The 144,179-nt window shown below is 46.2% G+C and overlaps 3 long non-coding RNA genes across 5 annotated transcripts; all 3 read left to right on the top strand.

The window, feature by feature from the left end:
* Nucleotides 1-31,317: 31,317 nt before the first annotated feature.
* LOC146765733 (uncharacterized) lies at nt 31,318-38,811 on the top strand. The gene is made up of 2 exons (XR_014949678.1): nt 31,318-35,129; nt 38,587-38,811. It is a non-coding gene; the product is annotated as an uncharacterized LOC146765733 (long non-coding RNA).
* Nucleotides 38,812-40,635: 1,824 nt separating this feature from the next.
* LOC146765732 (uncharacterized) lies at nt 40,636-46,747 on the top strand. Its single transcript, XR_014949677.1, has 3 exons — nt 40,636-44,568; nt 44,646-44,768; nt 45,627-46,747. It is a non-coding gene; the product is annotated as an uncharacterized LOC146765732 (long non-coding RNA).
* A 20,339-nt stretch (nt 46,748-67,086) lies between these two features.
* LOC146765731 (uncharacterized) lies at nt 67,087-100,066 on the top strand. 3 transcript variants are annotated; one of them, XR_014949676.1, is made up of 2 exons: nt 67,087-82,758; nt 83,278-100,066. It is a non-coding gene; the product is annotated as an uncharacterized LOC146765731 (long non-coding RNA). The 3 variants fall into 3 exon arrangements; XR_014949674.1 differs by lacking the exon at nt 67,087-82,758 and adding an exon at nt 82,795-82,999; XR_014949675.1 differs by lacking the exon at nt 67,087-82,758 and adding an exon at nt 83,007-83,201.
* Nucleotides 100,067-144,179: the final 44,113 nt, after the last annotated feature.

Below are 144,179 nucleotides of genomic sequence, written 5' to 3'. Positions count from 1 at the left end.
TGCAGGCAGTGTAGGACCTGTTCTCAGCATGCTGTGGGTGCTTCGTGCAGATCCTGGGGAAATATTTGGTTTCTTTCAGCCCAAATTTTAGCAGATTCCTGATAAACACAGCTCATTTCTCAGCATCTCCACCAGTGCCATCAGAAGGGATGAAGCAATTTCTCCATCACTTAGCTTGGCAAAAATGTAAGACTCAAGTGTGTAGCATGAAATTTATCTTTTTTTTTTTTTTTTTTTTTTTTTTGAGTAAGTGAGAAAATCTGGAGTAGGAGTAAAATTATCATTCCCAGACCTGGCTGGAAGGTGGAGTTTATATTCTGTAGGAAACTTGGATTATTCGAACCATTTTTCATTCCAAATCAGTGTCAAAAAGTCACCTCTCCTCCAAGAACAGCTCATAAACTGGAAATTTTGAACATTTTCCATTGAGAAACATCTGAACAGGTCAATAAGAGAATAATATATATTATATATAAATATGAGATATAGATATGAAATATATACCAAAATAAAACCACGAAAGTCAAACTATTCATTTTGTTGCATTCCTCCTGCCTGTTCTCAGAGCAATGGGGTATCTTCATGTTTTCAAGATGACTAAAAACAAAAGCAGCTGACTTTAGGCTGATTATTGTGCTTTGAAAAACAGTCATGGGAAATTTTATTTATTCTGGGAAGCTCTAACATAAAAAAGTGAGATGGCTTTGAGAGCTATGGAAAAATTTAGGAGATATTTACAGAAGTTGCTGGCTTTGTATGCATGGGAAGTGTTCAGCCACCAAACACACCCCAGGTCCAGGGACAGCTCCATCCTCTCCACAACTCTGCTGTCATTTTGTTTAACACCAGCACTTATTTAGTTGTGATTTTAGCTGGTGGCACTGGAATGTAATTCCAGTTGGGAACTGTCAGGGTGCTGCAGAAATCCCTCCTGGATGTTGCAGGATTTGGCCCCTGGCTCGCACCACATTAACAGGAAAAGATGCTTTTTGTACCAGATAGGCAGCAAGGCTGGAAGTTATTGAGGCCATTTAATCTCCTAATTGTTCTCTTATGAATTACCTGCCCTGCTGGGCACTTCTGCTGTCTAACCCAGCTGAATGTGATTTCTGAGAGCGAGGAAGAGCTGTGTGCTAAGTGCTGCCTATATTTTGGTGCATTTAGTTATCAATATGTGGAATTCTGTCCAGTCCTGGACATGAAAAATCCATATCTTATCTGGCCTCTGCCGGGTCAACATTACTCACAATTCAGACACCATTTACTCTGCAGGGCTGAGACCTGTGTGATGCCTGGCTCTGACCAGTACTATTATTCACTTACTCTTGAGAACACCATAATTAATCAGAAATACATGTTAACACCCTGTCTTCTCTCCCCTGCCTCCATCAAAAGTCCCTACCAGCCACCCAGCTTCTGAAAACCACTGGATTAAGCCCTTAGTGAAGTTAATGGGAAAAAGCTCAGCAGGAATTCATCATGCTGGGGGTCAGCCTTCTGCTTTTTCTTGTCTCCTAAGGTAGGCAGAAAGCCTGGAAAATGGGAGCAGGGTTAGGAGCTACCAGCTGCCTGTGTCTGGTGTTTGCTGTGCTGGATGTGGCCAAAGCTTGCTGTGCAGAAGTGAAACAGAAACTTCTCTGGAGTTGGGCTAATTGGAGGCAGAGTTTGATCCTGAAGCTGATGTCGTGTCAATGAATTATTATATAGTACAATAAAAGTTGTGAAGGGAAGGTGGGAACACACAGTTCTTTGCAGGTGTAAAAATTACCCTTTTTTGGTGATATAAAAAATCATACTTCAGAATTTTCCAACTGCTGCAGCACCTAAGATGTTACTCAATGATTAACAGGGATGATAAAAAGGTCATCTGCAGGCACCCCAGGGGCTCCTGGCTCAAGAACACCCATCCCTGCCCCAGGGATCAAATCCCACCCAATTTCTGCAGCTCTAGCAGGGAAACCATCCCAAAACAGGGGGTGACTGAGGTTCTCCACCCCTCAGGAACACAAGCTGTCCTGCCCACATTCCTCTGAGCACATGCATTTAACCTGAAACATGGAAAATAAGAGGCAAGACCTGGCCCCAGCAGCCGGTTATTGGGAGCTGGTGGAGGCAGGAGCAGAGTGTACAATGGACCATCTGTTTCCCTCTGTTTTTATTCCCAGATTGGATCAGCTGGGCTAAAGGAAAAATAGAGAGAGATGGAGCACCAGCACAGCAGCTCTGACAAGGGGCACGGGCACTACGGAAGGTGCAGAACTGAAATTGCCTCTTACAGAGGCAAATGGAATGGAGACAGTTCACCAGAACCCAGGAGAAATGAGAAATCCTCCAAACCACTGCGTGTTTAGATAGCTGTTTTAGCCCAACTCTGGATGATACTGAGTTTTCTATAAAACCCTGACTGCTTCTCAGAGATGGGGTTGTTTCTCCTGAAGTTGTGCCCACTTGTCCCAAAATGTCTCTGGAGCTGCAGAAGGGCTCTGTCTGGGTCCCAACACAGCAGGCTGTCACTTGGTGCTCCACATGGGAATAATTTCTTCAGTGTCAGAGAAACTACTGGTGGCCTTGATGTTTAGCACATGATTAAATGCTTTGTTCTTTTAAGCCTTGAATATATAAATAGTCGCAGGTTGCAAGGTGCATGAGAATAAAAATGGGCAGGATTCAGAGCCTTCTATAAGGTTATTGTGTGCATCAGCAAAGCTCCACTCTCTCCTGGGTCAGACATGAAAACAGACATCATTCTGGCTGGAAAAACACCTTTTTTGGGTGGGGCAGGTACTTGCTGTTGCTCAGTGTATATTGGCTGTATGTCAGAGCTGGACACCAAAGGGGATGGAACTGCCTGGAGCCCTCATTCCCCCATCAGAGCTGCTGTTGGTCACCCAGGGGTGACCCTCGGGCCATCCCCGCTGCCCTTGCCCTGCTCCACCCCACGGGTGTCCCCCAAATGCTGATAAGGGCAGCGGTCGCTGTTTTCTCTCTTTGGGGCTGACCTGCAGCTGACCCTGCTGCTGACAGGTCGGGCTGGCGAGGGCCGGGCTGGCCCTGGGGGGACAGGGGACAGCAGCACGGAGCTGTGCCAGGCTCGGGGATGCCATCGGGGCTCCCTGTGCAGCACCTGGGATGGGTTGGGGCTGCGGCTCCCGGCGTGCGCACCTTCCCCATCCACTGCGAATGCTACTTGTCGGAACTCCAAATGCCCCTCAGACATTCTTGGATGTTCCGGGCCCAGGTCAGAAGCATTTGAGACCCTGGCAGGCAGCTGGAAACAGCTGTGATTTTGGGTTTGAGCCATGGAATGATTTACCAACCTTGCAGGAAGAACAAGAAGGCACAAAAGTTTAGATATTAGAGTAGAAGTAGTCACAAAGTAAAGGGAAGAATTTTTGAGTGCTGTACAGAGGGGTTTTGGTTTTGTACATGGGGGTCAGAGGTTTTAAGATGGATTTGGGATCTGGGCCTGCCCTGTCCTCCCTCTTTCTCCTTCCTTACCTCCATGTTCTTGGTGATGTTGGCACTCACAGATTGGTTTAGAGTAGAAAGGCACCATTTAATATAGGTAGTAGGTATTGGGGAAAAACTGTAAACATGTAACATGTAATGTACAATATAAAAGATAGAAGATCACCATTTAATATAGGTAATAGGCATTGGGGAAAAACTGTAAACATGTAACATGTAATGTACCATATAAAAGACAGCAGCAGCCCTGGGTGGGGAGAGCAGAAGCAGTCGGGGTCAGAGAGGATGTCAGGGTGTGTGTGTGCCTCTGCCTGAGCTGTGAGCAAACCACAGCAGCCAGAGGAGAAAATCTTTGAGACCGGACACCAGAGACTGCTGAGCCTTTCTTTGGAAGCTCGGGTTGGAGGAGAGATTTTTCCACCACACGGAGCCACCCCTGACCCAGGGTGGGCTCTGGCAGTTACTGACATCCTGCAGCCTCCACCAAACTCTCACCCCTCTTTGAGGGTATTTTAAGCTGAAAAAAACCCAAACTACTTGTTCAAGACATCACTGGCAGAAATCACTAATTCTGGATCTCAGTGGACATCTCGCTGCACTCAGAGGGAAAGGCTGGGAAGAGCCAGCCTGGGAGGCACCGGGCTGGACCCTCCAGCAAATTCCTGGCCAAACTGGAGGCAGGAGCCCTCAGTGTTGTAGAATAACCCAAACACCTCCACTGGGATCATGGAGAAGGGCCCCTCGCTCTGCCTGAGCCCCATCAACCCTGCCTCAAGACCTCCCCTTCTCAACACCTTCGGATGCCTGAAACATCAGAGCTTGCCATTTCCAGCTCTTCTTGGCAGCCACAAGGTATAAAAAGATGATAACAAATAAAAGCTGAGATAATTGCACAATCATACAACTCCAGGAGTAGTGGGAAAAAAAAAAAGAGAGAAACACTTGTTGCAAGATTTGAGGTTTTATCATCAGAGCTGGAATCGTTATCATTAAAAGCAAATATTGCAGAGTAGAAATATCTCTGTTATAAAGTCAGATGGGAATTTTGCCCTAAAAATACCTGGCATTTCTTTTAGCTGTGCCATAGGAGAACCTCTGGACCTGAGCTGTAAATATGTGAGATGTCTTATAAACAAATAATACCAATATCTCCTTTGTGGTATTTATAACCTGCATAATACAACAGAAATTAAAACCTTTGAAAAAGAGGGCAAGGAAGCATAAAGAGATTATAAAATGTTCAGAAGAACTCACCGGGAGAGATATGAGTGAATACAGAGTGTTTTATCACTAATATCGTTCTTCTTAGAGGCACAGACTATTTAAATATGTATTTTGAATGCAGCCAAGAAATATAAAGGTGACATAGCAAAGTGGTTTTAAATAAACAAGTAATAATAAATAGCTTGAATATATCAAAAATGAAAGGACAACAAAAAGGCTCATATAAATGAAGGCTTTGATGGCAGAAATGTATTTTGCACAATGGTAAATATAATAGAAATGCTAACACTTATTAGTAGCATAGAAAGATTTGCAGGAATACTGTTGGGAGGCCAGGAGGTTACTCATTTCAGAGCTTTTGATTGTCAATCTCCTTCAGAAAAATTACACGTTTTCATTTCAACTGCTAAAAATTACGTACACTTTTTTTTTCATAAAAAATAATCTCATTCATGTTTTCAGGAATGTTTTTTTCCTGAAAGTGCTTCAAACATACTTTCACAAATAATCCCTCATTTTGTCTTGTGCTGCTCTGATAAATCACTGAAACAACACTCTAAATTATTAGAATCAGTTGACTCAAGGAGTTTAACATTTAGAATTGAGATAAGAACCAAAAAGTCACTGAAGGCAACTTTGAGTCCAGGAGTAAAACCAAGGAAAATCTGTAAAGCGAGTGTGGAGTTAATGGAAACACCACTTGAAATATTTACATAGTCACTTAACAGCATTTTCCCTCTAGTTCTTTTGCATGTCCAGATAAACACCAGCCTCTGGCTAAGGACCTTTTCCGCACTGTTCTCCTCCAGCAGCCCCGTGTCCTTGGATCTCTGATCCTGCTGCCTTTAGAGCCCTGTGCCCATCCTGGATGTGCAGTGGGAGGGCAGGGGACTGTCCTGCCTCTCCCAGGATTGCTGTGTCCAGCCCAGGGACCCCCAGCCCTTGGAGGTGGGATGATGGGGGGCAGCCAGGCAGGGGACCAAGGAGTGACCCTGGGGTCTGCCTGCTCCTTGCTCCCCTCCATCCCTGGGCTGTCTCTGCAGGGAGGAGGAGCTGTGTCAGGCAGCTGCTGGCAGCCTGGCTGCTCCTCACCCCATGTGAGCTCCAGGCGGGTGCTCAGCCCCAGATTTTGCCTGATTTCTCCCAGCCATATCCTTTCATGACCCCATTCCCAAGGCTTTCCCCTCACCCAAGAACATGTGCATCCCTCCTTGGGGCTCGGGAGAAACCCATTGACTTATTTGAACCAGATCGAGAGGGTGTGAGCGGATTAGGGGAGGATGTAAAGAGGCTCTGCCCAGGCTGCAGCTGTCCTTCGTATGGGACCCGAAGGAAAATGCAAGAGCTGCTGTCTGTTCCTGCCTTTGACCCAAAAATTCTTCAGCTGGAGGAAACCTCACAGCCCACGTGGTGGTAGGTCCCCATCATACCCTCTGCACTGCTCTGACTCCAAGAAAATCTAACCTAACATCATTTCCTGGCATCTGGGAAGTCTGAACCCATATCTATTCCTGCCCTCTGCTTTTTATAAATTAGTTCCCAGCATCAAAATATGTGTTCAGAACTTTCCAAACACTTTATTTATCCAAAGGATCATGCAGGAATAATCAATCCCCTGAGCATCTGGTTTCTTTTGATTTCTTTTTGGTGTTTCCCCCTCCCTAATCTGGAAACCTGCTGGGGAACCAGCAGGAGAGGTGTATGATACTGAGTGACTTCATTTATGGGGCTTATTCAGTAAAAGCTCTTCCAAATGCATGCTGCTGGTAGAGGCCAAGCAAGGAGAGAAAGAGAAGGGAAGGCATTGGAGAGTCCCTGGATGGGGCAGGTCTTTGGTCCACAGCAAACGTGGCTGCTCGTGCTGGGTGAGCTCGTGCCATTTTTCTGCCAAAATTGTACAAAACCAGCTCTATTATGATGACAGCACCTTTTTCAAATTCATCTGATTTCACTTCAAAAATGGATTAGGATAAGCCAGGAAAATGCCATCATGAATATGGAATGAGCATCCATACAGAGCATTTGTCGTTTCAGATGATATAAACATCAGGTTATGCTGATATGATGGTAAAGAAAAGTCCCTTTTTGGGACTGTGGGCTGTGGTCTTTCTACCTTGAGGAGATGGAAGTATTTCTTAAAATCTCATCCCAGGTGAGCCACTGGGTATCTGACTCAGTGTCAGCCCAGCCCTGCTCCCACACGTCATCCTGCCTCCTCCTGTCACATTAATTGGCTGTACTTGGGCAGGATCCATCAGCCCAACGCATTTGAAGGTTAAAAAGCAAAAGTCCCACCCACTCTCTCCAGCTCAAGGGCTTTCACCCCACTTTCTTGGAAGGTTGATCTCGGTGAAATGATTCCCATTGAGCCGTAAAATAAATACGTGTGTAAATCGCCGGGGCACACTTCAGACTTTGAACCGCAGAGCCGGGGAGCCCGGAGCGGTGTTTTCACAAGCTCACGATTGAGCTCTAGCCCTTTGTAAACCTTTACTGCATTGCCTTGGACGTGGCAGGAGCAAACAGTCTGCCTCAGCAATTGCAAACACGCCGGGAGGCTGCGGCGGCGGCCGCGGAGCCGAGCGTGGCACCGCCAGGCACGGGGCCAGTGACCCGCGGCCTGCCCGGCCATAAACCCCGAGGGACTGGCAGGGATTGTGTCCTGGAGGGGCTGGGACAGCCACCAGGGCCTTGGGAGCTCCACCGAGAGGGCAGCTGGGTGATGCTGCTGCTCCCTTATTGACCGCTTAAATCCCCTGCAGATCAAAGCGGGGCTGAGAGTTTCTTCCTAATGCTGCTTGAACTACACTGACCTTTTCCTCTGGAACCTCCGTTAACTCCTGCCCATTACTCATTGTAAACAAAAGGGGGATCCAAAGGGTTTCCAGCGGCCGAGATGGATGGGAAATGTTAGGAAGCTGGTGAAGGATGCTCAGGCAGATGACATGATTTAGGGAAAGCAAGGAATTCAGACCAACATGGGCTGGCAGCCCCACTCCCCATTGTGGCACCTTTAACTCTGCCCATGTCTCATACAGAAATGGCTTAGAAACTGTGATGAGCTAAAATGCTGGTGTGGCTTGAATATGAACTTTATAACTCAGTCGTGGGTCAGACTGGAAGGCAATCCCCAGCCCTGCTGAGCACACACCAGTGTCCATGACATGGTTTGCAGCTACAGCTGACAAAATCATGGATCAAGTGGGAGGGACCTTGAACTCTGGAGCAGCTCTGCTTGGAGCTTTGAACTTTGTGGCTTGTCTCTGCCTCCAACACAAATGTTGTGCTGCCATATGGATACTTGGCACCGTGGTTTATCCTCTCCTTTCATATCTTATCCTCTTTGGGAAGTCCTCTGGCAATACCTCATGTGCTCTTTTCATTTGGAAGACCATGTGTATAGGCTTGCAACAACATTAAACCCCATCATGGTCCATCACTCTTGTCGTAAAAATGTATTTTTTCACATAATACATCAGAAAGATCTGTTTAAACTTCAGGGAAGTTTCTGCATGAGCTGCAGAGGGGAGGAACAGCACTGCACCCAACTCCCCACACACGACTCTGTGCTCATCCTGCAGCACAGAGGTGTCAGCTGCTGATGGACAGCAGCCACAGCCAGTCCTGGATTGGGACCCAGATTCTCCTGAGCCCTTCCTGGTGGTCACAAAAGTGCTGCTAACAGACAGTGAGATGGGTTTTGTGTACAATAGCTTCTCAGGTTCACATTCAGGAATGCAACTCATCTGACAGTTCAGATCAGCTCCTCACCCTCTCCAGTGAACTGAGCTGAGCCTGGCAGGCTGGGCTCCTGCCTGCTGGTCCTGCCTGCAGTGGAAGCCTTGATGCAGGAGGACTGGGGGTGCCCTCCTGGACTGAGCATCTCCTGGCCACCTCCAGCAGCCCTGCTTCCCGGTTTGCATTTAAGCTTGTCTTTCCCTGGCCATACCCCTCACCCTCTGCCTGTGCTGAGCCCTTTTTCTGCCCTGTCCTGGGAGCAGAGGCGCTCCCAGGGTGTGACCCGGTGCCGGCCATGGTGAGTGGTAACGCGGAGCCGCTCCCGCTGTTCTCACTCGCCACCAGCCGAGTGGCACTGGCCAGCCGGCTGCCCCGTGCCCGGGCACGCTGCCTCTGCCAGGCCCCTCGGGGACAAAGACCAATTAATCTCTAAATTTTCCCCATTCCCTCTCTATTGCATCCTGGCCCTTGGCCCAGGAACTTCCTCCTGGCTGCCCATGGATTCTGCTGGAAACCCTCAGGAAAGCGCTTTAGAAACATCTCCACCTGGGCAACCTCAGGGCTGTGGGGATTTTTGGCATTAATGCCTGGGGATTTAGATTATTTGAGAGCCACAGTTCCTGGTCTGGAAGAGTGGGAAGGAGAGGATTCTCTGTGCAAGGCTGGGTACTTTGGTAACTCCTTCCTATTGTAGCTTCTTTTAATGGAGCTACACGCCTGGGATAGGGAAAGAGAAGAGGGGGAATAACCACCCCTGAGATCGTTCAGCACTGCAACTGCCCCTGTGAGCTTCTGCGGTGCCATTTATGGGGGGAAACTAAAATTGCTGCTGCAGTTTCACCAAGCAAGACGGATAAAACTCATGAACATGAAAAGCGAGAGCCCTATTTTGCTTTGGGAAGCCCGAGTTTTGCAGAGAACAGGGAGAGTTCAGCTCTCTCCCGAGGATTTGGGGTTTGTGTCTGTCGGGCACACAGTGACCTCTGCTGTCCTTCCCCCCGGCAGAGCGCATCCCGACAGACGGACAGGCATTTTACGGGGAATAGGAGGTGGGATTGTGGCTGCTCAGCGCTGGCTGATGGCAGCGGGGCTGTGCCGCACGCTCGCCCCGACATTCTGTAGTGCCATCTTCAGGCACAGCATCACCACTGCTGGGACCGAGGAGCCACCAGCCCGGCTGCCCTGCCTCCCTCCAGCCCGGGTGGGAAGGGCTTTGGGCTCCGCACAGGGCAGTGGTCAAGGCCAGCAGGGACTTTCCAAGGACTTGGTGATGGGCATAATGCCCCTAGTTTGAGATTAGATGAGAGGTTTTTCCAGGAGCCAGAGCCCCCAGCGAGCTGCAAGCTGGAGTACTGTCAGTATTAATTCTGAATTACAGACTCAGCAGCAAAATCTGCCTTTGGGGTCCTGTTTAGAAAGGGGATTCCCACTCTGCTGAGTGGTATCCAAAGGGTGGGATGGGGGGTTGGGGAGGATGCAGCCCTACATGGGCTCCAAGGAAAGCAGCCCTGACACTTCAATCTGTGAAACACTTCAGTGCACATTTGCTCACACTGCTCCCAGGGACATTTGCTGGTGTGCTGCAGGTCTGGCTGCACAGCCTGGATGGCCGGGAATGCTCTCTGCTCCCTCAGGGACCTCCGAGGCTCTGGAGCAGGCAGGGGCTGTGTGGAGCAGCCGTGCAACAGCCTGGCATGCACATGCAGGGAGCAGCATCCCCGCCGTGCGTGGAAGCAGCGCACGGAGCTGAAATTCCATCCAGATCCAGAGCTTGCAGCAACTCCTGGGGGGCTCCCCAGAGTTTCCAGGGCTCTGGCATGCTCGTGTCTTAAAGCTGTGCCCAGTTTTGCTGGCTTAGGGATGCAGGATGAGGAAGGCTCCAGCCTGCCCTGCCTGCTGCACACATCTGGCACAGACATGGAGCCGATCCTGCAAACTGCTGCTCGTGGTCCTCTTCCGCTCGAGAGGTTTTCAAAGAGCAGGCTTCCTCCAGCTGATTTACAGCGCTTTTTAGAGCAAAGGGGCGATTCCAGAGAAGCCACCAATTATGTTGATGAAGAGCCTGACAGTAAACAGTGTCTTTTCTCCCTCTAAAAGAAAAAGACACGGAGGGAATTCAGCATCTTCCCAACATCAAAGCTAATAACAGAAGTGAAGTGAGACTCTGACCTTTAACAGCCTGCCTGTTAGTGTGGATTATATCATGTCAGCAGCCATCTGCAGTATAAACTATACCTGGCTTTGATGAGACCTCTTATGGACCTTTAAAGGGGTGGAAATGCTGCACAGCTTTCTGCAGAGAGGAAACCACTGGAATACCAAGGCTTTAGCTCTGCAGCACATGGGATGAGGGTGTCCTGCCAGACTGCTGGATCATCAGGGCTGCTGGGATCCTCACACAAATCTGTCTGGGATGCTGGAGCCAGAGCAGGTTGTGGCTATGCCTGCTAGTCCCAAGGTCCAGATACCGTGGAGTTTTTGGGCCTCTATCACCTTCTGGGCCTTTTTCTGAGAACAGAATGAGGCTGTGTCCCTGCTCTCATATGGAGAGATTGGATATCTGGGGACTGTAAGGGTTTGTCAGCTCTCCTGACAAATGAGTCTGTTTGCCAGCCAGCAGTCTTCATCCCCATTTTTTTTTTCTTTAGTATTTATTTTCTTTCCACCCAAAATGCCACCCTTCAGATGACAGGCAGGCACCTGATATTCAGCATCCCTCTCCTGCAGTGCTGTTCTCTGAATCCATCAGGTGCTGCAGTAAGCCTCAAGTCCAAACTCAGCATTTTGCCACCACCCTGTTTCTTCTGGGTGCTGATTTATCATGCAGGAAGCACAGGGCTCAGTGATGGGGCATCCTGGCACTGCTCTAGTGCAGTAAACCGGGAGCAAAAGGTCTGAATTGAAACTTGGGGGTACATAAGGGCAGGGATTGCATGAGATGGTGGCAGGAGCCCTCCTTCCTCACAGAAGCATCTCAGTGCATTGGAAGGTGATAGCCATTGCTCCCCAAAGAGGATCCAGAAATAGCAGGTCTGATGGAGCCACAGAACATCACTGAGAAAATGATCTCATTTCCTAATATGCTGAAATATCTCACCAGCTTCTCAGGGGACTTACCCCTAGAAAGGAAGTTTTCTTAGCCATATCAGGAAGAAAAGAAAATTGGAGGAATGAAAAAAGCCATCATTACTCTGACACCTGGAGATAACATTCAAAGCTAAGCGTTGGGCAAGATAACTCTGCTCCTAAACAAAGCTGATTTATTGGGAAAACTCATCCATTTACAGTCCATAAGTTAAGGGCTCAGGCTCTTTGCACAGAGGTGCTTCAGTCATCAAGGAATATGGTAATAATGTTTTATGGGAATGTCTAAGACTTCCTCTCCACAGGACCCTGGCCATTGCTGTTATGAAATACACAATGCTTTAGCATCTCAAAGTCCTACACACTGAGCCATAAAGACAAACATGAGTGATCTTGTATCTTCTGGGGCTTTATGGCATTATAAAATATGTTTTATGTTCCAATCAGCAGCGACAATTTATGAACAGAGAGGCTCGAAAAGGTGTAACATCAGACTATGTATTTTAATATAGTTTGAGAGAACTGTAATGCCTTGAATGACATTTGCTCTCAGCACACACACGGAAAATGAATAGTAATGCAGTGGAGATTGATGGTTTATTTCATCACAAAGGGTCTTCTGTGCAAAGAGTTTTATGAACGTTATAGACAATAACTAGTTGGCTTAAGGAACAGGATTTATTTGCCGTGTGGCCACCTTCTCCTGGAGTGCTTGCATTTTCTCAGTGTCTTGTTTGTGAAATTTGTTAGCATCACTTCCAGGAGGTTTGGTTTTTTTCCCTGCCTGTAAGTATTCAAATTAGAGCCAGAGATAGACACCAACCATTTTTATTAATGTCTTCTTTTATTTACACAATGTATCAGTTATAAGAAGGTATTATGGAATAACACTAAAATGATCTATTTTATATGCAACTCCTCTGGGGAATGAAAATAAAGCTGCTCAGAAGTGGAAGCAATGCAGGCGTCAGACAAGAGTTAGAGCATGCTCTTTGTGGGGTATTGGTCACATTTAAACATCCTGTTCTTAAGATTATGCTGAGAATTTATTGCTAGTGCTGGATTTTTGTGAGTTCAGCATGTTTTTGTAAAAAAAATCCTCAACTCTTTTGTTGTAATTCATCTTCGGGTATGCATTGCTGCAAAGAATGATATCCAAAAGGATGTGCAGGATGGCAGTGGCTTGGGGCATTGGCTCTGCCAATAGAAGGCAGCTGTTGAGCCTTCTGTGACCAGCCTGTGCTTCTGCTCCTGTGCCCAGAATATGGGATTTTTTACCCAAGTGTGGGGATTTTTTTTCCATTTCATGCATGTTCATCTTTTTCCTGCCATTTACTTGTACCCAAACCACTACCCAACACCATTTCCAAGAGTCCTGTGACAAAAGAAGTCATCCTCAGTCTCAAATTGCATCCTTTAGCAGGGAAAATTTGAAAAATGTGCTTCTTAAAGCCTTCTTGTGAGAAACAGGGAGAAAGATGAGAGCACTGAGCTTTTGGGGATGCTCTGAAAGGGCCAGCTGTGATTTGTGGAATGCTGGGCACTGCAGATATAATTTGTTACTCTGCAGTGAAGCAGAGGAGAGGGCGACTGGTTTCCATGGAGGAGGGAGGGTTTGGATGCAGGTGGGCCATTGCATGGGCAGGGATGAAGGGAGCAATGTGGGTTTTGTCTTCTCCTCCTGCTGTTGGAACAACAAGCTGAGGATGGCCAGGACCTGTCCCATCCCACACCTGTCCTGGCTGTCACCTCTGATGCATTCATATAAAACTTCCAGCACCAATTGCAGATTGATTCTTCCAAATCAGTGTCAGGAATCAATGAAGAGAATCCCAGCCTTGTGGTATGGGCAGCATTTCAGGCAGTGAGGGATTTTAGGCAACAGTGGGCTGGGTCAACAACATCTTCACAGGAGAAAGGTGTCCATGAAACACCGAAGGGCTGAGATGTCACACTGAGACCCTGGTGTCCTCTGAAGGCAATGCCAGAGGTGAATATTTCATTCCTTAATGTCCCCCTTATTGTACTTCCTGATTTATTTTTACTCTCGGAGTTTTATTAATGCTGTTGACTCTCCTGTGCTTAGTACCTGCCCTCCACAGTAATTAAGCATTAGCTAATATCTGCTCAGTGAAAACCATAAAGAGAGCTTTATTATCGGGCAGGAAAAGGCTTCATTGATTTAGAAGACAGTTCAGGTGGTAATTTCCATGGCACCTTAAAAATCACTGCAAAGTGATCTCTATAAGGTAATAAACAAGATGCAAAATCACCATGATAACATAAATCACCTTGAATTCACTTGATAAGGCCTGTGCCATGGATCCATCCGAGGGAATAGCTTTGTAATGCGGTATCAATGTCCCATCATTTTAAAGTGTTACTAAAGTAAAAGTGAAAATGGGATTCTTTATAGGATATGTGGGATTTTATTAAGCTCCTGTGTATGGAGAGGAATGGGAGTGCATGGGTGGATGTAGCAGTGATGACATTTCCAAGGGTGATCAGTTTGTCCTTTCAAACCTCGGTCGCCTCCATACAACAGCCTGTCCTTAAAACCAGGGCAGGAGAAGCTGAAGCAGAGAAAATAACCCTGGACAACAATCCTGTGGCTGCAGAGCCCAGCACTGACAGGGAAAAGCTTCTTGAAGCACCTCCTTTCCTGCTGCCTGCCTCGGGTGCAGCCCCAGCTCCCGGGATGCCATGAGGAGCTCGGAGCAGAGGAGATGGATTAGGCCCTTCTGGCTGGCATGCCATGAATTATGTGTTAGCTCTACACCCAGCCATTCATTAGAGATTTACCAGCTGCTTTTTGCCTAAATATTTGCTTTAAAACCTCAGCATATTTCATTCCATAGATTATTTTTTTCCTACCAGTTATGAATCAGGGCTAAAAGCGTTTTAGAAAGAAAACACACTTTGCTGGAGTCAGATATTGCATTCAGTCAAAAGCCATGAGAAACTTAAGACCAGTTGGAAATATAAAGGGGGTTCCAAATTTTGACTGGGACAGAGTCAGCTGGGACAGATACAGACAGAGTAAAGATGAGCTCATTTCTGCAATTTTCAGGCTCTCCTACTCCAATTCAATCAGTAAGAAAAATTTTAATTATAATTTTTATTTTCACAGTGTTATTTTTCCTTTTCAGTGCCTAAGCCAATTTTTCTGCCATTCCTCCACAAGGATTTAGTAAATTTTGCTGTCAGTCTGGGAACTTCTCCAACAGCATTGGAGCTCTCAGCTGGTGCCCATCATTCCTTGAGAAGGGTCTGTTGAAGGCAGTTGTTTTGACCCAAATTGTGGTTGGAATCACTGTAATCAGGGATATGGGAAGGCTGCCCTGTTTTTTATGTCTATTTAATTTTGTTTCTATCATAAAGTCAAAATTACAAACTTGCACTGAAGTTCTTAATTCTGCCCAGTAGTGGCAAACAAACTTGTAAGAGGTTGAAAAACCTGTGCATCTGTCTCAAGTCTGCTTGGAAATTTCTGAACAGAGCAAAGTTTGCAGCAATATTTAGTTTAATCTTATATTAAATTATTTCAGGTTAATTAGATGAGTAAATAATTTTAGAAGTTTTCTCTTTAGTACAGCTGAGTTTTTACGCCATTCCTCCAGTTTGAAAAGAAATAGAGACAACTCAGAGAAACTTCAAATTCCAAATAAAAACTTCCAGAACTTGCATCCAAAGGCAGGACTGGCGAGGAACCAGACTTTCTTCTCATGTAAGTCAACACAACCATCAAGCAATGAACCTGGATGAATTAATTTGTGGAGCAATGCCAATGCTCCTGCAGAAAGGGAACTGGTACCAGCGTGTGCTGCAGGAGCTTTCCCAACACAAACCAGCTGCAAATCTGCTCTAAGTGATTCTTTTTTTCTTACAGGTCCTTAATCCACTGGGTTCAAGCTTTACAGTGAACAGAGTACTGAGCAGGACAGACCAGCACTTCAGATTGCAGCTGCTAAAGGCAGTCATCCCACTCATCTCAGTGTTTGAAATAAATCCTTACATGGGGATCTTAAAGAGCTGGACTAACTCCCCAAAGCATTAATGGGTGTTAAGTGGTGTGCTGAGATAAGAGTACATCCCATTGTTAGGAGTGACCGATAGAGCTCGGGGGTCAAGTGAAATTGGGCTTATCTGCTGGCAATTCAGCCTTTTCTCTTCCTGTGCTTGCTGTCTAGAATTTTCTTCTGTGGGAGGAAAAAAAAAAGGAAAAGGAAAGTGTAAAGCAGCCCACATTTTTCTCAGGAGTCAAGCAGAAGATTCTTCAGGGCAGATGAAAGACAGACACAGCACTTTCCTTCGAAAAACCAGAAGATGTCTTCCCTGCATGGTGAAAACCTTGGGACCATTGAATATCCCAGGGAAGTCAGAGCTTCTTTCATGAAAGCAACAGTGCAGGGGAAATCCTTTTTCCATTAAACACGAGCAGACAGGAGTCTCCTCATGAGTTTCTTTGGTGCACAGGAGCTGGCACCTGAACCTGCCAGCTTCCCTGGTGCCTCCTGCATGGCTGAACCTCCCGAGGATGGTGTGGTCAGTCTCTGGATGTGCCTCCAGCTCTGGAAAGTCAAGGACAGTGCAGCAAGCTGGAGAAAAGCTCCACTTTTCCACACTTTGCTGGACTCAAAGGATTTTGTAGCTGTAGCCAAAATGTTTTGAAGAGAACTGGGTGGGATCAAGTCCCCGGAGTTCTGGAATGGACTCGCTGTTCTTGGCACAACAAAGTCCCTTCTTGCCACCTGGGATATTGGCCCAAGATTTGATTAAAAAGTTGATGTAACCAGGGTGAGATGACATTCTTATGTACTGGGATAGGTCCCAGCACATCCATTTCACGGGGCTGGCTTTCAGAGTGAGCAGTGGCAATGGTCTGGGTCTGCCTTAGCCAAGGGCACCTTCACTGCTGTTACAGGAGCACCTTACCACTGAGCTGGCATCAGAAGAAAGGCCCATTAAAAACAGGTATCTATAATTTCTGCTTTTGTGGAAAGGGAACAGCTTTTGTTTCAAATGAGGAACCCGAAGTCACAAGAGAAACCAGCAGCTGAACTCTCTATTGTGGTTCTCATGACAAAAGCCTGAGGGGTTTTTATCACTGTGAAATGGTTCAGACTGCTGGCCTGCACACAAACTCCTTTAAATAATCCTCCTTGCTTTCCCAAGCTTTGCAGTCTTTCTGAAACCCAAATCAGCATTTAGCTGGCTGGGCAAATTCCCAATCCCACTGAAGTCAAGGGATGCTGTGCATCCACCTGCAGCAGCACCAGGATCTCACCTCCCTGTATTCCACTCTTTCCCTGCTGGTCACCAAACCAGAAGGTTTCTGGATTTGTCATGACCACAGAACTGCATTTCAACATGAGTGGTCTAATTCTCACTACCAGAGCTGAGTTTTGAGTTATAAATGCAACCTCTGAGCTCTTGACTCTGACCCACTTTCTGCCTAGAGCACAGCAGGAAGGCAACAGCTCCATCCCTCCCTCACTGGAATCAGATGGATCCCTATAAAATATTACTGGAAGGTTAAAACAATTAAATGTGTTCTTCCCCGTGAATTAAAATACAATATCCATATACAGTGGCAAAGAACAGGTCTCTCCAACACAGTCTGTTAAAACAATTTGTTTATAAACCTAGAGGAGCCCAGGATCTCCCTGCATCTCTCTAATTTCAGTAGTGAGGGAACCCTGGAGTGTTGCAAAGCTGTGCAGGGAGGCTTTTACTGAGCTATCAAGTCTGAGAGCAGGAATAAAAATGTATATTTTCCTTCTTTCTGATTAATAGTTCCAGTCAACATCAGCTAACTTATTCCTATTGACAGATCTATGAAATACTTGCAGAATCAACAGCCATAAAGTGGCTGGCAAAGCACTGGCACCATAAAGCCGTAACGTCCGTGTCTATTGCAATCAAGGCTTTTAAAACCTAATTACTTCTGGGTGACATCAGTCATATATTTTCATGTGAAATTACAGTGGCATGCAAGTGCCCAGCAAAATAAAAGAAAACAAATGATGCCCTATAATAACAGAGAAGTGAACTGTCATTTTTAATCTGGCATGAAAGCTCCAGCTGATGAAGCTTAATACAACTTGTTAAAACACCTAACAAGTGAGGAAGTGATTAAGTATTGTCCTTTTGCCTCTGGGAAATGGGATCTGCTCTCAGCAAGCACAGAGTGACTGAGATAGCCCTTTGGAGCTGATTGAGCTGCACATAAAGTAACTTCTAATGATCTCAGTCCACTTTGAGCCATAAAGATTTAGAAGGGACAATATTTTAGAAATGATCAAGTTCCACTCTTTTTATTAGTGAGGATAAAACACCTTTGTGGAGGAAATTAAACAGAATAAATTGCTGAAGCTTTCTGCAGCTTCCCTCATTTAGTGGTGTCAGAAGAGTGCAGCAGACACCAGCCTGGAGCAGGAGCTCACCCACAGCAGAGGGCACTGAGGAAGGAAACTGCCTTTTGCTTCCAAAGAATTTCCAGGCTGGGTAAAATCCTTTGTGTGGAAAAATCCTTTGTGTGGTGAAACCCTTTGGAAGAGCTCCACTCATCGGATTCTTTTAGCTCCATCACTTCGCTGCGTGCCTGTGTTGTCTCCATCCCTGTGGGGAAATGAGGGATTTGGGAGCAGCAGAGGGGTTTGGGGCTGGACAGGGCAGACAGAGCCTGTGGCAGCCCAGGATGCCTCTGCAGCCCTGGGGATGGAGGAGCATCCTTTGGAGCAGCACTCAGAGGGCCCCAGGGATGCTCTGCTCTGCTCTCCAGATTCCTGCCTTTCTGCCAAGTCACCTCCAGCACTAATCCCTCCTCAGGGACAAACTCACTGAAGTTCCCAGTTCCTGCAACAGACCATGGCAGAACCTGCTACAGTTTGTGCTTCTGGCTTTTATTAAGGACACGTTTTTCAGGAGATGTTTCTTTTATGGTGCTTAAATTAAGTTTTCAAGGTTAATTGTCCAATTTGATGACTTTGGTTCAATAAATAATTCAGAGACAGTTTACGTCCTCCCATGTAAAGATGCCTACTGAGGTTACAGTCGCAGCCAGGCACTTCCTCTGATGTGCTATTAGCTAATGTGCTGGAGGTTTTTCCACTTCTGTTTGGAAGCATTTATGCTCTTTGAGAGGAAATTTGAATGGAACTGAAGTTCAGTGGAAGGGATCATAGTGAAGACAGCCAAAGCCACCGAGCTATCGATAAAGTCATTGCCAATGTCCATTGTCCAGCGATTTTCCTGTTGTCATCCACCAAACAGCAATAGCACAGCAATAATTTGAGGTCTTAATAACAACTTCAGTTCAGCAGTTCAAATTGACAAGTCTTTACATGCTCTTTGGGGACTCATCCTAGAGCAGCTAACTCAGGCAAACCTTTTCTCTGAGGCTCTGAATCTGTGTGACTCTGAGCTGATAGAGGTGCCATTAGAAATTTCCCTGCTAAACTGCTGCGTGGGATAGATGAAGCTGCTTCTTTTAGTCACATTTTTATAGCTCTCTTGCAAACAATCTGCAAGACTGGTATTCCTATCTGCTGGGTGTAATGGGATCATAACCCCGCTGGGAGCCCCAGGTATCAATAGAAAAGAACCCCTATAAATCATAAATATTCCTGTGGTGTGTTAGTGTGAGTTCCAGGGCTGGGAAGTCCCAGGGGAGGGTACCTGGGAATGGAGTTTGCTCCCACCCCAGGGACCTGGAACTGACAAAAGAGAGGGATGCTGCTTCTCTTACCAACATTGGAGGAATCATGGGGGACCAATCAGTTAATATCCCTACCATGCTACCAATAAATAAAGCAAAAGATTTGCAGTGCTTGCTAAATATCATCTTCTCCCTGTTGGTCAAACTCCACAGCGAGTTAACAGCATCAGATTTTCAGCAAACCCACATCCCCAGAGTCTGTAGGCACTTGGCAATCCCCAAACCCATTGTCCCTCTCAAGCACCAGTGCAGGGCTGTGGCACTCCCCAAGGTGTCCGTGGGTCGTGGTGGATTCAGGTGGGAGCTGGAGCTGGAGCAGCCCTGCTGCTGACACTGCAATGCAGCTCCAATGCAGAGCTCCTGGCAGAGGGACATTGATTCCATGGCACAGTTGCTGTCCTTCAAACAAAGGTCACATTGCAGGGCTGGGTCTGCCTGCGTGTGCCCAGAGAGGATGGCAGGACCAGAAATCTGAGTTAGGGTGATGTGCTGTGCCCGCTGCTCGTGCCAGGGCTGGGATGGAGCCCGTGGCACATTCACCCTCTGCTGAGGATGCCCAGGGTGCCCAGGGTGCCCAGCCAGAGGACACAGGTATGCCCTCCCTCTGCAAGGGCTGGGGGCTCAGCACAGCAAAATCTGGTGCCCAGAGATGCTATTTCCACAGCTGTCTGCTTACCCCACCACGTATTTTCTTATGGAGTAAAAATATAATCTGAATTTCGCCTGCTAGAGAAAATTGTGGCTACAAATATTCTCACTTAAAAAAAAAAAAAAGAAAGAAAAAAAAAAAAGAAGCAGTTATTGGCAACCTGGCTCAGAGCTTAGCAGGGCTTGCAGAGCAGCAGACTGTGAGGTTTGTTACCGGCAATGTATTCAGGAGGCATCTGATCAAAGCTATAAAAGGGGGGGAAAAAAAATCATCAAGGCAACATTGTAAAAGATGATAGTTGTTAAATCTAATTTCAATACTCTGTGTGCATAACCTCTAACTCGGAGGCATCTAAGCATTCCAGACATGGCCGGTGCATTGTAATTTTTGCATCGTTTCACATTACTCACAAGGTGCATTAGATGGACACTGAAGGATGAATTATTCTTTTCAGCAAAACATTTTTGTGGAGTAAGTAAATTTATCTTGCGGGGAGAGTAAAAGGAAGAAATATGGCATTAAAATGTGCAGATCTGAGTTGAACACATCTCTCTTTTACAGGGAAACCATGATTTAAGTGCACTCTATTACTAATGTTTAATAAAAGCCATAATTCAGAATGTCAGGCTGAGGCTGTGTGCATTGAAACTATGATTTGAGGAAAAAATGACACGGCCATTTTTCAGTACAGTAGCTCTTCTTTAAGCCATTTGTCTGCAAGCCTAAATTAGCTTTGAAGTGTACTTTATCTTTTCTAAAAAAGGCATTGATACAGCGATTATGCTTTATCAATTAATTTTACACACAGCCCCAGAGAGGACAGAGGTTCTTGGGGCTGGGTGCCTGCCACCTCCCCATCCCAGTGCAGGGTCACATCACCTGCATCCTGCAGCACCCTGCACTTCCAGGGACCTTGGGACAGCCTGTGAGTGCCCGGGCTGAGCTTCCACATTTCTGTGAGATATTCTCCCCAAATATTTGCTGTTCAGTGGGTGTCTGCCCATGTTCCCAAGGTGGAGACCCCTGTGCTGTCTGTCAGCAGGCTGCCCATTGCTCTGACGGGAATGTGGAATTGGTGCCTCTTTGACTTCACAGACCTGCAGCTGACCCCCAGCTGGCCCCCACTAGCTGTGTAGTTGATATCCATTCTTCTGAAGATGGTGAAGAAAAGATTTTGGAGCAGAGCAAACCAGCAGCAGTACCTGAGAAACTGCAGACCAGCAATGCTGAGCTCAGAGCTGCATCGTGGTGCTGCAGCAGCTTGGTGGGACACCAGCTTGGGAAGGCAGCTGGAATGTTCTATTCTCCAACCACAGCCTCTGAGAGGGCACTTGAGCTGATGGTGCTCTGCAGCTCCATCAGACATGTCACTGATGTCTGCCTGGCCCCCGTAGGGGTCAGTCAGGGTTATCAGGGCCTCAGGGTTCATCAGATGGCTGTCCAGTGGGACTTTGTTGCCCCCAAGCTGCAAACAAGCTGGGAAAGTCAAACTGGAGCCCCAGGCTGTTCGGGGATGAGCAGTTGTTAAAAGCATTCTGGATTTTGTTCTGCTTTCTTTTACTCTGCTTCCCCTCAATGACAACTTTTTCTAGATTAAATAAAAGCAATAAACCAGCAGCTTGTCTGATCCCTGCTCTGCTTCTGGATGCTTTGCTGAATCCCACTGCCTCAACAAGACTGGGGACAGCCCTCTCTTGCTGCCTGTGACATCCCCAAGGACACCCCAGCAGGGCCCTCCTGGGTCACTGCACCAGCTCTGCAGACGGCCACAGATTCACCTGTGTTCTGATCTGCACGACTAAAAGTCACACCATTTGGGGAAAAAATAAAACTCCCTTTTCCTCTCTTCCATTTTCCTTTCCCCAGGATGCAGGGTGCTGGGAACTGCCTTGGGGTGAGCAGGCAGACACTGAGGGGCACTTGTGCATCTGCTCAGGTGCTGTGACCACAGAGGGACTGGCTCCTTACAACTGCTCTATCTTTGGGAGTGTTATAAATATACATATATATATATATGTATCTATAAAACCAGCATCAGGCTCCAAAGAACTTCCCAAAGTCATGCCCACAGGTCAGTAACACCTGGATTTAAACCAAGCCAGAACCCCTGCGAGCAGCACACAGGGCTGCTTTACACCAGTGGAAGATCTGGGCCATTAAATATCACTTTCATTTACAATCTGACCTGCAGCTGGGACATTTATTAGCACAAACCAATTCCCCTCGGGGCAGGCAAAGCCTCAGAGCTCGATGCTGAGCCTGGCCCTTGCCGAGTGTCTCCCGAGGAAACACTACCTGTGCTGGGGACTGCTCCCAGGCACCCCAGCGCCCGCAATTAAACTCTCCTTAAACTTTAAAGGCACACTTAAATGTGTCTTTATGGCCCCATTACTTTCTCTTTATAGCCCGAGGTGAAGGCTGGAATCCTGTCCGAGACATCTTAAAGGTTATATGTACAATTAGCTGGTTCTCATCACGTCCTTTAATATTTCACTCCTAAGCCAAAACAAAGCCCGGTCAATCAGCTGGGGCCAGGGGACTGTCACCCCTCCTGGGTACCCAGGGCTGATGCAGCTACACAGAAAATGATGCTGGCTGAGAGCTGGAGCTGCCTCGTCGGAATTTCAGGCTCCCTGACCTGCCTGTGATGGTCATTAATGACAGATGTGTAAACTTTTGCATGGAGGGATGCCAATATTTTGCATACTTTACACAGTGCTGCCATAAATATTAATGCGGTGCTAATATGGGAAGTTCCACCAGCTGTGTCCATTCTCGGGGGATACTTCAACTATTTATATTCGGGGTAATGAGCAAACTGTTATTATATAATCAGGCTGTTGGAGAAGCCTTTGGAATAAAAGTCTCAGTGAGAATTAGCCAACAACAGGAGCGTGCTTGGAGCCATGAGACATCACAGATTGAGTGATGGAAGGTTTGGCAGAGCAGAGGCAGGACAGGGGAAAAACAGGGCAGGGGGATAAAGGTGCTGAGACTGAAGCTCCTGAGGAATTAATGCTCATTGAGATGAGGGGGTATTTTTGCTACCAAATACCAAAATTCTCTACCTGAGAAGTAATCCCAAATTTCTTGTATGAAAGATTAAGTCACCAAAGGAGGCAAAAATGAGCAATGTTTGCTCGGTGCTGAAAACCACAAGCAAGAACAAACTTTGTTACGGTCTCCTCTCTACAAGCACAACCTGCTTGCTTTAATCAGAGCTGGAATGATGCTGCCTTCATCTGACTCGGGAATCAGCCTCTCTTCTCGTACTGAGGTTGGATTTGTGTTGATTTTATTACTGTTTTGGACTCCCATAACACAAATGACTGATGAGCCAAATCTGTGCCGCATCCCTGGATGTATTAGGCGCCTATTGTCTTTTTTGCATCAAATCTATGCTTTTTATACAGCAGACTTCTTCTTTAAAAAAATAAAAAAAATCTGGAGAACAGTTTGGAAGTGATTTAAATCCTCTCCCCCCCCCTTTTTTGGGGGGAACGATGAATATTTAATTGAGTTGAAGGTAGATAAATGATCATTTTCTTCATCCTATATGGTAGTGAGTAGTAAATTACTTTACCAGGAAACACAGTTATAATTGCAAAATTGATAACAGAGGTGTGAAAATTTACACCTGTGATAATAAAGACTAGCTTCCCATCGTACATCGACATTATATCTTGTGAGTTATCTCTTGTGCATGATCTAAATATTTCATATAACCCAGCAATCAGAGCCTTCAGCACGCCAAGTAAGAAATAACCTCCTTTTATATTTCAAAGGCATATATATATATATTATATATATATATATATATATGTATATATTACAAATAACAGGACGTTCTGCATGCACCTACACACCTGCACAGCAGTGCTCCAAGGGTGGGTGTTCGTGTTCCTGAAAACTGATGGAGAAACCCAACATTGTGCTGCAATGCAGGGTTTGGAGGCAGCATGGCAGGGAGGGGTGGGCAGAGCATCATAACCTTGGGCAGACCCAGATTAAAAATTGCTATTTGGCATCCTTCAGCTCTGGGCTGGACCCTGGTGAGCTGCTGAACAAGAGGAATCTGCCTCCTCCTCCTCCTCCTCCTCCTCTCTGTCCTACCAGCTTTTCCCCAGGAAACTGCTGAGTAAAGGGAAGCACACAACTCACGGTCAGTTTTGGCAGGGGCAGTGGACCTGGGGCAGAATGAGGATCCCTGAGTGCTCTGGGGTGCTACTCAGGGCTCCAGACCCCTCAGGGGCTGGCACGATGCCACCACATGCTAAAGAGATGATGCTCAGCTGGTAATTAAGCACTGCAATCAGTGGAGCTCTCAGCAGAGCCCGCTGAAATGAACTCTGTGCAGACTGAAATTAATACCGAGCATCCTAATGGGCAGGAGTGCACTCGCCAGGATTAACCTAAGAGGAAATCAAACCCTTCAGAGGAAGCTTTTGGCAGCAGGAATCGCCCCCTTATTATCCAGCAAAAGTCTCAGCGCTAATTCGGAATTAATCCATAATTTGGGAAGAATTTCTCAAGGTCAAGGTTTTTTCTTTAATTTTTTTTTCCCTTTTGCTAAATCTGGTTGCATTGGATGCAGAAAGGGTTGGATGTTCCTGGGGATTCCCATGGATTTGGGATTTGGAACAAGGCTGTGGCTGGTGGCAGGCACAGTCATTAAAACACAGGGATTAGAGCCTTCAGCCTGAATCTGAGTCTAATCCATTACCCTGGTCACAGGGAACCACTAGGAACAGGAGCTAATTCCCTCCACTTAGGCTAAAAGAGATGGTCTCTTTTAAAAAGTTTGCTCTGGTTAACAGTGTTGTATCCAAGATCTCCGTTACTGAGGTGCCAAAGCCATAAAACACACAAATTGCCTCTTTCTCCTAATTTTAGCATGTCATTTCATAGATATAGATAGGCTTTTATATAGATATATATTTTATTATGCTCTATGTGTCTTAAGATACCATTACTTTTATCTTGGCCAGTTTATTAAAGATAATTATATGGAAGTTCCCATGCATTCTCCAAGATTGCAGTTGGCTGAGCTGGATGAGAACATTATGCTAACAAGAACATATTTTGCTGTACATGAGACAATCTTTTCTGGGCAGGAAGAAGTGAATAATTTTCCTTCTCTTTTTCTGCCTTCCAATATTTTTCTTGAAGCTCATTTCAGTAGCAAGACATCTCCAGCTTCCCCTAGACTAAAGCAAGAGACAAGATGCAAGAGCCAATGATTCACCTTAGGGAATACTTTGGAGAGATCAAAAAGTGCTCGTGTGCAAGCTGTTTCCTGTGGGAGGAGCATGGCAGTACAATCAATCCATGAATGCATTGTAAAATCAATGCTCTGTATAATTAGGGCACTCCAAGGGTAAAAAAAAAAAAAAAAAAAAGGTAAAAAAAAGGAAAAAGATGGGGAATAAAAGGTAAAATTAAAAAGGGAAGATCTTCAGTGTCTACCACGGCTCTTGAAGGCTGGAGGAGTCACAAGCACCTGAACAAACAGATTTTAAGCCTGTTTCAGAGGCGGTGAGGGAAGATCTTGGGGGATTGATGCAAAACCCTTTTGTCTTGGTGCTGGCTGTAAAATGCCAAGAGCTTGGGGATGATGATCAAAGGTGAGACGACCTCCTCGGTTCTCAGCTGGGACACCTGGGGCTGGGACACCCTGACCACCACTTCAGGCTGCCTGTGAGAAACCTTTTTGATGGCAAACCCCTTTGGCAGCAGCCAAAAATGATCTGGGAGGAAAAAAAGAGACCAGAATCCACCTTGGCTGCGGGTGGGGCGGCCAGGATCAAACCTTCCCCTGCAAATTCAGCCCTCCCCTCTGCACTGGTGGTGGTGATGGTGGAGATCCTCTCTGCCCCACCTCCACACCCAGCAGTGCAGAAAGGCTCTGACCTCAGAAGATTCCTTTGGCATTTAAATATTTTCAACCATTTCCCAGAGACTAAAGGGTCGTAATTCCCAGCTAAACACAAATGTTAACTATAGATCATGAAATACAGCAGGGTGTAAATAGTTCTCTTTTATAAGGCACTAAATTATAGGCAGAGACAATTAAGTTAGAAGACAATTCCTTTAAATTAGCAGTCACTTTTGCAAGCTCTTGGCGAAAGCAGTAATGTGTTTCTGCCTGAAAAAATCACTTTTTAGGGTGTGTGGAGGCTGTTACAGACTGCTGACCCTGCTGGAGCCCACTGCAGCTTTTAACAAAGCTTGGCTTGATAAAGAAGGCTTTCAAATTTAAAACCTAAGCCACCCTTCGGCTTGATTTTTAGTTATTCCACGCTAAAAGATCTCTGAAGATCCAACTCACCCCCAAAGATCCTCTCCAGAAATTACACTCCCAAGCAGGGGGGGCAAAAAACAAACAAACACTGCCTGGAATGGCCACAGCGCTGGTTAATGTTCCTCAGATGGGTCATTAGGTCTTTTATGGATTGTCAGCATGGAGAGCTGATCCTGGTTCCAGGGCAAAGAAAACTACATCATATTAAAATACATGGCTCTTGTGGGACACAGCACTTTCACAGGGCTGCCTGCGAGTTTGGCAAGAGCCCGAAGTTGAGAAAGACAGATAACCCTGCAAATCAGAAAAGGCAGGTTTTCATCAATAGAAAATTACGGATCCCTGGTGAGAACTCACATCATTATCTATCAAGAAATAAATTGGCCCGAGTTCCTCTTAACTGGTTCATCTGCCGGGATGTCGTGGTGGGAAGGACCTTTGTCTCCTGAGCAGCCACCGCTTCACTGGGTGCTTTAATTGCTTCTAGGAATAACTATTGATGGAACCGTGGTAAAGGTGCTTATGGCCCAGCTTCAAAGAAAAAGATTTTTTTAAGGATTCACTGTCCTGAAATGCTTTGACTGGTGACACAGGTGGGAAGGGAGAGGTTCTTACAGGGAAGAGGTGCAAAGAATAGCCCAATCCTCATCCATATGAAAACAACTCCAGGAGCAGTGCTCCATATCAGAGCTTCGTTTTCAGGGGAGGATGAGAAACATCCTCAAGGGCTGTGAGAAACACCCCGCAGGGCTGCAGGAGCTTTGCTGCCACAGCTTTGAGCCTTTCAATCCAATCTTTGGGAAATGCATGGATCTATTCCAAATAAAACACCCAGGAATGTAGCATGTAGGCGTCCATTATCCTTTAGGATACTCAAGGCGTGCTGGATGTCTGATAGCAAGGACAAAGTTTGTTGGCCATGCGTAAGGGCAGCCCTTCCAAAACAAGCGTTTGGGCTCCGTTGGCAGGAGAAAAGCTGGCACGCCAAAAGGATTAATTATGCCCCAAAATAAGTGTAAAGATACGGCTGGAGAGAGGAAAGTACCACCGGCAGGATTTCTGGCACCGAGCTGACGGGCCAGAGGGAACGGGGAGGGGGAGGAGACGGGAAACTTCACCGCTCAAACCTCGGCATCCTCCGTCACTGTGTCCGGGACGGGCACGCGTGGAGAGAGCCTTTTCCAGGAGAGGGCACTCGTGGGAAACAGCAGCTCCAGCCGCTCCGGCCCGGCCAGCGGGAGCGCTTCCCCGGCATCCCGCATCCCTCCGAGTCCCGGCATCCCGCATCCCTCCGAGCCCCGGCGTCCCGCATCCCTCCAAGCCCCGGCATCCCGCATCCCTCCGAGCCCCGACATCCCGCATCCCTCCAAACCCCGGCGTCCCGCATCCCTCCGAGCCCGGCCCCGGCATCCCGCATCCCTCCGAGCCCCGGCATCCCGCATCCCTCCGAGCATCCCCTTCCCGCACACCGGAGCCCTCCGGGCTGTGGGAGCCCCGGATCCCCGCATCCCTCTGCAGCGGGAATCCCCCGCATCCCTCTGCTCCAGGCTGAGAGGGATCCTCCACCCCCCCGCATCCCTCGGGACCGGGAAGGGGAATCTCCCGGTGCCCGCCTCCTTCCGGGCAGCGGGATCCCCCCGGTTCCCCGCATCCCTCTGCCACCGGCTGAGCCACGGAGGGATTCCTCAAGAGGGCATGAATCCTCGCTGATCCATTTGGATCCTCTCCCGTTCCCCGTCTATGCTGGGAGGATGCCGCTGTGTGCTTCAACAGCTATCAGCCCTGAAAAAAAAAGGGGAAAAAAAAAAAAAAAAGGAAAAAAATTCCGATGTACAGGAAAGAAAAAAAGCCCTTAGGCCAGTGGTGCACTACGTGAGAGGGAAACATCTTGTATGCTAATTGGCTTTAGGTACTTACAGCAAGATTGAGACTTGTAGCATTGCCACAGATTGTTGGAAATTCCTCCGATAAGCTGACAGATGAATGTGTCTCTCTCATGGAGAGGTGAGAGAGCAGCAAAATACTTCCAAGAGCACAGGCAGTGAAGCAGAGATATTTCTGGCATGTCAACACGCCGGGGCGGTGAGAACGCTGACCACTCGCTGCGGGAAGGATGGGGAGAGAGGGAAGGGAAGGGGGAAGCAGCGGGCAGGCACGGAATGCTGATCTGCTGGCCACGTCCTGCCACCTGCACTCTGAGGAGCAGCTTTTTGTGCGAAGAGCTCCATCCACGTGGATTACTGCTTGTAAAGCGAGGTGGGAGCGAGCAGGAGCAGCTGAGCCAGAATCCGGCCCGCAGCGTTTGGTAGCAGCAGCACGGCCAGCAGAGGTGTAGGCTGAGGTTAATGTCCCAGCTCAGCTAATTGCTGGGACCTGTTTAACCATAAACCATGTTTGATTTATTTATTTATTTATTTTTTATTCCCACAAGTTTCAGAATTAACCTTGCCCTTTAGCCATGGGCAGAGTTCATTTCTGCTGGGTTCCCAGTCCTGCTGTTTGGGTGGGGGAACTCTCTGGCTACTGAGGCAGAAGTGGGCAAGGCAGAGCTGAGCTGAGGTTTCCCCACAAGCAAACCCTTCAGGCAAACCTTCACCTCCTTTCTGTGCTGTAAAAAATGAGAGGAAAAAAAAAAAAAAAAGCCTTGAGGCCCAGGGGCATCATGCATCTTGCAGCACAGCCTTACACAGCAGCACAAGTTCAATCTGGTCCTGAAAATTCAGCAGAGCCCGTGGTTTACTCTGTCTGTTCCAAAGCACTGGGAATAAACCCCACAGGCTTTATATAAATGTGAAGTCTGTGTCACACACAGGGCACCCAGCTGGGCACCCCGTGCCTCTGTCCTGCTCCAGTCACCTCCAGCTGCCCCACCAGTTCCTGGTTCTCCCTCTGCTTGCAAAGTGTGAAAAGTAACTTCCGATGGCTGAGATGGGAGCTGCTGTTCAAGGCTTTTTGCAGGATGTTTGGAGCTGTTTCTGAAGCTTTTAAATTGACTCTGGGTTTCTGTGAGAGTGGGCCCTTTGCTGCAGCAGTATCCACTGCTGCCCATGCCTGGTGCTGGCTGTGGCTCCCTTCTCCCTGTCTGTACCAGACTGAGCCCTAGCTGTTGCTCAGGTCGAACAGCATTGCTTCTTCTCTCCATCTACCTGAAAGCATTTGCATGGGTGATTTTCTGTCAGTTCTGAGTGTACAAGGAGCAGCAATAGTCTTTTGGTGATTTGCAGATCCCCCAGCTTTTAGATTTGGGATCAGTTTCTCAATTTTTGAGACAATTCTGCCTCTGACCTTGAGCAAGGTCACTTTCAACTTCTGTGTCTCAGTTTTCCCAGCAATAAAATTACATTTTAAAAATGTAAAATAACATTTCCTTGCTCCAAATTTAAGTTTTCCTCACCATGTCCTGCCCACAATCACACACTGTGAATCCAATGGGATCCCTAATTTAATAAGCACAGGGGAGCCTATTATTATAACCTTCATGCCATAGCTCTGTCTTTATCTCTGCCTGTAATTTGCTGTAGGAAATATCACTGCTTTCTCTTTTCAATTGCCATTAGCAATTGCAGCAGCTGTGGTACAGGACCCGGGGATTTTCAGCTGAAGTCTAAATGCAGTTGACAACTGTATGAATCTCAGAGCCAGGGTAAGTAGCTAATGCAAATATCAACATTGTAGTAAGAAACACTCAGGAGCAGTAAGTGACTGATAGAAAAGTGATTATATGGACTTTATGTTGAAAAGTAAATATTTACTCTTCACCATTGACAGATGCTTCAAGCACCATAGATCTAAAAAAGACATTGATTTGCTCTCCTCCAGCCTCTCTTATCTCCTACTTATGAAAATATCTGGTGAATAGTACATCATCTGCTTGCTCCACAGCCTAAGTGCCTCAGAGCAGCCACTCAGGTAATTTATTTGGCACCCAACAGTGCAATAGTTAATTGCAGTGCTTGTGGAATTGCGTGTGGGCTCTGCTATAGCCTCCTGAAATGCAGTCACCCAATACTGCTCCTGATTCTCTGGTTCAGAGCTTGGACACTGGATCAGCTCCTGCCCTCCTCGGCAGCCACCCAGGCATTAAAAAGGAGGGAAAAAAAAAAAAAAAAACAACCAGAAAAGAAAAAGGTTTCATTCTGCAAGAAATTTTATCCCTTGAAGAAGAAGCAGAAATAAGAATGGGCTCAGAAAATGCAGCTGTGCTCTTTAAGAACAGGCTGGCCGTCGGTGGCTCCCTGTGCCGCTCTCCTCTTTGCCCTCCTGGAATTGCCTTGAAATAACTTAAATGAAGTTGAGCCACTCGGAGGCTGTCAGGTTTGCTGGACCTCCTTGGCAATCAATTTAACCTCCTGGAATAATTTTTTTCCTGCCGCCTGAAGCTGCTGAGTCAGTGATGGGTGTCTGGGGGATGCCTGCAGAGCTGGTCCTGGTCCCTCTTCCCCAGGGAGCCACCCAGGAACATGCCTGTGGGCAGATAAGGTGCTGCTCCCCTGATTTGCTATTTTTGGAAAGGACACTTATGGATGGTGTGTTTTACAATGACCTGTGTGTGGATGTGTTTACATCAGCATGGTGTGGGACCCTTTAGAGGACAGCTGTGGCTGTGCACACCAAGTGTAAACTGCCCCGGCCTTCCTGCTCCACTTCAGGGGCAGGGAAAGTCCTTTGGGATGCTTCAGCATCCCTGCCCCTTGGGTGGAGCAGGCATTTAACCTCCCATTGGCTCTGAAGGAGGGAATCACGCTGTGCTGCCCCACTTCTGTCCCGTTTTGGGGCTCACCTATGTTTAGAAGAACCCTTGTAGCTGCAGGTGGCCTTGGCTGACATTGGCAGGGTGTGTCCATGTGTGTGTCCCTCCTGCCCCTCAGAGCTTCACTGCACTTCACTGCAGCAGCTTTCTCCCTACAGCTGATAACTGCTCACCTCAGAAATAAATACTCAGAGAGTGGAGGGTACAGAGAATTGTTCACAGAAGAAGAGAACTAAAAACTTTGTTTCTCCTACAGAGCCTCTCCATCGGCCGGGGGGATCTGCCCAAGCTGCTCCGTGAATGTTGTGCTCAGTAATTACTGACTGCATAAACATTTCTCTTTCATTTAATTTTGCCTGATGATAATTAGGTGTGAGAGCCTTGTTTAGCAGGCTCTCACTGCTTCCTGCTCCCAGTTGTTTTCCAACCTGGAACAGAGGATGGAACCCGCCCCACAACGATGTTACCTGGTAAGATGCCATCCAGCACGAACTCTACACCCTGGGAAAAGCAACCCAGCCTGAAAAATCCTCTCGATGAATCCTGGGAGACAGCTGCAGTGTAAGGATGCCTTCCAGAGCTGTCACCAGAAAAGTGTTCAAAAGAAGAGGAATAAGAAACACATTTGCCAAGTTCATAAAACTGTGACCTTGAGACAAAGGTCACCAAAGCATCACGGGCTGTCGGTGGGTCGGGGCACGAGGGGACAACCACGGCGACCTGGAAAGGGACCTTTGATGACATCAGACATTTCAAGGAGAGATTTACTGATAACAGGGGGTTAGAGCACTCAGAGAGTGTTTGCAATGCTTGGATCCTCTTTGCTTTCCTGAAGGCAGTGAAGCAGTGAAGTTAAAGGTGTTCTGCAGCCGTGTCGGTGCCTCAGCCCTGCAGGGACTTGGGGCTGCCTCTCCATACATCCTGCACCCACAGAATGTACAGGCTGCCTTGTGCTCTCCTTCTCCATCAAATCCCTCTGTCTGCATGCAGGAAAATAACTCCAGGGACTTTGATAAGATTGCTCCTGTGAAGGAGACAGGTGAGAAGGAACCTCCCTCTTGCAAAGCCAGCCTTTTCATCCTCTTTTTTGTGTAGGTGCTCTGGTGCCTACAATGCTGCTGGAAGTCTATGGGCCAATGCCAACACACGTGTAAAGTTTCATTGTCACCAGAGCAGAGGTGTGTGGATGGAGAATATTTTCTTCACACATTTAACATTCAGGTTTCTTTTATTCCTTTTTTTCCCCCCACTCTTCATGCGATGCCAGCAGCTTGGAGAACTGCTGCCTGCTGCCTTAGGTGTGCATTAGCTTCCATTTGATTGCTGTACAGCAACTCTTCTTATCTTTGAAAATTAACCATTTCTTAAGCAGAGAGGAGGTGTCTCACAGCGTGAGCGTAATGCACCAAGCATTGCACCAAAGACTGCAGAGTGCACCACTCTTTCAGTCAATGCTGAGGCTTTGACACCTAAAAAAAAAGTATATTCCAATTCCAGCCCTGTCAGATGTACAGAGCAATTATGCAAAACTGCCTTTAAGATGATATTTTTCTTAGGACTTTTTAATTTTTTTTTTTTTTTGTGACAAGCAGTATTTCACAAAAATCCTCACCTTTTCTTGCTTATATAATTCAGTGCCACTTACAGTAAATTATATTTGTGCAGTTTCATTATCACACCTATGTAAATTCTTCCAATAAAGTATCCTCAGACTTTAAGATGCAAAACAATTTTGTTAAGATAGGGTATAAGATAAAACAAAGGAAAATAAGCAAGGTGGTTCCTTTTTCTGCATTGACTGCATGGATGTTAATGAGAGTCATCTCCATGTACAGGTCTAGCATCTGGTTGCTATATTTATTTTAATTGTGTGGTTGTTTTGTTGTTTTGGTTTTTTTTTTCAGGGAGAAATCCAAATCCCATATGTGCTGTCTTATGACATAAACCCCCAAAAAATCAGAATAAATCTATAGATGTAACATCCATGTGCTTTTTAATTGCTCTCTTCTCACTAACTAAATACTGTGGGATGTTTCAGGGTGAGATATGAACTTCCCAGCTTCATCTCTTTTCCACTCCTGTGTTGTCCTAGCTGCCTGCTGTTGACTCCTTGTAGGTCATTTCCAGCAACATAAGCAAGACAAGCAAACAGCAAAATTGCAAGATGCAAATGCCCTTCGTTTTTGGCTCTGAGTCAAAAAATAATAAGTTGACAATAACCCTGCCAGAATATGCAGCAAGGGTGACTGCATATTTCTTCCTGTTAGTGTGACAGTACAAGGGAGCTGGTCACAAGGAAGAGATGAGCTTGTGTTCCCCTGGTCGCTGCAGCATGTGCCTTGTCTCAGGTTTTAAAGGTTTTTCTGGGTAAAGCATAAAGAATTCCACTCAACCAGCAGCTCATTTCCACTTCTTCAGCAGAAAATGCATGGGGGGGAAAAAAGAAGAGGAAAAAAAGCAGGTGATTAAAGTTATGTTAAAATAATACTAAATGAAGCACAGCTTGTTTTATAAAAGCTGCTGTGGGTGTAGGGAAGAAATGTTTTTCTGGGTAATGCTTGTGGTGGAGACGGGAGGACAGGTGGGGACACACAGGGATGGAGCTGAGAGCCTGAGCCTGCACTGCAAGGAGCTGGGATGGAGCTCTGGAAGGAGCCTGAACCTGCACTGAGCTCTGAAAGGAGCCTGAACCTGCACTGCCAATCCCCAGCCCTGCAGTGAGCCCTGAGATACCTCCCTGTCACCTCGTGGGCTCCCTAACAACATGGAGGGGAGTCCTCTGTTTGAAAAAAAATTAAGAATTTGCATCAGCATCTTTGGAGTCAAAGGGTTTAAGGTGTCTCCTCTGGTTTCCTCCCTTCCATCCAGGGAGCCTCAGCTTCCCAGCCCTGCCAGTGCCTTGGCACAGTTATCCACAGAACCTGTGTGACCCTCAGCAGTGCTGATGGGGACACTCTCATGCTATGAATAAATTAAACAATTGCATGAACTCCTGATCCCTTTGGAGGTCAAGATTTGGAGCTCAGCAACTCTCTCAAGACCTTGAGTTGAAAGCATCAGGGTGCTGCTCTGATACTGCATGCAAGAGGAAGAAGCAGTGAAGTCTGGCCATGGAGGGATGCTCAGTTTCCAGAATTCCTTTTTCTCCCAGCTAAGCCTCTCTCTGTTTAGCTGAGGCTCTTCATCTCCAGCCAGGAGGAGACAGTGGAGGAGAATCCTGCAGTGAGCAGCACTTTGGGAGTTCGTGATAGATGCTGTCTACCTCATTACTGAACAATGAAACTTTATTGTTCCCTGTCTTATATTGATTTTTATGTCTCCAAAGCATGCTGGTGAACTCTGAAATGAGCATCTGTCAGAGGAGGGCTGCTGTTGCTGATCTGCATCTTTGAAGAGAATGTCCATGGATCAAATTCTGGATCACTTTCTGCTGCTGTGTCTGCAGGATAGGAGGGCTTCCCCTGGGCTGGGCGTGCTGAGGGTTTGTCCTTCCAGTGCACCTGGCCTGTGAGAAGGCTGGATACCTACAGATCCAGTGCACCAGAACCTCTCTGCTGGGAAAAGGCAGCATTTTGGCCAACATCCATGCAACTCAGCACAGACCTTCCCAAATCAGCTTGGCTTGGAGTGTGAGACTCCATCAGTGGGGATTCACTGCGAGCAGAAGTGCTGAGCCTGGCAGCTGCTTCCAAGGGCTGAGCACTGGAGGGGACCCCACATCTCCATGACACTCTTTGGTGTGCTGCCACCCCGCCTGCAATGCCAGAGTAAATATTTGCATTATTTGTTTCTGGTTTGTATACAGCCCTCAAGCGAGGAAGCATTTGCCCTGCAGTCCCTACACATATCTCTGTGAACTTCACAAGTTGTTAATATTTTATGCATAATTCATAAAATTATACTACATTTTCGGGGAGTAATTAGCTGACTCTGTACCTCTAATGAACTGCAGGTTCAGCTATGACAAATACATCGGGCGACTCCGAGGGATAGTAACACGCAGGCGCCTTTAAGCAAAGTTCAAGCAGCTCCTAAATTAACCAGAGTGAATCCCCAAAAGATGCAGTATTTATGCACTGAAGAAGGAAGGGAGGGCTCTCATCTCACCACTCTCATCAGCCATCACAGCCCAGGAAGCAAGAGAGAGAAAATAAGAGTTATTTACCTTTTGCTAATTGGGAGCTGGGCAGCTCAGGTGAGACTTTCCTCCCTTTCCTTTATTTGGTTGATTGCATGGAGTTGTCATGGAAGTGATCCCCAGTGTGGAAATGGATGTAATTGGAACTAAGATTTTTCAGGCTTAAATTGCAAATTTTTCTTAAAATTCTGCTCTCAGTTGGAGGAAAATGAAATCCATTTGAGCCATTCTGGTTCTTAAAATAGAAACTGAGCAATTTAATCAAAATTCTTATTTCCAGAGCATCAGCTCTGCTTCTGTGGGTGCAGGGCTGCCTTTTCCCAGGTCTCAACCCCAGCCCCTTTAGAGCTGCCCACTGAGACAAAGCCAGCTCTGCTTTGGCAGTGCCATACACCCAAAAAGTGGAAAATTCGAGTGCTGGGTGAGCAATGGCATTTATAACACAGGACACAACCTTTTCCTCTCACCGCTCAATTTCGGGCTGAATAACTGGAGCAGCAGCAGCACCCAGCCACTCCCTGCCCCCAGGCTGGGAGCCCTGCTCCTCTGGCATCCCCTCGTGGCATCAAACACAGAACAGTGACCCCAAAGCAGGGAGCAACTCCTGCTGCCCTGTCCAGCCTGGCTGCTCCATCTGAGCCAGTGTGGGAGTCCAGAGCATCCCTCTGGCTGCCCTGGGACCCTGGCAGGGGTCAGGAACCCCCCTGGACAGAGCCTCCAGAGACACTGTCTGTGATCTCTGTCCATGGAAAAGAGTTTTCAATCTTACAGGATGAATTACAAGCTCTGAGTGTTTGATATAAGTAATAATTATGTGTGGCACGGGTGCAGAAGTAAAATTTTAGGATTCTAGATGAGGGGTCCAAGGGGCACAAGATGGAGGAAATTGGGTGTGCCTTGTCCTTTTTCTCCTTCTTCATGCCCTCCATGTCTCACTGTGGTGTTGGCATTTTTCTGTTGGTTCAGGCTGGGGACACACTGTCCAACGTAGGTGACAGATATTGGCACGTTATTGTAAATCCAGCCCAGGGAGTTTCTGGTATTTAATGTTTGTCACATCCCACTGAGGGCAGAGCCCCACACGCTGCCCTGCAGGACAGAGCTGGGCAGGGCAGCAGAACATGTGAGAGATCAACAGAATAAACAACCTGGAAACCAGCACAGACCAATTATGGCTTCTGCTTTGGCAGGGGGCAGAAAGACAGAGACTTTCTACAATCTGGAATCATCAATACCAAAGATTCTGACAAGCCAGCAGCAGTGCCGTCACACGGGATGCCAGCAGCATCTCTGGGGCACACACACTTCTCCTGCCAGCTCCCAGCTGCTCCTGCTCATGGGTGAGGGCAGAAGGAAGCTGCTCACCGAGGGTGACCTCAGAAACCTGGAGATCTAATACACTGCTACCAGTAGTCTCAAATATTAAATTTTCCCTCCAGAACGTGCTCCCTAAATGGGAGAGCCCATCCTGCCACAGACAGTCCCACTGCTGGAACACACGGATCCACTGCCAGGAATTGGCTTTAAGTGCAGGGCTGCAAACTGATAAATGTATTAACTTCAGGTGCCTCTCTGACATTTAAAAAAAGAATTAAATTTCAGCTCTGTCATAGGTACAAAGGGAGCCACAGAGAAGAGCTGCACATGTCAGGGGGTGAGCACATCAAGGCAGATGATGGTGACACCTGTCTGGTTGAGTTTAGGCTGACAAAATTCTGCACAGAGACCTCTGTGGAGGGAAGAGGATGCTCAGGGGAAGCAGAGATGCGAGGCCCTCCTCAGAAGCAGACCTCACTTTTTCAAATTAGATTATAACTTAATTATGGATGCAAGGCTTTTCATTCCTGACAAGTTTTCCATAATCTTAACTTGATCTCGTGTCAGAAGGGTCCCATCCTCTGATAACCAAGCCCAGCTAAGAGTTTAACTAGAATAATAGCTGATTAAAAGGGGTTAATAGATACACCTCAAACAGAAGTAAATTAACGGGAGACGCTGTCTCTCGGCTAATGGGATCAGAACAGTATTTGTTTAGTTTATGAATGATTAATCTCCCTCTCTTGGCATTCCTCAGATGCTAATTGCACTTAGGGAGTCCGTGTTTGTTTTTACAAGAGCTGGAGGTGGCAGAGGGAAGGCGATGCTGGCCCAAAGGGGAGTTCACTCACCCGGGTAATGGGCTCCTGGCACAGCCACGGGGAATACCGGGAAAGCCACACTGCAGCTGGGGCTGCTGCTAAAGTCGAATTAAAGCCTGTAGTGAAGTCACCTTTTTGGCGTTTTGTGAGAAAACCTGTGGAGTTCACAAAGGTGCAGGGGCTCCTCTCACCCTCCCTCCTGGGGAATCCCCACCACAAAAAACGCTCGGATTTTTCCCTGTGGAAATCCTCCGAAGGGATCACAGCAAAGCTCAAGAAAGGCCGAAGGAGGGAAGCCACTTCTCATGGCAACTCCTGCGTTTGACAGTTCAAAGCAGGAGAGCAGCAGCATTTGTCAGGAGCGCTGGGAGGGAAGCAGTAATTGCCTGGAAGCAGCCACAGATGCAGGGCTCACTCCAGCTGCTGCTGCATTGCTAAGAGGAAACCAAATCATTTTCCTCTCTACACACTTGTCAGCATTTTAATCCTCCATTATCTTTGTACCCAACAACACAAATGTGCTACCTCAGCCGTACTGTGAATTTACTAGCAAACAAACAACTTCAAATAAAAAAAGAAAAAAAAAAGAAAAAAAAAAAAGAAAAAAAAAAGAAAAGGGTTTTCATGCCAGGCTTAGCAACATGAAGTGTGTGGAAGTTCTCCCTGCTCATTGCAGGGGGATTGGACTCTGCGACCTCTAAAGGACCTCTCCCACCCAAAACATTTTATGGTTTTATGATTTTCTAAATAAAGCCCTTCCAAGTGGGGGCCCTGATTCAGCAAGGTACCAAGACATGTTCCACCAAAGTCAGCTGGCAGCAATCTGCACAAACCTTTAGCATGTTTGTGAAGGACTTAGTGAATTTGGAGGCAGGAGGAGCAGTTTTGAGAGGCAGGTGCCCACCCTGAGCACAGGATGCTTGCAGTGACTGGCCAAATTATCTTTGGTGCTCTGGCAGTTGTTTGCAAGGATCAAAATCTGGCCTGACCAAATTACTGAGTTGTGATATAGTCCAGTTCTTTGTTCAGTTTAGTTTTCAATGTCCCAGATGATGGTGGGGTGTGACTTTTTGGATGATTAGGGCTCACAGAGGAGAAAATATGTGTAGAGGAGAGTAAAATAGGGTTGTTCAGTCTGTGTTCATGGTCTTCCAGCCTTTACCAAGGGACGGATGTTTGAAAGATCTGAGGAGCATTGGGAAGACCAAGAGAACAGCTCTGCACTAGACCTGGTTTTAAATTTGGGATGAATTGAAATTAAGTGAGAGGAATCTAATTTAAATCTTGAAGTTCTGCTCTTACCAAAATGGCATGCTAAGAAATGGGATGCTCTTTTACTATTCTCCATAAATAATGTTACTTTGTGCTGTTCCCAGGTATTTCATTCATCACCGGATAGTATAGAAAGCCTGAGCTGAATAAAACCTTCTGAAAGAAGATGAGGAGACACACTCTGCCTTGTAGATTATTTTACAGCTGCTGAAGCCATTTGTTTCCCCTGCCTGTTTTCCACAAAATTGGAAAATTAACCATGTACCAGGAGGTGTGACTTCCACTTTGTGCCAAATAGCATGGAAATAAATTCATTATTAAGGGAGACACCTAAGACTATTTGGCTTAAGAATAAATTGCTGGATGATTTGCTGGAGGAGCTCCAGCAAGGCAGATTTGGGCTGAGGTCTGAGAGGGGCTCAGAGCAGGTACAAATCTGTGAGAGCCTTTTTAAAGCTGGGATGGAGGATTCAGGTTTTGCCCGTTGCTGGAATACTGAAGCATCAGAGCATTCATGAAACTCCCCCACACATCCCCTTCCTGAGCCACTCAATCCCCCAGGCTACATGTGTTTGTTATCCAAACCCTACTCCAGCTGAGGTCTCCTGAGAGCCTCTGGCAAAACTGCTGCCCACAGTGTTTGTAAACCCAACGAGATGTTTGTGGGCACGTGGAGGATGTCCAGATGTGGCATCCAGCCAGCTCATCCCTGCAGCCTCCCCTCCACAGGGATCCCTGCCTGCCTCTGCCCTGCCGAGGGAAGGGGACCTGGTGCAGGAGGTATAAGCAGGTATGGGCAGAGATGTGGAGTGGTTGTGCAAACAGGACAGAGGCTGTGCTAAACTCTTCTTCAAAACCTATGAAACTCACCCAAAGGCAGTGTTGGAGGGGTGGGTGAGATGTGGTGACAGCTCTGTGTGCCTGGGGTGCCCGTGAGTGGAGGCCAGGGGGAGGCTTTGGGCAAGGGGTGTTTCTTGGAGGGGACTGCTCAACACGTGGTGCCCTCCAGCCCTTCTCTCCCCTGCTGAAGAGCCAGGTCTGCAGCCAAAACAGCTTTTGTACAGCCCAGGGCAGCCTCCCAGGCAGCAGTGTGGAAATACTCTGGCTTGTGCAGACGCTTCCAGCTGCAGGTAGGTGCCCAGCGGGATTTGCAGAGGTGCCGAGGCATGTAAAGCACCTCATTCCCAGTGCAAATGCCACCGGGTGTCTGCCCGCATCATTAGGCACCTAATGGCCTCGGAAAGCTGGCTCCTGGGAGCTGGGATGCTCCTGCCAGCCTCACCCTGGAGCTGGGCAGTGCTGAGCTGGCTGCTCTGCAGCACAGCTCCCATGGGAGACACAGCCCCTGGCCCCATCCCAACCCCCCGGGTCCTGCCAGCTTCTCCCTGCCTCGGTTTCCTCATGCAACAGCTGAATTATTCACATACATTGTGAAACACTTTGTGATCTGCCACAGATGAGCCACGCTGGGAGAGTGAGGTGGTACCAAAAGGCTGATTATTGCTAAAAAAATTATTAAAAACCTTTTTACCTGCAAATCTAGCATGGTACTGACTCCAGAGAAGTGGGAGCAGGATTAAAACACATACCTGTCTGTATTTCTACCTTGTCCTTGCACAGAGGGGCTATAAGGTGGGGAAGTTTTCTCTTCTTCTGCTGTGACAAATGGTCTGGCCAGGTAACAAATTCCAGGCTGGAATATGCCTCCTCAGCAGCCTAAAGTGTGATTGCAGTGGGCATTGCATTAATTCCTGAAATGTCTTTTTTAAATTGGTTTTACAGTTCACTGGGAGTGTGAGGCTGCAGCCTCTCTAGCCAGAGCTGCCTGCACACGACTGGGGGAAACAATACAAAAAACTGATCCCTGCTGCTGACCCACGTGGCAGCACAGAGCAGGGACCAAGCCAGGTGTGAATTAATAAATACATTTATTTGTCAGCAGAGAGCACACTGTATGCAAACATGACAAAATACACAAGTGCACGCAGCATGGCTGAAAAGGACTCCTGCTAAATTCTTTGCTCTGGATTCGTGAATTCCACGTGTGTGCAATGCTGCAAGGTGGGACTTGGTTCCCAAAAGTGCCAGGCAGAAAGCACGGCCAGGGCAGAAGCAGCAGTCAGGGGATGGGGAGGTGCTGTGCCCAGCTCCTGCTCTCAGACCAGCTCAGGGGTTCAGTGGGATCTGGGAGCTGCAGGGATTGTACAGAGCCCCAGGACCCGAAGCAAAGCCATACAAAATCCTTCTCTTTTGGAGGAGCTGAGCATCAGCCCTGAACAACCTAATCAAAGAAACGACCGCAACAGCCCAAACTCTGTGATACACTTGAGCACAAACCCTGAGACTCTCGTTAATTCCTCTCCTGTCTGCAGGAAAGGCTCTTGCCCTGCTGAGCAGGCACTTGCTCACTCTGGGGAAGTGTTACTGCAGGTTTATGCCACCAGCATCTGCTGGAAATGCCCACACAAGAGCCAGTCCCTGCCACGTCCTGCTGTTGAGCCCAGCCAGGTTAAAGTGTGGTCACACATCAAAAGTGCCCTCAGAACCAACAGCTTCCTACAGATCTGCATGTTCATCCTCAGATCTGATGAATTTAGGGATAAAATATATATTTTATTACCTTTTGCCCCTGTAAGCAGGGCATAACCACCCAGCAGTGATTTCAGGGCAGGAGCTGCTTCCCTTCCCATCACTCTGTCCCGCTGATGGGAAGAGTTATGGCTCTTCAACCCCAGAGTCTCAGGTGACTTTACTGAGCTTCTAGCAAGGAAACAACCAAGCAAAAAAAAAAAAAAAAAAAATCCAAACAAAATAAAGAAACAAAACCCCTTCATGTTTTTCATATGGGTTTTTTATTAATGTGGAAAATTAACTAGAGCCTATAAGCCCAGAATCCCACAAGGGTAGTAATGGTAAGTCACTTTTCAGAGTGTAATCACACTGGGAGAGACAAATATCTGCAGCATGTCTGCATGGGCAGGATTCATGCTCAGGAGCCACAAGCCTCCTCCAGCTCCCCCAAACCACCCAAAAGCTTTGAGAGGCCTTGGCACCAGAGTCCTGATCCCCCTTGGCTGTGGTTTGTTTTATTTTTTTTTTTCTCTCAGACAATGCCTTTGGGAATAGTTTCCTCTCCATTCTAATATGCCTCTGACCAGGCAGGAGGCTGTGCTGATCTCCATGCGATGTGTCTATCATCTTCGTCCAGGCATTTTAATTTACACTGCAGTAAAAAATTTGGCACCCAAACCTTTTCTACTTTGAGGCACAATAGAGAGACTGTTCTGAAGGCTTGACTGTGCTGGTTTCCCTCCTCCATTCACAGGGTGCATGTGTGGAGGAAGGACATTGGAAAGAAAACCCCCCAAACCTGGTTTTAATCCCGTCAGCCTGGGATCTCACTGCTGGAATGACTCTGCCAGATGAGGATCTCTTTATCTATCCAGAGGAGCTTTGCAGCACGCAGAAATACAGATGATCCTAAATAAATATATATCTATATCCTAAAGCACCGACAGAGACTGTCATACTCCAGGGCTGGTAGGAAATATGAAATTCTTTACTCGAGGAGGTCACTTTGGCACACAGGGGCTTCTCCACACTTTTGCACAGCCTTCAGGGCTGGGTTGGGGAAACCTCTGCTGGAGACACGAGGCTCTGGGGGCCCTGGGACCTTTCCCTGCCCTTTCCCCCTGTCACAGCGAGCTGCAGGTCGGCGCAGGATCCGCACAGCGAGGGGACTCCTCTGCTGCTGCAATGCAGGGCTCAGTGCAGGTTGCAGAAAACGAAGGACACACAGACACTGCAGAACCAGGTCCGGAGGCTGGAGGGGAGGATCAGAGCCCAGTCCTGTGCCGTGATCCCCTCCCCATCTGTCTGCCTTTGGCTCTGTCCACTTTGAGCCAACATCATCCATAGCCAAGCCAAGGGCACCTCGGGCACTGGCAACTGAGGAGGTGAAGGGGCACAAATGCAACCAGGAATAGGCAGGGCTGATTTGCATGGTCCTACACTGCTTATCTAATGCTCTGGCAAGAAGCTGGAGTCAATTCATCATTGTTTATCCCCAAAACAGCTACTGCCTCTGCCAGATAATGTCTGGGGAGAGTCATCTCTCCTCCCTCCTGGGGCCATTCCTGCTTTGCTTTTCAGGGAGGTAGCAGTAATTCTGCTGGGCACAGGGAAAATGCACCAACAGGAACACACTGAGCCAAAATTCTTACAAAAACTTCTGAAAATAGCAAAAAGAAAGAAAAAAGAGAGTAAAGCAGTTTTCTTTTTCTTTCTTATTTGTCAGCCCCACTGTTTTCAATATAAAACAAGGAAAGGACAAAAGAGAAACACAGTAAGTGAGGAAACAGCAGCCTTTCAATTTCTTTTATGCACATGAATTGTTCTCCTGAATTAGGATATTTTTGTTTTGGACAAGTTCCCCAAACTTAAGAGGGGTGAAAGATCAAAAAGAACTTCTTGGATCAAATATCCCAAGCAGGAAGCACTTTTTCTGCCCCTCTTTCCTTACCTTAGTCTGGATTCTGGCTGTTACCTGATGGCTTCATTTACTTCTGTACATTTACAGAGCAAACCTCCCTGACATTAACTAACCCCAGCTTTTTATTTTTTTTTTCTACAAACCACCTTCACAACCAGCATAAATGTGAATTTAAGAACGAGCACACCTTCAGAAGACAGAGTGGAAGATAAAAGACACGGGGCGAAGCCGTGGACGAGGTGTGTTTGCTGTTGCACAGAGAGATGGGGAAACAACCAGCCACGAGGAAGAGAGTGAAGAATTGGAGCCAGCTCGGCAGGTCACACACTGGCAATGCCTCAAGGACAGGAAACAAATGATCCACTGCTGTGTTTGTAATAGGATGAAGGGGAAAGGATGGCAGGCAGGCAACACACTCCCGTGGATGGGAGGAGTAGGAGGGAGATGCTGGTGGAGGCAGGAGAATCCACCTGCTGAGTGACCCTTTGAAGAATGTTATTCCTTCATTTTTTCCTGTCTTGTTGCTGTTCTGATGGAGTTGCCAGGGTTCTGGGCATCCACAGGGTGGGATGGAAGGTAATGGAGGAATGGGATTGGAAAATGGGAATGAAGACCCCAGGGACAAGGAGAGGAGGCTGCTGAGTTTTGGGACATGAGGTTCCTTCTGAAGGCACCTTGGAGTTTCCTGGCAGGAAGGCTGAGAACAGAAGGGACAGAAACCATCAGAAGGGGACACAGTGGTTGGGTGACAAGTGCCAGGAAACCTCAGTGTTATGAAGCACAAGGGAAGCAAGAGGGATATGGGCAAAAAATAAGCAATAATAAATATTTCAGGACCTGCACGACTCCTGACAGCTGTAACAGGTGTATATCAAAAGCTCCCACAAAACCTGGAAATTTCATTAAGAAGCCCACAATGCCTGGACACATATGGAATTATGATACTTCTCATCCTTTCCTGTGTCAAAATCCTCCAAGCCTCAGCTGCCTTAAAAAGTTGTTTATAATAAATATATCTTCTTAATGCTATATAGGGTATTTGCAGCTGGATAGATTTGACTGATATAGCACATTCTTTATGGCGATCATTCCTTGATTAAAAAAAATATTTTTTCTGTGTCAGGCTCTTTCTGTCACTATCGACCATAAATCAATTTGTCACATAAATGGTAATAAAACAAGAGGTGTTTGTTCTCTCCAACACCACGCGAGTGGGTTTTGCAGCATGGTTATAGCTCTGCTGGGATGTCAGACTCGGTGGTCCTTGCCCCGATGGTCCCGGGAGGGCAGCACAGCTCCGTGGCACTGGAGGCAGTGGGGGCAAGAGGCACGGACACTGCCAAGCATCCCTGGTGTCACAAGGGTCACAGCCGAGCCCTGGGCCAGTGCTCACTGCAGACCTCCCCGGACAACCCAGTTTCAAACGGAATCGTCCCAAATTCTGGGTGTCCCGTCCCGGTCAGTGGTGCTGCAGAGGGTGGGTTTGTACCTGCGAGTGCCTCTCTGTGTATTGCAATAAGAAAAAACCTCTCCATTCACTGCAATGCCTGTCAGAGTCCCACCAAGTGATGCTGGAGCTGCTTCTCCTTTCTGTGTAAGATTCCTAGGAATATTGCTTTGCAAAAAAAACTTGCTCCTAGTAAAGTGTTCTTATTTTTTAAAATTTCCTAGCCTGGGAACACGGCACAAGCCTCCTGTGCTGCAGGGACCCAAGTTGCAGCCTGACTTGCCGGCCATGCATCTGCCACTCCTCGCTTTCCGAGCGTCTCCAATTTCAGCCTGGCATCCCTGATCGTAAGTCTACTTAACCATTTTAATAGCACTAAATGGAGTCTGTGTTCCTGCCCTTATCTGCTCTCTATGTCTTCCGGGTCATACATGCTTAGTTTACTGTCAGAGACAAGTTTTTACTGCTGTCAGCACTGCAGCGTGCGGTACCTGCAGAGCAGCAGGCTGCGGGCTCTGCGCTGCGTCCTCGCTGGCAAGGAAATTACCACCCGCCAGCTGATTCCCTAACATTTGTCTTGTGGTTTCTTAATTGGTACCATCAAGGAAAAATGCCGGAGGAGAAGAAAAAAAAACCAAAAAAAAAACCCCACTACGTGGTGCAAAAAAAAAAAAAAAAAAAAAAAAGTGATGTTATCTATTTACAATCGTTTTGTGCAGCAGTAATAATAATTAACATAACAACAAGGACTAATAATTAGGATTGCCTGCATTGAGTTAAGGACATGATTTTGTTTTCCTTTGTGCACATGCAAATCTGGACTCGTTTTCCTCTTGTCACCAGAGGAAAAAAGTGTGAGAGGAGAATAAGTCCACAAGCAGGGAACATGCATTTATCTGGGCATGTTTAACTCTGGTTACCCCCCAGACCCTAATCTACTGCTGGCAGGGTAACCCCCAGCACATACCCGTGTTCCCATGCAGGATGCATATGGGGCTGTGCATGTCCATTCCATCTGTATTTCCCACCTGGAAAACCTGGTCAGCTGTCTTTAAAATCATATCAAACATAACAATGCAAGTGGGGATGATAAAAGATGCAGAAAATATGCACACGTGGCTTCATTCTCACTCCCCTTCACTCTGAGCCCTGCAGGCTGGATCTGCAGTTCCAGCAGCTCAAGAAAATCTTTGTCACATTAATAGATTTAAAAGTAGAAAACCCCAGCCGAGAGTCCGGGCACGCTTCTGAGATCACCTGCTCGGGTTCTGCACCAGCAGCACTGATGGAATTACTTTTGCTTTACACCAGCATAAATAAAAGCAAGATCAGTTCCACTATCTGGAAGGTAAGGATGAAGTTTTACAGCCTCCTTTTTCCTTATCACACCCAGACTTTTTAATACCTTGGAAGTATAATGAGCAAGGTTGTGCCAATGCCTGGCTCTCTGGACTTGTAGGCACTGCTTGTGCTTGAGCCCTCGCCCCCTTTTCCTCTAGAAATTTGGGATGCGAGCAGGTGGAGGTGGAAAAATGATCAGCTGTTTATGAACAGATCATTTATTACATCCCCTTGGCTAAGGTAATTCCTGCCAGTGTGAAGGTACAACAGAGTGAAAATGAATAATCTCTCCTGCAATTCTCAGGGGCGAGGGACCACACTCCCTGTGTGCTCTGTTGCTATATTTAGTACGGATGCAGTAAGTGCATTCCTGCAGGGATCTGCTCTCCCCAAAGAGCACTTTTTTTGGGCCAGGAGTGGCTGCAGAGCAGCTGGATCTCCCTGGGTGTGTTACTGGGGTGGGTTCTGCTGCAGGATGGCGAGCACAAAGTTACTGTAAACCAAAACCTGCAGGGTGGGAGACCCTGAGCTGGGATAAATCGAATGGAACAGCTGTGACTTACCCCAGCAGTCACTCCAGCTCTGGAGTTATCTAGTTACAGGCACGTTGTTCCTGCTGCATCCAGCCCTGGACCTTAATATAACTTTTAAATCGTTGTGAAATGAACTTTGCATTTTATTTCCTTGGACTGGGAAAAAAAATACATTGCTGCATCATGCCTTGGGATAGGAACAGAGACAGCAATTTATATCATTTCCAGCAAAGCACCCCATGAAACATGAAGGAAACTGGAAAATCAATAATCATTATTACAGTGTCTCTGTGTCTCGGGTGTGTGGGGCACTGCACATCCCTGCTCCAGGATCCAGCCCCTGCTCAGAGCATTTGCAGTGACGCAGTGTGGGGAGAAAAGGAAGAAACAGGGAAACTGAGGCAGACAATTGTTTCTAAAGAGTTTCTGTTGCAGCAAATCTTCTCTACCCTCCCTGCCCAAGGGCCCTGGCAGGGAGTGTGGGTGTCCTGGCCTGTGGGAGCACCTCTGAAGCAGTGCAAGAGACACAGGGCCAGTGCAACGCGGTGTGGGGCTGAAGTTTTGGGAGATGTGTGTTTTTGGCAGGCATAGAAAGCTGCTGAGATGATGTAGCTGTGCCCTGGACCATTCTAGGACAGGCTTATGTGCCATGCTTCCCCAGGGTTAGCTCCTCTAGCCCCATCCTGCTTCCAGCCTCTGTGCCTGAAGGCAAGGGAGCTGGTGCTCCTTCCAGCAGGATGTTCATCCCTTGGAGGGGCTGAAGCCCCACAGTGGTGGCTTGGGCTGGTTTCACCAAGGTGTGAAACCACCTTGTGTGCCACACCTGTGCAAAAAACCATCCTGACAGAGACACCACCGATCCCATCAAGGCTGGGAGGTGACAAGGACAGCAATCAGCACTGCTCTGACTGCACTACTGCTTGTCATGCTCTAAAAACACTGAGTTATGAAACTCACTCCACCACCCAAAAATCTTCTGGGTGAAGGAATTCACTGAAGTGAAATCCCAAGGGAATTTCAAAGCTGGTGGCACTCGCACATCGCTTTCAGAACAATCTTCTCTCTTTGGGGGGCAGTACTGCAGGAAAAATCCCACTGCCTTTTTTCTGGTGCAACCAGCACCTCTGTCCTCGCTGTGGCAGAGGGCTCAGGAGGGAGGTGAACTCCGTGGTGGGGAGTCCTTGCTCTCCTCTCCCTCCTTCCCCTGCATCCCTGGTGCACCCTGGCACCTCCACGGGTCGGGTGTGTGAGCTGCCCCCCAGCCTGGCTTTGTCTGGAGGGTGTGCACTGAAGGCAGATGATGGCAATTGATGTGCTGCTTCCCTCAGGTTTAGGTTTCCTGTCAGCTGAGCTGCAGATAAACCATAAACACAAAGAACAAACAAACAATTAGCCTCCCTCGGACCCAGCACACAGACACTCTGCTGAGGTTTATAGCCATTTTCCAGCTTTACTGCCGGGATAAATCTTTCACCACCCACTGCCCAATCAACCTCAATACAAAAAAGTTGTTTGTTCTCCTGGTTGGGTTTTGTTGTTAGGGTTTGTTTGTGTTTTTGTTTTGTTGGTTTTTTTTTAATATATTTGATTTTTATATTTAGGAAACATTAAAACAAGGGTGCAGAGAGAGAGGTGGGGACTGACATGTAAATTTTATATTGATCCAGAGGATGTGCTGGCTTGATTCTTCCTGGTGCGGGACCAGATGAGAGGCAGAACAACGTCTGCTTCCTCTGAGCTGTGTTTTCCATCACTGCTGGACCCCCATATGCAGCATCCTTTGGCCCCACACATCCACCATCACCCTGTCACACACCAGTGGGTGCATCAGGCCAGTGGATGCTGCCTTCCATAAGCCCCATAGTTTGCTTTATTGCCCAAATATATTCTTCAATTTGAAAAAAAATTAGGATAAATCTGTTTGTTCTCCATCCTGCCCTTATATATAGCCCCCAGGTATGTTTTCTTGTCACTGGGTAGAAATTCCTTTCATGGTGCCACTGGTGCATTCACTGGCATAAAAGGCTGATTCAGATTTGGTGGTAAATTACCCATAGCTTTTTTTTTTTTTTTTTTTTTTTAATATGACTGTGAATTTTGTCAAAACTTTGTGTGGCAGTTTCATTTTGTGTCTTTATCGTCCAGCAAGGGGGAGTTGGGAGTGCTAAATTAATTTCTGTGGTAAGACCAATAAATTCAGCTCTCCTGCTGTAAAAGATACATTAATTTTGCTACATTCCCTTTTTTAATAGGCACAAAGCCACCTGGATAAATACAGGTAGCACAGCGAGAGCAGCCATGGACCTGGGCACAGAGACTGTCAGCTACAATAAATAAGTCAGACATTAAGAAAACAGTATATGCAGAGAAATTTCACTTTCATTTTACTTTGGTTTTTAGCATTTTTTTTGTGGGAAGTGAGGGAAAATGGTAGGCTCCAATAATTTCATCTACCATAAAGATGTGAATAGAAGGTGAAGAATGTCCTCTGGGTTTAAAATATTTAGAGGTTTTAATGTTTAATGCCAAATACATTGGTTTTGATAAATACAATAAAGGAAGTATTAATCTAACATGCTGCACACTTGGACATGGGGATATTCCCTCATTATAGCTTCACTGCCAGTGGACAAACCTGGGGACCATTTCTCACGGATCTTAGGGATACTTGGGAGTGTTTTCTACAGTTCAGGGGTGACTTTTTGTTGAACAGCAGAAGTTGGCTGAAGATCACCAACCTGACTGGGAGAACAGATCTCTGATACCCATCATATCCAGAGGGAGATAAACCAGACACTCTGCCCATCCTGGGAAGGTGGCTGGATTCATTATATGGGGAGAATGAGGAATTTGTGTTTGGTGTGAGACTTGGTGTTCCCATGGCATTCCCTGCCCAGGGCTGGGAGAAGCAGGGGACACCAACATTGGCACCTGAAACATTGAACCACAGGCAGAGCCTTTTGCTGGAGGTGCAGAAAAGGCATGATTTGGTCTTTGTCACACTTTGGGGCTGTGCAAACAGCACTGGCCAGAACTGAGAAATGATTTTGTGGGGAGAAACATCTTTTGATGGGCTCATTGCAAAACTTCTTTTTATCCTGCAACTGGAAGGTAGCAAATCTCAGGCTGGTGACTGCTGAGGGAAATGCCCCTCCAAGGTCAGCAGTGCAGAGCTCTGGATTGGTAGAAGGCTCTCAGAAAATGCTGATTTTATTATTGGTTTCATGCCCAGTTCTGGCCTGGAGGTGATCTTGTTATCACACATTCAGAAGTCAATCAAAGATACATTGAACAACGTTTTGGATGAACAGTTGGATGGCTCTTTAGTCCCTGAGTCTGAAAATCAAACCCAGAGGCCTCCAGAGGCTTGCTGAAGTGAGGACAGGCAGTGATGCCAAATGATGTCTGAAAGAGCTCCATGTCCACAAGAACCCTGCTCACGGCAACGCGTTCCCATTTCTTAGACGGATCTGTGTCCTGTGCTGTCTAGCCAGAGCATGGATTTCCTGCCAAATTCTCCTTGCTGTGCTATTACCTCATCCCTCTGACACACTGTTGTCCAATTTCACCATTTTTCCTGCCCTGTCTGGAGGGTGAACACTCTGAGACAAGGACTTTGCATCCGCATGTTGTCCCCGAGCACTGTGGATGGCTCTTCCAGAGGTTCTGCAGGGATTGCTCTGCAGGGACACAAGGGACTCTTTTCTTGAGTCAGTCTTAGCTTTTTGGGATGGGTAGAATGATGTGAGGAGCACTGCCAGGGCTTGTCAAATGCAGTGGAGAGAAAATCCATAGGACACAAGGTACAGCCACGTTTCCTTGCAGCTCCAAACACGGCCCCATCGCTGCCAAGAAGGAAACAAAGCAGGGAAGTTGGGGGGGGACAAAAAACACACAGAGCCTGTAGCCTTTGTGTGGCAGAGCAAACATCGCATGTAAATCAGCATGCAAATGAGGCTGGCAAGGCTCTAATGAGAAAAAGTTACCACCAAGCTTCCCGATGCAGCCCCAAGGCTAAGAGGAGTATTTCACTGCACACGAGCATCCGGAGCTCAGGCACAAACAGCGCTCGCAAGGAGTGGAATAAAAAGGGCAATTTAAGACAAGGGTGGCTGTAAGTAGCAGATGAGAAAACACAATAAAAGGGAAGATTTCTTACTCTGCAAGTGAATCCATTTACTTCAAAGGTACTACATTTCTTTGATACAATAGCATAACGTTTTTATTGGGGACTAATTGAGCCAGTGATATAATTACGACAGTAAATTAAGGCCTGAAGTATACTTTGAATTTAGGAATAAATTCGTAAATACTTCCTTATCAGTGGCATGTAGGAAAACGGCCAGACTGATTTAGCAGGGAGGGATCCTTATGTATTGGCCACCTCAGGAAAACGATGAGCCCTCTTTCCACATAAAAATGAGTGATACATTAACTGCTTTGACTGCAGCCTTTTAGTCACTGCTTGCTATAATCAGTTTTACTAGTGGGTTAATAAAATTTAATTAATAGTTAATTTACAGTCAAGTGCACCCAATTTTGATTACTTTATCATCACAGTGTTTACATGAAGGTGTAAAGCAGACCCCAAAATTCATCTGTCTCTGAGTGCTGCTCAGGACAAGCAAGGGAGAAAAGCTGCATTGCCTTTGAGCCTTGAGAAAGGGACAGAGGTGATCAGAAAAGCTCTTCTTGGGATGCCAGGCTGTGCCTGTGTCTTTCACTTGCAAGCCTGCAGCAGAATTCTTTAAACCCCTGCATTCCTCCAGTCTGACTTTCCTTGCTGGTTCCAGATCAGCTACTGCTCAAGAAAACAAAAAGGCAAACATCAAAGAGCCAGAAGTGTTCTCAATCAGTTCATCCTTTCCCCATCACTATTCTGCCAGTTAGTGTCCAGATGTCCTCAAAGAGGATTAATAATTCCAACTTCAGCTCTAAAACTGGACCAAGCTTTCTGCAGTTCAGTGGCAGTCTGGGTGTCTGACATGTTGAAGGAAGCTTCAACCACATGTACACCCAGCAGAAACTGGATATTGGAAAGGAGAAAAGCCCTTGAATAATGTGTTTAATGCAGAAAAATGCCATCAAACTGTTTTTTATGGAAGTGTATCCCTCAGAAACTGCTGACTTCTCCTTTATTATATTTAGCAATACAAATAGCTGAGAACTGTGTTTGGGCTCATTGCAGATAAAGTGCTGGAAAGATAGTGGTGGAGTGAAGGGACATTTATTTCTCTTACTGAGACCTGCACCGTGCTGCCACAGCTGGTGAATCTTATCTCTAAGGCTTTTCTTGGGAATAAAGCATTTAGCCTTTGGAGCTGGGTCTTGTTACAAGGAGCAGGAGAGAAGATTCAATTATGTGCCCTGGCATGGGGAGAGGGAGTGAGCAACAACAGAGTGCTGATGCAAAGAGAAGAAAGTCATGCAGCAACCACCAATGCCCTAAACTGCACACAGGAGACTGACCACAACAGAGTGATCCCAGAGAGAAAAGGAAAGATGAGAGCCTAGAGTGCCCTCCAAGACAGATATGATCTTGGGAATCTGCAGATGTTCTGTTGCATGCTATCAAGATCTCTCTAGTGTTTCTCCTTGGAGAGGTTCACAGATAGAGATATTCTGGTCTCCCTAGAGATCACCCTAAACAAAAGCAAGAGCTCAGTGAACCTCCTTTCCTCAAATAAAACAGCGTAGCACAGTCCTTGGATTTATTATTGTAATTGCTACAGGAATTCCTGAAATCCTTGCTGTATCCTCACTAACCTTGCCTCAAAACCAGTCAAGTACCAACCAGGGGATGATAGTGCACGAGTGCAGCCCACTAGGCATTTTACACTCTTGCAGATGGGCCTGGCAATAGGAAACCCTGGCCAGGTTTGGCTCAGCGTGCTGCCAAGCCCTGACTGAGCTGGAGCCCTGCTCGGGGGATGGTGTTTGCTGTGAGCTGCCAGCGCCTGCCGAGCTTCACCTCCACGTCCAGGCAGCCACCGGCACATCCAAGAGCAGGGCAACCTGCTGGGCTTCCATCAAGGGCTCATTTATCTCTCATGAAAGTACATGACGTATCAAATGTTTTGCCTTGATTAATGATGCTAATTAAGCTAATGGATTTGAGCAATTTTACAATTGATATTTTTATGCAATTTTGTTTTTGCTCTGCGGTAGCCAGAACTTACTGCCCTGTCAGCTTCCCTCCATCATGTTCAACATTATGCACAGACATCATCTTTAAGGTCATATAAATAAACAAAGCAAGAAAGCTCCTCAGATTTATCCCAGCTCTCCCCCTGCCACTCTCTGCACACTCCCAGGATGTGCAACGAAGCAGATTTCAAAAGCAGGGAGCAGAGTCACAAAAAGCAATATCCCAGCAGAGAAAAAGATTGGATTTGGGGGGTCAAGAGGTTGGATTTGGCTTCTAGAAACCCAGGTCCTTGTCTCAAGTCTCCTGTGAGTCCTTGGGGGCCATGAGGAAGAGACTTCCTTCTCCATCAGTAAATTAGATAAACTAGGAGGATGCTGTGTTGCTGAGGATGAGGCTGCAAACACAAACACAAAATTCTGGACTTGATGACCTTAAGGCTCTTTTCCAATCTAAATGTTCTATGATTCAATTCTATAGAACAGATGTGACAGAGAGAGGGATGCTGACCTAAATTTGGGGTCTGAAGGAGATGCTGCGCCACTGACTCAACAGCTGAGATACAAACCAGGTGGTGCTGCAGGGAGAAGCTGTTTGCATGGCAAACACCAGGAGCAAAGGGCAAGAACTGGGCATGCAGTGCAGTATTACACATGCTGAGGAGGCTTTAAAAATCCTGTCGTTTTTATGGAGTGCCTGAATCCCCACAGGTGGAATTTGTGGGTCTTTATTTGTTTACAGGACACCATCAACCAGAGAGCCATGTAACTACTGACCATGTAATTACACTGTAAGGCAAGTTCCACATGTTGACAGGGTAAATAAAATAGCAGGTTATTTTTTCCTGTCTGCAAGGGAGAGGATTATCATGAGATCTTACAGCTGCAAATTATGTAGTAATTATGGCTTCAATAACCAGGCAACTTCTAATATCATTACCAAGTGATTGCCAGGGAATCACGTTCTGGGATACATGAATCATGGCTACTGGAGAATGAATAAACCTGGCAGCTCCAAGTACCAATCCCACCAATCCATTTTCAACTTCTGTCCAGTGTATTTTTAAGCACCCCAAAGGAGGTTTTCCATAACAAGCCCTGAGAGATGCTGCTGCCCATCAGGAGGAGAAATGCTGGCCTTCTCCCTGTAGCTGGCTATTTATGCCCTGCACTCCTCACTGCTAACAACCACCCTGGCTCCTGGATCAGCCTCCTGGGGGTGCCTGAGTCTGATGGCTTTGAAGGAGCCAAGCAAGGAGCCAAGAGCAGGAAAATCTCTGTGGAGCCTTACTCAGCACCCTGCTAAAGCAATAATTACCTATGCAGAACTCCAGCTCAGCTGATGGCACTGGGCACTATCTGTAAGCCTAAATCTTGGCCAAACTCACAGAAATGCATAATCTCTCATTCTGAGCATGCTTGCAGGAAGAGGCACACCTGGAAAATGAAAAGGCTGTGTGTGGGTGAGAAAAAGAAGTGAATAATGATTTGTAGAGTTTCATATACTTCAGGTTTTGTGCCTGAAATGAAACAGTGTTTGATTACTCATGTGTTTAGTGAACCTGGAAACCAGGTCAATGGGTCAGCAAGGAAATAGCTAAGAGGCATTTGGGTGTGTGCCCTGCTCTGCATTACGGCTCAGAAGAAGGAGGCAGGAGTTAAAGCTTTGGCTCTGGCAGAGCTGAAGCAAAATTGCACTGTGGGATGGAGTCCACATTGCTTGGAGAGCCCCGTTCCCTTCCCAAGGGAGCTGCCAGTGCTGCAGCAAAACCCTGGGGTTTATGAGGTGTCCAGATTTCACAGATTGGGTGGAGGAGGTCTCTGCCTTGCAGATGGGCATGGCCAGGTCTCTGCTGAAGATGATGCAGCTGTACCTGAACTACTGCCCTGGGGTATCACAGCATCAGACCTATTTCCTGAGTATGTGCCACTTTTGTGCAAACAAAGCCACATATTTTTCCTTAGATTCTACAGCCCTCTAATTCAACTTTTAATTATTGTTCCTTATCACGCTCAGTGTGTTTCTGCTGCACTTAGGAAATTGTCTCTTGTGGTTAATTTAACACCTGCAAATTCCCAGAGCTGTTAACCTAAATCTAGTGGATAAAATCTTTGCCATACATTTAAAAGATCATGAGGTCAGGTCTACTTGGGGCTGAACTTTTGTTACCAAGCACATAAGTGTCTATTTTACTTCCTCTGTAAGACAGACCACTGTAAGCTTTATACTTATTTATCATCATTATTGGAGACATTCTGCAGTTGACTGAAATGTTATGCAACAGACAAAATCTCAGAAATGAGTGCTTTTGGGAATATTTCTTTACCATACCCTGCCTGAGAAGGACAAATATTGATTCAGAGACTTTGGGTACATCGATTATCCTTTTAGGGAAAGCATGATAGCATTAATAAATCTTAGAGTTTTACTCTTTGTGTTTCTGACTGCATTCTCAGCATGGTCACATGCTGAATAACTGATTAGGTTCTCTTTCATCTGTTTTGGGGCTTCCCCTTTAACAGCACAGTGCCAGCTCTGTTGAAATGAATGTGAGCCTTTTCTCTGCCATTGCATGAATTCCTCCCTTTCCCCATAAGCACATGTACATGAGAGAAAGGGTCACTAATCAGAGTTCATAAACCTTTTTCAAATGACAAGCTATTACTTCCCTGGCCTGCAAGAAGTAAGGCTTGGCTACCCTTTTTCTTAAAAATGAAGGGAAAAAGAAAATCTTTGAGGGGTAAACCAAGGCCAAGCATTTCAGATGGCTTTGGATGAAAAGAGAGGAAAATTTCAGTGTCCAAGGCCACCTCTCACAGAAATTTTCTTGCCATCCTCCTCTTCATTCAAACTAAAGAAGTGGTAAGTTGATTGTCTGAGAAGATCTTGTCTGCCCAGTAATTGGTTGAGGAGACCCAACATTGCTTCAAACCTGAGAGGAGGAACTGTGAGCTGCCAGCAGGGACCAGAGGAGTGATCTGATCTCCCTGTGAAATGTCAGACCAACATGCCCTAGACCTTTGCTGGCCAAGAGATCAGCACACTTACAAGCTCTTAGGAAAAAAAACCAGCATAATTGCTCAAAAACCTATTCCTTCCACCTTCCCTGAGGGTATGGAAAGCAGATGATGGGTCAGAAGGGTCAGGAGGAGGCTCTGATGTCCTGTGGCAGTGGCCCTAAAGGAGTAGCTGTTTTTCCTCAGATGAGGAGCCAGCAGGACAACCATCACTGTAGCAAATTATGCCGCTCTCCTCCAGCCTAAAGGAAATCTTTCAGAGGACATCTGTGACCCCAGCAGATCAATGGCAGGTCAGAATCCACTCAGAAACATGTATGATATTGGCACCTGCTTGGCACGGTGCTCCAAGGAAAACCACCCTTGGCCAATTCCTCCTGAAGGCAAGTCAGCTAATTTGGGCTCATAAATCACGGGTGGTGGGGAATCACATTGGAGGAGCAGGCTTGCAGTTCATTCTTATCAGTGTTTCTCAGGTCTTTGCTCGCTGTCAATAGTCCTCCACTTGATGTGGCAGAAGGCATTATCATACAGCTGTAATTACAGTCCTCTCATTTTGGAGGCTCCTTAGCAGTTGTAAACGTGTGTTTAAATCAAAGGAATTGCGCCGATGTGCAGCCGATGAGGATCTGCCCTTCAGTTTTAGAGGCACCACTTATAATTTGCTTCTATCATTTTCCTGCAGGGGAGCAACGTGGCAAACTGTCTGCACACAGATGAGAAGCAAACAGTGTTTTCCCAATTCTGAACAGATTTAAGCATGTTGGGTTAAAAAAAGGGCAAGTTAGGAAGTACAGTCCAACACAAACTGTGCCACCTTCCCACTGGAGCAAAAAGCACAGTCCCTGCTCATGTTTTCTCAGTTCCATGTGGCATTTTATACTCAAAACCAAAGCCAATAGGAGGCATTACACAATGCACTTGTTCTCTAAGAAAGTGGGAAAAATCCACTGGCAGGGCAATATTCAAACCTGTCTCCTTGTGTCCTGCAGAAAGTTGCTTGGATGCCATAGTTGAATTGAGGGAAGGAGCAGCACTTGTGTCCCCAAACCCTTTCTGCTCAGAAACCTCCCAGATTTGTAGCACTGGGGCCAGGTTTTCCAGCTGGGGTGAGCCTGTGTGATGCCACCATGCCTGTGACAACTGAGGAGATGCCTCATGGCTGGCAGCTCAGCCCCCACAAACTGCCCTTCCCCAGCACTTGCTCTGTCCCTTCCCCAGCGAGGAAGGAAACCTGAGAGCACTTTCTGGTGAGAGCAGCCAGCTTGACAGGCTCATAAATATCCCACCGAGTCCCCTTTCCTTTCTGTCCTTTGAAAGCAAAGAGTGACACTAAGGAAGCATTTGATCACGTTGGATTTGTGCCATTTTGCGGCTCACTTGAATGAGCTGGAGGCGAGAGCTGGGAGCAGCAGAGCCTGGGGAATTTCGTGGGCGCAGCAGGTTGCTGATGCAGAGAAAGGGCAGCCAGGACTGAGGTATTGGTGGGTCCATCACTCAGGCCAGCTGGAAACAGCCCCAGTGCTGCTCAGGAGGTGAAGGGGAGGGAGCAGAGCATGGCTGGGTGCTGAAGGTGCCTCGATTTGGAGAGCCCAGTGCTGGGGCATGTGGCTCCTGGGTCACCCTTTCTGCTGACTTGAAGTGAGAGGGGACAAAGAGACCTCTGAGAAGGGTAAAGAGTGTTTTAAGCCTCCTCATGGTATTTACAGCATGAAGAGCATCTCTCCTCCACTAGCTAGCCCTGTGTGTCACTGTCATGCACAGGCTGCAGAACAACGTCCAGTGGGATTTACCCCAGTGGCACTGTGCACTCAGTGTCTCTGCCCCATTTATGACATTTCTAGTCCCATTTCCCCACACTGTATATCTACACATGAGAGGGATCAATGCTCTGCATTCGCAAACTGGTAAAAGCTGGTGTTAGCTTTATTTTAAATAGCCAAGGCAGTTCTAACAATGCGACTAAATTCTATATCTAATTTCTCATTTTCAGGGTTTGTGGCTGTAAATCTGAGCTCTCGACACATCCTCTAGTTGGGACAGATTGGCCTTTTGAAAGCCATTCCTGCTCTCACTTTGGAGCTCTGCTTTGCCCTAAGATATGGGCTCTTAGTTTGCAAATGCAGTGTAAATTTATAGTGCTATGTAGAAGAGAATAAATGAGTCTTTATACCGGGTTCTCGGATTTTTTACAGCTCCTATGAATAAAATACAAAGCGACTTGAAAGGCTTTATTAAATAAGAAGGTGGGTGTCTTAAGAGCGATCAGTTACAGGCATTGTGTCGGTGTTGAGAATTGTTGGTTTTAAAGCCTTTGGGGCAATCTATAGTTGATCCAAATGATAAAACCTTTGCAGGCTTCAGGGAGCTCTGACAGCTGTCCTGCATTTCCAATGAGGATCAGCACAGTGCTGCATTTTTGGCTGTGTTTTGGTAACGGGATGTCCCCTAACAATCCAAGGGGAAATCAGTTTTGGTGTGAGCAATTGCTCGGGGTGTGGTTGCACCATCATGACCACTCTGGCTCTGCTGGGCCTGCCCCTCATGTGGGACTGGAAAAGGGTTTGTGTGGAATAGCCCTGGAATGTGCCAGCAACAAGCCACTGCCTCTCCAGGACCTTGGGATGAAACAGAAATGCTTTTCATTCTTTTGGAGGGCCTAGAGCCCATCTTGTCTCCTCAGGTGAGATCAACTTCACCTATGAAGCTGATTCCATGGAACAAAACCTCATCCTGTTTGCCTGTTGCCTACACCATAGCACAGCTTCCAGCGTCCTCTTCTCTCCTTTGACTTCTTTTTCTGTGCAAGAAGAAACTATTTTTCCTTTTCTATCTCAACTGATAGCACCAGTTGGAAGCAAACCAGTTACCCCAGCACCAGTCTGGAGCAGGGTCTGGAGCTGAGGGTCCCCACAACCCTGCCAGGGCAGCACAGTGACAAACCCAGCCTGGCAGCCCATCCCAGAGGAGGTGAATATCCTTCCTGGCACATCTGGGGTGGGGTGGGATGGGATGAGGGCTCCTCACTGCTCTCCAGCTCGCAATGTGCTGCAGGAGTGAATGCCAATGAGAATCTCTCCTGGCTCCTGCAGCTCTGAGCACAGAGCAGCTTTTAATTACCCACGAAGGAGAGAGATCCACAGCTGTCCCATACTAATGATGACCGAGTGTCATCCTCCACACCACCTTCCTCTCTGAATCTAAGGGTATCTATGGAGAGGAGCAAGTGGGAGACAGAGATATATGGCTGGCATATGTTGTATAGGTGTATAAACACATATATCTGTGTATAAATGTATCACATAAATGTTCTGTCTGACAGGGTGATGATGCAGTCAAGTAACATGAAGAGTTAGCAACAGTAAATAATTTTGTCATTTTTACCACCAAAAAATATTTTCATTAGTAGATGTGGAAACAGTAGACAAAGACTTTGCTGATGCTCCCCTCTTTCTTTTTTTCTTTTTTTTTATCTTTCCTTTTTTTTTTCTTTCTTTCATTTTTTTTTTTTTTTTTTTTTTGTAATAAGGAAATAAAGAATTGAAGGACAAAGTAACTTTGTAAACATAGGACCATAGTTGACAGATTCACATCTTACCTGCAGAATAACTCTTCTTTCTTGCAAGGGAAATCCCAAACTAAGCTCTTTCTTACTGTGTTTACCTTCTTGTCCAATATACTTGGGGCTTTTTTTTTTTTTTGTGTTTTTCACATTATCACTTGCTAAATATATCACAACCCATCATTTACTTGGCTCTGCAGCTCCGAGACCTCCACATGCCTTTCCATCCTCACAAAATGAATTGCTGGCTCAAATATTTAAATATTAAAAAAATACCACCATGCAGTATACAAGCAATTTGTTATCACAGTGTGCAAACAAGGTAGAAAGGGGAATATGCTAAAGTAAATTTTATGTATAGCTACTGTGTAAATTTGCCCATTTCCCAAGAGTGGTATTGTCACTATTAATCGTAATAGCATTTCTAATATGGCATATTTCCAATATTTTGCCCTTAATTAGGATTCTGATCATACAACCCCATTTTATCCCTTTCTGAAACCTGCCCAGCTCTGGTGTGAGGGGTCACTGTTGGTGGCACAGGGGAGGAGCAGGCAGGGGCTCCTCAGCTGGCTGTGCCCACCCGAGTCCCCAGGCACCCTGTACCCACCCCACCACCCAAGGAGACAGCCACTGCTGCCTCTTGCATCCCTCCTGTGCGTGGGGCCCTGAGGCAGCAGAAAAGGACCCCAGCCCCTGTTTCCAACACCAGAATGGGAAGTTTCTGTGAGATGAAGGCCGTCACGTGCAGTCCCTCTTTCCAACAGCAGAATGGAAGTTTCTTTGAGATGAAGGCTGTCGTGTACCCCTTGCTGTTTGCTAAGATGTCGTGTACGGGTTTAGGGGAGAATGAGATTGTTTGGAGAGCAACACTAGAGCGATGTGGGAAGGGAATAAGATCATTTCCAAGTGGGCTGGGCTGTGTGAGTGTCCTTGAGTGTGGCTGAGAAGGGTTTCTGGCAGCGCTGATGCAGCTCCTGGGCAGGAGCCTGGGGACTGCTGCTCCAGGTGAGCTCCGCAGGCCAGCACAGGTCAGGGACTCGAGGTGAGTGTTTGCATGAGCCACCCGCCTGAAGGATGAGTAAAGGACTGCCTTTAACTGCTTTAAAGTGCAATTCTGCTGTTTATGTAGGCATGGCTTAATACAGGCTGGCCTCTCCTCTGCCTAAAGGCTGGCACTCACCTCAGTGCTGTTTCAAAGACACGTTTAAAACAAGCAGCATCCTTGCACACAGATCATACAAAGCTCATGTGCCTTCCTGCTGCCAGAGTCAGGCACAGGATGCTGATGCTGCACCACTGGAGGGTTTTTTTCAGGGGAAATGTAACCAGATCAATAAGCCCCAGTTGAAAGGAGAGGCGAGAAAAGACAGCAAGTGGGTGCGTGCTGGTAGCACTGAAACAGTTAAAAAAAATAATCTGGTTTTGTCTGAAAGCTAAAGTAAGTGCTGTAGGAAGCCTTCCATAGTCTCTTGGTGGGAGGGTGATATTTTCTAACAAGCTTGGTGAGCTCCTGCTCTGTGGTCTAAAGCAAAACCTTTAACCTTCTCCACATCTGCCTTCTCAGCATAAAGAGAGAACAGCAGCTCACCCTGCCTTGGTAAAACGCTTCAAATGCCATGGAAGAGGTGTATAAAAGAGCCTTTTGTATCCCCAGGAGATGAGAGGGCAGGGCAGAAGATCTTCACCCACCGAGGACCAGGAGAGCTCCTCTGACTTCAGTGGAGCATCCCCAGTTTGTCTCCTCTCCTGTTTTATGCCCACCTTGGAAAGGGCAGAAAATGGGTCATCCTCAGCTGGGCTTGACCCAGTTCAGCCAGGACTGGGGCTATTCCAGCAGTTCCAGTATTAACCCTCCAGGGTTATGAGCTGTTCTTAGGACAGAGCTACAGCAGATCATCCTCTTTATTTATTTATTTATTTATTTTACTCCTGAGAAGTGTGTGAATGGAACAATTTACAAGGCACCAATAATTACCTGCAGTCCTTTCAAACACCCAGAAGAACCATTCAGAATCCAGTAAATAAAAAGGGACAGCATTACTGTGACCCTTCCCAGCCTCTCTTGGTCTGAGTTGCCCATTATGCAGTAAATAAATATCTGTTATATGGCTATTTTTATTTTAATAAAAACACTTCAAACTGCTTTGCTTTCCCTTAATTAAAAACACATCAAGCTATGGATAAAGCATTGTGGAATGACTTGTTGTGGCATTGCCTTTTACAGCTGGGAAGCAAATTTCTAATAAAATGGTTTTTGAAAGGAATATTGCCTTCATTCAAATCTCCTATAAAAACTACCCATCCATTAATTCCAATTAATGACACTACAGCATTTCCACTAACACTGGTAGTAATTCTTGGCTAATGGATGATTTTCAAGAAAATCAGAATCAATGTTATTTTGGACAGGACCCTTGCAGAATTAATTTACTGTCCCGATGTTAGTTAAATCAGCATATAAATCACAGTGGTTTGAACTGGTTTCTCTGTACCATTGAACACAGCCCATGACATGAGTTTCCTGGGGGCTTTTCAGGGAGAACATATAAAATATTTTAAAAAATATATAAAATAAATATATATACCCCATCCCTCAAATATACGTATATTATATAATGTTTGTTGTTCAATCCCCAAAATGAAAGAGAACCAATTACACACTGAGCTGGTCAGGAAATATTGAGTAAAAATGAAGTTTCTGTCTGATAACTTCTAGTGAAAACTGAGGAACAAAGCATCTGAGAAAGTGATGGAGACTGCAGAGGAATAGAAGGTTTTGACAGGCAAGCAGGGAAAATTTCACACTGCCCCTAATAAGAGGATTCACACAGTGATGGGAAGGGTTAAGTAATATCTTCCTCCTCCTAAAGGACTTTAATTAACAGCTGATCATGTTGTTTAATCTATGCATCTCTGCCTACCTGCTGCTGTTCTTTTGTCCTTTTGGAGAAAGGGTGGTAAAACTTAAATTGTTGACCTTGAAAAGCAATCATTCTGCAATCACCTCATTGGGAGAGCTAACAGCATCTCGGGAAGCTCCACATAAACACCAGAAAGGGTGGACAGCAGTAAAATCAGGATGGGCTTGGACCAAGTAATCCCCTTTCCCTCTTCCATATATCATCAGTTTTACACCCTTACCAGTGACCTTGCTGCAAATGGAAACTTTTGTGTGTAAGAGCAGAATAAAGTGCAATTAATGTAAAACTAGCTGTTTATGTGGGCAGCTCTGGGTTCATTTGAGCCTGTTCACCAAAATGCACCCATCACCAGAGCAGGAGCAAGGCGGCCCCTGTCCTGAAACCCACTGGCAGCGTGTCAGCATGGCCCGTGCCCTTGAAACGCCCCAAAAATGTCGAGTGCAGCCCATGACTGCTCATCTGTGGATTAAAAAATTCCCACAGGACACCTGGAGGGAGACCAAAGAGGTGCCTGATGGGATGACAACACATCCCGGATGGTGACAGGACAGATTTCCCAAGCTCATTGACCGTCGCTGCCTACTGCCAGGCCAGCGGATGCTGGAAATGTTCTTATCGGCAAGAGGCTCAGGGTGATCTGGGATCGAAGGCTTAAGAATAGAAAGGGAGGTTATTTATGCTTTATTTCATGTATCAATACTGTGAGAAAAATGCAGAGAGCAGCAACATGAGAGATTTCTGAAAGAGAAAAGACACAAAGGCAAGCTGGGGGATCACTAATGTAATTCTTTTATTTTTTTTTTCCCCACCCTCAAAGCATTCATTTTCTAATGATTCAGCTGGGCAATTCAAGTCAACTCCCCTTTTGTGTGGTGGATTTAGGTAGAAAACCCAAAGGGTGTTTATTTTGCAGTGTATTACAGAGAAATGACACTAACAGCCAGGGGTACAAGGATGGCATTAGCCGCTCGCGCAGCAGCGCGTTCGAGGGCTCGGCTGGGGCCCACTATCACCATCCCTCCTGCCGCCACCAGACAAGAAGGCAACTTAATAGAAGCAGTTTCCAAATCACAGAGCCCTGTAACCTGTCATTTTCTGGATGGGTTTATTATAGCTTTCTGTCTCTGAAAAAACCCCAGGTCGATCCTTCGCCAGGTTAAAGGGATGGCGGGGTTTCCCGGCTGATGGTAACGCCGTGCTGTGCAAGCTCTGGCAGCTGAGGAAATATTATTTCAGCTGATCATAAGGAGCATTAATGAAAAGAGCTACATCTGCTCGGTTGTGGCAGCGTGTCTAAATGCAAACAGGCTCCTGGAAAACTTCACCTTTGCCCCAGGATGGCTCAGGCCTAGATTTTGGCTGCTGTGGGGTGCAGATCATCACCCATCCCCCATGCAGGGGTTTCCCAGGGAATCTATTCTCACACCACATCTGGATGCTGCATTTTGAAGACTTAATTCTGGCTCTTTCTCAGTGGAAAATATGCTTAGCACTGAGCCATAGAATATGACTTAAGCACTTGCTTAAATCTAAGCAAATGCTCAAGCATTCACCTGGTTAAGGATTCTTCCCCGAACAAGAAGTGAGACATGGTGTTTTTTAAACTGATTGATACATTTGGAGTAAGTCAGTATTAATGATCATGTAAATTAAAATCTGGAAGGCAGCCAACTTTTTAAAAGCTTTGTCTGACACCGCAACTCCTTGCAAATCGACTTTGTGTTCCAAAGATACCAACATGGAAATGCACTTTTACTCACAAATATTTCTGGGCACAGGCGATGCTTTTAAAAAAACCTCCAGTAATTGCCCTGACAAGATGATCACGAGGGTTGAGTAACATTAAGATCAGTTTGGAATTTATTCAAAATAACCCAAACGTGACTATCATTAATGAATTCTGTTAAAAATAATAATGAAAATATACATTTATGTTCTTAGCCTTGTTTGCTTACTCCTTACTGTGGCATGAACTGGGCTACAGGGAGAGGTGAGGATCCGCTCTGAATGTGTTGAAAGAAAATAGAGCCAGGGAAAACAAAACTGACGTGAAGGAAGACCTATAATTCTGTGTCACATGTTAGTCTCAGTGAAAAATAACGCTGTCAGGTTTTACCCTCACTGATTCCCATTTGGTACTCATCCAGGGAAGTTCAGCATGCCAGGAACGGGCACGTTGCATTAGTCAGAGCTTGTTGATCAACCCCACTGAAGGACACAGTGCTGCCCTTATGTTTCACAGCATACTCAGATTAATTCACCTTAATAACATCCTAAGAGCAGAGCGGGACTCTGCCTCCTTCATCCTGCCAGTGCAGCAGGGAAATGAATGCTGCTAGTGATTGCACAGCTCAGAAATTCGGGGTGCTGGTGACTGGCTGTGTTTCAGGCCCCACCCTTCCTGCAGTCAATGTGATGTTTGCTGGGCTTCCTTTTCCTAAATAGAAGTGACACATGTGGGCACAAGGATAGACAGGCAGGGAGCTGCCATGGATTGTCACCTTGTTCTTCTGAGTTTTAAGATTCTTCTAAAAGTTCCTATGCCTTCTGATATTTACATATTTCAACTGAGTTTTCTCATGCATGTTCATGCAAATAATGATTATTTTGCATTCTTCTTTGTAGGTGGAGAGAATTGATGGACTGTTGGTTTGACCAGTGTGGTTGGAGAGGTGGCAGTTTCACCCTCTAACCCACTGTCATTTTTACTACTGTATACATAGTAAAGTCAGAAAATAAAAGGAGCTTTTTTGGGTTATTTTTCTTTCCTTTTACTTCTAGCCTGCTTGTGTGAGTTATTTTGTGTTCCAGTGTGACAATGCATTGCCTCAGATCAGAAGGTGGGATGTCACCTTCCTGAACCTAAAGGGGCTCCAAGAGAGCTGGAGAGGGACTTTTTACAAGGGCATGGAGGGATAGGACAAGGGGGAATGGCTTCAAGCTGACAGCAGGCAGGGTTGGATCAAATTTGAGGAGGGAATTCTTGGCTGTAAGGGTGGCGAGGCCCTGGGACAGGTTGCTGAGATAAGCTGTGGCTGCCCCATCTCTGAAGGTGTTCACAGCCAGGTTGCATGGGGTTTGGAGCGACCTGGTCTAGTGGAAGGTGTCCCTGCCCACGGCAGGGGATGGAATTGGATGGTCCTTAAGGTCCCTTCCAGCCCAAAGCATTGTCTGATGCTGTGATCTGCCCAGGGCAGGAGGGTTTGGGGTGTACCAGGAGGGCAGACACAGAGGGCTGGCAGAGTGATGCACAAGAAAGCCACTGTGGCACAGACAGGGCTTTGTGCTGGGTATGAGAGCAGTCACCTCAGGGAGACAAAAATTTGTCAGGATTTGGAGCAATGCACTCCTTTCCTGCATCTTTGCTGCTGACTCCACCAAAAGCCTGGATGCCCCACTAGTGCCACCAGCTCTTTGCCCTGCAGCACATCCACATGCCAGAGCATTGCACCCACGGGCACCTGAGAGCCCCAGATACACCCCCCAGTGCAGGTACTTCTTACATCAGCTCTGTCCTTCAGTGGTGTCCCCTTGGCTCCAAAGAAAGCCTTTTCAAGAGAGAGATCCTGGGGCTGCTGTGTAAACTAATCTTGTAAACGTTCCTCATTTTTGCCCAGGCTATCAGAGCAAAATGTCTCTACAGTGCAGTACATTTATTAAAGTCCTAATGGAATTAGAGTCCTCCCACCAAAAAGCCAGATGGTGGGTGTTTTTATGCTATTAGTTAATGCAATTTAGTATTAAACTTTTGAGTTCAAAACAGTGTATGTTGTTTTCTTTATGACATCTGCTTATATTCTGCCAGCAAGATGAAGTTATGTTTAAACAGGGCCTTTCCTTTATTAATGAATCAATTTAAAAAATGACCCAAAGGAAGGGGATATTCAGTTTTGGAAGCAATCACCTTTTATTACTGCGGGCAGTGCTGGCTCTGGGAGCTGCAATGCTGAGCATGCACTGGAAAAGTCCCTCAATGTCCCCCGTGTTTAACAGGCAGGGGGAATGAAACCCGCAGAGTGTCGCAAGGGACTTCATATTTTTGAGGCTGTAAAACATCTTCCTCACGGTGATTGGCAGCTGCCAGCAGCGTGTGGAGCTTTGAGGAGGGATGTCCTTGGGCGAAGAGCACTCTGATGGCCACAGGTTTGCTCAGTCCTCATCCTTCATTTCCAAACCCATCACACACGGTGCAAAGGCGGCTTTCTCAGGCGGGCAAAAGGCTCGACTGCACACAATGCCACTTCCCACGTTTTATTCTCTCTCTTCCTTCATTTTATAGATGTGTTTTATGATATAGCAGCAAGGACAGGTCCCCCTCATTGATTTTAGCACAGTATTGGGAATGGGGAGGTATTTCTGATCATGCCAGGCTGCCCTGATGGGCAAAGAGAAGCTCCAAGGGGGAAGCAGGATCCTGGGCAGGAGGAGCCAGGCACAGCCTCCATTCCCAGGCTCAGGCTGCAGCAGGACAAAGCCCAGGCTTCCCTGGCCATGGTGGGGATGGCCCTCCCCTCAGCCTGGTGTCATCTAATTCCCCACGCTGGAGCTGCACCCTTATGGAAAACTGATGAAATTCACTGCTCTATACCAACCCCACAGCATTTTCCTTTTCATAGTGCTGTCCTTGCCCACCTTTCACATTCAGGATTAGGCAGGATGAAAGATAAAATCTTCATTCAATTCAGATAAATTTGAATTTTCTTTCTACTTCTTTCTTTCTTTCTTTCTTTCTTTCTTTCTTTCTTTCTTTCTTTCTTTCTTTCTTTCTTTCTTTCTTTCTTCCTTCCTTCCTTCCTTCCTTCCTTCCTTCCTTCCTTCCTTCCTTCCTTTCTTTCTTCCTTTCTTTCTTTCTTTCTTTCTTTCTTTCTTTCTTTCTTTCTTTCTTTCTTTCTTTCTTTCTTTCTTTCTTTCTTTCTTTCTTTCTTTCTTTCTTTCTTTCTTTCTTTCTTTCTTTCTTTCTTTCTTTCTTTCTTTCTTTCTTCCTTCCTTCCTTCCTTCCTTCCTTCCTTCCTTCCTTCCTTCCTTCCTTCCTTCCTTCCTTCCTTCCTTCCTTCCTTCCTTCCTTCCTTCCTTCCTTCCTTCCTTCCTTCCTTCCTTCCTTCCTTCCTTCCTTCCTTCCTTCCTTCCTTCCTTCCTTCTTCTTCTCTCTTTCTTCTATTTTTCTCTCTTTCTATCTTTCTTTTTTTTAAATACAGACATGCCCAAAAACCATCCAAGCAGCAGCAATGCCATCAAGCAAAAGCTCTCAGCAGTCATCATAGTTGTTCTGGAATGTGAAATTGTGAAATACCCACAGCTATACACTGGAAATATTACCATAGCATTTATGGACAGACACTGCCAAGAGAGCTGTGCCAGATTTTGGCTGGGTTAATCTCTAATCTCACCGAAGCCAGTGAGAAAAAGTCAAATTAACTAAATTAACCAGTAAGCATAGCAGCTGTAACTTTGTTTCTGTTTCCTGCATGTTAACATTGATACTTAGTCAGTGATTATCTATTAATTAGAAAGCTAAGAAAAAATTTCAGATCCATCTCAGACAGGCAAAATGAATCATCAGAATAAAATGAAGTGAGCATTTTTTCATCTGCCTAAACATCAACTTTTTTTCCTGGCACATGCAGAGTGGATTTCATGGCTGCTGTTAGAACAGAATAGAGGGTGTGTTAAAAATGGGGACATATCTGTAGAGCTGTTCACCTGCAAAGCACAGCTTGATACACAGTAAGTACATATAATGTTTCTATTCTATTCTATTCTATTCTATTCTATTCTATTCTATTCTATTCTATTCTATTCTATTCTATCCTGTTCCCCACCCTTGGCAGTGTTCCTTGCCATGTGTGCACTAAGTGGTGCAGCTCACATCTGTCATGCATGGCAGGTTTCCTCTCCTGCCTCCTCCCCAGGCCTGGAGCTGGTTTGTGGCTCAGTGCTTTGCATTGCTAATGATCAGCTTGTTAGATTTGATGCCTGTACAGGAGAGGAGTCCTCTGTGGCTGGGGGCTATGGGGTGTTGGACACTGGGTTGGTCTTGCAGAGGGTTCCTCTCACAGTGCTCTGAGAAGAGCTTGAAAAAGCTCACACCAACCACAACAGCCTGTCCCTGGCTCTTACAGGCTGCTCAGACATGGCCAAAGCAGAGGGTGACTGGTGGTGTTATTTGGGATAAGAAAAGTGGGAATGGTTGTGGCTACAGAGTTTCTGCATCTGGGGATCTCAAGCAGCTTGCTGCAATTAAGATGTGATTCCCCAGTGCAGAAAAAAAGCAGAGCTTAATTTATTATTTGCATGCCAGAAAAGCTTCAGCCTGGCTTTTCTTTCCTGTTTTCATATTCTGCAGTAGCTCACCTTGGAGAAGTGGCGGGGTGGCCCTGGGGCAGGGGGCACAGGGGCTGGGGTGATGCTCAGGGTGCACAGGACACTGTTCCCCTCCATGTAGCTCTCACTCCACCCAATCCTCATCTCCATGAATCCACTGATTCCCCATTCCAGCAGCAAAGACTCTTCATGAACACCCAGTTAGCTGGGAGTCAGCCTGGGGAGTCTTGGCTGTCCTGGGCTCCTGCACCCTTCAGGGGCTACATCTTGGCAAGAGAGGGTCAGAAGAAGCTGCCTGAGCTCTCTGAGATGCCCCAACCAAGATATGGGCCCCAGTATTTGTTCCTCAGTGCCTCTGCAGCAGGGAATATCATCTGCAGCAGCCAGGCTGCCTTCCTTGTGTGGGGATCAGGCAGGTCGATAAAATGGAGCCTGGCCAGGTGTTCAGCTGGAGATGAAACTCCCTTCTCCTGTCTGCTCATTGGAAAGTATTCTTTTTTTTTTCTTTTTTTTTTTCTTTCACTCAAAGCACTTCCTGTAAAGCAGAAGATATATGGCTGTTTCAGAGAGTTTTAGTACTTTTACCAGTAACTCCACGGCGCTGCTCTGAAGAAGTGAGGCACTGCGGGTGAAGGAGTGCTTGGCAATTTAGAAGATTTAATAGAAGTCGATTTTACACTTACACACATTAACATTCACACGGACTTGATAAGGGAAAAAAAAAGCACTGTCCAGTATTCTTGCAGCTACAAGATGCTGTTTGCCAAAGTCTTTAGTTATAATTAGTCAGATTAAACCCCATCCATAGATAGCTTCAACTCCATCCAGAAAAGCTACCTCACTTTCTATTTTTACAAGCCCTGCTGACAATAAGTACTCTCACATCTGACAGGATATATTGTCTTTGCCCATTGCCTCTTATAACCTGACAGTGAAAAATGTACACTTCAGCATCCAGGGAGTCGTTTGTTACCTCTCCACTTCCTTCTAATTAATGAAAACATAAGGGAAGAAACAATAACTGGGTCTACTGTTCAGGCAGAAAATGATTATTGCTCGGATGAAATAAAAAAAATATTTTTGGCACCTGATTGCCTCAGCAATGACATAATCAGCAGGGATTTTTACTGACTATGCAATAAAGCTGCATATAACTATAAATGCAAAATGCTTAAAGGGTTTTCCCCCCTCCTTCCTTTGCATGGAGTTACACCTGCCATAAAGGCTATCTTAAAGATGATAAAAATGAGGTGCTTTATAGACAAATGATCTTGTTACAGAGAAGTGAGAGATTGGACCCAAAAAGCAGTCTAGCCTGGCTTCACTCAGGGAGATGTGTGGTTTGGCATGCAGCACTTAGATTGCTGTATTTGGGCCAGGGAGCATATATTTTATACTGGTACATGGGAAAATGATTGATACAGATGAAACCTGGAATTCAGCAGAGCACTTCCCAGGCTTTTACTCCAACATGAGTCAGTGGAGGGGCTGGGGGCCATGGGAGCTGGGGAATGCACACTCACTGACACAAAATGAGTTTCCCCAGTGGTTCTGCTCTGAAAGGTGGGGCTTTTCTCAGCCTTTTTTAAAAATTTTGTTGCTTTTCATGAGAACCAAACCTGGTCAGGGCATTTCTGCTTGAGATCTACCTGTAAAACATCTCTGGGGTATTCAAACTTGTTTCAGAAATCTGATTTTTCCATTCATCATCCATTCTTTTAGACTTTTCACAGAAATGTCCTGAATATAATGACTGTCCTGACCTCCATAAATACAGGGCAGTATTTTCTCAGTTGATCAAAATTGCTGAAATGCTGCTATTCCATTTCCCAGGAAGCAAGTTGCAGAGAGCTATTGGGATGAGAACAGATGTCTTCATTACCCACCAGAAGTAAATGGAAAACCAGTGCAACCAAGGGAAAAGAAAGAGAACAGCAGTGATATGTTGATATTCTGGTTGTTGCTGAGTGGTTCTTTATTGTCTACTCTTGAAGGAAACTATGAACAGTGCAAGATGCTCTAGGACAGCCATGTGCTAAACCCAGGCCTCAAAAAAAACTGTGACCGTGTTTCATCTTCACTGTAAATCCAATCTTTGGCTTGCATCAAAGTTTTAGCAACATATCAAACTGGAAAAGCGTGATTATTGGCTGGAGACAGTGGCCTGCAAGGATGGATGCATGGCTACCTCTGAGTAACTCACCCAGAAGAGGTTGAAAGTCTTTTATTCTGTTAGGAAGAGGGTGGATACTCAAGTTAATAATTGTGATGCACAGCCAGAAATAATTAGAGACTGCAAGACTGGCAATCATAAATTACTTTTCTTTTAATAACATAACGAAGGCAGAGTTGCAGAGGTAATAGAAAAGTGCAGCTCAAGCAGAGAAGTTCAAATGAAAAAATCAAGGCCAAATCCATTTCTTTAATTCCTTTCTCTCACAAAGGACAATAAAATATTCACGGTTTCCAATTAACTAACTTTAACTATTGGTGATTTTTTCCACAGCTAACTCATCTAAGGGAGAGAAAGAAATAAAATCTTAAAGGGGAGCTCCACTGCATATTTAAATCTATTGAATATGGTACTGGTAGGATTTCCTCCACATCTGCAGGGGGATGCTCTGACCAGGTGATGGTGGCTGCAGGCAGGAGTGGCTCTGGTCTAGCAAGCTGATTTAGGCTTGAAATTCCAGGAGAAATTCTGGCTACTGGCCAAGGGTGCTAATGGGAGCACCAAAAGCAGTTTTCTCCCGTGGGATTTCCTTGGGACACATCAGAGTGATAGTTCTGGTGTTGCTGGAGCCACACGGCCAGCCTCCTGCCCAGTTTGCTGCCTGAGCTAGTGCAGGAGACATTAACAGGCTGCACGCAGGGGGCTAAGCTGCCATGGGACAAATTATCCCCCAGTGAGGCTCTGACTGACTCAGTGCCTGCCTTGAGAAGCTGGATTTGGGAGAGATGAGCCCTGGGAGCAGCAGCCTGCAGCCTGGTGCTGCTTTAGTTCAGTATGCAGAGAGCAGCAGAGTTTGGAGTGCTGAAAGCAAGATCATTGGAATCTGCTGGGTTGATGTTATCCATTGCAGTGATTTTCTTTAATTACGGCAGAAGCTGAACATCCTTTTGTCTGTACAGTATGACAGACTTATTAAAATATAATGTAAAGCTTGAAATGTAACAAAAGAAGATGAAATGATTCCTAAATCATTGAGATTCCTTTGGAAAAGAGGAAAGGCTTTGCTTCTGTGCCCAGACCTATCTTGCAGAGATAATATCAGTATTTGAATTACAGTAGTATCTTAAAGTCCTGAACTCGAGGTTCAGTTATCTTGGGTGGCATCAAGAAAAAAAATAAATTATACAAGGTTTCTCATGGATATAATTAAATACAGTTTAATATATTTTCCAATATGAATGTAAACATGTCTGAGCCAAAAATGGGCTCAATTTGAATTTTACAAATAATGTAGGCTGGAGGTTCCTGTGTGACTTTTAAGTAGGAGTCTGCAATTTGTTCTACTTTAATTTGACCCATCCATCTTGATGGGTAGTCTCATTAATGCAGCACAGTTTTACATCAGAAATATCCCCTTTGAATGATATGAAGCCTAATGCATTCCTCCCACACTGGAATAAACATAATATGTGGTAAATACTACATCTGGTGATCTTTAACATATCTGATCGATCATCAATTTTCAAAAAAGGAAACCATCATTGAGTGGAAAACAGATCAGCTATTGAGCCAGGCAATTATCTCCCTCCTGAATGAGATGCTTCCTGCCAAACCAGAAAGAAATAGCTATTTGGCAGACCAGTAAATATAACCAATACCTCCAGGACATGTTGGACAAAATTCCACGTTAATAGTGCTCCGAGGACTGGAAAAGGTTCCAGGACTGAGGTACATGTCACATTACTGGCATGAAATCCTCTTCATGGTGGTGCAGGGTCCTGCTCTGAGCAAAGAGCTGTCTCTACTAGGAGTGGTGCCTGTTGACTTCAAGACTTTTGGGAGGACCAACAGTGTCCTCCAGTCCTCCCTGCCTCCATCTGGGCACCATGGGGAACACGGTGCCAACACACATTGCTCAGAGTGGGAAGAGAGACGGGTGGCAGGAGCAGGCAGGAGTGGGTTTTCCATCAGGAGCTCGTTCCCTCTTGGCCACCTACAGCAACAGCACCACCCCATCCTGGATGGGACTGTGGTGTGGGAGAAGGGGGTTTCACCTGCCTGGGTTTCTTCTGCAGAAAGAAATGAACCCAGTGTTACCTGAGCTGCCTGTGACTGTCTCCAGGAGCTGTTCTCACCAATAAGAGGAGAATTAATCCTCTGACATGGGTGACTGGTTGACTCTCTGCAGAAATTTCAAATGTATGGCTACATTCTCCTGCCCCTCGAGATGTGGCTGCTGGGCTTGGCAACCTGCTGCTGCCTCCAGCTCCTGCTGGAGACCTCAGCCTCCAGCTAAAGGCAACATGGAACAAGTCCTTCACCAAAATGAGATTATCAGCTGTCCCAATCCAGGTTGCTCTTTGATAAAGTGTATGTCTGTTTACAACAAACCCTTTGCTGGCTACTGAAACATATTAAAGGTACACTGCCAAGGGTTTCTGGGCCACAGGTTTGACCTACCTTAAAATATCTTTTATTAAATGGGGTAGTTCTTTAAAATCAAGATGGTTTCATTGGGGTTTTTTTTGAGTAAACTTGCTCTTGTAAATTTGATACCTGCAATTAAAGAAACATGGAGTGGAGGGGGGGAATCCTGATCGAAATAGAAAGAAAAATGTTGGGTTATTCTGTTAGGGTGCACAGCAATCCAGGCATTTCTCCTTCAGCAGCTCCCAAGCCTGGCTAGCTGGAGCAGCCTGTTGCAGGAGCTGCACTGTCATTGCTGCTGAGCCTGATGCACACGCAGAGAGATTCTGGCATGGAGCTCGCTTCCATTAACATATTTTTTCTATGAATGGCACTGTTTGTCCTGCAGAGTGGAAAATCCCTCTGCCTGAAAAAATGGTCTCGAGGGACCACCTCTAAAAGGGAAGGAAGAAATTTATTCATCCAGGCTCACACGGTCTTGGTCCCTCTGCTGAGAATGACAACTAGCACGACTCTGTGTCAGAAGAGGTCCTGGCACAGGAACTGGGCTGAGAAATATGGGGTAATTTGAAGTTGACATTAAAACCTGTCACCATCTAAAACAGCAGGGAGGGAGAAAAAAAAAAAACAACAATATTTGCTAAAAGGCAGGAGATAAAATCACTAGATGAAATTGCTGCTTCGGAATGACCTTCTAAAAATACCTGCGGTGATCCGTCTGGGCGAGCTGAGGACCAGAGAGGTGGCAGTGACTCTGCTCCAAAGCTGGGTCCTCCCTGGAGGAAGGCAATTTGCACATTGCAAAAACAGTGTCCCCAAATAAATTACGGCCATAATGAGCCACAAAGACACCAGACAAAAGGAGCCCTTTCCTTGTAAGCAAAGTAACAGGAGGGAAAGCTGCAGCTCCAGCCTCAGCCAAGAGTCTGGTTGTTATCTCTCATTAGCACAGAGGTTAATGAAAAAGATATTAGGCTGGGGTTGCAGTTTGGGCACCAGTTTCTCTTGGTGCAGCTGCCAGTGTGTGTCCCAGACATCTTCCCTACAAATCAGGCAATGATTCAGCTGCTGCTCCACTTTTCCTGAGTCCAATGACACCTACTTGAGTTTCCCGGGGAGCTCTGTGCCGCAGGAACTTGTTTGCACTTCCCACTGCCTCCCCACAAGGGTGACATTCCTGATGGACTCAGGGCTCGGCTGCACTTCCTATTCCTAGACTGAATCCCTTTAGATTTCACAGCCTCTTTGCTTTAGGAGCACAAATATGCAGCTGGGTACAGATCACCCACGGGCCCATGAACACTCCTAATTTCCAATGCATTAGCAGCACACTCCAAAAACTCCATCCCAAGACACAGACAATAAAAATGAAGCAACCAAACAGTCATTAGGATAAAATCTGCTGGCGTAAAGGTGAGTCACAATATAATTATCATTATTTCTAATGGAGTTACCATGCCATTACTGCAGAACGACACACCTCACCCCTGCCATGGAATGGGCACACACCTCGCTGCACACTCACTGTGGGACACACTCAATTCCAGGACAAAAATCAAGGAGAGATCCAGGACTTGCTTGCAAAATTGTAGCCCCAAGTCAGATATGTGCAAAACCCACAAATGCTTTCAGAGGCTGGACTTAGAAAACCTGTGTGTGTGCCACTGGCATCAAAATGAGCCATTTATTGACTGCAGTGAGTTTTGGATGATGACCCTCAGGCTGCTTGGCATGGATTCCTAAAGGAAGGTGGACTGGGCATTCACAATCTGTGGACATTTCACTAAGTTTTGAACATGAGAGACGAATTTAATCACATTCATGGCAGGAGTAGCAGACAGAAGGACTTTGACTTTGCAGCAAAACGTGGCTGAGGAAAAGGCTCAGACTCCTGATGCCCCCAGAAGGAGAAGGTTGGGGCATCTGCTCTCTGCTTCAACCTCCAAGGAGACCTTTGGCTTTAGCATTGTCCTCCACACGTCTGGGATTGGTTTCCCTCAGGACTCCTGGTTTTCAAAGTGGTCTGTGAACTTCTCAAAATATTCATTTCGCTTCTAGTTTTGGGGCCTGTTAACTGGTTCCTGTGGAATTCTCAGGAATAAGGAGCTGGCAAAACCAGGAAATACGGAAAGTGACATAAATGTATTCTGCTAATGCTGTAAATTAGTAATCTCAAATATGTATTTAATATAATAAATTTGGAAGAGAGCTTCTGTAGGTTAAGTGGCAAGTGGCAGCACTTATAATGAAGATTAATATACATACAGATCCTACAGATTTGTTAAAATTCAATAAATATTTATTATAATCCACTGGTTCTTAGCTTACACTTGAGTAAATTGGTTAATGCTAAATAAATAGAGAAGCATGACCAAAAGGAATGGACAAAATCCCATCAGTTCATGGCTCACAAGGGCTATGTCCTAACTAAACCTGGTTTACTTAGGTTTCTTGGATCTTTCAGAACAACTTTTCCCCATATTTAGTGATAAATTATTTTCTCCTGCCAGTGCAACATGGTGCACACTCTGCTGCGGCAGTGCTGTTCATTCCCTTCCTTCATGGATCAACTTGTTGGCTTCTTCTCCCATCATTATGTCCTTGCCCATGATAACCTTTGCCATGACACTGTCTCACTGATATTTTCTTAGCCCTCTTGGACCCTTTTCCTACTTCTGTCACGCACAGGTTTGCAGTGAATATTTCCTCATTCCCATGTGACAGATAATAATGTTTTTCTTAATTGCTAATCACGTCTATTAGTGAGTTACTTGCAGGAGAACAGTTAATTCCAGATCGCTTAGAAATTCTGCAGAAGGGCTGAGGGTACGTGCTGTGCTTCCCAGCTAGCTGACTCCCAAACCCCGAGCCCTGTGAGCTGGTGAGCCCTGCACCACCAACACTGTGTCTGGAAGTTCTGTGGCTTCATTCCCAGCCCTGGAATGGAACAAAAGAGGAGAAAATATTATTTGTATGGATGAGGTTGACCCCCAGTCACAGCCACACATACAAGTCCTGTATAATGCATTTTGGGTGGGTGCACAGACCCTGTAGGAAAGGTGAATTTGCAGAGGGTTTTATCTGAGCACTGGGCACACAGCTGCTGGCACAGGTCCCTCAAAAGTGTCTCACCTGCTCCTGGGCCAGCAGCAAAGCCTCACAATGCCCCTGGCTGCAGTGAGTGGCTTGTATTGAATGCCACAGTGCTGCTGGAGTTCCTTGGCTCAGACGCTGTGAGAAACTCAGAAATAGTCTCCTAGATTAGATAACGGTGGTGGGGTGACCCTCAGAGCCAGGCAGTCCCAAGAACTTCAGGAAATTGAAGTGAAGGCAGATGTAAGGGCTGAGTGAGAGCCTGAGGCAGCCGCAGCACAGCCTGAGGTGAGATAACGGCGGGGGAGCGAGAGGCAGGGAGGGGGTAAAATGAAGCAGTGAGCATTTGTAAATGGGACTCCTCGGGAGCTGAACATGATTGCCTAAAAACTCCTGCACTGCCTCGGAACAGCTGCTTTCCCGGTGCTAAATAAATCATGCATCTTGTTACCTTAGCCTGTACGCAGGGAAAAGATGTGTTTGAGCAATAAAGCGCCGAGCCCTTCCAGCACTCTGCTCTTCCCAGCCTGCGCATCTCCCGTGCCAGCTCCTGATCTGCTCTCTCCCCATCCTCCCCCAGTTCCTCTGCTCCCAGACCAGTCTGTACAGCTCTGGCCAGCCACCAGCAGTGACCCCAGGCACTCCTGGTCTGAGACTTGCAGTGGAGAAGGAGCCTGGTAAGAGAACCAGAGCAGGTTTGTGCCCAGTGGGTGGTGTGGAGGCACTCAAGGAGACCTGGACCTTCTCCACTGGCGTGTCCCTGCTGCAGCCCTCATCCCTCCAAGGATGTTCTTCTTGATGCTTTAAAACCCCTCTGAGGACAGAGGGTGCAAAGGGCACTGCTGCATTTCAGGAATGAGTTATTTGAGGCACTGGGTCTTCCCAGAGGAGTGTTGCAGAGCTCCATGACAATCAGGAGATATTTCTGTAGACTGTACCAAGACACAAGTGTCCTTGTTTGCTGTTAAGCACCACCAGAGTTAATCTGGGAAGGGCGGGAGGCATGCTTGCTCAAGGAAGATGCGGGAAGCCAATTACAAGTTCTTATATAAATCCAAATGTGTCTTCCTAAACACTCTGCCTCTCAAAATGAGGCTGAGATTTAGTCTTCACAATAAGCCTGAACTGTGAACTTTTTAATTTGCACATGGTTTCAGGAAATCTAACTCATCCTATCAAAAAAAGAAACCCCACCCCACTTTGGAAAAAAAAAAAAAGGCAACTGCACTCTTTAGCTTGTTTCTTTATTCCAGGAGCAGAGTAATTTATGTACTCATTTAATTTTGTTCTGCCACAAACAAAACCACAGTATATAATGCAATTCCTGTTGCTGGAACACGTATTGTTGGAAGGACATTGGAGAAGACATAAATGTCTCTGACACAAAAGAAGATCCCAGGTTTTAGAGACATCAGACAGATCAGAAAATATGGGAAGTTTGGTTAAATTTATGAGTGGTCCTTTGTTCTTTCCCTCAGAGTATGATGGCATAATCTTTTAAAACTACAGTAAGAGCCAAATATCTGAGAGATGGGTACATTAAAAACAAACAGAGCACTATGAAAATATTTTGTTCTGTATTTTTGCCCACTGTTCATTTTGCTCCAGCAATGAAGGGGAAAAAAAAACCCTCAAATAATTAAAAAACATTTGTGTTGGGAGGTGAGGTGGATAGTGTCTTCAGGGAAATACATTCCAAAAGAGTATTATATTACACATGCAAACTGCAGGCACAACATGCTGGATTTGCATATATGTGCATACAGAGATAGCCAAAACTTCCCTAAAACAGCTGTATTTCATTCTTGGAAGGGCACCCCACAGCTGGATTCCACAGCTTCTGAAAAGTCAAGGAAAGACCCAACCCTCACATCTTGCTGAGCAAAAAAAAAAAAAAAAAAAAAAAAAAAAAAAAAAAAAAAAAAAAAAAGCCCCCAGCATGTGAATGGACTGAGTCAGCTGTGGGTAACTGGCTCTGTTATCTCCAATGTCACTGTTTCATCTGCCAACAGTGAGAGGCTGATAAACCCCGGAGTGGCTGGGCTGGGGAACAGCCCCAGCACCCCCGGCTGCTCCTTCCCTCCCCAGGCAAAGCAACTCCTTCTCCTGCCTCAGTTTCCCAATTAAACAAGGCAGACCAACACAACAGTGTCTCCCACATTGGGATATTGAAGGGAAAAGGTGTCACTACTGTGCTGTCAATGAACGTCACTTCCGTTTGTCACTGGCTTGGAAAGCAATTTTATTTTCTATCTCTTGTTAAAAACACCAAATGAAAGGGAAAAAAACAAACAAACAAACAAAAAAACCCCCCAAAACATGGAGGAAAAAAACCCCTAGCCCACATTTTTCATTATATGGCATGAATTGTGTGTGTCACACAGATGGGTTATGTCTGTGTACAGCGGAGAAGGTTGGAGCTGGCCTCTGGGAGAAGTTGTGAGATGTCTTTTTGAGCACTGTTATGTTGCAAAATGGTGATGCAATTGCTGCTTTCATCTGGTGGCAGAGCTGCAGGCAGCATCTTCCCTCCATCCTTCCTCACCACTGGGGCTGAGATTTTCTTAAGTAATGGGAAATTTTGCAATGGGCTCTGTTACTGGAGAGGTGAGACACTGGAAAAAAATTATTTAACAAATAGAACTTAAATGACCAAAAGGAAGAAAATTAGCTCCAGGGAGATGAAATTGAAATAAATCCTTTTCTTTTGGGTTAAACTGTGCATTGTATGTTTTAAAAGCTTCATCTCATGCTGACTTTAGGGACTTTGCAGGCAGCTCCAAAGCCCAGAGTTGGTCTTTCCCAGTTATTAATAAGACGAAAAAAAAAAAAAAAAGAAGAAGGATTGCTTTTATAAAATAAGAAATAACTCATTTTTCACTAAGTGTTTGGAGTATTTTTTGGTAAGAACATGCCAAATTGTCAGAAGCTCAATTTTTTGAAAGAATTTATCTGTGTTGAGACAACTGCCATTGGCAAAAGCTAATTTCACCTACTGATGGAATTTTGTGTCAAAGTAGGGGAAAAAAAACAGACAAGAAAGGGTGAAGGCACATCCCCAGCAACCTTATCAGCTTGGAACAGGACAGAGCCACACTCAGGCTTCTGTGCCAATAAAAACTTAATTATTCATACAAGTTCTTATGGAGAACAGAGGAAGACCAAGCACTGGGTGACCAAGAACCTCCTCAGCACCAGCCAGAGGAAGGTGGCTGGGAGGTGCAATGGGCATTCCAGGAGCTCCCGTGGGCCAGAGGTGTTTGAGGTGCTGGAAAGGGGAATGGGCTGCAAGGTTCAGTCAGTTTGGCTTCATCCCAGGACAGTGCAGCATCTTCTGCAGGATGTGAAAACCTGACTGACCTGATGCATTTCACAGGGCATTGGCCAGTCTTATGGTTTGAGATCAGCTTTTGGCCCAAAGAAAAGGAGAAATCAATTTTAAAAAATGCCCCAATCAAGCCAATAATTCGCATTTTTCGTTTTTATTATTGGAAATATTTATATTACAGTAGCTTGGTATTTTAGAAGGCTATAAATGCATTTTTATATAATCAGCATTTTTAAAAGTCTATAAACATCCACTGTGTTTGCCTAATGCCCTATAAAAACTTCCAAAGGAGCTGTTATTATCCAGCTTGTCACCTCACACAGGCTCCGAGGAGGAATTTTTTTTTCTTGTCTGCTGTTAATAAAATGAAGCAAACCATTAACAGCTTTGGAGCTGAAGGGAGAAGCAAAGGGGTTTGTAATCTTGGACTCCAAAGGAAACGTCTGCAGCTTTGCTCCTCACCTCTTTGAGATTCCCAACACGCAACAACAATTTTAAACAGACAAAATCAGTTTAGGTTACATAAATTCAAAAGCCCGAGCCTGGTGCTTTTAAAGTAACATCTTGCATTTTGTTTGGAGTGTTGCAATCTCTCACATATCACTTTGAACTGGCTCAGTTTTACAGGCTGCTGAGCAGCTTCCTCAGGTTTCTTCGTTTAGAGAAGTTTTAATGCAGAATTATTATGTGCACACATGAATATGTTATTAGGCATATGTGTATATATGTATGCAAATATATATATATATATAAAGCCTGTCTGATGGTGGTGGTTGCACATCCAGGCCCCATCTCTCCCAGCACTCCCTGCATCCCCAACTCCCAGCATTATCAGCCCATGCAACAAGCCCCAAACCAAGTCCTGATAAAAAGATGCCACGTACTTTGGAGAGAACACAGATATTTTAGTCCCATTAGGGGCTCAAGGGTGAGTGTGTTTTTTAAAGCAATTAGTGAAAAGAAGAAATCTGTGTGCCAAACCCAGGTCTGGGTTTTAAACCATCTCTTAATTTACATCTCGGAGATTTGCTGTTGGTTCATCTCCCTTTATAGTTTGCTCCTGTTCCCAACATATCTCGGTGTCTGATGGATTCTCAACCCCGGGGAACCTGTCAGGGAGGTGATAACAGCTCACTCAATCCAAAGAAGGGCATGGCTGTGCCTGTAGGAGTGAGTGGTTCCTAAGAGCTCCCCTGGGCCGGGGCAGGGTCCTGCTGGGGCACTTTGTGCTTTCAAATGTGCCCCAAAACAGCATGGGGAGCTGTGGCTCCTGGCACTCGAGTCCTCAAAAGTGCTCCCCAGGGAGTACCAGGCAATGATCCCCTGTGCTGGCTGGGCTGGTATTTTGGGTAAAGGCCTTCCTGGGGTGGTCCTGAGGTGAGTCAGAGTGGAGAAGAGCTTCCATGGCTTCAGCTATTGAAAGGGCACAGGCTGGGAAAGCCTTGACAGTCCTGAGTGATGTTCAGGGAGGAGCAGCTTGGACATCTCTGCAACAATGGAAAAAGGGAGGAGAAAAACCCAACAGTGGTTTATGTCAGCGTGGAGAAATTCCCAGCTGTGCCATGGGAAAAGGAGCTGAGGGTGCAGAGGGGACAGCGGTGATCACAAGGACCATGTTGGGGCAGAGGAGTGGGGATGGGAGAGAGTCTCTCCTACAGTCCCTGTCCCCACTGCCAGCCCCATGAGGGGTGGCTGGTTTGGTTCCTGGGCTCAGACAGAGCTGCCTGAGGGCCACTCTATGCTGTGGTCACTGCACAGATGGCTTTGGCACCAACAGGACACCAGACCTGGTGGTTTTGGTGCCACACACCTGTCCTGGGCTGTCGGAACACTGACCATGTGGAGCAGCCTGTCCTTGGGAGTGGGGGGCAGCAGAGGGGATCCAGGTTCACAGCAGAGCTCGGGCTGAGACACAGAAAAAGCCAAAGCAGCCCAGGACAGAGAGCAGACACGTCACGGGTAGTGGCTATTTCTGGCATTGTCCTCGGAGCTGGGGACCTCTGGGAGCCCAGGGACACACCTCTGGGACCTCCTGGGAGCCCTTCCCACCTCGTGGCACTATGGGGTGGTTCCTGCAGGCATTTCCTGTCCTTAGATGTCTTGCTATCAGCTCCCAACAAATCTAACAGCCTCAGAGGAGTGTTGTCTGATGGTCTCACATGGATGTCCTAAGTGGAGGTGTCCTTTGGGGTCACGGTGCTGGGTCTCTGTGAGTGGCTGTCCCTGTCACACAGCACTCCACATCCATGGATTGCTGATAGCAGCAGAGGGTGTTGGGCACCTCACCAGGCTCATGCAAACTTCCCAACCCAGATCCACATCCAGCCACCACCGCCCACACATCCATTGCCAGGAGCTGGTCTCTCCAGCCCTGATCCCCCAAAGCCCACCCACAGCTCTGGTCTGTCAGCAGCATGAGGTGCCCTGGGGGTCTGAGATGTCGTGGGAACCTCAGTGAGGTGTAGAGACCTGCAGAGAGCTTGGCAGGGAGGGACATGGGATTGGGGAGGTGGTCCAGAATGGAGGTCTGCTGCAAGCAAGCAGGACAGGCTGGCTGAGTGCAGACATTGCCATGTCTGTCATCATTTATTTACTATCCCCAGGTGACCTCCCCAGGGCCCTGGACATCTTCACTTTGAAGCTGGGTGTAACTCAAGTTTCTAGAGGTGCTCACCTGCTTCTCTGGGCACAAGCCAAGGGCAGTACCTGCACTGCCAAAATCTCCCCTCCCTGCTGTACCACTGGATGAAACTTTGGAGGTTGGAAGGATCCTGTGGCCTCATAACCCAGGAGACACCGCTGTGCTGGTGGTCCACATTAACCACCCTGACAGGGGAGTTTCCCTGCCTGGCAATGAGCTCCCCGGTGCTCTCCATGTAGGGCAGAAAGTCCAACACCTTCCCAGCCTTCAGCACCTTTGGAGACACGGGAGGACAGACATGGGCAGACAATGAGGTGCCCAGGACATTGTGGTGAAGGACTTGGCCCCAGCATGAGGTTTTTGAAACGCAATTCTTCCTTCTGAAAGGTGAAAATCAGGATCTTTTGAGCTTCTTCCCCATCTTCTGACCTGGAGACCTTTCTACCACGGAGGAAGAAATACAAATGAAAGAAAGGAAAGGAGAAGAAAAGAACCAAAGCAGGAGACAGCCTGAGGTTTTCCAGCATGGAAAGGTCTCCGCTCTGTGTCTCTCAACGCTGGTGCTTACCAAACATAGCCCGGGCCCCGCGAAACCTCGGGCCGGCACAGAGTAGTAAGATGAGCTCCCTCTTTATTTGGCCTAGCTAAAAATAGCCGAGGGGAAAAAAAAGGCAGAGTCAGGACCCTGCAGGACCAGTAGTCAATGGGCTGCGAGGAGCGATTGAACTCCAAGCCCTGCTCGGCAGGCTCCAGCTGACGGGCTATTTTTTGCCGTGGTTGACTAAATATGGTCAGGGAGGGAAGAGCAGGAGCAGGGGCCGCGCGCCCGGGGGTGCGTGTTTGGGATGCTTCGTTGGGTATATAAGCACTGGAAAGGTGGACTCGCGTCCTGACCAGAGCTGCCCCCTCCCTCCGCCAGCCCCCCCAGCCGTGTGCATCCCCCCGCAGCCTGACCCCCAGCCCGGGCTGACCCCCGGGGGGGTGACAGGGAGGAGGAGGAGGAGGAGGGAAGGGAGTGGAGGTGGTGGTGGGGGGGCGCAGGCACTCGTGCCGGCGCAGCCTCTCGCATCAAGGTGTGCTGCAATCCGGGCGGGCTCGGTGGCTGCTCCTTAACCCGCGGCTGGCCGCGGCGCTGCCCGAGCGCGCTCCCCGCCCGCCCCGCGCAGCCCCCGCGGCACCGCGCTGCCTGCGCGCCCCGCGGCACCGCGCTGCGATGCGGTGCGGCGCCGGGGATGGAGGGATGGAGTTGTGGCGGTGCTGGGCGGCGGGGGCGAGGTAAGGGTGGGTGGGAGGGGAGGGTTTGCCTGGTGGTTTTTTTATTTATTTAATTTTTTTTTTTTTTCTCTCCAAGTGAGGACTAATCCCATCCCTGGGCCTGCTCTCTGTTCCCTTCCTGCATTAGAGATTGGCTATAAGGAGAAGGCTGACGGCTGCAGCATGAAGCGCATTATTACCTTGTGATTCCATGACCCTCCTCTATGCATCCCTAACTCTCGAAAGCTGATTCAGCTTTCAGCTAGTGCTCTGGTGAGTCCTCTGCTGCAACAGAAGCTCCTAACTGGTATGTCTTCTTTTTTTTTTCCCCCCCTCTCTTCTGCTCCCTGTCTTGCCTTTAACCGCTACCAGCTCAGCTTGGTTTAAACACTTTTCCTGGCCAATGCAGGACTTACCTGCCAATCCAACTTACCCGGGGACTTAAATGTGGGCTTCTGCATACACAAATGTATATGTGTGTGTGTGTGTCTGTGTGGGGATTTGCTGGATGTGTGTTTAATCTGTGGATCGCTTAGGAAACCTCACCCCCCTCTTTTTTTTTTGTTCTGCTGTGGCATACTCCGCATTCACAAAAAAAAAAAAAAAAGCGAAAAACAAAAAGCCCACAAAAACTAACAAACTGCAGAGCAAGCAGTGCACTAGAATAATCTGAACTGAAATGTTAGAACTTTGACATGCAACCGTTCTGCAAGGTTAAACCGGCCTTTAAATACCTAATTCAGACACAGGCTGGCTAATGACACCTGGGGGGATTGGGGCTTTATTTATTTATTTGCAACAAACTAGTGCTATAAGCTGATATCAGGCAGAGCAAAAGGGTGAGAGGTGGTTAAACTTAGCCTAACTTGCAATGATCTCAATGCTGTAGTGATTAACTGTTAAAATGCCGAGAAATGAGTATTAATTACAGGCGCATGGTTTGTGAACGATCAGAAAGGGAATATGAGGAGGAGGAGAAGTTAGGTTTCCCTGCAAGGGTTTGGAATTCAGGTTACATGAAGTGTAGCATCAATTGACTGTTATTGCTTCTGCAACTCAGAGTTGACTGTGGTCATTATATTTTATATGCCAGTGGTGGTACCTATCACATGAATATATAGACACCAGTTTGGTGAGGTGGGTACTGTGGTGCACACACACACACTCATGCAGATTTAGGTACGTTTTATAGCATGCATATGGATGTTTTATATGCATCTTTATGCATAGGTATATAAATGCTATATACAAGCAGGTGTAATGTATTACCCAGACACAGCCCATCTCCAGGCTGTGTGGGGAGTGTGGATACAGGTATATGTGTGCCTGTGCCGGAGGGAGTGTGCACTGTGTAATTGTATAGGCAGAAATCCGTGATTTGTGCTGTCAGTTTAATTGCTGGGTTCCTCTCGAGCAGATGGTTGTGTCTGTGGCTCCCAAGGTCTGAGCTCAGTCTCTCTGCCATGGGCTGTGCTGGGATGAGCATCTGCCTCCACCTCAGCCCCGCTGGTGTGTCCCTTCTCCAGTGCCCAGCCCTACACAGGGGCTGGATACAAAGTCCCCAAAGGTTTCTGCTGCACAGTTTCAGTTTGACTTTGACACTTGGACCTGAGCAGCACCTTGAGCTTTGGGCAGAGCAGGGATATAATATACAGCATGTTGCTTTCCATCCCTCTCACCCCGCTCCTTCCTCTTTCGCCTTCAGGCGGTACCTCAGGCTCTTCCCTCCCCTCTTATTTGCCCCTTGGCCTCTGCATGATCCAGGTCTCCATCCATTCTTCTCTCCAGAACAGCCACAGTTTTATTGCACATGTTTTTCTGCCAAAAGCAAGTGTAGGAGCTCAGTGAGCCCAAGTGGGTTGAGGATAGTGGCTGATGTTCCCCCACCACTACTCTACTCCTGGTGGTGGCTGGAGGATGGGATCCACAGGGTGCCTCTGATGTTACATTGAAGGCACCATTATGGCCATTTGTCTGTTCCTCCACCAAATGGCACAACCCTGGAAAGCACAAGATTCCACCCAGAACCTCAAAGCAAATTTGAATCGCCACGATGAATTCTGCTGCTGTGGTTGCATCGTTGTCTTCAGTTCTAGTAAGGATTTATAAGGTCATTTTTTAAAGCTCTTCCACAGGGCTCGCTTTAGGTGGCTGGCAGCTGCTGTCCTGCTGGTTTGCAGAAGTTGGGGACTATTTAGGACAGCCCATGTCAAATGCATTTGAGGAAATCAAGTTGGGTACGAGGTGCAGATGTTTAACAGCCCAGGAAGTCCAGGAGCTGTTCTACTGCTGTCAGTGTGAAGGAAATTCAATACCATGGAGTGCCTGGCTGTGCAACACCCCACCACCAACACTTTGTTTTTGTTGTTTGTTTGGGCTTTTTTTTTTTTTAAATCTGAATCACTTAGACTTTCCCTCGCACACTTCAGCTCTCCCTTTGCTTTAATTTCACTGCAGTCATGCATTACACCAGTGCCACAGCTCCATCTCTCTTCCCCTTAACCCAAACTAAAGGTTGGAATTTGCCTTTAAACGAGACAAATAATGATGGTTAAAAGGGCCAACAAACTGATGGAATGAGGGAGAAGATGCACAGAGCCAGGACCGAGGCATGTGCTGGTGTTGCATGAGGGGTGTGAAACAATTTTGGGGCTTGGGGCTGAGCACAGCGGATTTACACCCGGGCTCCATGCGGCCTTTGCTCTTCAGTGGTGCTGGAAGTCGATGGGGCGCGGGGAAATATTTGCTCCCCAGCTGGCAGTGATATTTTAAAAAGCAGTGAGACGCATCGATGCAATTAGGTATTCCAAAGTGCTTAGTTTGCCACTTGCTAAGTTTACTTAAACCCTCCTTAAAGGGTTCATTAGAAGACCGCGAGGAACGGTAAAATTCATTAACACGGAGGCAGCCATCGCACATTTGCCTGTAAATTGGTATCGATCGGGCGCAGGTGAGGAGGCACCGTGCCCGCCCTGCTGAGCGAGCAGGCAGCGCCCGGCGTGACCTCCGCCGCGCTCCTGCCTAAATCCTGCCCATTACAGCCTCCCATTCAGCCCAGGCGGCGAGCGCAGCCCTGCCACTCGGCCCACATTGTTCAGGGAGCTTTAAAGCTCGGCACGGCTGCGAGGGAGGCGAGGGAGAGGGGCAGGAGCAGAGCTGCGTGCGGGACCGAGCATCACCGGGCACGGCGCGGTGCCGGCCGGGGCGCGCAGCCCACGGGGGCTGCGGGCAGAACTCGGCGAGGCTTTGGCCCGAGCTCCCGGCACCTCGCCTTGGCTGCCTTTTTATGTCTGCAGGTCTTCCCAAAGCCCCTTAGCTGGCGTGGAGCTCAACCGGATGAGTTATTAGAAGCAATTTTTAATTATTTTTTTTTATGGTTAATGCCCTGAACGCGCCAAAAGGCATGTGCTGTCTTTTGGGGGTTGCTTATCTGTGGGGGTGGTGTCTCGCTCCCAGGGACCAGCAGAGGAAAAATCATTGGATTCACTAGGTAAGATGCTTTCTTCTTCCTATGCTTTAATCTCTACTTACTGATAAAGCAATCGCGTGTCTGGGGCTGATGAGTTCTCTTACTCTGGCGAATGGAGCAGTCTTTCCCGGTGTGGTTTGTAAATCAGTAGCTTGCCATTCGATTCTTGGCTTTCTGAAAACAAATTGGCTTTTTGTATCCAAATTGTAGGATGGAGGCAATTGGGAATTGATAGATATTTAACTTTCTCCCACATGGCTTTGTCTGGAATGAAACCTATATGCGTGTACAGCAAAGGCTTTCCTCTAAACCACATTTTTGTCTTTTTTAAATGCTGGAAGTTTATGATTTAGAATGAAACACCTACTTTTTAGGTGGAGTGGGAAGCTGGCTTTTACTCTGTGCTCTATACGTTTCAAAGAGCCCCTGCTAGGGCAGCAACTGGACCTCTGCTGCTTTGTGTCCAGTGAGTTATGCAGTTCCCCTTCCCAGGACCCAAAATCCATCATCTGCCGAGGGCTCAGCCCAGCATTACTGGCAAGGATAGGGAGCTGGGGTGTGTGTCTGTCTGCACATAGGCTGGGCAGGAGGAAAGTCTGCTGGTTTGAACTGAGCCGTAACTCACTCTCAGGATGTAAATTGTAAATCAGCGTTATTTTTCCTCCTGTGACCATATAAATGCGCATATTGAAACTACCTGCTTGAGAGACATACTTCTTTATATGCCCATATGAACCTGGCAAGCTATGGAATGTAAAGAAGTATGTATTTCAGGTGGGAATCCTTCTCAGAGGAGCAATGTGTGACCCCGGGCAAGGCGGGGGAGAAAGACAGACAGATTATTTTATATTATTATTTTTTTTAACTGCCTGACCCGGCAGACTGACTGGGGAGTCAATTGATGATCTTGTTCCAGCGCGTGTATTGTTCTGTCACTTTGCCTGTGTCAGCAGGTGGAAATGCTCATCAGGACATTAAATATTCAATATGCTGACTGCGGCATGGGCTTTGAAAGGCGATGCCAGAGGAAAGCTGGCTGTCCGCTGCTGGGCTTTAACAGGGATGCAGGCCAATCGCTCCCTTCTCCTGCTTCTCCAGTGACCCTTTTTACCCCAAAAATAAGGCCGGATAACAAACAAAGCTGGCTGATCTTTAAATCTAGGAACAACAAAAGGAGGTGGATGGTGGGGGGAGAAGAAAAGAGAGGAAAAGGAGACAACAGTTGTGACTTGGACATGTGGTGTTTTAGCTTCAAATTATTGTGCAAATTCCGCTTTTTGAATCTTTCCCATATTGAAACTTTTTATGCTTAAAACTGGTGAGAAGGAGATCTTCCTTGTTAGTGTGGTGAGCCATCGAGTCAGCGGATCACAGCCAAAGTCAAAGGAGTGCCCTGAATATAGGGGTCTTAAATACAAAAAATAGATCCTTTAATTCTGGAAGCCTTTTCCTTTGTAACATTTTCCAATGTAAAATAGTTGGCTGTTTTTTCAGGATCCTACAATAATGTGGCAAGATAAAAGAAATTTGGTTTAAAGACACATTTAATGTTCTGCCTAGGCGGGAGTCACATCTGAGGGCTTAAAGCTTTCAGCCCCAAATTTCCTCATGTTTCTGTAAAATTGCTATGATGTGAAAAGCTGAACTCCTCAAAAAGCTGCTCCCCAGTTTTCCAAACTCCAGTTTCCATCTCTTTGGGGCCGCTGAGGGCAGCATTTTGCTTTTGAGTGATTTCCCTGCAACTACAACCCCATCTTTGCCTTGCTCACGGGCTCCTCAAGCATCGTTTGGTAGGTGTGGTGCCAGGACTTGTCATGCAGAGGTTAATCAAGTCTTTCCCATGGCAGCATCCTCCCCCAGGCATGGGAACAGTCGAGGCTCTGAGTTTGGATTTTGGGGAGTCTTTATCCGTCTATTCACGGTGAGTGCCGCCATCACTTGTTCCAGGTACGCCGAGAGGGATCGAACTCAAGCAGGTGCTTGTGAGTAGTGGGTGAGAAAAGGCAGGTTGGGCTGTTGTGGAGGTTTCCTACCTGTAGGATTTGTGGGGTTTATTGAGGTGCTTTTTGTTGTTGTTGTTGTTGATGTTTAAATTAAACACCACGGCTGATGGAGGTGTGGGCAGTGCCTTTCCCAGCAGAGGAGGAGCCTTTGCTTTTTCTGCCAGGTGGCTTTGGGAAGTCTTGGTTTGCACTGGAGAATGGCTGGTGTGGACATTATTCTGTTGGCTTTCTCAGATGCTCTGGTTGTGCTGGGCCCTGGAAATCTGGGGTGTTCCTGGCTGGCTGCGGCACTGTCCCTTAGGACCCGGCTGCAGGGATGCAGCAACCCCTGGGCTCAGCCCCACCAGCAGCCACCCTGCCTGGGGACAATCTTTGGCCCCCATGACCCCACAAGCATTGGTCCTGTGGGTGTCCAGCCCCATTTTGGGGTCAGACTTAAATATCAAACTGGTGGATGCTGGGAAATGAGCTGCACCCAGGCAGGAAGGCGCTGGTTTCACGTAGGATTGTAATTCTGCTCCTTTGTAAGTCAGCAATGTTAACTTGAGTCTCTGGATGAAAAATGAGGACAATTCTCACCATTCTGCATATAACATAACATTATATCTAATATATAATTTATATATGAAATTACCCTCCTTTCTTTGCTGACCCTTTGTCCCACTCCTTCTCATTTCCCTTCTCCTTCCTTTTTTCATTTTTCTTTTTTTTCTTTTTTCCTTTTTTTCCATTTTTCTTTTTTCTATTTTCTTTTTCTGTTTTTTTTTTTTTTTCCTTCCCCCCCTCTCTGTTTTCTTCCCCTTCTCAGCACAGGTTATATCAAAACCCCTGTGCCACTGCATGTTGCTCTTTCAAAGGTGTTCGTGCTTTGATTTACAGCAGATACCTGCATTTGTAATGCAATTTTTATCTCCTTCCCCCCGCCTCTCTGAATTAATACGCTTGTTAATCACATGGAATTGCTAACTTTAGGAAGTCGCTAAGTGCTCGGATTTATTTTTTATGTAAATATTTTCAGAGGTATAATTCTGAGCGCTGTCTCGCAGCATGGCAGCGGAGATGGCGGGGGAAGCTTTGCCATGGACGGTGTCACCTGGGCTTGGACAATGTTAAAAATGAAACGGGTTGGATGTGGCCCCCCAGGAGCCATGGTAGCCTTGCTGTTGACTCCAATGGAAGGAGCCGATGGCTGCAGGCCTTCACCAACCACTTTGTGCCGTCCTTCTGCTCCATGGCAGCTCTTCATCCCTTTTACACCGCTTCGGATTAAAACTGCGGCCGTTACGTTGCACTGAGCCTGCTCTATTTTACAGCTAAATTAAAGCCACTTCTCTCAAGCTTTCTATAAATTGGTGAGCATCTCCTGGCCTTGAGAGCCATGGCGGGTGTGATACGAGGAGCACTCGCGCTGTACCTGCAGCGCTGGGATGCTCAGGTGCGCCCATCCATCCTGCGAGCCGAGTACTGTGCAGTGCCAGGCGCAGAAACAGGAGCTCTGAGAATTGTAAAAGCCATAAATCCAGTGGACCAAATTAGTTAAATTTTTCTATTCTATGCCTCACAAAATCCAGCCGTTCTGGAGATGAATTCCCCGCATGTAAGCGGAACTACCGGCAGGTATAAGATGGATATTTCGCACGTGCACATGAGAGCACAGGGACAAATTTGTGCCATGCGGTTTTCCCTGGCGGGTTTTTCTTTTTTCTGTACTTTTGCGTGTTTGTTACATTGATGATCCATTATTACAGTTGTTACTATTACTTAATGTTGGAAGACAGGTGGTCCCATAAATTCTAGTACTCTCTATCTTTTATTTTTTTTTTTAAAAGGGGGGGCATGTTTGCAATTCAAGTTTAATAGTGCATTCATCAAGAGCAATAAAGCATTTTATTGCACAAGTATTTCAAGGGATGTGCCGGCCCTGGTAAAAGCATTAGTAAAGGGGTGCATCAGCAATCTCATTTAAAACTGTCGACCCAACGTGAAAAATGTTGCGTTGAAGAATAAACTGCTATTAAGCATGATTAGATTGACCTGCAGGACAGATATTTTAGCTGCAGCAGCACAAGTCGATCAAAGTGAGCATCGCTTAGATTGCAAATTTTTTTTTCTAATGCCCTAAATTAAAAATGAAAGAGCCTCAGAATATTTAGGACCAGAGTGTGACTTTGGGGGTGAGATTTGTGCATTCAATTCGAAGCGGTTTGGGAAAGTGGGGAAAGGGGGAAAAGGTATTAATTGCTGCCCCTTTAGCATACATTGAAAATATGTTACTCAGATCAACCAATCAAAAAAGAAATTGTGCTGACTCAGCACTCGGGCTAGTCTGCACGTCCGATTGCAGAAGAGATCAGCACTGCACTGCAGTATCTTTCCCTGCCTTTGACACCAGCCTAGCTGGGCAGGGCTTCCCTTGTGTTTCCCAGGACTGGTTTAGGCCAAGAACAAGAGAAGGCCCTGAAGAGAGGAGGAGAGAGTCAAGGTTGCACGAGCCTCGAGCTGCTAACAATCCTTTTTAGTCAGTAAGAAGGAGCTTCCATGCTAGGTTTGCCCTGCCAGATGCAAGCGACATGAATTGCTTGGGAATATATCTATTTTTAAAGACTTTCACCACATCTTGCACTTAGCAGTGACTGTGGGCGAGGGGGTGGTGTGTTCCTAGCAAGAGAAATATCCTCGCTCCTCAGCTCTGATGCCTCCCCGAAAGCCCAGGGCTGATTTCAGTGCGGCACTGGCGGGTGCCTCCCAGAGAAGATGCTGGGTTAAATGTTTGCTGTGTGATGCTGAAGCTGCTTTTGACCTCAGCCAAGCGGACAGCGATGCTGCCTTCCCACTGGGATGTGGGGGGTCACGCTGAGAGCAGCCCAGCGCTCCACGGATGGGAGCCAACAGAGAACATGGACTCCACTGCTGGCTTGTTGGGGTTGAAAACAAGTTGTGTAGCTTGCTTGCCTCAGTTTCCCTCTGAGGCAAAGTAGGTTCTTGCTGAGGAGTTGTTGAAGCTGTGTTTGCACTGTGAGGCTGAAGGTGAAGGTGGCCAAGGTGGATGGAGGCAATGACATGAGGCCAAGGCTGTCCTGGTTTGGTTGGCATTGGCTTGCCCAGTTCTGCCCGCTGTGTATTTGGGGAGATGGCACAGCCCTCGTGCTGTCATGTAAACACTCATCTGCATTCTCCACACCTTGGAATAGGTGCAAGGTGTGAGGAATGGAGGCTGGACCTCCATGTGCCCATCGAGCCATGGATGCCTGGGGGGTATCCCCAATAGGATGAGGGGTGATGGGGTCCCTGGGGTGATCCAGCACTGCAGGCCTGCTTGCTGGTCACCAGTGTGGCCATGATCCTGTGTGCTGGGTGACTCTGCCGGCACCGGGCAGGTTGGGCTATGCCAGGCTTAACCAGCTGTGCATGCCCAGCTCTGAACACCTTGGTGGGCACCTACAGGTGGAGCAGTGTCCCTGTGGGCTGCTGTCTCCTGACCACTGCAGCACCCTGTGATGCTGTTGAGGTGTTTTTGCTTGCACTGTGTAAGCAGCACCAGCGAGCATCCCTGGGTTAGTCTGTATTTTTCCAGAGCAGTCTGTACGGAGGAGCAGCGCTGGTGGATGACCCTCTTGTGTGCAAGGAGAAGGCTTTCAGACACAGATATGTCTTGACTAAAGCAGGATTTGATAGTCAAAGGTTTTAGCAGTTGGAACAGTTGCTGGTGGTGCTCAGGAGGCTCAAGGGAAGCAGGTGACTGACATCTCCAGCAGATGCAGGGTTTTCCTTTTTTTTCCTTTTCCTTTTTTTTTCTCCTGAAGCACAGAGCCGTGCCTGTAAATGCCTCGCCATGCCCAGATATGGCCTGTGCTGGGACCACTGCCGCTATCTAAAAAAGCCCTGGGCAGACTGATGAGCCTGGGGGAACTGGGGAACAACTGCTATAAATAGTGCTCATTCTCAGCTGCCCTTCTGGGGGGACAGGATTAGGTGGCATCTGGGCAGCCAGGAGGCGTGGGACTCGTGACCACCAACCGCAGAAGTCACCCAGCAGCTGTAAGGATAGGAGCCATCCCTGCAAAGACCTTACATAGGCACGTCAACCCTGGCATTTGGGGAGTCGGATAAAGCCACAGGAGCAGGAATCCAGTGACCTAAGAGCAATTGAGAATAAAGTTCACCGCAACGGTTGGGACAGCGCTTCCAATCTGAGCTGTGACCTGGCATTGGAGACAGGACTTGGCTTTTGGCTCTTCAAGCTGCTTGGTGCAAGCAAAGGAAGGTGTCAGGAGGGAGATGGTGACACGGGAAGCAAAGTGTCACAAGGAGCTGCTGAGATGAAAAGATTGGTGTTCCCTTCTGGGTGGCTGCGGGTTAATTTGCTTGTTAATTTCCTGGCAGCGAGACTATTGGAAGCTCTGATTTAATATTTGTGTTTACTTTGGGTAAACAAATTAACAAAAAAAGCCCAAGTCTTAATAATTTAAGACACCAACTTGATTGAAGCTAGCAGAAAGTAATGAATCTCCTGCGGTCATTTCACTCCCAGGCTGAGAGGAGGTGGGCAGTGCCTGGAGCTCATGGCCATGGGGATGTAGGGCAACTGGTCCCTAAAAGTGAGGGGTGCTTGTAGCTATGGACTGCAAGAAAGTAAAACAGCTTCTGAAAGAGTAGAGGAAAAGGATTGTATTGTGCTTTAATTAAGCTCAGCCTTGAGTATTTGAAGGGAAATAATGGAGCAGGGAGTGAGGAAGGTTTGACCAAGTAGAGGAGGTGGCTGTGCAGGTGATAACTGAAAGGGATGTACTGAAATGTGTGCAGTGGGAGACTGGGGAAAAATCATGGAGCAACGCTGCAGCTTGTTCTGAGTGGGATGGAGACTGGAATGTGCAGTCAGGTTGAGATGGGTATTTATGTCCAGGCTTTGCCCCTTCTGTCTCTCATGGTGTCAGGGCTGTGCTGCACCACTTTGCCTTCTTTAAATTAAACCAGCTTTGTCCTAAAGCCTTGTCTTTGAGACAATAAGATGCACCCACTAAAATCTATTGTGCCATTTTTGCAAAGCCCAGCAAAAGTCGCCCGTGCACCGTCCCCTCTCTGTCCTCCACGCTCATTTAGCCTATTTGAAACTGAATTTATTCCTGGGAAGGTCCCCATCAATTTGCCTTGCTCTTTTGTTGACAAGTTTATTAAAAACCTGGGCAACTACATATTAAACTTTTATCAGTGTCGAGGAAGAATACGTCCTTTGAGCAGCCACAAAAGTTATGGATTGGGGCTTAATGTTTCTTGTTCCACCATTTGGCTGAGTCAGCGTAACAAATAAAAGCTGCCACTTCTTCTTTTTTTTTTTCCCTTTCTTGAGAGACAGTTCCCTTAACAGTGTAAGTAACTATGTCCAGTAATGCAAAAAAGGTTTCAGGTCTGGGTAAACATGAGGGTTGTTGCTTCTCTTTGTACCCATAAATCTTTAATAATTTGAATAACTAATATAAGAAAATATGAACCCTGGAGATAGTTATTGCTGCTTAGCTCTGAGCCAATAGTTTTGGTAAAATAACTGTTACTTTATAGTGTTGACATTAAAAAATTTGCTGCAAATTAATAATTGTACTGCAAGTGATGTGTTTTCATCCAGTGTGAGGGCAGGAAGGGGTTGGAGCGATGTTTGGTTGGGGATGTCCCTTTGCACCGCTGCAATAGGGGATCTTTGCTCTTTTTCTTTAGTCATAAGATGAAACAAAGAGGAGGCCAATATGTTGCACCAAAGATGTTAAAAATAAAGCGTTAGAATTGCATAACCTAGTTCCCATTCTGCCGTGCAGCTGAGTTTTTAGGAGTTGAAAGAAGCCCGAGAAATAATTGGTGGGAAGGAGTTTAAATTGATATAACAACAGTCAGGCAGGGGGAAAAAAGTGAGCATTGGTGGGACTAAGCCACAATTCTTAAACTCTGCTGGGCAAATAAATAAATAACACAGCATCTTTCACTGCCTGTCACCGTGTCCAAGGATTTTTTAGTTCTTAAACAGGTCTGCTGGCATAATTTGTCAAGTCCAACAGGGAGGTTTCCGTGTGACAGCCGATTGTTTTTCAGCAGGCACAGTGGTGCACCAGAGCCATCCTGCCGGCTCGGAGCAGCTCCATAATTAGACAAGAGTTAACATTCCTGTATGAGGTGGCTCATCCCTCCTGCCCAGGGCACAGCACAGCCCAGGGCCCATCCTGCGCCGTGCCCGCGGCCGGCGGGGAGCGTTCCGGACAAATCCCTCTGCCTCCAGGAGTTTATCTGCATCACCATTTGCTCCAATTATAACTAATTGGACACATATTGCATTTTCATAGAATCTAATTTTCTATTGATTTTAACGGGACTGCTGGTGTTTTGTACTATTAAGTGGTAATCTCGTATCAGTTGCTGTTTAAAAACGCTGAGTGCACTCCCCTGTATGGGATTATGCAGTCAGCACATGTTTTAAAACCTGTTTAATTGTTAGGTCCGTAAAATGCACAAACTGTATTAGGGAGAGGCTTTGTTCTCTTTGAGAGTGTGAGTAGCACAACAAAAAAATCCAACTCCACAACTGTTTCCACAGCCGGTTTCAGGAGGTGCAGCTCCCAGAGACCTGCTCAGAGTCTTGTGCTTTGGGAAAAGAGCTTTGGAGGGACCCTCTTGATCCCACATGGAGCCAGCTCCCTCCAGGTAACAATGGAACAGAGCAGGTCTGTGCTTGACTGCTGTTTTTACAGGAGGCCTAGGACCAAAATTCGGGTTAAGACAGAGAGAAGGTCACTTTAGATGCTCTGTATAACAAAGGAATAAGGTGATAACTGGAGGGTTTGGAACTTTATTCTCTGTCATAGATATTGCCGTGTACCTTGGCAATGCACCCAAATAAAACCAGACTATCAAATTAGCCATTTAATTTCAGCAAGTACTCCTTGAAGCAGGGTGAAAGCAACAGTCCTCTGGTCAGCACCACTTAAAGAAGAGAAGATTTAAAGCAAAGATTTAGGGGAGGAAGGGAGAGGTGGCCTGGCAAAGAGCATTTCCAGCAATGCACAGGGATCGCTGGCTCAGGGATATTGGATGACAACAATAATGGTGGAGAAGGCAGATTAAAGGGGATGGAAATGATGTTTTGGGGCAGTTGAGTCACCCTGGGGTGCTGGTGAGTTTCCTGTCAAGTTGCTGCCTTCGCTGCTCATTAGCAAGAGCCATGTTGTGTTTGTTGGAGACAGGTGAGTTCATGAGGGTGTATAAATTAAATAGACACTTTATTAAGTTCAGGTAATAGTTTTGGTTTGAAAGACTGAGTGGCTACTGCAATGTCAGCAACTGCCTTACTGCACAAAGGAACTGAATGCTTTTTAATTAAGTCAAATAAAATCCAAGCAGAAGGCTCTTGAGCCTTGTCTGGAGTCTACTTTTTGGGTTGAACATCTTTAATTTTAGAAATGTTAATAAAACACAGTCTACTTTTTCGCTGTAATAATGTAAGTTCAATTAATATTTGATGTCTGTAAGGAAAAGGATAAAAGCAGCGAGCTTGTATTTTCTGGTTTACAAATGGCACATTGGGCAGATCTTGCAACTGTGGCATTGATTTAAACATCCTCACAAAGACACCATGCAATAAAGTTGAATCATCTGCAGTATAAGTATGTCTGTTTGGGGGAAAAAATAGCAATGTGAGAGAGTAGACATTTTCCTGTATTATCAAAAGCCACTTCATTTTGAGGAAATTTCCTCCAATTTAGTAATGTTTGGATGGAAATCAAATAACACATTAGCTTTGGGAAAGGGAAAAAAAAACCTTCCAAAGCTAATTACAAAGGGAATGTGCACTTCATTAAGATAAAGCTGTAGGAAATCAATGTTCTGTATTGTTGTTTTTTTCCTTTTGATTGGATTTTAGAATGATAAATTGTTCATGCATTTGATCTAAAAATGATTTGTTTATTCAGATGAAGAGCAACAGTACTTTGTCTCATTTGGCCTTTTAGCTTATAATGATAATGGCTTGAAGGGCTGCTCATTTCTCAAAAGTGTATTGGACTGGAATAGGCAGGAGATTTCTGGACTCAGAAGGATGGGTCCCATGCAAGGGTTTGTTGTAGGCTAATTCTATTGCATGTTGAATCTTCTGCTTCATTAAGAATATCGACAAATGCTGATAAATTCTTTGGCTTTTCTGTACTGTCTATAACACATCTTTATTAGAATATTGAGGCTGAAGTGGAAAGATCTGCAATAGAGGAGATTCTCGTGTTGGGTACTACTGACCCTACTTGCCACAGCTCTGGGGGCTTTTGCCCATTTTCCTGGATATAATCATGGACAGCAGAGCCAGCAGCCAGGCACAGGCACCACACAAGGGTCACCAGAGCAGGAAAAGCCAGGCATGTGTTTGTTCTGCTATTTTGGCCTTGATTCACCTCTAACCCCTGGCTCTCCACATGCCCATGGCTCTCCAGTGCCATCCCACAGCTCCTGTAGGCTTTGCCAGGTCACGGTGGCGGGGCCAGGAGAAGGGAGGCACCAGCTCTTCCCACACCTTTCCAATGCAAGACCCAACTTCATGAGGGGATGATTAAACCTGACTCAGCTTTGGGCACAAACCTGACCGTGCTGGTGTTGGGTGGTTGAGGTTTTGGGCCTGGTTTGGGGTGCTGTTGCAGGCTGCACTTGCAGCATTGGCACAGGCTGGAAGGGAGAGCAGCACCGATCCCTGCCTGGCTGTTAGGATTGGCAAATTCTACTGTCAGATCTTGCCTGTTGAATCCCTCCTATTTCATAGTGGAGGGGGCCCACAGGCATTTGGAAATGAGCCCTGCCTCACTAGAGAGATCAGGGGCTTCAGACAGCTCAGACCTCTGACCACATCTGTAATCCATCTTGTTAGGGTGGCTGGTACAGCCCCAGAGACCAGCCTGGCAGTGCTGGGCTGGCAGAGACCTGGGCACTCCCTGCTGGGAGGCTGTAAGTCCCTGTGGGTTGCAGCCCTCCCCAGCTTTATAACGTGGGCTGCTCTTTCTCAGCTGCTGGGAAAGCCTCACCACCAGAGAGACATCATTAGTTTTGATTAATGGCATCCAGAAGAGAAAACCTAATTTTCTAAAAAGGAAAACCTTACCCATAATTCACTGCAGAGAATTTAAACAAAATGTTATAGAACATCCACGCTGACTCACATTGATTTCAAATATGTTCCAAGGCACTCCCCAAAGCAAAGAAGGGAGGAGTGGGGACAGCTCTGGTCCCCAGCAGAAGATGCTCAGTGTAACCCCACAGTGCTGCTTTCAAAGGACTGATCCCAAATCAACAGGGCTGGGACAGTGCACACATACCTATGTGCAGGCTGTGTTTGAGGTGGTGATGCTCAGGCAGTTTGATGCACTCTATCCCAAAATCCATGTGCCCATCAGGACTTAGCTCTGTACAGCCTTGCTCGCTAATGGCATTTCCACCTGTACCCAATCACCAGTAAATAATTACTTTCCTTTGCCTCCCGTAAGTCACCAAAGGATGAATTTAATACTTCCAGGTCTGCACTGTCTAAGTTTCCATTTAGTTCCTTGGCTTGATTGTCTCTTGTAAAGGTACCTACAGATAACTTGATTAAATTAATTGTAGAGATCTTTTTTAAAAGCTATTCTGTCTCGCTTTCTCTCTCCATCTCTCTCTCCATTTATTTATAGGCAGCTTAGAGTAACGGGTTTGGGCAGTTAAGTGATCTGCAGTGCTTACCGTGACAATGCGAAGCCTGGAATTCTTCAGGAGATAAAATGCTGGCCCACTTGCAATATTCCTGCGGGCAGAGGTTCCAAGCACAGGTGCTTTTCCCTGGTATCATCTTGCAGCGTGGTGGGCTGCGAGGGAGAGGGGGGAAAAGTCACCTTTGCCTTCTGACGCATATAAATTCTTTAAATAGGTTATGCACATGGCAATGTGCAATATCTGCGCGTGGCTCCGGGTTAAGAAGGAAAGGCCTGACTTTATTGGCTCCCACTGCAGAAATGATCGGAGCTGCTGTGATTTTTAAATTTGATTTACTGGGTTATTTTTAGCAGTGGGGTGTTCATGCTGCAGGGCTCTCCAGGAGAAATCAACACCCCAGTGTTGAGATGTGAACCATCACAGGAGTGACTTGGACAGCAGTGGTGTAGCAGGGATTTGCTTTCCTCATTTGGGGACAAATTGCCAGATTATGAGATTGCAAGAAAGTAAAGCTTTTTTTTTTTTTTTTTTCATTCCTCCCTTTTGTTTCCTTTCCACCACTTTCCTGTTGGTTTCTGGTGAGCAAATGCAACCATTGCATGAGCAGGCCTTCAACCTCCTGAAAATGCTGATTTTAATGCCAGATGAGAAAACACAGGAGGCTTCACAGTAGGGAAGCAAAGTTTGCTAACCTCTAAAAAAAGATTTCAGGTGTTCCAGTCTTTTCCCTCCCATTTTTCAAGGAGAGCCCTGAGGGGAGAAGAGTTCTGCAGCCTGAGTTCCTTGGCTGTGGGCTGGGCTGGCTGTAGCAGGCGACATCTGTGCTGCTGCGTGTTAGGTGTCACTTCAGACACCAAAACACGGGGATGGAGGAGGACAGCACACCATAAAACACTGAAAGGAAAGGGGGAAGGAGGTGATAATTAAAGCATCTGGATGAAAACAGTAGCTTAACATTTACTTATGTCACACTGTAATAGAACGTGGCTCTCAAAACAGAGTCAAATATCAAGTTTAAAAACGCTTCAGGCTGATGGTTACTGCTGCAGACTATTCCACTGCTGTTCAACCTGCCTCTTTAATTCAGACTTGCTCTTCAGCTGTAGCCTCTAAGAAGCTTAAATAAATCCTGACTGCCTGAAAGTGAAGCCATTTGAACCAGTGCGGCATCAGGCAGCAAGTTCAGAAGAGGTCCAGGCAGCTGGGAAAGAAAAGACCCTGAGGAATTCTCTTCTCTGCTGCCACAGCCCATGAGGCCAAATGCTTTGCTAAAGCTGGTAAAATGGAACCAAATCAACTGTTCAATGGATTTGGTCCCCTTCAACCAGCTGTAGCTGTGCATTGATCTCTCAGACGCACCTTGGAGGATGAAACACTTGAACCCGACCAGGGCGGCTCAGGTAGAAGACAAATGGCCACTTGAACACTGCTGATAAGGAAATGATGATGATTGGCATCTACAGATCTATCACTCAGGCTCTAAACTGGTGGGCTGAGCCTGAGTCATTATGTGGTTGCCAGTCAATTCTGCCTAAGGGAGACCACTCAGGATTGATAATCTCTATCAGCCTCTCCATTGATCTCAGCTGTAACCCAGTGTGTTCCCACTGCAAATGCTGTGCATTTTCATATGTGTTTGCTCATACCCACCCAGGAGCCCCATGCCTCATTGTTTCATCTGCTGCAAGGAAGAATAAAGGTTTTGATCTGAAGTTCCCTCCTTGTGTTTTGTACCATGCGCCGAGATGCTCCTTCCACAGCTCTAGTGAAGAAATCAGCTACAGGGCTACCAGAGCTGGGAAGGAGTTGGGAATACCAACTGCTTCCTCACTGCCCCAAACTGCAAATATCCACAGTCTGCACTAGCCAGCAATGGTTTTTTTGTTAATGAGATATAAGCTGTGCTCCTAAACAGTTCCCTCTTTGACTTTGTTGACCTAAAAGACTTGTAAAGTCTCTACCTCAGTCTGGTCCTTATAAGCACTAATGTTATGCTAATGGAGTTAAAGAAAATCGCTCACTTTCCCGTGTAATAATGATTGGTGGGAAAGTAAGCTGGGCGTCATCCTTTCCTAGCCATCGTAAATCTATAGGACTCTCACGAGCTATGAATATTGCAGCTTTAATGAGCCATTTGGATGCAAAAGTCTGATGGGAGATTATTCATGTCTTTACTTCTTAACAACACCTGGCCCAAGTTAACCCCTGGCATAAGAGTGTGCAGAGATTTGTCTGTTTCACACACTAGAAATTCGGTTTACTTCATTTCACATCCGTGGTCCTTTAGGTACCATTTAAGTGTTCATACTCGGGCCAAGAATATTCATGTGCTTCAAGATAAGGAGTCATTTGATGGATCTGAGGCTTAACATGCATCTAATATTTATGTCACTGGGTATTTAAAAGGCAAAGACATGAGGAGCAGTGTTACTGCAGGACTGCCTTTCCTCAGCTAAAAGGAAAATATTGCTTACTTGATCCTGCTGGCTCATTTTTCTGCACTTTAACAGTGCCTAAGCATCCATGTCGATATCCTACTGAAGTCTACATGTGTTTTTTTTCCCATATACTTCAGTCAGATCAGGTACATTTTACTTCTTGCCACCAACAGATTTCTTAGGAACATGTAAAAGAAGTTACAGCTTCTATTTTTTAAATTTATTTATCTTCACAACTGCAGCATCTTTCTAAGCACCCAGTGATGCACCCAAAAGAGTGCATCTGACAGAAGATTGCAGTGAGTGCAAAATGCATTTGTTGATGTTTTTGCCTGCAAATAGAGGAAAAGGAGCAGCTCCAACAAATGCCTGTATGAGCATGGAGGCAGTTTGCAGCCGTGGGTATTGAGAGTGCTCATTGCTTTCCAGTTGAAGCCTCACAGCACAGCTCTGCCCTTGGCAAAACAAGCCAAGTGGCCACCACCTCTGTAACTCTGAGTGACCTCTTGACACACTATCTGTCCTGGATGACTAATTGCTTTGTAATTATCCATGCTGGTTTCTGTGCACTACTCAATCCCAATTCCTAATTCCCATCTCAGAAGGATCAAGCAAAGGCATCTGCTGAGGCACAAATGACTGTCCAGGCAAACCACTTCAATGCTGCCACTGCCAGTCCTGAGATTCCTGAACATCCTTGGGATGAAAGCACAAGGGAAGGGAAATCCTCAGCACAATTCCCTGATTGCTGGCAGTCTGGGCTGTGAATGATGCTGGGACTCTAGAGGAAAAGTCTGAATAGAAACAGATGCTTCCAGCAGGTTGTGGCCTGGGTTTCCAAAATACCATGCTCCTTCCGCCTGCTCCCACAATCTGGGTTATTTTCTCTTGTTCCCCAGAGCTGCATCCAATTTAAACAACACCATTATTAACATTCTTCCTTGGTAATGATAATTAAGTTACTAAAAAATGTCAAATGGGGAAGCTGGAGGCATTGCAACTTGAACAAAAACAGGGAATGTAAATGAAATATATTTTCCTTAAAGAAGTTTGGTACTCCCAAAGTCACCTTGAATAGCAGGGAAGATTCCAGTTCTCTGGAAGCAAGAGAAGATATGAATTCACAGGGATCCTAAAAGTTGGGCCATGCATTTAGATGCCGAAATGTGGATCCCACCTTCAGGCACCCATGCTTGAAGATTTCTGGCCGTGTTTTTATTGGCTAATTATGTCTTTATGGAATGAGAAATTCAGTTCACTTAGCATGCAATTTCTATACCAATACAGCCATTATGGTCTAGGAAATATGAGGCCCAAGAAGAAGGCAGCAGGTAGACTTCAGGGGAACTCTCTAGGGACTGATAATGTGTAGGAGCAAATGTAAGGCATGGGCCAAAATATTGTAAATATCCTTCCCAACAACTTGTGTTTCAGCCTTGCTCACTCCCAAATCCTTCCTGAGGCAACAGCAGGGTTTGGAGCTCACTGATATCTGCCCTTTGCATCCGGGAGCTGCCTGGACCCTGAACCCATCCATGGTCTGAAAATTGGATCTGCTTCAGTCGATTTCCCATAAAGCGCAGCTCTGAGTGAAAGTCTTACCACTGACTTTGAAAATCCCAGGCTCAGGTCCTGGCTAAGTCATTAGAAAATTTTAGCCAACCATTCTTAACTACATCAAATCTAATTGTTTCCCATATCTGCTAAGAGGCTGCTCTGATGGCTCACCAGACACTGCTGGTTTCCTGGAAACCCTATTAGCTTCTCAAACAAGGCAATCCTGAGGACTCAGTCCTGCAAACCTTTTGTGCAAATATTAAATAACAGCGAATAATTAGCAAGAATAATCCTTTTTGCTTGACCCTCTTCTGTAATAAAGACCTTTGTCGGCGAATGCAAACGTTATTTTGAGGAGCAATTCATAATCTAGAGCTGCTGAACACATCAGCCTAAATACACTAATACTCTAATATCCATATTTGTACAGGACTTAAGACAGACAAAAACAGGCATGCTCTCTGCCCCAAAGACCTGAGAGCGTTCACCAGTCAATCACAGGAAAAAGAGGTGGCAAAAGAGGTGGCAAAGAAAGGACCCACTTCTGCCTTTGATCTTCAAGTGGCTCAGGTGGTGTGATCAGATCAGCTGGACTCTGTCCACGGAGTTTTTTTCTGTGCATCCTTTTCCTTCACCTGTTTTTCTTTTTTTTTTTCTTTTTTTTTTTTTTTTTGTTTTTCTGAGAGGGGAGAAAATAAAGGACAAGCAAGCCAAAAGGCAGATAATTGTTCTGTGCTGACAGTTTGTCAAGTGATGGAAGCACAATTTTAGTTAGGAGATCTGCATTACAACGGCGAGTGAGCAGAAGTCTCTTCTTTTCCTCCCAGATGGCATTGACATATAGCCTGAAGGGGCAATCAGGATACAAAGCTAAAGATGGTTAAAGACATTAAAAACTGTACAATGTGAGCACCATCCACACCAGGACCATCATCCAGGAGGAAGATTCATCCTGACATATCAGGCAGAAGTCAGATCTTCTACTGGTGTTATATAAAGCTGTTGAGCCAAAGGTATTTTTGAGATAGACAAAAAATATATATTCCTGCTACTAACCATGTCTTTTCCAGTAGGTCTTTATTGACTCTTGAAAAGCAGTGACCAATAAATGTAATGATCTGCCTTCCCTTTTCTTTCTGTGTGAACAATATCTTCTGCAGGGCAATGAGTGGCTTGAGCCATTCCTGACTAACACCACTTCTCAGCAAGACATTGAATGCACTCTCTTTCTTCATCACACTGTTTTCCAGATGCTGCCAGGGCTTTTGCTAATGATAAATATTGCACTCAGGATAAGATTATAAATCTTGCTAAAGGATGGTGGGAATCTGAATTCTGCATTCCTTGGATTTGATATTGTGCAAGTTGTTTAATTAACTTGAACAAAGAATGGGCTTAATAGCATTGCATTTTTTAATAAGCAAGCAGTGCAGCTGGAGGGATAGAGAACCACGAAGAGAGGAGTTCACCTGCAGGAAAATATCCTCTACTTCCCCCAAAAGCGATAAAAATGTCAATACATTGACACAACCCCTAATTAAAAATGACTGCCATAATCACGCGTATCATAGCCGTAGGACATTAGTTTGGATTAAACACAAACAGCGGGATGTGCTGCACACGTTTTCCAGAGGAAGAAAGGGTTGGATGGAGGGATCTCCTGCACACCCAAGGAGAGAACAGGAAGGATCCCTCAGGTGAAGGCTGCTCCTTCACTGCCCTCCCCGCTGAGCTGCACGACGGCGGCCGCCCGCGCAGCCTGAGCTGCTTGCAGATGAGATGAACCGTGCCCACGGGCCCTTTTTTGGCTGAGGTTGGAGCAGATGTCCTTCCCTTGGTGGCTGAGGTGGCCAGACAGCGGGCGGTGGCGGGGCTCCATGCGTTCCCTCAGCTCCTGCAGCAGCACTCAGCTCTAGTAGCGCCCAGCCTGCGTGGGATACGTCCTCCTTTCCCTCACAAGGAAGAAAGGCCCTCATTTTGGAGCATTAAGCAAGCAAAAGGACAATAGAAAATAGCTTGTCGATGCTCCATGTCAATTATATTATGCAATTGGCCTGCCTGGATTGGATATGGGTTTAATGGTTGGACTTGATGATCTTAGGGGTCTTTTCCAACCTGAATGATTCCAAGAGAGACTCCCTGTTTTAATGTTCAACTGCTCTTGCCTTATGCTTGTGATACTGATGTGCACCCAGGGATCTGAGCTGGCTCTAAGCACTTGTCTCTTATTCTACTACACCAAAAATAAACACTGAGATGCTTCATGTAGCCCTGGGGCTGAAAGGTGGGATTGCACCACAGAGCTGGGGCTGAGGAGAAGCAGCATCTGCTACAGGAGGGATACACGAGGCTGAGTAACTGAGTGAAGGGGCAGAGCATGGGCAACCTTTCTCTTGAAGAAAATCAACAGCGAGGGCTTTTTTCCAATTCCACATGGGACAATTACTTCACATCTTTTAGCATCTCTGATAAAATCTGCCTCCAGCTCTTTCTGCCCTTCAATCCCATAAATCACTTCATGCAATACCTGGCAGGTGATTTCTGCTTTCTCCTGCATAGAGGGACAGGAGTGGGGAAAGAAGGAGAGAGGGAGAGATTTGAACCTGTTTCCCAAATATTCCAGTGTCCAGCCATCAGCTGATATCCTGACAGGAGTAAGGTGGCCCTGTGCAGCACTCACTCAGGAACAAATAATGAATGATCCTGCAGCCTCTACTCATCATAGGAAAAAAATTAATTCCTATCCCCCTTTTGTGGGTCACCTGGAAAGTACAGGTGTAATCCATCTTTCCATGGTGAGGATCATGGCCCTGTGAGCCAAAAAAAAGCCTGAAGGAAGGACAAAACCTGGGACAGCCCTTTGAGCTGGGACATCTGTCGGTCATAGAAAGAAGCAGGAAAAGAAAGAAAGGAAAAAAAAAGAAAAAAACACCAAATTACTTTAACAGATGCAGCTTCATCTCCTGTGAGGGAAGCTGGAGCTAAGCCTGGTGTAACAGCTCCACTTCATTTTGGGGATGAGCATTTCATTTCTTGCTGTCTTGGAAATGCTAAAAACTTCACAATAATACCTTTTCATCATTTCAAAACTTCCATTGTGATCTCCAGCCTGCAGTATCACACCGGACAATTTAATGTGGGGTGTGAGTAGATTTTCAAGCGTAGACAGATTGATTCATGAGTGAATTAATCTGATGCATCTTTTAAATGGAAAACTGACATAATTTTCCATCAGAGACCTGCTAATAAAGCACATTTACTTGGTGAATCCATTTTTCGTGTACTAAGTGCACTATATAAGGTATAAAAATACCAAATCAATAACCAAAGAGTATATAAAAGTGAGACAGACATATCAGAAACCATGGGTGAGCCACCCTCTCCTTGTCTTCTTGGGGGACTCTGTTTCTGCTGCTGAAAGCCACATTCCCACAGTCTTCCCAGGACAGCAAGGCAGCAAAAGCCCAGGTGTCCTTGCAAGTCCCAGAGGGGACTGGGAGCATCGAGCCACCTGCTTCCAGGGGTCTGGTGGCATCAGTTCTCCTGCAACCCTCCCTATTTTTAGAAGTAGATAGTTTGAGGGGGTTGGGTTTTTCTTCTTTATTAGTTTTATTATTATTATTGCAGAAGGAAATGGGTAGAAGAAATGTGTTTAAAAGACAAAGGCATCTTCCACAGTATATTTGTGCAGGGAGCCTGCCAAGGGAATGTGCATAAACTCTCCTTTTTTATTCTTTAGCTGGAGTACAGCAGCGTTATTTCAAAGGAAATGCCTGCACAGTCTTCCCTCTGCAAACACTGCAACCATCATTCGATCAGTGCAATTCTCCCGTGTGAGCTAATTTAACAAGCAGTTGCTTTGCAGGCTGTGGAGAATTGCCTCTTACCTAATAATTCTGCTAATTTGCTTAACTTTCCCAGATTGCAAATGGCCCTGCTCTGAACAGGCAGCTTTCTACATGAACCCCCAGACAAGTTCCTGACAAGAGCCAAAGGAAAGGTGGATGGCTCAGGAGGTTAAAGCTCACAGTCTTTTATTTTGACCTTTGGGCTAGCATTCAGATTTGCTTGTTGGGCAAACTGCATTCAGCATGTATTTTCTTCAGGGATTTACGATACCCTTTTGCTTGTAATTATTCTCAGCTGATGTCTTTCATAAATTAAAGAGGCTTCTATTAGCAAGCACCAGTCCTCTCAATTATCTTGCAAAAGTCTCTTTATTTGTGGCTGGGAGCTACCCCACCAGGATTGCCATCCCTGCAAAGCTCCTGGTCTGTGGCTACAGGCAGAGAAATAAGGAATGTACACGGGTAATACAAATGTCTGAGCAATCCCAGAAAGAAATGAAAATTGCAGTAAAGGTAAATGTCAGACTATTTAAAGACAATGTTAACTATTGATTTTTTAGAGGAGACTACCTCTTCAAAGGATGGCAAGCATGACTTCAGATACAGACAAAGCAACCTAGATGGATGGCAGAGAGAGGGAGGCGAGTGATCTGGGAAGACAGAGATTTTCCCGGAGAGCAAAATGAACCCTTGATGAAGCCTCTGGGATTAAAGAGGTGGCTTAGTTCTCTCAGTGTCCACCCTTCAACCCATTTAAGCACCATGCCTTTTCCAAGAAATGAAGGGCAAAGAAGCACTGATAAGCAATAAAGAGATAAGAAGCAAAGTACTCGTTTCACTGGTGTTTCCCAATGAAAAATGAACCCTCGAGCACACCCAGTGATTTGTTGCCTAAGTAGCAAAGCTCACCCAAGTTCCTGATTTTGCTTCCAGCAGAGATGCTCATTGCTCATTCTCACTCAGCTCAGCCTCATTATCCAGCAGCGGTGCTTCCCTCCTGCCCCTGCCTGTGTGCAGCTCATGCACAGCCATACACATTTTATATTTACATGTATGTGCTCTTGCCTTATGGCCCGTGCTGTGATATCCCTGCCAAAGCATCCCAGAGCAGATATTCCTGGCTGCAGGCACCTGCATCTGCAGGGAATTGTTCCTTTTAAGCTGCAGTGCAGAGACAATGCTGTACACGGTGCTTGGGGAAAATAGCACAATCAGAATTTAGTTAGGGAAGTTAAAGGTCTTCCAAGGCTGCCTTTTCAAAAAGGGTAACTTCTTATCTCGACAGGTGTTTTGGAATGGGAGGCATGAAGGGACTAATCCAGTGAGGTGTAATGTCAGTGAGGGCAAATTAAGTTTGCATTTGGATACAAACTCTCTTTCAGAGGCAAATTTGGATGTTGAAAGGAAAATTATGGTAAACATCTACACAGCAAAGGAAATGGGTGACGCTGGGGGGCCACTCCTCATTTTAGCAGGCTTTAACATGGGTACAGGAGAGGAAGAAACCCTCCCAGTGCCCTCTGTTTCCCCTCTACGAGCCATTGGGATGCTTCAGCTTGGAGATCCCCACTGGTCTTATAACCCCAGCTTCCCTTCTTTGGCAGCCAGCTCAAGGTGCAGAAAACCCCAGCTCCTGGTAGCTCCTAAACACAGCAGCACAGTCTGGTATTACTGCCTGGGGTAGCTTTTGGTTTAGATGCATTATTTCAATAAGGAGGTCTTCAGACAGTGTTAAATGACAGATGATATAATTTTTGAATGTGAGGTTCATCTGAATTTTATTTTCTGATGTTTTGACTCATTGACTTGATGTCTCTCTATTATGCACACACCTCTGGAGATGTTGCTGGCAATGATTCTGCATAGCATTGAGTTAGTGAATAAAACCACTCCAGCAGCTGCTTTACAGATCACAGGATTGTTTTCCCTATAATTGTCCCGCAAACGGTGGAAGTTATATGGAGAGAGCAGCATGCTCTGACAGACTGCATATTTTTACAGCGTGCATCAAATCTCACTTTGGCCTCTGAGACTTATTTCTGATGGTTCTTGGGGATTTAACTTTAAGACCAATGTATTTTAGTATCCATATACGCTCCACTGTTCGTGTCATCCGGCAGCAACTGAGGATGAGCTGTCTCCTTAATATGGATGAGACACCAATTTATCTAAGTTATCACCTCCCAATCTCTCATACATCTCTGCTCTTAACTGCTGTGGTTCTGACATCCATACCTAAACTCTCTACAACTTCTTCTCCTTCAATTGAAACGATAAGTAATTTTTTGGCTGGAAGTTCTTGATATGTATCTAATGGCTTCTTCATCTCCCAGCTTGAGTTCAACCATGAGGTGATGGAATCAGGTTCTGGACACTGCATTTTAAACCCACAACTCTGCATAGATACACACAGCACACTAAATCAGGATGTCTTTCCAGCATTTGAAAATATATGAGTGAATTAACATGTCTCAGGCTCACGTTGAACAGCACTGCAGCCCGTTGTGCACAGCCCCAGCATTTGACTGCAGAGTCAGCAATACTCTCCCCCTTCCTGATGCATTCCCAAGCCAGCAAAACTTAGCCCTACTCCTGATATTCTCTTTATAGAAGGTCCCAGTGGTATTATGTATCAAATAAAGGTCTCATTACTTAGATTCTGGTTCCTCCATGGCATTGCTCTCGTTAATCATTCTGGTTTTCAAGCCTGTGCTACAAACCATTAGAACTGTCTCGCTTCCCACTCCTAAATTAGAGATTCCCTCCTCTGCCCCTCTGTGCCACCAAACCCCTGGGGATCACTGCTGCTGCTGCTGGGCCAGTGCTGGATGACTGAGGGCCTCTTGGCCATGAGCTCTGGGCTTGAGTCTTACTGAAAAAGGATCTGCCCAGCCTCATTTTGGGGTCCCTGGGGGTGTTCCCACTGCTAAATACCCCACACTGCCAGCTGTGTCTTGCAGCATCTCTAGATGCAGCCCCCTCACAGCTGAAAAGGAAAACTCTTTGGTTGTGCCCCGAATCTGTTTCCTGACTCCCTGACTTCCCTCCAAAATGGTTGGTAACAACAGAGGGCAAGGAATCGCCTCCTTCTCCCCCATTCCATCTCCCACTGGGGTTTATTTCCAGGCAGTTCCGAGGTCTGGCACAGAGATCACCCCAAAGAGTCACACTCTGCATTTCCCACAGATGGAAATGCAGCAGCCCCCACGTCCCTCCCCTGCTCCCACTTCCCACACCCCTGGCCTTGACGCTGCTCTTTGCAGTGTGGGACCCAGGGAATTTGCTACTTTCTCCAGGTAATATCTTCTTTAGGATCACAAACAACTTGCATGAAGCACTGGAATGAGATTTTCTTTGTGCCGAGGAGGAAATGCAAAAAGGCAGAAGCACAGGGGAGAGCACATCCTCCCTCAGCTCTATGAATTCACCAAATCTGATGGTTTATTCATTTTAATTAGGCTTGGAATTCATATATAAGTGCATATATTTATACATGTGAATTCATATAATGACACATAATTAATTTAGAATTTGGCATTTCCGAACAGGTAATTAAAATAGTTCATTGTTGATTAATCACTTGCAAAATAAATTATTAGCAATATCGCTGTTAGCATTATGTTTATTACTACAATTTAGAGAAATTAAGGCAGTTCACTCACATTAAATTAAACACCAAAGCACAGCTGTAATACACCCTAGACAATATCTACTTACTAGAGAACAAATGTGATGTGTGCATTACAGTACATTTGCTGGGTCATACATCTTGGATGGCCTCTTCATGTCACCACCAGAAACCCAATCCTGACACACAGATGATTCCTGCCTCTTTCCCTAAATATAAAAATAGGATCTGCTGGACTTCAGCACTGGCTCTGCACTGCAGCGTGCTCCAGGCAGCTCAGACCTGCCTGGGATGGAGGGATGCTCTGCAGCAAAAAAACCTGAACCAGGGGAGAGGGGAGCCAAGGGGGGTGTGGAGGGCCACATCCAATTCATAGAGTCACAGAATGGGCTGGGTTGGAAAGCACCTTAAGGATCATTCTGTTCAACCCCACCCCAAAAACCATTAGTGGGAAAGATAATCAAATTCTTCACTCCTCAGAAGGACCCTGGGTCACCATTATGATCCAGATTATAGCCAAATTGCACAGAAATGGGATAAATCTCAGCCTGACTCAACGAGGTGCTAAAGGTTTAAACAGATCATTCCAGTAAAAGTTGAATTTAATGTTATGCAGCTCTCTGCTGGGGTGGGAAGAGATTTTGTCCTGTGAGGAAATAGGTATCCCTTGCTTTTGATGTCTGGAAGGCATTCAGCCTGGAGTTTAAGGAAGCAATAGGGAGAAGCCAGTAGAGATGAAGAGGACACAGATCACCTCATGACATATTTTCTGGATCTGTCTCTCTGTGGTTTTATAGCTATGGGAAATAATCCATAATTAGCTGTATAAAATAGCTCTCTGATCTCTGCTTCTGGCCCAAAAGAGCACAAAATTGATAACTCAATTATCGCTGCTGGAAATACAAATAAATTAAAAGCACCTGGTAGGAGGAACTCTAAGGGAGGGACACCCATGCAGCAGAGTGGAAGCTGCTCTTCAGTTGTGAGCCCACAGGCAATTAGAGCCCTGGGGCTGGAGCAGGGCCGGGGACAGGCTGGGAAAGTGTCTATGGATAATCCCCAAATTTATGCCAAAGCCATCATCAGTGCAAGGCTGATCCCACCCTCCCAACCCAGAAAGGAAGTCAGGGGGAGAGCTTTGGAGGTGGTGGCACTCCTCTGGAAGAGAGGGACTCATGGAATGGCCAGTGAGCTTATCTTGGTTATGGGGTGAGGGAAAGCTGGGATGGGTTTTAACAGCTTTCAGCCTAAGAAAATAATTAGTGCCTAATCCTGTTGCCAGCAAATTCCTGGGAGTTTTTGTTCTGAATTTACAAGCAGAGTAGTGCAGGATATTGAGGGTCTTCTTCGCTTTTTGCCAAGTCATCTGGCATTTACAAAACCTCTCTCTCCACTGAGGCTTGCTTTTAATGACTCTTGTGCTGAATTAACAGTCTGCACCGGTGTGACAATGAGAACAGTCACTAATGACCACTCTGTTTGTCTAAGCCCCATGCTGAGCACTGACTTCAGTCCCTGCCACAGACTCTCTCTGCAAAAAGGCTTCTGTGTCTTTTTAAGCAATTTAAAATGTGTAGGATGAGCTGGCCTGTCCATCCCTGCCCCATTGATATTCTGCTGCCTGGAAGTGTCCTTGAGTCAACAGCAAGCACCTGTAGGGAAGTGTGACCTGGAATGATGTGAGGAGCAGGAGTAGAAAAAGCCTTTGAAATTACATATATCCAGTTCTGATGACCCACACAGTAACCAGTGAAATATTTAAATGATCTGCCCTTTGATGCATCCTCTGCCAGAGCAGAAGGGCGAGTTTTATGGAAAGGTCTGGTTTTATTAGGCAACATACTCTGTGACCCCACAGAGAATGTGTGACAGTGCTGACACAGGGAACATGTGCAGGTATTATTTCAAAAAGGAAAAGGACTCCAGACAACCCCCAAGCTTTGTCCCAAACTCATTACCCTGTATCACACTGAACAGGATGCTTCCACCCATGGAATTATTTCTTGGACGAGGGAGGCACCACCTCAGCCATTGTGCAGGGCTGGAATGATGCAAAACCCAGCCAGGGTCACACATACCCTGTGTCAGCCCTGCTGGGGACAGGACATCACCTGGGGAAAGGTGCCAGCTCTTCTCGTCCCTTCCCATCCCAGGCACTGCTCCTGCTGCTCAGCCTGCCCACAGGCATGTGCTGCTTCTCTGCCAGAGCTAACCAGGGCAGCACAGTAACATTCACTTTCTGGATATGGCAATGTTTTATTTCAGCAGCAGTGCTGCCCCAGAGAAGCCAGGCACACATCACCCTTCCTGTGCCCACTGCAGGAGGCAGGTGTTAGAGCAATTCCATCTGAAAGCTTTTAGTTCCCGTAACTGATGATTTATATTTGTGCTGGAATGGCAATAATAGTAAGGGTTTAATTGTTTTAATGAAAGTGGCTTGTTCTGCAATCGAATCAATTTGCTAAGTTTGGGTGATGGAATACAAGGCTGGATTTGACCATGCTCTTTGTGTGCCATGAAAAAAAGGTGCAAACCATTTCAGAAAGATCTAGCTTGGCGTAGTGAAACTTTTAATAAGTAATATCTGCATAACTAAAGGCAATAGGAGCAGCCCAACCTGAAGAAAACAGATTTTACAGGAATTACAGTCTCACTGTCACATTTGTAAAAGGGACACATGCATTTTTCAGATCTTTGCACATTAATGGCTGTATTTGATTCAAAATACAGTCAGTGAACCCTCAGTAAATGGAATTAAATGGTATGTGTCTGATTTGAGGGTGACAATCCAGCAATTGTTTCTTGTTTGAATTACTACCTGCGTGGCTGGGCACAGTGGTAATTGAAACTATAATGTTTCATTCCTCTTTAGGTATAATTTGTCTGAAAATTCATTCAGTGCTGTTCTATTCTCCCTTCTGAAACCCCTCCCTTTACCATTACGGTGCTCCCAGGGGTGCTCTGCATTTTTTCTGTGTGCCTAGATTTTGACCTGGTTTGGGCAATTCAAGCACACAACAAACCTGGTCCTGGTGTTTCCCTGCACCAGCCTCACTGCCCCCTCTTGCTTCGGCCATGGGCTCCTCTGCTCTTCATTTATCCAGCCCCAGGTCTCTGCTTTGCCTTTGGCTCAGAGCTCAGGTGAGCATAACCTTACAGGGTTCTTCAAATTCCCCTTCAAAGCTAAGAATTTGCAGTGGCTTAGTGAACATTTAATTTTGTGTGACCACAACTATCAGCTGCAGGGCCTGGACCTGCCTGTGCTGTGAGAGCTGTAAATGGAAAGGCAGCAAGAGTTACTCTTCCTCCCATCTGTGCCTTGTTTTGTTGCTTTATGTGGTTCTTTCACACAGTACAGAAGTGGCTGTGGCAGAGCTGTGCATCTGCAAGGGGTAACAAATATATTGCCTTATTCTCAACACTCCCCATTTATAAGCAATTTCTAGTCTGTTTTCGCCCAATATTGATAAACAGAAGAAAATGGAATGTATTTTATTCACCCATAAAGTCTGACATTTCCAAGGATGGAATAAAATTATCCTCCTCATCTGTCTGCAGCTCGCTGGGTTGCTCGCTAGGTACAACTTTATGCCCGCAGAGTAATAACACCTGGTAATGGCACCTAATTTCAGAGCCTCCAGAACGAGCTGGTCTAGGACAAACAGGGTTATTTTGCTTACAAATAATATGTAGCACAAAGACAGACTCTGTGTCCCGGGATGATAGCACTTTTTTCTCCCATGGGAGGAGGCTGGAAATCCCTGAGAAGCCCTTTCCAGCAATGGGGCATGTTCCTGACATTTCTACAAAGGTATTTGCATCTTCTTGAGTTGCTGCCGCTGCCTGTGGTCCGGTTGTGATTCATGATGATGAACCTTGGATTTTGTCACTGCTTTTGGGGTGATTTAGATGAAAATTCCATGCGCACATTGTCTGGGAACGTGGTGGTGCTATGAGGAGCTGTAAAGAGAGGCAGAGCTCTCCACTGCCCGCAGACACAGAGGGTTGGATGGAAGAACAAAGAGGAGATCATAGGAAAGAGCATAATGAGGTTTAAAAGATAATTAAAGCTGCTGGTTCCCAAATGCTACAGCACTCATAGCTGGGCTGGTGAGCCCAGGGGAAAGCCAGGGGCTGGAGTAAAGCTGGCAGCCGAGGCAGGGCTGCAAATCTGGAAGTGCTGCTGCAGGGAGGGTCCTCGGCACCTCTGAGCCCCTGGTCCCTCTCTCCAGGCACAAGATGTGCAGAGATGCTCATCCTCTGGGATGCATCTGTGGCATTGATGTGCCAACCTTCACCTCCACCAGGGGATCCTGGCACCTTGACAAAGCAGTTTGAAACTAGGCTGAGCTAAGGGGATGGGTGGAGAATAACAATGAGCAAGGACAGACTGGCATCTAAATGTGGGAGGAGCCAGGCAGCCCATGGAGAAAAATCTGGGGAAAGGAAGGAGTGGGGATGGAGTGAGACTAAGCACTCAGAGAGTAAATGCTGAGAAGGGAACATACCCCCCCAAGGGCAGAGTAGGACAGTTCCACCCTGAGGAATTCCCTGAGTTTCCAGCACCAGGAGGACCCCTTGGTCCCTGTGGTGATGTCAAATCAGGGGAATGAAGGCTCTCCTCCATCCTCTTCAAGACTCAAATGTTCTTGAGTTTCTCCTTCCAAAGCCAGTAGTGTCACATCCCCCAGGACAGGGAAGCTCAGCGGTCTCAGTGACCTCAGATGTGCTGGACAGGGACAGAAACACCCACCCAGTTCCAGCAGTATTTTGTCTAACCAGATTCCCAGCAGCAAAGCAATACAAGCTGCCTCCAGTGGAAATTCCACACAAAATGAGACCTCCAGGGTTAGTCTACAATGTTCTTCCACTCCTTCATACACAAACCATTGCATAGAGTGCCTTAGTTTGGGGTTGTGCTCCTCCACTCCCAGAGTCATCAACCCCTTGCCTGTCCAAGTTTACCTACTAAATACTTTAATTACCTTTTTGCTTGCCTTAGAGTGCAGAATGAATAATTAGAGCAAGGGGCTGCATTTCTCACAATTAAGCTGTGATTTTTAAGTGCCAGAGGATATTTGTGGTGCTGGAAGAGAAAGGTAATTGACATGCCCTTAGGGAAACCTCTTTGGGCCCTGGTTTCTTTGAATTTATTGTCAGTGGGACAATACAGGCAGGGAAGATGATAATCCACGCAAGCAAACAAACAACACAGCCAAAAGCTGCCAAGGCAGAAGTTCAGCCCTGTGTCTCTGATGGCTGTGACCTGGCTGATCCTCCAGTTCTTTCTTACAAACAGTGATGTTGAAGCATCACAATTCAAAAAGAAAAAGCCAATAAAACTCTTCTAAACAGAACTGAAAGGTCTCATCAGGAAACCCAGGACCCAGCAGGTGAAGCCCAGGAGGTGCTGAGTGCTCGGCTGTCCCTGGGGTGCTGGGGAAGATGTGTTTGTGTGGGTGATGGCTGCTCCAGGGTGTCCCAAAACACTGCAGAGATCTCCCTCAGTGGTACACAGTGATACAGAGCTGATTGACTGCAGGCTCCCCTGGGCTTGCCAGGATTTCCAGGGCAATGATGGAGAGAATTCATGTGGCATTCCACACCCCACCATGGTGAGAGGAGAGCCTGTCTGCTCCCCTGCCCGCATGCCATAGATAAATAAATATCTCTCTATAAGATATATATAGATAAATATGCACCCACTGTGCTGCAGAGGCAGTGAACGTGTGCCAGGTGCACAGCACAGCCTCGATTAACCCTTGCCTGGGTCACCCTCCTCTTGCAACAAAACTTGCATTAATGGTGCTCTTGGGAGATGAGTTTGCACCAGCCTCTCATCAGCTTCTGCCTAAAGGCAGCTCTGATGTCTTTGCTGGGATATTTCCAAAAAGGAATGATTTCTCCCTTATCCCAGACCCCTGTCACAAACTGCTCAGCCTTTGGGAGGTGGGCACTGGCTGTCAGCACCAGGGCTCTGCAGTCCCTGCAATCCAGCCTTCCCGGGATGTTTTGCTCCCAGCTGGGTTGAAGCAAAGGCTCAGCTCATTCATCCAGATTTACAGAAGGACTTGCAGCATTCTGGAAACAAACTGTTGCAAAAATAATTTTAAAAAATGTAATTAAAAACCAAATTACAGCAGAGAAGCTGACCATAGCAGAGGCCCAACAATGTTGTGGTGTTGGATAATCCACTCCTGCAGCACCAGGGGCTGGGGAAGGGATTTGCTGCTGCAGGGGTGCAGTGACCTTGGGCCAGTCTGGGCAGGGAGCAGCACCTGGGGCTGTTGTCTTGTCCTAAAGGATTTTGAGGGATTTTCTAGTCACTCCCCTTCATCTGCTCCACTCCTCAGGGCAGAGACCAGCCTCATCCATGCCCTGCTCCCTGTCCCAGGCCACACAGCCTTTGACATTGTCACGTCTTCACCAGTCATCATGTGAGGGACCACACACCTCATTTCCCCCCAGCAGCTCTCTTTTCCCATTCTGTGATTTTGTAAAACCACCAAACCTTCCCTCATTGTACTTCCGCTTCCAAATTGTGTGTCTTGTGGTCTCGCTGCTGCCGAGAGTGCAGCAGCTAGGGTGCATTTAAATAGCTGATTTTTTCAGGATCTGATTCAGGTCTTGCCTCCGGTGATATCAGTTTGGCTGCTGCAATGGGAACACTGTGTTAAATGTGTTGAAGTGAAGGAGAAAAACACTTGGGAGCATCAGGTGCAGTGCAGGAGAGGCTGGCAGGCGGCACCTTGGCTCTCCTCCACCCTGCTCTGCCTAAATTTGGTGCATGGCCTGAGCATGGAGCAATATTTGCCCTCCTGGGCTGCCGAGCCTCTCCCAGGGGTGTCACCGACACCTCCAGCTCAAATGCCAAGGTGCTGCCGTGACATCGTGCCCATGTCCCCAGATATTCTTCTGTGCTCCTATTTTTCTGACCTCCTGCACACTGTCCCCTCAGCCTGAGGACATGGAGCACTGAGAGTTTTGGGTGCTGCTAAATGTCTCTGAGCGGGGCAGGGCAGACAGGGAGGTGATCTGTGCCAAGGGATGGGTTCTATCCTGATGTCTCCCCCTGATCTGAGCAGGGTTTACCTGCAGGAGACCCAGAGGAGAGGGGGAGCCCAGATTTAGGGTGCAGCAGGGCCCCAGGGCCCTGCACACCTGAACACTCCTTGGGAGATCATGCACCTTCATTTCACACTCAACACTGTAGCTCTAGGTGTGCTTTGCAAATTCAATGGAATTAGGGTTTAAAAAGTAAATTAAGATTTAAATTGAATATTAAATTGAAAAGAAATAATCTAAAAGGAGCCTGAGAAGCACTTAATTTCTTGTTATCTGCAAGCACTTTTGCCATGGAGAAGTGCCTGCGGGGCCCAGGGCAGGATGGCTCTGGCAGCTTTGAGCTCCAGCTGCACGGATTGCCCGGGCACCTCAGCACCTGCAGGCACCGAGGGCTGCTCGGGAAGGGGCTGATGCAGCAGTGCAGTTCTTGCTGGAATCATGCACTGGAGCTGGGCTGGGAGACAGCAAAGCATCCCGAGGAACACTGAAGGGGCAGAGCAGCCGGGACACGCCGGGCACTGCTGCCCATGGGGACACCACAGCTGTCACCAGAGGCCACACGGGGCCCACGGTGGCTGTGCTGGCTGGGCTCAGGCCACCACATGCTCTCACATAATTCCTGACCTCAAGCTGAAAATATAATTCTTTCTGCCACATCTGACATTTAGCTGTACAGCGATCCTTGCCAGGAAATTGCCATCGTTTCAGTTCTGCTCCCAGCTACCCTTCTGATTTATATTTTTGTTTTTATCCAATTTTTCTGACTTGTTTTGGTAGGGTGGACAAAATGTTCTCACTCAAGACAGATGACAGTTTGCCGATAAGAGGAGCAACTTATCACCAGCAGCTCCGATTCTTTCTCAAATGCTTAGTCTGTTGGAACAGCTTTAAAGTCTAATGTGATATCACAGGTTAGCCCCAAATCTGCTTCCCCTCCTGTATTTCATACTTTATGGCTCTGAGCATCACTCCTTTTAAAACAAAACACTTCAATCTTTTTCAGATCATCATGGCTTTCCTTCCACCATTTCCCCCCCCGCCCCAACTCTTATTAATTTAACTATTTAAAAAATTCTTTGGGCATGGCAAATAAAATAAACACCAGGGATGAGTGACCTCTTGGAAGCTGGGTGTCCTTGAGTCTAACTTTAGAAATCATTTGTCACAGGCACAGAAATGTGCACTGCAATCAGAATTAGCTGCCAGAATTTTTTTTCAAACAATGATATTGTAATTTGAGTGACATTCTTGATAATAGTTCAGGTTCTCCAGACTTCTCCCTGTGTGCCAACAAACCATGCACTAAAAAAGAAAACTTCTGTCTTATTCTGATTTTTTTGTTATTGTTGTTATTTATCATATGGAAAATAAATGAGAGGGAAAAGAGAGACAAGGAGATTGAACAGCTTTGAGCTCTGGATAAAAGCCCAGTAGGCTAGCAGGGTATTATACAGTTGGGTTTAGTTCAGCAAAAACCAGGAGTTTCTATGAGAACTAGGTGAATAATTTGCAATTAGTAATTTGGGACGTAAAAATCTAGGTTATTTTGAAATATGCATAATGGGGTGAAATGCCCTCTTCTGCTTGTGGTTGCTAGCAAAGCACAGCGTGCTCTGATCAGGGCTTTCACTGCTTGGAATTGTAGATTTTGTAGCAAAATTACATTTAACCTGTAAATGTGGAATTCCTGTGAATGTTTATCACTCTTGCTCAGGCTGCACTGTTGCCTTGCACAGGACAAGGGATGCACTGGAGTTTGTGAAGGGATCAAGTTCTGTGATCCAGGAGCAGCCCCATTGGATTGCCCTGCATTAAATAGTTTCAATTTTTATACATCAGCACAACCCCCAGCTGATGAAACCACCCCGTGAGTCTGCAAATCCCAACCAAGAGATCCCTGCTGGGTGCTCATCACCTGCAGGACAGCTCCAAGGGGACATCACCTCCTTGGCTTCAGGGTCAGTCACTGCACAGAGAAAAGTCCTGAAATCCTTTTTGGGAACTCCTGCTCTCATCCAGAGCGATTGTGGGTGGGTTTGCATCACCCCAGGGTACACAGGGTGGGAAGAGCAATTCCTGATCCCTGGATTTGGATTATGGATGAGAACTCTACAGGGAACTCACTTGAATTGATAAATCTTTTGTGAAAAGCCTCTGGATTTGTAGCATTATGTGAGAGCAGGAGAAAGCCTCGGTGTGCTGAAATTGGGGCTGCTGGAGCTGCTGCACGGTGGTTGTTCAGGGTCAGGTCTCTTGCAGGATTTTGAAATTTCGAAAGGGCTTTTTGGGGGCTCAAAACCAGCTGCCATCCTGGTTAATCACACCACTCGAGACCCCTCTGACGTGTCCCAGGAAAAGCAAAGCTGCCTGTCCCCACGGAGGGCACAGTGCCAGGGGAGGGCTCATTCCTCAGATGTGCCACAGCATCGCCCCACTCCCCAGAGTGGCTGCACCTGAGCAGCATTAACCTCTCCCAAAGGGGATTCCCCAGCTGTGCCCTGGCCCATGTGGAGCAGAAGAATCCATGGATCCTGCCACAGCAGCCCTGCATCACACCAGCAAACCTCTCCCAAGGTCAATCCCCACCACCATGAAGCACAACGGAGCCTCCTGGGACCCCTAAGACTAAGGAAGTTTGAAACTCAGCTCTAAAAATGTGTACAGCCAACAAGGTGCCTCCTTGACACCTGGTTGTTAGATGGAAATAGGACATGAGGGGTCTTGTTAGGGCTTCATTTTCCCTGTGCTTGAACCCCCACCAGTGCTGGCAGCTCCTCCTGTGACTTCCCGAGCCCTGGATGTGCAGAAGGAGTTACAGGAGACACTTCCACATCTCTGTGTGATGGAGTTATCCTCCTTCCACTCAATAAATGCTCACGTGTGCACTTCTAGCCTGTATCCGAACAGGAGGCACTGTGTGCTCAACTCTTTCAATTTTTCATCCTCCTGGAGGAAAAATATGATAGGAAAAGCCTAAAAATTAAAAAAAGACAGAGTGAACAGCTATGCCTAACACATTTTTCAGCACAATCCACCCAATTATTTTCCTTTCTCTGGCTATTTTAGTTTTAAAGCTTCCTCCAAATGTAGGTCCCAGGTCAGCAGGGCATTAAGGCACCCCTGAAGTACTTTGACTTTAAAAGATATCTCATGGAAAGGACACTAATCATCTCTTGCATCCTTAACTAAATATACTGCATTTTATCTGGGATCCTGAGTGTGTCTATAAATATCAGGCAGGGAAATGCTCGATCCAGTACAGAAACAGGTAACCTAAATCATGGAGCAGGCTGGGGTTAACCTTTGTCCTGGGAGGAGCTGGACCAAAATCTGTGCATGGCAGGATGTCCAGATGATGTTACAGTGCAAACAGCACCAAAAGATGTTCCCATAAATATGACCAGAATAACTCCAGGTTGTCTCACAGCCCCATGGGCATCTCAGGTGAGAGGTACCTGCACCAGTGAGAGTTGATGGCTGAGCCAGAGGTGTGAGGGTAGAGGGCACATCTGGAGGAGACCCTTCACAAAACAATATGGGCAAGAGCCTCTTTCTCATCCCTGCTGCTGGTGGTGGGTGCTGGGTGAGTGACCACAGTGAAGAGAAAGCAGGTGATCTGTTTGCCATTGCACTGTACCTAGATCACAGGTGTACAGCTCCTGAAATACAGCTAAATTCAAAACTTCATGGCATTTCCAACCTTATAATTTTGGCTAGCATTTTCCTTGCTATTTATTATTCTAAACCCTTTTTGTTTTTCAAGGCACTGCTCCCCCAGAGAAGGAAAACCTCTATGAGAGCCCCAAATCAGCCTTTTGTGAAGCAGAATGTGCTGAACAGATCTCCCTTCTTCCCCAAGCACAGCTGGGGTTCCTCTGCACCCCAGGACAGATGCTCACCTGCAAAGGCTGTTCCCAGGAATGTGCTGGCAGGGACAATGCCAGCCCATACAGCAGGAGCACTGCTGCATGTGTTATTAGAGTCATTTGTTGTGGTTAGTGAACAAAACCACCCAAGCTCATTTCTGTTCCATTAGAGGAAGAAAAAAAAAAAAAAAAAGGGAATAGAATAACTCATTTCAAGGTAATTTGCTGGGGATTTTGTGTATGATCAAGAGGGTTGTAAAAAGTGGGAATACTTGCAAAAGTTTGATATGGCTTTTGAGAGAAAAGTAGCACAAACTTATCAAACAGGGACAAAGTGAGACCAAAGTGGGTGCTTTCAATATATTTTGCCTGACTACAGATCACAGACTGCCCTGCTCTGGTCTGTCCAGCCCACAGCTGCTTTTCTGGATAATTTGATTAATTTTTGGGGAAATCTCAGAGGAATGTCACTGCAGTGGCTGGCAGCTCCTTGGGCAAGGATTTGATCCTGTGGTTTGACACATGCAGGGTGTGATTCTCCTCTGTGATCAGCTACCACATGGACCTGGCACAGGTCCTGATTCTTTTCTCTGTTCCCCACATCTCTGGGGAAGTGAGAGAAGATCCATGGTGGGCAAGGCCCCCTTCCCATGGCACACAGAGCACAAGGAGTCCCTCCAAACATGGACATAAAATTTCAAACAACCAACAAAAGACAGCCCATAAAGCACTGGCTGCTCTTAGAGGCAGACTGGAGATTTCTCCTGCTAATTATAAAAATGGCAGACAAAACCCTGCACGATATGATTTCTTACATTAAACAAATTTTATGGTGGAGAAGACTTTTAGTGGCACTATTTGCAGACCTGGCCTTTTGCCAGCTCGCTGTCATTAATTCTGCTGATCTTAAGTATCAGCTGCACTTATTCCAAGGGGCTATAAATAAACCCCTGAAGCCTATTAAAGGAGCCAGCTTCCTCAGGCTATTTGTCGAGCCTGGACAGACTGACATGGGCAGTGTCCAGGCACTTCAGTGCTGAGCATGTCTGGGTTCAGGTCTTTCACATGCTCACAGATTTGTCTTTCACTTTTCTGGGCACAAGGAACTTTTTTATCAAAAGAAAACCTCACTCTAGGCAGGCAACAAATAGTGCTGGTTCTGTTAGGGCTGGGAAAATACTTGACCACATGCCTGAAGCATGGAATTATTGACCTTCTCTAATTGGAAGGGTTAAAAATGAACAGGAGATTGGGAAAGGAGAAGAATTGGAGCTGATATTTTATAAGACAAGGAGGTGTTTTAATGTAAGACACAGAGAATTCACCTCTGCCAGAGTATTCAGCAGTCACACTCACACTCAGGGTTGCCACCATTCTGACTTTCCTCTGGGAACTGCCAGGTAAAAATCCAGGTTATGGGTGCCCCCCACCACCCTGAGGAGCACACAGGCTGCAGGCAGGATGTTCCAGGATGCAGCAGCCACGCTCTGCCTCTCTGGTGCAGCTCCTATGAAAAATGGGTGGCAGTACTAATGTGTGCTTAATGACCCGTGGTGCAGAAATGACTACGATGCAGGAATTAAATTTACAATCAACTTCCTTTTTTCTTTTTTTTTTCCTTTTTTTTTTTTTTCCCTCCCTTGAAACCTTGAAACCAAAGTTCCTAATCAGAAAAGTCCATGTAAGTGCCTCTGTGCTCCCAGGCAGGGCAGGTGACTGCAGGAAGCTGCAGGATTAGAGCTGGGTGCTGTCACCGTGCCAGGCGTGACACGGGGCTGCTTCGGTGGCAGGGTAAATTGATGACACAATCTCAGGAGAGCTCACTAGTGGATGCCAGGCTTATTTTTGTAAGTGCAAACTAATGAAATTTAGAGTTTTAATAAAAAAAAAAAAAAAAAGGAAAGGAAAAAGTGGAAGCTACAATTTATAAATGGAATTCATAATGGACCAGAGTGCCAATTGCATTAAGGAAACGAGCAGCTCAGGCTTTTACCCAGAACAGCCCCCAGGGTTTGTTTTTTTTTTTTGCAAGAGGTCCCAATTTGTCCCAGTGAAGCTCCTGGCTCCATCTTTCCTTGGCTCAAACAGGGGGAAACCACCATGAGGGGTTTGGGATGATGCTTGTCTGGAAGCAGGCACTGACCTCTACTACAGATCATTTCTCCCTTTCCCTTTCCCACACCACTCAGCCAGCGACTTTGCTTTTCATGTTCTGAATTTTAAATGGTAACAACAAAATTGTTTAAATGGCAGCGAATGGGATGGAAATGTAGTGAAAGGGATAGAAATGTAACCATAAACCCACAGCAGAGGCATCCCAGAAAATGGAGGTGAGTATCCAGAAGAGATAAAAAGACATCTCCCAAAAGGAAGGATGTGCAGTTCAGAGCAAGCAGGAGGCTTTTTTTAGCGTTTTTTTATTTTACAGACTTTGTGCTCTCTCCTCCTGTGCTTCATCACCTCTCTACTCACAGATTTGGCCCTAAATACTCTCATGGATTAAAGAAGATGGAGGGGGCCATTTTCAAGAGTGAGAATAGGCACATCCTCAGGCACAGAGCCTGGCTGTGGCCAAATCTAGACAACTGCTGTGGTTTGGTTTTTTCCAACATGAAAAATTCTGATCCTATGAGTCTATGGCTCTATGATTTTGGGATTCTGTGTTATGGGGTTAACACAGCTTGTTCTGAGCTGGATTCAAGCCAACACAACCTTGGAGCACACGCCAAAGGCAGAAGATGAGGAGGTGAGAGGAAACGTCAGATCTCCAGCCACATGTGCAGTGCCCTAAGCAAAATCCTTCCTCTCTCTTGGCTTGACATCAACAAAACCTCTGGAAATCCTCTGGGGACCAAAAGGCAAGTGAGATTCTACCCCAAATGTGATGTTTCCATGGAAGCCAAGTAAAAGCACTTCTGTGGGCCTGGGGAAAGGTGGCAGCAGCTTGAGCTGAGCATGGGAAGTGGCTGCCAGAAGCAATGGTGAGGTTGGAGCCTGTCGGCAGCAGAGTTGTGACAGATTGTTCCTTGAGCCATCCTGCACCACTGCCACGGTGACCCTGGCACCTGGGCTGTGACTGGCAGTGGCTGGGCTGAGGTTTTGCCTCCTACCAAGTCAGCTGTTTGGGCTGGTGACTTTTCTGCAAGGAGGGAACTTGAGCAGGAACAGGCACTGGGGAGTGTGAAGAAGCACAGAAATGCTTCAGCATCCATTCCTACCCCTTGCCCAAGTAAGAAATGAAGCTGTGGAGAAAAGAGCTGAACACACCATCAGAAGTGAGGAGAAGAACATTAATTGGCTGTACAGCAATATGAAGAACTAAGAACGACTAATTTATGAGTACAGATTCTTTCTGGAGAGTATGAGTTAAACTTGGGGAGAAAATCCATGTGCCTGGAATATTAAAATCAATAGTTTTAACCTACTTAGAAAGAATTGAGTGGGCAAAGAAGGCACAGGAGGGTTAATCAATATCAGAATTGACATTGCTGTGTTTCACACACCACAAGAATCTGAAGAGAAAGTGACCTCAAATACAAATAAAAACCAAAAGAAGGAATTTCTCCAGACCACCAACTCTCACTAGAAAACAGGGATTACTCACTTCCTAGTCACATATCTGTAATATTTAAGAAAATTTCCCTGTCCTGTCCTGGGAAACTTCAACTCAAATGATGTGAGCTGGAGAGATCACAGTGCTGGTTTGGGGATTTTCTGATTGTCTTAGAAGAGCTTTTTCTAACCAAAACCAGGAGGATCCTCAACAGGATCATCCTGACAGCTGCAGGACTGTTTACAGACCCAAAAACTGGCTCCAGCCAGCACAGAGGTGACCCCGTTTCGATCGTACATGCTGGGCACAGACAGGAAAGCCTGAGCTGACAGTGGCTCCTGTGCTTTTCAGTGTTGTGAGCCAGGTCACCTGGAGGATTTGAAACAGAAAATGTAAGTGATATTTGGCAACTCCTTGCTTAAAGAAACTCTGGCTTCTAGGAAATCTAGTAAAACTGCAGAGGTGGGAAAGAGAAGGTTATTCTGGCTGAAAAATGAAGCTCAAAGGACAGTGAAAGTAGGTAAACTCCCAGAAAGAAGGAAGCAGAAGTAAATAATAATGAACATAAATCAGCCCCAAGCAGAAGGCTGTCAGGTGAAACCTGTGGCTAGCAGAGCTGAGGGCAACAGGGATGTGCTCTTTAGATATAATACACTCAAAGTAGTTGTCTAGACAGAATAGCAGACATTAAAAAAAGAATACATAAAAGGCAGACACTAAATATTTAATTTCTCTATTTTGGGGGAAAAAATAGCTGAGTGAAATAGCCATGTAATATGATAATGTGGAATATCTTCTGCTCTAACTCAGGATGTTAAACAACTGTTACTACAGCTAGAGGAATTTTTTGATCAGCAGCTCCCAATATTCAGTGCCTGAGAGTTTTAAAATCTGTCCCAGGAGCGCCCCAGGCTGGCACAGAGTTTTCCAGAAGACTGAAGCAGTGTTGACTTTGAGCCAACGAATAAATGTCGATGAGGAGGATGACTTGCGTAATTATAAATCTGATTGTTTGATGTTGATTTTGTGGGGAAAAAAAAATAATGGAAGAGCTGATAAGGGACTTGATTAATAACAATTTAAGGAGAATAACTAATTACAATCAACATGAGTTAATGGAAAATAGATCTTATTAAATGAAATTGATATAATTTTTCAAGAATGTGATTATAGATTTGATTGATTTAGTACATTTCATCAACACTGTTACGTTTGACTTCAGCGAGGCATTTAACTTAATGTTGTCTCATTTATTAGGAAGCTAAAACAATGTAAAATCAACACAGCCCATGCTAAATGGATGAGAACCCTGGTGATAGGTTTAGACATATCTGAGGAGCATCCCAAGCAGCCACCTTTCTGTTCATCACTTTTAGCAAACGGTAGAAAATCAAAACTCATTTCAGTCAAAGTTTGCTGATGAGATTTGGACCATGGCTGGAATTGTTCATGAACCAGAGGGAAGTGAACTCCAGTTGGTTTAACACAAAGCCATTCTTCCAGGAACCAGAATTTCACTGCAGGGAGGAGAAATCCTCCAACACAGCGCTGGAAACTTGATAAAACAGTGGAGTGAAATATCTCTGGTGTACCACCTAATGGGACACTGCAGCTATTTCTGGTGCCTGTGACTCCAGGAGGATGGTGATGAACGGGAGAGGGCACACGGGAATGGCTGGAGCGTCACAAAACATGTCTTATAGTGACAGCCTCAAGGACCCCAATGTGCTTAGCTTAACAAAGGGAAGGTTAAGAGATGCCTTAATGACAATCCAGATGTATTCAGACAGGGTACAGGGATGCAGAAAAGGAGAGCCCTTCAATCTAACAGACAGAGCGATAAAAAGTGCTGGTGACTGGAAGCTGACGCTGTTAAATTCCATCTGGGAAGGGTGTGCTTTATGTTTGAGAGAAATAACACCAGAACAGCTTCCCAACAGATGGTTTCATCATCACTGGCCATTTCAAACTCATGCTGGATTTTTTTCCCTTTTTTTTTTAAGGCCAAATCCTGGATCCACCAAAAATCACTGTGAATCAACACACAGGCACTCACATTGCATGAATGGGATGGGGCTTTTTAGGGGTTTTAATCTTCTTAATAATGAGTATTTAAGCAATCATCAAGCACTCAAGCACTGAGTGGAACTATTCCTTTTCCCAGAGTTATTGGTCTGGCCTTGGTGGGCACTCATGCAGACGCCTCAGTGCTATTGGTGTTTCATCTTTGCCAGTGCAGAAACTGGAAAAATCCTCTAAAACACCATAAAACGAGTCCAGCCCACATCCCCCTGCTATAAAAATACCCCAAAATGCAGTGCCAAAGAGAGCAGCTCAAAGCTCTAAGTACATGAAGAAGGTGCATTCCAGTGGTTCAGTAAAATCCTGCTGATTCCCATCTGCTGCCATAGCTTGATGGACTTTTCAGGGAAATGACACATCCGTGTTCCTTAAGAGTGGCTAAAATTGTGTGTGGAAAAGGTGCAGTTTCATAACAGACTCATCTACAGCCAGGACAACAGAATGAGAGAGTGCTGCGATCTTGGGAACTTTCTGCAGGAGCTCCATCATGTTTCTGCTCTCTGGTTTGGAAGCTACTGAAATTTCCCCTTCCATGGAAATTATTCAGCAGAAATCCCAGCTACAGACCCCTCAGTCAGGAAACTCCAGGAGCCACACACAGACTTCTCCTGGGACTGGTCTGAAAGACTGATGATATCTGATAAGTCTGAAAGACTTACTGTGCCTCGAGATGAACTTGGGGATAAAACAAATATAAATGTATATACATATATAATTTTTTTTCTTTGGATATTAGGCCATTATTTCTGTGTTTTAAGCTCAGAAAACAGTGTCACAAAAAACATTTTCCTTCCAAAGAAGTACTGTGATTGGTAAAAGTGATTAGATAAGAACTGATATCAAAAGCTGGACAACTAAAGTAGTTTCATAATTGATTTCTATATATGGGACTTTATCTTCTGGTGAGGTCTTTACCTTTAAAAGCAGGTCAGTACCTTATAGAAAGGATAGAAAAGAGAGGTCATTTGTTATCTTATCTTGTAATGAGATCAGCAAAGAAAGACTTTTAGGGCCCTCCACAGTTTATTCATGGTATCAGTGTGGTTCTTCAACTGCAGAATCAATCCAGATGTAAACTGGCATGCTGGAACCTTGTCTCTTCCCTTCTGCCCACATCAAGGAGCATCTGGGACCGTATCTGTGGGTCCTGAGCTGTGCTGGATTTACCTCTGTCATGATCCAAGCCATTGCTGCTGTCCCCACCACCTGCCACCTCTCTACTGCTATCACCACAGTTGATAATCCAGATTATCAGTGAGTGGGGAGGAGGCAGCACTGCAGGATGTTGCCTACCCTAAACCCCCTCCCCACACACACCCCTTTGTGCCTCCTGCTCAGGGCAGAGGCAATCACCCAGAAACTTCTTCAGTAGTTTCAATTCAGTCTGCCAGAGCCCTTTGCTCCTAATGCTATTTAATCCAGCTCCTTGTTAGCCAGCCAGTAAGATTTTCACTGATACCAGGTTTTGGCCCAAGAACAGTGCAGATCCTTTTGAACTGAACATCTTAAGCACAACACTTACATTTTGTCAGAAAAAAAAAAAAACCTGAAGTAGCAGAAACTCTTTTACAGCCAGGGCAGCATCATTACCATAGAGGCAAACACTAATTTAATGTGGTTCACAGTAACAACACACCATTTATTTAAATACTTCACCCTTTAATTTATTCAGCATTTTATATTGAAGAGTATTTTCATTAGGATTCCTCTGCAAAACCAAAGGCATTAAATCATTTAATATACTGACAACTCGCTTAATTTATTTAAGCACAGGAGTCTAATTCAAAAAAGCCAGACCTTATACAGAGGCCTGTCTTTAGAGCCCTGGCATACAAGAGCCTATTAATTTCAGGGTAGTGCATTACATGAATTTATTTTGAGATCCCAGTACATGTTCTCCTCTGGTCAGCAGCCTGCTGTGGGGCTGCACCTGCCAGAGCTGCCTCTAGGAATGACCCTCCCAGTGCACACCAGTCCTACTCAAAAGAAGCCTTTTTCTTCTGCTAATGCTGGTGAGCACCCAGCCCTTTGCATCTGTCACCTGGCTGGGTTTGCTCCTTGATGTGCCACAGGGTGACCAGCATGGCTGGAGCAGCAGAGGTCAGCAGGGAAACAGAGGCAAATCAGCAAGCACTGGGCTCACCAATGATGTCTTCAGTTTAACTCATTAAATGGCACTCAGAGCACTTGGCAAAGTCTGGGGGATCCACTGCAATGCACCCCAACTCAGCTGACACTGAATTAAGCAGAGATACTCAGTTCTGTGGTGAGGCCCCTCCAGCCCTGCCCTGAAGGTGCTGAGCAGCCTCAGGACTGTCCCCAGTTGTCACACCAAAGCTCTCACACCCTGCCTGAAGCAAATCCTCCACTTGATATTCTGGGTGCTCAGCTCCTTGGGCAATCCAGCCCTTGTGGTTTATTACTGATGTCCCCAGATGTGCCATAAGAAATGGCAGAGAAGAAAATTGTCACCCGTGACAAAGCTCTGGGTGATATTGGGGTCCCTGGTGGCTCCTGGTTTGGCTGCTTTCCGAGACTGGTGCTGAAGCAGAACCTGGGAAACAATAGCACATTTTCAATAAGGGTGACATTAATAAACATTAGGGGGTTTGATATGATCAGGCAAAAGCAGCACAACAAAATGAGGTACCAAAAGCAGGCTGGAGAGGAGGGGAAGGTGCCTGAACAGGGTGTTTAATGACCCACGCGGCTGCAAAATGCAGCGGAGGGCAAGGCTGGGAGAGAAAACCTTTTAATGAATTCAACATGTGTGCGCTCTTTGAAGGCTTAGCTCCCCATTCCCCAGTGGTGTTTGACCCACCTGAAGATATGGATCATACAGAAAATAATAACCAGTAAGTAATAATAATAATAGTAATAATAGGAAGAGCAGGACCTTCATCTTCAATTCATATTTATAATCCAGCAAATATCTCACCTAAAGCCACAAGATTTATGGGTTTGCATCTATAACTAATATCCTTCCTTAAGCAGGAAAGGGTATGTTTTCCTACAAATAAATCTGGTGCTTCAGACCTGGATGGATTTTGAAGACTAATATTTAAATCCCCAGCAAGACACAGTTATTGATTGTACAGATGTATACAACAAAGACACTCCACGCACATTTATAGAGATAGCATTGTACAGCTATTTAAAAAATAAATAAAGTTTCCCTTTTAAATGTGGTAGATGGAGCTTAATCAGGAAAAAAGGAGGAAGATGAGGAGGTCGACTTGGTGTCTGCTCCGAACTGTCCCTATCTCCCAAAGATTTCATTTGCTTCAGGCCCCTTGCTAAAAGCAGAGCTGATCCTGGGCGCCAAGACACATAAAGGGCTTTGAGACAAAGGTAATCGATTTGGTTTTAGTGTTATGAGGAAAATAAACAGTTAGGCTGATATAACAGTAAAAGGGTCAAACCAGGTCAGGGCTAATGAAGTGACTTACAGCAGGCTGGAATTAAAACACCCTTCCTTTTCTCCATCCTCCCCTCCAGGAGTGATCCCTGTGAAAGCCCAAAATCACACCCGTGGGTGACAGCAAGTTGCCAGCTAAAGGTCATTTGGGGCTGGGCACTGGGCTTGCTTTGGCTGAAGGTTTCCATGGCCAGCAGCACCTGCTGAGCTATGGAAAACCCCATCCACGGCAAGCCCTGCCCTTCAGCTCCACATCATGGACCACAGCCACTGCACATAGTCAGGGAGGCTCAAAGGTCCCCAAAATCATGCCTCCAGAGCTGAACTGGCCACTGGTGGTTGGAGAATCCCTTTTTCTTCAGGGGTTTCTTTTCACTTTTGTAAGTTGTAATGAGCAAAGTGGGAATGTGCTGGGTAAGGAACCAAACCTAGGAAAATATAACTTCTCTGGAGCAAACATCGATATATCTGAAAAAAAATTAAGAATTACTGGAAATTTAAACATAAGCACTCAACCAAGGTCAAGAGTGGAAGCACCACCTCACTTAGGGGTGAACTTACCAACAGAGGTAAAACACTGCTGCTGTTCTGTATCTAAAGAGTAAAGAGAGCCCAGACACTTGTACTGTCCTAAGGCATAAAACACCCCAATTTAATGTAGATTTTAGTTTCATGATTAAATACTATTAATCAATTTTTTAAAAAAGCTTTTATGCACTCATTCATTTAAGGAACTCTTCAGTGGCTGCATGTGAGAGCCTCATTCAAACCTCATGGGGGAAGAGCTTCTTGTTCCCAGATTGCGGGGTCCCAGAAGGGAGATTATACCCAGGAGAAGGAAGGAATTGGCAATAACACTTGTGTGATGCCACAAAAGGGTTGTGAGCCCCCAGGCAGGCTGGCTGCACCCTGCTTTGGGGTGTCAGCTCCACCACCAACAGATTGGAGATTATACCTCCCCCAAATGTCACTTTCAAGTGTCACAAAGCCTCTGTGGAAGGAGGGAAAACAAAAAGCAAAAGAAACCTTCTGGTGAGTACTGTGCTGCTCCAAAACCTGGTGGCCATGAAGAAGCTTTCCCTACAGACACCCTATCCAATGCACGTCCTCGTGATTTTCATCTTCATGAAGAAAATGGGCTGTGGGTGCCCAGACACTGCTCTTCTCTGCAGCTCTGAAAAGGGAAGAAATTCATGGCTGTTGCTCTGCAAGGCCAAGTACCAGTAGCACAGGGGCTTGGGAAGCTGCAACCAGTGTGGGGTACTCAGCCAAGGCAGAGCTTTGCTGCAACTTGGTTTTCATGATTTAGCATTCCTGCTGTAAATAATTGATACTAATGTAAGTGAGATAAGAGACAGACTGTCTGTGGGCTGGGAGGAAGTGGATCCTGGTGACATCCACCTGGAAATATGCTTGCGGATTTGTCTGAAATAAAAATGTTGAAAAACCAAAAACGATGTCCAAGAGATGGGGAGGGAGCAGGGGTGGGAAAGGTAACCAGTGATCAGCCCTGAGCACTCTCATCTCTCTAAGAGAAAGCTACCACTAATAATTTCCTTAATAAGAGAATTCCTGCACTAACTAGCACTTCCTCTCTCCCTGAACATGGCTCTCACACTAGTCCATAAGCTGTGTTCCTGCATTGCCAGAGAGCTGGGTGGGTGTTAGCACAATTTAAGGAATTAAAATGTCATTAAGGGGGTGCATGGAGCACAGCCTTCCTTGTTGGACACCATGCCAGCAGGAAAATGCCAGTGAGCTCAGCGTATCTGATGCCTTTGGCTTAGGTTATCTACAACCAGCTGAGTACCAGGAAGGAGCTCTCCTGAATCCCAGGCTCTGAAACTGGAGAAGGCAAAATTATATCTCTGGTCCTGCAAGGGCGGCCGTGAGACGGGCGATGGAGACAATCCTGCTGGGTGGAGAAGGGGAGATTTCCCTGCTGGGAACCTTGGAATCCAGCATGTCCCCAGGACCATTACACCATATCCATTTCCAAATCCTGATTTGGAGGCTGCTATTGGCATTTCACGTCCTCTGAGGAGTCTGTGCCCGGCGGCAAACCGACATTCACTTCCCCCGGCATGACATAATGCCTGTTTTCATCCTGTCTAGTGGATATTAAAAAAGATAATGTCAGCTGAAAAAAAATGACATCACTATTGAGCCACTTTACAGCTCTGCTTCTCTCTATTGTCTCCATTTTTACATCCCACCTGTGCTGCCTGTTGCTCATCAGCCCAAGCACCTTCCTGCAGCCACGGCACAAGGTACGTGTGCCTGATGGTTTTAACTTGCTGGAGGATTCAAGTGCCAAAGTGAAAGGAATTTGCAGAGGTAACTCCTTAATTTTAAACTATTTTCTTGTAAACATAGGGAAAGTCCCTCATGCCCTCAGTCTCCCATGCCTGCAGCAGGCAGCTGGTTGTACTCCTCTCCTGAAGGCCATACCTTTACACATTACTCTGGTAAGCACATATTCAGGGTTCTAAATTTGTTTTAAAATGCAGTTCTTAACCTAGAGATTTTATGCAGAAAGGCAGAGGAAAAAAGCTGCTTTGGAAATGTTAGGAAGGAGCAGCACTGACTCATCAGTGATATGAATGGGGAAAGCCAGAGGGACCTTCTCATCTCTAATGTGATTTTATGATTCAGTGAATAATGCATATTAGCATAATACTAACTAAAAAAATCCATACTCATCATAGAATCACAGCTATCAACATTATCCTATTATTAATTATTAACATTTACACTATCAATCAGCCCCTGGCTGACTGATAGCTTAAAATCTTGCATAAAGATTGTTACAACAATAGCCACAGTACATCACGTAATGTGCTTCACAGTCGGGTTGTCATATCCTCATCTATAAAGCTTTTTACTAATGCACTTTACAACATATCTTACAGTACATGGATGAAGAATGTGGCTGCACCCAGTAATAATTCCATTAATTATGAATAAAGCATTTACAAATGACATCCTTATTTAAAATTACTGATGAACACATTTTGGTTTAATGCAGATGCACTGTGTAATTTGTAATTGGATAAAAAGCAATGCTGGCAACACGGGGTAGGGAAAAAGGGCCAAGATCTTATGGTCTTTGCATCAGCGAGGGAAAGGGGGAAAAAAACAGTGGATAAAATGATTGACAAACAACAAAACATTGGCATAAAGCTGACCAAACTCCAAGGTGATGGTTGGAAGCAATGATTAAAGGTGCCCTGCAGAGCTGAAAGGGAAAAATCCTTACCCACTGACCTTGCATTGCGGTTGTGTTAATAAAACTCACTCCTATATTAATAAAGTCTATATTTTCATTGCTTTCTCTCATTTCAGTGTTTTCAGCTGGCTGGCAGCTCACCAAGACTCGTTAGCCACATACAGTTTGCCTTTGCAGTACCTTGGTACTGCTTTGTCCTGTAGGCTCTCGGAGATGGCAGAATATTTATTACATACAATATTTCACTGAGGCTACTTACGTCAAGAGGCTATAAATACATTACTCTTCCTAGTTTACTTAAGGGATAAAAAGTGAGTAGCTAAGTTTACAGAGCAGGCTCAGGCTCTATTAATGTGTGGTCTGTTCATTTTCATATAGATCTCAATTGTTTGAAATTATTTTCCAGATTAATCCTGTGAGTGATTCTTGCCTTGCTGATCATTTCCGAGCACTGTTGGTCTACTTGTGCAGTGGTCAAATTCAGGTTATTACATGTATTATGGAAAAAAGGCTAATTAAAATTCATCAAGCTTTTTGGTAATAAAGTCATCAATATTTATGTGGTCATTGTTTTCTACTGAGAGCCTTGTGCCAAGAACTTCTTATACTGAGGTTCAACTATTTCAATATGTCCCAGCTGGGGAGGCAAAAATCCTGGCAGCTCACTTCTGGCCATAGAGGTGGGGGGACAGGAACTTTGGTGCTCAGGAGAAAGTCAGCAAACTCCTTTTTATTACTTTTCTCCTGAGTTTCCCCAGTGTTTACAGCAGTGTGGACCAGCAATGTTCCTGGATAATGCACAGGCTGTGGTGTCATGTGTCTGTCTGTTAGCATGGAGCCAGAGCTTGCGTGGTGCTGGGTGCTGAAAGCACTGCAAGGTTCTGCAGACTCAGAGTCAGACAAAAGAGACCTGGATCCATCACATAAAGTTAAGGGAAAAAATTGTCTCGGGAGAGATTTAGTTTTGGGTTCGGGCAGGCCTTTCTGCAGGTTTTCCAAGGAGATGAGATTGCAAGAGCTAAGCCAGGCAGGAATTCTGTCTGAGTTATTTTCATATTCTCTTTTAATGTCCCGTCCATGGGTGATATCCAGTGCAGAGCATGACACCTGACATGGCCCTTTCCCCATATTTTCAAGTTAATAAACATAGTGAAAAATAATATACAGTGTTTATTGCCAGCACTGTCAAGGAGGACACTGTGCATTCCACCTCTCCCCCCAAACCCAGCCAGTGTAGCAGAGGCTGCTGTAATTACAGGTCTCCTTGTGCAAGACTGCTTTGAAATTCCCAATATTTCTCCAAACCACCAGCAAGTTGGTTTTCAGAGCTGCCTGACAGAGAATTTATTTATTAAGGTCTTGGCTGTTTGCAGCAGTGGCTGGGCAGCAGCGGTTCCACAGAGTTATCAAAAATCTATTTCCTTGCAGAGTCACAAGTAAAATATCAAACCCCCTTTGAAAAGCCAAGTGCAACATTTACATTTTAATCTCCCCAAACACTTTCCTTTCTGACAAACCAGGTTTTTTGGTCTGTGTGTTATGGAGAGGCAAGGCAGTGGGGCTAGAGGAGGAAGGTTTTAGCCCTGGGATGAAGCGTGGGCTGCTCTGAGTGTGTGGCACTGCTGGATTGGCACAGTGACTGCAAGGACTGCCACCTTTCAGCACTGCTGGGGCCAGGTGAAAGAGAAAAACATCCCGACCCCAAAATCCAGCAGTGCATGGGCATCAAACACTGAGCTGGGTTATCAATCCCGTGTAAAAGAGGAGCAGCAGCCCTGTGCTGTGCTGGGCACAGCCTCTCCTGGCTACAAACAGCCCACACAGGGAGTCAGCGTGGGCTCCTCTGGGGCTGGCAGGGGCCACTAGCAGCCACTTATCTATAGTGGAAAATAGCCTTTATTTCAGTGTTTCCTCACACTCCTGCCTGCAGGTTAATTGGGATGAAGTGGAGGGCCCCAGCCCCACAGTTTGTAACAAAAGCCACTCTGCCTTTGCCTGGCTGCCAGCGGGGCCGAGGTCCCGCTGCCTCTGTGGAGTCGCTGCAGCAAACCATGAATTATGGATGAAATGAAAACTCCCAGCCCGGTGCACAGAGGGAATATGCAAAGTGCAGAGCCATCACCTTTGTGTGTGAGCCTTGCTTTGTGCCATCTTGGCGGGCATGAGGCCCAAAATGCCGGGCTGTGCTCCAGCCTGCCCCTCCCTCAGCCCACGGGGTCAGGGCTCCCTCCTGCCCAGGGATGGGGGCTCTGAAATGCCAGTCATCAATTTAAAATAAAAACATGTCCTTGTGCTTTGTGGGATCTTCCTGGGAGCTCCTGAGGGTGGATAAAGCTGAGGGGTCAGGGATATCCTAAAAGAGACAGGGATATCCTAGAAGGGTCAGGGAGATCCTAAAAGGTTCAGGGAGATCCTAAAAGGACAGGGACACCCCAAAAGGGACAGGAAGACCCCAAGAGGGTCAAGGAAACCCCAAAGGGGACAGGGATATGCCAAAAGGTATATGCAGAGGTGCATCAGGCAGGACAGGGGTCTGGGCTGGGCTTGCCTGGGGCATGGTGCAGATCCCTGCTCCAAGTGTGTCTGGAGCACATGGACACACATTTCAGGTGAGCTCCCACTGATAGTAAAAGGGTTTTAAAATCATGGGGATTTAGGGTTAAAAGGAAAGATAAGCTTAGTAGGCCCTAGAAAAATAAACACCCTAAGCACATGAAGAACTTGTACTGGCTAGAACTGCACCTGTGTAGCTAGTACATGATAAATTATATTATTGTTAGATGTGAGGATTGTTTAGTAATTAAATATAATTACTGTTTAATCATAAGAATAATCAAGAGAAGCTGTGGTCAGGGACCTAAGAAAGATCATGAGAAACTCATGTCAATATATACAATAGAACAGTATAAGTTTAATAGTTAATATGTAAGTTATATAACAATAGAATAAAAAATACGTTCAGCTCAAAAGCCATGTTGGAGTCAGATTTGAGTTTGTACCCCTGACTCCCAGAGCTCTTAATATAAGCACCTGCATGGAATCATAACCTGTGATTATGTGTGTTCTGGAACTTTAACACCACCATTTCAGGAGCTCCCACCAGACTGGCTCTGAGAGCCCTTCCACAAGCAGAGGAGCCCTCCAGGGATCTGCAGAGGCCACAGTTCCACCAGAGCTCCCTTTTCTCGAAGCAAAGTGTTGGAAAAGTGCTTGACAGGCTCTGACTTCAAGACTCTGTGATTTGGGGAAGCTCAGTCCCTCTACTCATAACTTCTCCTTCAGAGAGAATATGCCTTTCAGGAACTATTTTTAAATGTCTTTTAATTTTTAAATGCTTTAGTTCCTTCCCTGCAAATCCATCTCTCTGCTTTTGTGCACCATCTAGTAATGTGCTTCCACACAGCCATTTCTGAGTGTGCAATATCAACATCTGTGCTAAAAACAAAGAGAAATTTTTCCCTGAAGCAAAATTTTGCTCTGTATTATTGTTACTTTTTTTCCCTATTTAATGATTTGCTTGTCATGGGGCCTCTTCAGCCTCTTATTTTCAGGAAATGAAGATTCTCTGCCTCTCACTCCTTGTCAAAGACACCCTGGCAGGAGAAAGCATCGTCACCCTTGTCCCATCTCCTAAAAGCATTTTACTTAGTGCTCAGTAAAACTGTGCTGCAGTAAAGCACCTCACTGAACTGGGTGTCTGATATGCAGCAGGTTGGCAGAATTAATTTATTGGTGTTGGTACAGCCTTTTGAACTTCTCTTGTTACATAGGTGTCAATAATGATAATAAAAATAAAACCATTCTTTTATTATTATTTTTATTATTATTATGACTTTCCATCATAGCCAATGATGAACATTCCCCTATGCAGATATTTAAGCTATCCAGTGGGAGATGCTTTGTTCTTAATTTTGATTATTTTAAGAAGTCCTTTAGCACATCAAATAATCACCCTAGGCAAGGATTTATAGGAAGGTCTTGAGAGCTGTCAGAGTGATGTTTTTCCAGCAGTAAAAACTCAACCTCCTCTTTGATTTTCATTTCTATTTTGTCCTGGGTGTAGCTGCAGCAAGTGTTCGGTCACAGCCATCAGGATGGAGGAGATGTGTTGTCAGTTGTTTTATTTTTGATCCCATTTGAATGTGTCAGTCAACTGCCTCGAATCAAAGAAAGTGAGAAGGAGCTTTTAACAGTTGTGATTGAAAACTTCAGACTTACCTTTTTTGTCTTATTTTTATAGATACTAAGTAAATGGTTGGCGGGTTCTTGTGAATCATAACATTTCTAAATATATCAAAGAGGCTTTTTGCCAAGCTGCTGGAGAAGGTGGTGTCTGCTCCTATTGACTCCTTTCTCCCCTTCAGATTACTTTTGCATCTAATAATCATAATGCAAAAAATCAAGGACTCTCAACTAGGCTGGCTAAGGCTGTGATTAATGAAGGTGTGATGCAAGCTACTGTACAGCCATTAGAAACCAGTTAGCTAATTAGTGTAATCACAGAGGTGGAAATAATTAAGAGACCATAAAATAGAGGTAACCTAATAACAATGTTTTTCTCTGACCCAGAACTGGCGAGAAAAGGATGCTTTGTTAGGTTAGGAACAGAGAGGACTGAAGATGGAATGTTCTGTGAGTAATCACTGTCAGGGAGGTCTCAGAGCACAGACAAGTAGAACACAGATTTTACTCCAACATAATCCAGATTGCAGCAGAATCCCCTGGCAATGGTGCTTCACACCTCTGCATCCCTCTCCCATCTTATGCACTGCCACAATTCAGTGACAGACAATCAAGACACCATGAGGCAGGAGCTGGCTGCCTTGCTCTTTCTTACTTTGTTCCCTTTCTTCTTCCCCAGGTTATTAGCAAATATAATATTCAAACTAACTTCACCTTGCAGTGCCAGGTTTGATTTCAGGAAAAAGAGAAATCAGTGTCCTAAGGTGTTTAAGAAGAAAATCCTGTTAGAGAATTCCCTATATTTATAGATGTCCTAGTGTATTTATGTATTTTATTCACTATAGCTTCACAGGACTCTACAGAGTTTTTCTGGGCAGAGAATGGTGCAGTGATCTATAAGGGTGGCAGTCACTTCCAGAGCTGCTCCCAGGAGATGGGAGCCAACCAGATGTTTCATCCCTTCAGCCCTCACTTGCTGCTTTTGTACCCAGCACACTGGATCCTGAACAACCCCAAAATGTGCCTCAGCACTCTCCATGAAGGATTGTGCAGGTCCATGAGAGGTGGGCTGGATCTCACCCTTGGGGATTAGAAGTGACCTATGCATGGCTGCTGGATGTAACAGGCAATAAAAATTCCTAACCCATAATTTTCCATCTGGAACGGGTCACCACTATGCCCATCTCCATTGGTTCTTAGCATTTCTGCCACGGTTTGTGTGTGCTTCGTTTGACCTGGGTCTAATGAGCAGAGAAGAGGAACGGAGCCGCAGACACACAATCAAGGCTCAGCCGCCGAGGCTGATGAGTCTGCCGAGACTGCTAAGTGGGTCTTCATTAGCTATTCACATGCGAAGAGCAACCCTTATTTATTCTTCTTTCCTAGGTGAATCTATTTTTGAATATCTTTTGTAGTGATCTTGTCTGGGGAGGGTGGCGGGGAGATGGGATGGAGGGCACCACTACTGCCAGTTAACTGGATTGTTGTCCTGGAAAAACAGGCTGTGACACCAAGCTGGCAGCAAGCTGCAAAGAGGAAATAATGTGATGCCACTTGCAGAAGGAAGGAATCATTTTCCCCAGTGACATCTCTGGTGGGAGGCAGAACTTTATCTTCTCTTTGCAGCTCAAATGAAGCATCACAGCAGTAGCATTAACTGTGCTTCCACGTTTCCAGTTTGTCTTTTCAGTAACTTTTTTTTCCACGTTTCCAGTTTGTCTTCCACGTTTCCAGTTTGTCTTTTCATTAACTTTTCTTTTCTTTTTTTTTTTTTGCTGTAGCAGGGAACACACTTTCCAGGGAGGGTTTGTGGGTGAGTCACTGGAGCTGCAAGCCCAGGATGTCCCAGGTGGGTCCCCAGGCTGTGGCACATGTGGCGCTGCCGCAGCCAAATGGATGAGCCTGGTGGCCTGCGGTGAAGAAGGGAAAACTGATTTATGTCTGCCAGCCTGGTGGAGAGGGGATTTTGGAGCAGCAGGTCACGGTGAGCCTTGCTCCAGGTGTGCTTTCATCCCGCCAGCTCGGACATGTGGATCACGTCCTGGGACATCCTCGCAGACGGGGCAGTGCTTGACCTCCGGCAGCACCAGTGGTTTTTGTTTCACATGAACAAGCCACTTTTCCACACTGGGCACTTAAACGCTCTCCTTTAAGCTTCTCCTCGGGCTGGCCGGGCCGGTGGGGTGCGGACCCTCCCGCCCTCACCTGCCTGTGGCGAAGGCTGCCCTCTCCCGACGCGCCGGGATCCGAGGGATGCGGCGGCTGAGCCGGGCCAGCATCCCCTGCCAGAGCCCCCCGCTGCACCGTGCTCAGCCCAGCACACACCAGCACGGCCTCAGCACCCCCGAGCTGCCCGGCCCCATCACCGCCCGTCTCTGATGTGGATCCAACCTGCACCGCGCTCCGGCATCGCGGGGATGCTGCTTGAGGAGCCTGCTGCTGATTTCCTTTTTACCCGACCCATCCCAGCCCTTCCAAATCTACCCAGTGCCTTCTTCCTTTTCGTTTCGTTTTTATAATCTGGTAGTGTAGGTGTGAATACCGTACTCCTCTGAGTTATTTTTTCCCAGCCGAGTCTGTTTGTGCTGCAGACTGTGTGGGTGACACCCCCGGGAAAGCCACGTTTAGCAGTGCACTGCTCCAGGAAAATGTTTTTATATGAACAGAGATGTGAGACAAACTCTTACACCTCTGGGGCTGGCAAACAGCTGATCCATGAGAGATGACTTTTTTTTCCCCCCTTGTGATTTTGACCTTATTTGCTAAAAGTGAAATATCATCCAGCCTTCCAGGAAATGCCACAAATCTTCTATCTGACATGAGAACATAAATCTTTGGTAAGGGTTCATCCATTCTGCATCTCAAGCCTCTGGAATCGAGTTGTGGACACTGGAGTAGGAATCTCAGCCTCCTGAATCCAGGGCTGCTGAACCTCAGCCCCTGCACCTCCCCAGCTTGGAGAAAAACATCCCCATGGGGTTGGCCCTTACTGACCTGGTTCTGCACCAGTTCCTCTTGGAAAAAGTGGGGGGGATTTGCCTGAATCACCTTGAATCTCTTAATTTTTTGTGGGAGACATGAAACCCTTCCCCTCCAGCTCTGTGTGTCTGGCAGAAATGAAGCACAGCTTTACAGCCCAGAGTAACCCACCTTCCCATGCTTCAGCCTCCCCATGTCACCTCCCAGGAGAGGCTGTTGCACTGCAGAGGTTTCAGGCTCTGCACCCCACGCTCAGCAGGACAGCCCCAGCTCACACCTCTGAAAGCACATTTCCTGACAGGTTGCCTGTGGGTCCCTGACCTTGCCTTTGTGCACCAGCCTTTGTGGGTTGTGCTTTTTGGGGACCACAAAGTCCTTTCTGAGAAGGCAGTGGAGCAGCCATGGGGCTCACATGTGGTTATTCGAAGATAACAGGTTATTTGTGGGAAGACGTGGCTGCAAAATTTTCCAACTCCCATCCTCCACGAGTGGTTTAGGAGGTGTTTTTTGCTCAAGAAATTTGTGCTTTTATCTTTGGTCCCCTTGGGCTGTATCTCTCAGTGTGCAAATCTCTGCTTCATGGCTCTTTCCCAGAGTAGGGGCACCCTAAACCTCACTGGGTCCAGAGAAGGACTCAGAGCCACCTTTGCATTTTGCTGCGTGTCCCTCTGGGTCAGTTCAGTGACATTCCCAACCCTCAGCGTGCTGGGGATTATGGCTTTAACTGAGCCTGCAATGATCCCTTCCAAAGGCTCCAAACAGCAAAAGTTATTTTATTTTTTATTGCCTGGACCACTTTTCCTTGTTTTACCACTAGATGGGAGAGTGAGACTGGGCTAACGGAGCTGCTCCCCTCCTTATCCCGGTAGGAATTCTGAGAGGAGAACTGAGAGATGCCTGAAGGTCACCCCACAAATCCTCCCACAATCGGGGAGCTCCCACTATGGCTACTTATTGTTTAACCCCACAAGTGCACTGTTAGGGGCACTAAGGCTTGCCTGGTGCTTTCCCAAAATACCAGGAACCCCATGGATCCCACTCTGCCCTCATGGAAGGGGCATTCACATACACAAAAGACTGGATGTATTCTTGGGTTCCTGGTATTTGGGGAAACACTTCATATTTTTTCCCCAAATCCACCTGTCCTAGAGCAAAGGGAGATAGGGGAAGCACTTGCAATTCACTCCTCTCATCCGTACCCCAAATTCTGCCTCCCAGGAATCCAGGAGACCCCAAAAATTGTTTGGAGAAGTTAAAAAGTCACAGAATTATAGAATGGTTAGGGCTGGAAGTGACTTTTGGAGTCACTAGTCACTAGTCCAACACCCAAGACGTAAATATAAAAAAAGCAGCATTTTCTCCTCTTTTCTTTCTACAGGATTTTCTTTCTCTTATAGGACTCTTGTGTAAGGATCTTCCCAGTGATACCATCTTCCTGCAGAAAATAAAACTGGGCTGTTGCAATGATTTCATGTGCAGGAGGAGAATTCATGCCTTGGTCTGACACAGCTCACCTCGGGAGCTGCTGTGGGTGAGAGAGGGGCAGCCCCTGCTTCATTAATGTCTTAGTAAATTAACTGCAGCACTTCCCAGCTCCTGAGACTTCCCAAGGTTTTGCTGAAACTGGGCTTATTTAGGAATTATATAGCTGCAGAAGCAGTTTCTCAACCCAATCAGATTGTCCAGTTGGGCTATTTTTATTATTGTTAGGTTTGGGGCTTTAAAAAGGAACATCTTGCTTCCTGGGATTTCACAGATTTTGCAAGAAACCTCACAGCAGACAAATTTTCCAACTGCCTGTGTGACTAAATCAGAAGATGCAATCCCTGTAAAGTGGAAATTATCTTTTTGGAGGGTTTTGCCCTCCACCCAACCTTCTTAAATTGCAAGTTCTTTTGAGAAGTGACTCATTTTATTTGTTTAATGCCTGGCACAGTTGGGCAATGAGATGAAATAATTCTAATAACTTCCCTAATTGCAGTACCCTTGTTGCCTCTGTTGGGGTCTCCTGGCTTTGCTGCCACAGGAAATATCTGACATTATCCTGCTAGACAGAAATAACAGCTTCTTTAGAAGACAAACTCTGGCTTTTTACTGGATCTATCTACTCTTATTTTCCATAAGCAACAGCCACCCCACCCTGGATGTGCAACGAAGCCACTGAGTCACCATGAAGGAGTGACCAGCTCATTCACCTCCTAGGGGAAAACCAAAAATCCCCTCCAAAGAAAAGAAGAGATAACTTCCTTCAGTTGATAATTAGAAGTGGGAAAAAAAAAAAAAAAAAAAAAAAAAAAAAAAAGACATTCCAGACTTGGATTTTTAAAATCAGGCAGAACTAGTGTGATCAAGATGTTATCTGAGATAGTGACAGAATTAGCCTCATGATTTCTTCTCCATGTTTACAGGGATAATATTTTTCCAAAGTTCAAAGTCTTCCTCTGCAGGAAGCATGTGATTTGCAGTCACACCATACTTTGGTGCTATGAACAATTAAAAAAATCAATTTCTGGAGCGATATTTTCTATGTTTATAATCTCTGAACTAATTACAGGACTGGAAAATCAATAGCTATCTGGAAATCTTTCCAATATGGCAAACTAAGCATGCTAGAGATCATGCTGGAATATATTCTTCCCAAACACTGCTGCTCCTGACCATGTCTCAGATCCCAGGTGATATCACTGTCAATAAACCTCTGTACCTCATTGCACTGCAGCAGCAGCATTTACCAAAATCTGCAGGGGGCATTGGGCTGAGAAAATTGCTGTGAGCTGGAGCAATGCTTGTGCCAGCATTTTAAGCCAATGACAAAAAAAAAAAAAAAAAAAAAATTGAAAGACTGAGTTAGTTCAACAGGAAACTAAAAAACTATTATGAAATAAAGTTATTAAAAATCCATGCCTTAGTTATAATGTTGTTTTTTCATCAGGATTTATTAAAATAAAAAGCAGAACCTTTGGTGACTGCAACCACCTCCTTCTCTTGTTTCCTAGCAAGAGTTCAATGGGCAGTTTGATGGTGATTACACTTCAGAAACACACGTAAAGAGGAAGGGTGTTGCTCTGATGAACAGACATCCTCGTGCTGTACAAACACACGGTGTTGACCATGGCAAATGAGCTGGAACCAGAGCTCAAACCCTTGTGCTGGGGCTCTCCACCACTTCCCACACACTGCAGGCACTGCCAGGATCCTCTCCAAGATGCTGCCACCTCCCTGGTGCCCTGTGAGAGCTCAGTGTCTCTTCCTCGCTGTGCTGGAGCTTGTGCTGCTGCTAAATGCTGCTGCTAAATGCTAAATATTCCCCCTGGACACAGTGCCAACAGCACAGTGAGGGGATAAGAGGCACAGACGTGGGTGCAGGGCATTTTCCCCACATTCCCATTTGCATTCCTGCTTGGTACAAGAGTGTGATGAATTCTGAGCTGTCACAATGCCACAAAGTATTTGCTCTGATTTTATAAGTTTTTTCTGTCATTATTCTTCATAGCTTTTTCCCTCTAGTGAAGTGAACAGAGGAAAAAGCAGGACTAGGGCACATCTCTGCCCACACTGCCTCCCCAGGCTGGGGGGATTCCCACAGTTCCCCAAGGGGGGGATCCTCATCCTGGATTCCCACAGCTCCCCAAGGGGGGGATCCTCATCCTGGATTCCCACAGCTCCCCGAGGGGGGGATCCTCATCCTGGAGTGAAGCTTTGTGTTAGCAGCCCATGGAGGTAAGGTGCAGCAGATGCCTTGTCCCGGCCCTCACCTCAGGAGACAAGCCATGATTTATAGTCCCTCCTAAATAAGAACTTGGGAGGTTGGTTATGCTCAAAGAATTTAAATTTTGGTGTGGAACACAACACATGCAATGATCTGGATTGTAAATATTGTTACTATTAATTTCTGTTTGCACTTCTGTAGCACTCCCACGTGCAGCTGAGGAGCTCCTGTGCACATTGGGACAGAGGAAGGAGCCCTTGAGCTGCTGACA

Source organism: Lonchura striata, chromosome 20 (assembly GCF_050655825.1).
Source record: "Lonchura striata isolate lonStrDom1 chromosome 20, ASM5065582v1, whole genome shotgun sequence".
NCBI classification, from domain to species: Eukaryota; Metazoa; Chordata; class Aves; order Passeriformes; family Estrildidae; genus Lonchura; species Lonchura striata.
Note: the sequence above shows the minus strand (reverse complement) of the source record. Positions and strands in the feature narration are given on the sequence as shown.